We start from the raw sequence: 104,601 nt of genomic DNA on the forward strand, positions 1-104,601 counted from the left end.
ATCATCCAAATGCACTCTAGCAAACTTCAGACGGGCCTGGACATGTACTGGCTTAAGCAGGGGGACACGTCTGGCACTGCAGGATTTGAGTCCCTGGCGGCGTAGTGTGTTACTGATGGTAGGCTTTGTTACTTTGGTCCCAGCTCTCTGCAGGTCATTCACTAGGCCCCCGTGTGGTTCTGGGATTTTTGCTCACCGTTCTTGTGATCATTTTGACCCAACGGGGTGAGATCTTGCGTGGAGCCCCAGATCGAGGGAGATTATCAGTGGTCTTGTATGTCTTCCATTTCCTAATAATTGCTCCCACAGTTGATTTCTTCAAACCAAGCTGCTTACCTATTGCAGATTCAGTCTTCCCAGCCTGGTGCAGGTCTACAATTTTGTTTCTGGTGTCCTTTGACAGCTCTTTGGTCTTGGCCATAGTGGAGTTTGGAGTGTGACTGTTTGAGGTTGTGGACAGGTGTCTTTTATACTGATAACAAGTTCAAACAGGTGCCATTAATACAGGTAACGAGTGGAGGACAGAGGAGCCTCTTAAAGAAGAAGTTACAGGTCTGTGAGAGCCAGAAATCTTGCTTGTTTGTAGGTGACCAAATACTTATTTTCCACCATAATTTGCAAATAAATTCATTAAAAATCCTACAATGTGATTTTCTGGAAAAATAATTCTCAATTTGTCTGTCATAGTTGACGTGTACCTATGATGAAAATTACAGGCCTCTCTCATCTTTTTAAGTAGGAGAACTTGCACAATTGGTGGCTGACTAAATGCTTTTTCCCCACTGTACAATTTCCGTTTTTTATTTTGTACAAATGTGCAAAAATGTCTAAATCAGTTTTTGTTTTGTCATTATTGCGTATTGTGTGTAGGTTGATGAGGGGGAAAAAACTATTTAATCAATTTTAGAATAAGGCTGTAACGTAACAAAATGTGAAAAGACTCAAGGGGTCTGAATACTTTCCGAATGCACTGTACATGAGGACAAATACTGGAAATCGCCTGATGTAATTTCCTTCAGTGTATAGAGTCCCAAGCCATACGTTTATGAGAAGTATGTGTACAAATGTAGATGGAAATCCTTTCAAAGTGTTCGACTAAATTCTAGCGCCAAGTAAGTTATGTTTAACAAAACATAGCACCATTTTTTGACCTGTTGTTTTTAGTGTCCATGTTTGTTGCGCCTCAAATGGCATCCTATTCCTTATACCAGGGCTGCCCAACCCTGTTCCTGGAGAGCTACCCTCCTGTAGGTTTTCATTCCAACCCTGTTCCTGGAGAGCTACCCTCCTGTAGGTTTTCACTCCAACCCTGTTCCTGGAGAGCTACCCTCCTGTAGGTTTTCACTCCAACCCTGTTCCTGGAGAGCTACCCACCTGTAGGTTTTCACTCCAACCCTGTTCCTGGAGAGCTGCCCTCCTGTAGGTTTTCACTCCAACCCCAGTTGTAACTAACCTGATTCATCTTATCAACCTGCTAATTATTAGAATCAGGTATGCTAGATTAGGTTTGGTGCAAAAACCTACAGGACAGTAGCTCTCCAGGAACAGTGTTGAGCAGTCCTCCTGCCTTATACCTACACTATATAGGGAAAAGTTTGCCATTTGGGATACACACTTTGTAACTAAGTACAGAAAGTGGCACACCGAGTGCAGTTTCATAAGTTTACTCCCTAGGCAGAAAGCTTATAGCCTGGGGGCCAGTCTGCTTATCTACTCCTGCAAACTCCTTATAGAACTGTCATGCCAAACATGACTTGAAAATGACAGCAATGGAGTTGGCAAAAGCACAAACAGTTCTGGGACCAGGCTAGAAAGCTTAGCCTGTCATACTATTAACTGAAACATTAACTTGAGGAAGGGTTATGGTTCATGCATAGTATAGTGTCGCTTCTGATGATTGATCATGGATTAGAAAGTCAAGATCTTGCTAGATGGAAGTGGGACTTTTAATTTACAATATGAAGTTCTTATGTATGACAATCGTTGAAACGGAGTCTACACAGAGTGTACAAAATATTCCTAATATTGAGCTGCTGCTGCTGCACCCCCCCAGAACAGCCTAAATTCGCCCGGGCATGGACTCTACAAGGTGTCGAAAGCGTTCCACACGGATGCTGGCCCATGTTGACTCCAATGCTTCCCACAGTTGTGTCAAGTTGGCTGGATGTCCTTTGGGTGGTGGACCATTCTTGATACACGCAGGAAACTGTTGAGTGTGAAAAACCCAGCAGCAGTGCAGTTCTTGACACAAACCAGTGCGCCTGGCACCTACTACATTACACCGTTCATAGTCATTTAAATATTCTGTCTTTGCCTTCACCCTCTGAATGGCACACACACACACAATCCATGTCTCAATTGTCTCACGGCTTAAAAATCCTTCTTTAACCGGTCTCCTTCCGTTCATCTGCACTGATTGAAGTGGATTTAACAAGTGACATCAATAAGGGATCATAGCTTTTACCTGGTCAGTCTGTGTCATGGAAAGAGCAGGTGTTCCTAATGTTTTGTACACTCAGTGTATGAATACTTTATTAGTTGTCTTAGCTGGCTCCTGTACATTATGATGTGTGTTAGGCCTGTGTATGCTGTATGAAATATCATAGATTATCACTGTACAATCAGTCAGTCTAGCAATCCTTGGCACACTGTGTAAAGTCTCATACAATCCCTATGTATGCTCTATGAAGTCTCATAGATGATCACTGTGCACAATGAAGTCTTCTACGGTCCCTGTGTATGCTTTATAAAGTCTCATAGGTGTCAGCTCTATGTGAGGTCTTCTAGTAGGACTTCAGTGTAAAATACACTACTTAGCTAAATGAAGCTTCATAGCTGTGTTCTATACTCTATGGCGGCGCCTAGCCGATTTCTGTGTATTTGAGTCATATCAGTATTATAAAGGTTACTTTAGGTGACATAACACTGTCTTAAGACTGACATAACATACATCATTAAGAGATATAACAGACAGATGTCATTAGGAGTAATAACATCTATGAATATGATAATCTCTTAAAGGGAGTTGTATGTACAATGAATGAAGTCTCGTAGCTGTGCTCAGTTCTATGTACATGCATATGTTAGGCCAGTGAATACTATATATGAGCACTCATAAGAGTATATATTGTATGAGTAATATTGGCTAGGTTGAGGTCTGAATATGCAGTTATAAACTGTGTTAAAATAAACTTGCTGCATTCTCTCAGATTTGTGTTCTATAATATGAACAAAATGTTTGTTGTCAGATTGGTAAATGAATCTGAATTGAGTTTGACACATTGTCACTCTATATAGGGGTATAATAAATGTATGTTTACACATCTCCATGAATTCTGGGTTTTAAAAAAACATTCCCATTGGAGAGAATATTCAGTTGTATTGATAGCCGAAGAGCGGCTGACTTCATCCCAAATGGCACCCTATTCCCTATATAGTGCACTACATTTGACCAGAGCCTCTATTTGCCCTGGTCAAAAGTAGTGCACTAAATAGGGAATAGATCATACACACAGCCTGGATGCAGCAGGCTGTGTGTATGATCTGACTCATAACATATGAACAAAATGAGCAGCAGATCAACAGGAAGATACATCTGTTTGAATGAAAGCATTACTGATCTGTAGTGTTGTCCTTGTAATAGTCAGGCATTGATGACTAAGGAGTTTCATAATGGAAATAAAACGTACGAATAAGTGTCAAAACACACTCAGTCTTCACAAATGAAAACTTTTGCAAAAGTGACCTTTTTTAAAACAGTACACGCAACTATTTACTTTTATATTTGTTGTTTTGAAAGCACAGAGTTATGATTCAAAGTTTGACAATTGTCCTATTGTTACATTAAAATGCACTGCTTCTTTTGTGAATGAGGCATCTCTATGTGGAACCTGTGATGAAATTCTGTTCTCTTTTTTAGCCTATTTCTCTGTGATACACGGTTTAAGTTGTGTCCTAGGATATACACAGTGCTATGTACATAAATACCTGTTGCTGTAGAATACCTGGAACAAGCACACCTTTTTCTTTTTTTTCTTCACAAGCTGTATGTAGGTGAAAATGGATATTTTAGCAAATTTAAAATGTATAAAACGAAACAAGACGCTTTTAGAGGATTTTGAAATAAAATTGAAGTTTAAGTTCTAACCCCTCATGTGTTTATGAATGTTGATGAAAGTGTAACTTAGTGATACGGAAAAGGCTATATGGACACTCTTGACCTACAATCAGATACTTAATTTCAGAATTGGTTAACATTAGGTTAAGGTTAGAGTTAAGGTAAGGGTCAGCTTTAGATTTTGGTTAGTCGTTTTACAGGTCAGCAGTTTCCTTATAGCCTCTCCCTAGTGATACATGTTTAAAAAAAACGTAAACATGTCGTCCAACGAATGATGCAGCACCGCCCTTGGGCCAAATGAGATGCGTGTGACTAACACGTTTCTGTTAATTACTATAGTTCCCGTGTTGGGGCAATCAGTGTAATGTTGTAAACGCCGGGTCTCTATGGCAAGACGAATAATTCACCCAAGTTTCGTCAAAATCGGCCCAGTGCCGTCTGAGATACCGCGTGACTAACGTACAAACGAACGTACGAAAACAGATCCACAGTCCCCTCCCCGATTTAATTGTGGAGGACAACAAGAGATGGCTAACAAGCAACCTTTGTCAAATTTTCAAGGAAGAGAGGATGCCTTTCCTAAGGTGTTGGTTCATTCAGGGCCTCAATTGCAATGGCTTGACAAGGACGCCCCCTACTGGCTAACACATATAATGACATGAAGCATGGGCAAAAGATTATGGGCATCATGCAGACTACAGGGTTGAAATTGGAGAAACTGTCACATTGAAAAAGATTCAATGACAAAACACCTTTAGAAAATACAAATAAATGTTTTATGCCAAGTAACTTTGCTTACAATAAAGTGTAAAACGTCCCATAATATGTGTGTTATGTTCCAGGCCATGCACAATGCTACAATGGCATACTATTCATTGACATCAGAATATAATACTGGTTTAGTAGTGTGTTTCACAAACATACACATATATATATACACATATATATACACATATATATACACACACACATATATATATATATATACACACACATATATACACACACATTTATATATATATATATACATATATATATATACATATACATATATATACATATATATATACATACATACACAGTGGGGAGAACAAGTATTTGATACACTGCCGATTTTGCAGGTTTTCCTACTTACAAAGCATGTAGAGGTCTGTAATTTTTATCATACGTACACTTCAACTGTGAGAGACGGAATCTAAAACAAAAATCTAGAAAATCACATTATATGATTTTTAAGTAATTCATTTGCATTTTATTGCATGACATAAGTATTTGATACATCAGAAAAGCAGAACTTAATATTTGGTACAGAAACCTTTGTTTGCAATTACAGAGATCATACGTTTCCTGTAGGTCTTGACCAGGTTTGCACACACTGTAGCAGGGATTTTGGCCCACTCCTCCATACAGACCTTCTCCAGATCCTTCAGGTTTCGGGGCTGTCGCTGGACAATACGGACTTTCAGCTCCCTCCAAAGATTTTCTATTGGGTTCAGGTCTGGAGACTGGCTAGGCTACTCCAGGACCTTGAGATGCTTCTTACGGAGCCACACCTTAGTTGCCCTGGCTGTGTGTTTCGGGTCGTTGTCATGCTGGAAGACCCAGCCACGACCCATCTTCAATGCTCTTACTGAGGGAAGGAGGTTGTTGGCCAAGTTCTCGCGATACATGGCCCCATCCATCCTCCCCTCAATACGGTGCAGTCGTCCTGTCCCCTTTGCAGAAAAGCATCCCCAAAGAATGATGTTTCCACCTCCATGCTTCACGGTTGGGATGGTGTTCTTGGGGTTGTACTCATCCTTCTTCTTCCTCCAAACACGGCGAGTGGAGTTTAGACCAAAAAGCTCTATTTTTGTCTCATCAGACCACATGACCTTCTCCCATTCCTCCTCTGGATCATCCAGATGGTCATTGGCAAACTTCAGACGGGCCTGGACATGCGCTGGCTTGAGCAGGGGGGACCTTGCGTGCGCTGCAGGATTTTAATCCATGACAGCGTAGTGTGTTACTAATGGTTTTCTTTGAGACTGTGGTCCCAGCTCTCTTCAGGTCATTGACCAGGTCCTGCCGTGTAGTTCTGGGCTGATCCCTCACCTTCCTCATGATCATTGATGCCCCACGAGGTGAGATCTTGCATGGAGCCCCAGACCGAGGGTGATTGACCGTAATCTTGAACTTCTTCCATTTTCTAATAATTGCGCCAACAGTTGTTGCCTTCTCACCAAGCTGCTTGCCTATTGTCCTGTAGCCCATCCCAGCCTTGTGCAGGTCTACAATTGTATCCCTGATGTCCTTACACAGCTCTCTGGTCTTGGCCATTGTGGAGAGGTTGGAGTCTGTTTGATTGAGTGTGTGGACAGGTGTCTTTTATACAGGTAACGAGTTCAAACAGGTGCAGTTAATACAGGTAATGAGTGGAGAACAGGAGGGCTTCTTAAAGAAAAACTAACAGGTCTGTGAGAGCCGGAATTCTTACTAGTTGGTAGGTGATCAAATACTTATGTAATGTAATAAAATGCAAATTAATTACTTAAAAATCATACAATGTGATTTTCTGGATTTTTGTTTTAGATTCCGTCTCTCACAGTTGAAGTGTACCTATGATAAAAATTACAGACCTCTACATGCTTTGTAAGTAGGAAAACCTGCAAAATCGGCAGTGTATCAAATACTTGTTCTCCCCACTGTGTGTGATATATATATATATATATGTATATACACACACACACACACACACACACATATATATATATACACACACATATATATATATATATATACACACACACACACACATATACATATATAAATATATATATATAATACACACACAGTGGGGAAAAATAAGTATTTAGTCAGCCACCAATTGTGCAAGTTCTCCCACTTAAAAAGATGAGGCCTGTAATTTTCATCATAGGTACACGTCAACTATGACAGACAAATTGAGGAAAAAAAATCCAGAAAATCACATTGTAGGATTTTTAATGAATTTATTTGCAAATTATGGTGGAAAATAAGTATTTGGTCACCTACAAACAAGCAAGATTTATGGCTCTCACAGACCTGTAACTTCTTCTTTAAGAGGCTCCTCTGTCCTCCACTCATTACCTGTATTAATGGCACCTGTTTGAACTTGTTATCAGTATAAAAGACACCTGTCCACAACCTCAAACAGTCACACTCCAAACTCCACTATGGCCAAGACCAAAGAGATGTCAAAGGACACCAGAAACAAAATTGTAGACCTGCACCAGGCTGGGAAGACTGAATCTGCAATAGGTAAGCAGCTTGGTTTGAAGAAATCAACGGTGGGAGCAATTATTAGGAAATGGAAGACATACAAGACCACTGATAATCTCCCTCGATCTGGGGCTCCACGCAAGATCTCACCCCGTGGGGTCAAAATGATCACAAGAACGGTGAGCAAAAATCCCAGAACCACACGGGGGGACCTAGTGAATGACCTGCAGAGAGCTGGGACCAAAGTAACAAAGCCTACCATCAGTAACACACTACTCCGCCAGGGACTCAAATCCTGCATTGCCAGACGTGTCCCCCTGCTTAAGCCAGTACATGTCCAGGCCCGTCTGAAGTTTGCTAGAGTGCATTTGGATGATCCAGAAGAGGATTGGGAGAATGTCATATGGTCAGATGAAACCAAAATAGAACTTTTTGGTAAAAACTCAACTCGTCGTGTTTGGAGGACAAAGAATGCTGAGTTGCATCCAAAGAACACTATACCTACTGTGAAGCATGGGGGTGGAAACATCATGCTTTGGGGCTGTTTTTCTGCAAAGGGACCAGGATGACTGATCCGTGTAAAGGAAAGAATGAATGGGGCCATGTATCGTGAGATTTTGAGTGAAAACCTCCTTCCATCAGCAAGGGCATTGAAGATGAAACGTGGCTGGGTCTTTCAGCATGACAATGATCCCAAACACACCGCCCGGGCAACGAAGGAGTGGCTTTGTAAGAAGCATTTCAAGGTCCTGGAGGGGCCTAGCTAGTCTCCCGATCTCAACCCCATAGAAAATCTTTGGAGGGAGTTGAAAGTCCGTGTTGCCCAGCGACAGCCCCAAAACATCACTGCTCTAGAGGAGATCTGCATGGAGGAATGGGCCAAAATACCAGCAACAGTGTGTGAAAACCTTGTGAAGACTTACAGAAAACGTTTGACCTGTGTCATTGCCAACAAAGGGTATATAACAAAGTATTGAGAAACTTTTGTTATTGACCAAATACTTATTTTCCACCATAATTTGCAAATAAATTCCTAAAAAATCCTACAATGTGATTTTCTGGATTTATTTTTCTAATTTTGTCTGTCATAGTTGGCGTGTACCTATGATGAAAATTACAGGCCTCTCTCATCTTTTTAAGTGGGAGAACTTGCACAATTGGTGGCTGACTAAATACTTTTTTCCCCCACTGTATGTATGTATGTATGTATGTATATATATATATATATATATATATATATATATATATATATATACACACACACACATTATATATACATACACATATACACACACATATATACACACACACGTGTATGTGGACACACCTTCAAATTAGTGGATTCTGATATTTCACCCACACCCGCTGCTGACAGGTGTATAAAAATCGAGCACACAGCCATGTAAACATTTGCAGTAGAATGGCCTAACTGAAGAGCTCAGTGACTTTCAACGTGGCACCGTCATAGGATGCCACCTTTCCAACAAGTCAGTTCGCCCTGCTAGAGCTGCCCCGGTCAACTGTAAGTGCTGTTATTGTGAAGTGGAAACGTCTAGGAGCAACAATGGCTCAGCCGGGAAGTGGTAGGCCACGCAAGCTCACAGAATTGGACCGACAAGTGCTGAAGCACGTAGCGCATAAAAAAATCACTACTGAGTTCCAAATTGCCTCTGGAAGCAACGGGAGCTTCATGAAATGGGTTTCCATGGCAGAACAGCAGCACACAAGCCTAAGATCACCATGCGCAATGCCAAGTGGCAGCTGGAGTGGTGTAAAGCTTGCCATCATTGGACTCTGGAGCAGTGGAAATGCGTTTTATGGAGTGATGAATCACACTTCACCATCTGGCAGTCTGACGGACTAATCTGGGTTTGGCGGATACCAGGAGAACGCTACCTGCCCGAATGCATAGTGCCAACTGTAAAGTTTGGTGGAGGAGGAATAATGGTCTAGGGCTGTTTTTTATGGTTCGGACTACGCCCCTTAGTTCCAGTGAAGGGAAATCTGGATGCTACAGCATACAATGACATTCTAGACGATTCTGTGTTTCCAACTTTGTGGCAACAGTTTGGGGCCTTTCCTGTTGCAGCAAGAAAATGCCCCGGTGCAGAAATGGTTTGTCGAGATCGGTGTGGAAGAACTTGACTGGCCTGCACAGAGCTCTGACCTCAACCCCATCGAACAACTTTGGGATGAATTGGAACACCGACTGCGAGCCAGGCATAATCGCCCAACATCAGTGCCCGACCTCACTAATGCTCGTGACTGAATGGAAGCAAGTCCCCGCAGCAATGTTCCAACATCTAGTGGAAAGCCTTCCCAGGAGGCTGTTACAGCAGCAAAGGGGGGACCAACTCCATATTAATGCCCATGATTTTGGAATGAGATGTTTGACGAGCAGGTGTCCACATACTTTTGGTCATGTAGTGTATATTCAAGCCATGGAATAGTTAAGAGTGGAAAAGGCTATAGGGACACTCCTGACATACAAACCAATATTTAATTTCAGAATTGGTTAAAATTAGGTTAGGGTAAGGGTTAGGGTCCGTTTTGTCCGGTCAGGAGTGTCCTATTAGCCTCTCAGAGTGGAGCTGCCGTTTTTCTTCTTAGTCCCATTATTCCTTCCTACATTTGTACAGTAAGCTCATCTAAAAGTTTTCATATAAAAAAAGTACAAATAAACATGTTACCAAAAGGCTAATATAAAAACAGCCATAGTACAACAAACAAACAAACATGATGTATTTGAAACTCACTAACAATGGAAGTCAATGGGGTTGTTTCTTCATGGGGCGTGGCTGTGCGGAGTTTGGCATGTAGGAGATGTAGGGTTGCAGAATTCCGGTAACTTTCCCAGGTTTTCCAGAAATCCTGCTTGGAGGATTACAGATTTCCTGGTTATTCCCTTACGATTCCAATAATCTTTCAACCGGGATTTCTGGAAAACCGCAGCATTTAAGGAAAATTACAGAAATTGTGAAAACTTAGTAGATGACAGCTTCAGAGAACTACAGGGAGTTTATGAGGTCTGTCTCCTCAATTGGCCGTCTGTCAGTAACACTGGAGAGACATTTAGCAGACGCTCTTATCCAGAGCCACTTACAGGGTTAAGTGCCTTGCTCAAGAGGTACAGCGACAGAGTCGGCTCTGGGATTCACCTAGTCGGCTCGGGGATTCGAACCAGTGACCTTTCGGTTACAGGCCCAATGCTCTAACCGCTAGGCTACCTGCCGCCCCGACTCCCCTGTAGTAGGACTGGTGTTGGCTTGGCACATCCAGTCTCACCCCCCCCACCACCTACCCACCTCACCTCACCTCACCTCACCTCATCCAAGCTCCCCGACTCAGGCCACCGATGGGGGGCATGCCAGGGGGCATTGGAGGGGGTACCTGGCTCTGTCCTCCAGGGGGTGGGGGATAGCTGCTAGGAGGGATGGCCATCCCAGGCGGGTAGTCCCCATGTCCCGGGGGCATACGTGGAGGGGGTGGGTAGCTGTGGTTGTACCCCGGCGGGGGGTAGGCGGGCGAGGGTGGAGGGAGGTTGGGTGGAGGGTAGGACGTGGAGGGTGGAGGACCAGGCGGTGGGGCGTTAGGGGGGTAGACGTGGCTGCGGTAGGCCAGGGGAGGGCCATACGATGAGGGGATGGTGCTGTAGGATGGCCCTTCTGTCTTCATCATAGACTGGAGGCTCTGGAAGCCCTCTCCTGACATGTAGGAGCTGGAGGTTGGGATGCCCATGATGTAGCTGGATGGGGGTGGTGGAGCAGGGCGGTGGGGCAGCGGGGGAGGCTGGTGGAGGGAGGCTGAGTGGGGGGGGGGTGGAGGTCCTTTAGGGGGCTCCGTTGGGCCTCCTGCCCCAGTTGGGTCACTCTCTCCTGGGAGAGGGATGGAAGGGTGGGAGGCTGGAGGCTTGTGGTCTGCAGGGAAAAGAGAATTAGAGAACCCTTTGAGAAAGACTTGTGTTAAACAACAACAACCGAATCAAACCACTTCACACCATGTTCTTACTTCAACACGTGTGTACTTACACAGACACATGCACTGAGTCACACACACACCCCTTCCTAGAAGGGTCATGAAAACAGAGCTGTCTAGCGAACGGTGCTGTTTCTAAGCAGAGTAGTTTAACAGCTGTAAGGCAGTTATCAGATTAGGCAGAGCGGTTAGGCAGGTCAGACAGTAGGGTATCAGGCAGGTCAGACAGTAGGGTATCAGACAGGTCAGACAGTAGGGTATCAGGCAGGTCAGACAGTAGAGGGTATCAGACAGAGAATCAGACAGGTCAGACAGTAGAGAGTATCAGGCAGGTCAGACAGTAGAGAGTATCAGGCAGGTCAGACAGTAGAGTATCAGACAGTAGAGTATCAGGCAGGTCAGACAGTAGAGAGTATCAGGCAGGTCAGACAGTAGAGTATCAGACAGTAGAGTATCAGGCAGGTCAGACAGTAGAGTATCAGACACATCAGACAGTAGAGTATCAGGTAGGTCAGACAGTAGAGTAGTAGCACTACAGTGTTCTGGATCCTGTCCACCATGGGGTTATGATGCAAGAAGATCCCCTCAGCCCATAAACGCACATACGTCATGCCTCTCTCTAACGACTGTGGTGTGTGTGCGATGATTAATATCCATCTATAAGCACATGCCAATCTACAGGCTTGTAATAACCAGCCAAGAGAGCTGTGTGTGTTGTGTGGTGTGGCGTGAGTGCGGCCTAGCGGTTAATGGCTTTATGCCAGTAACCGAAAGGTTGCTGGTTCAAATCCCAGAGCCGACTAGGTGAAAGATCTGTTGGTGTCCTTGAGCAAGGCACTTAACCCTAATTGCTCTTGTAAGTCGCTCTGGATAAGAGTGTCTGCTATCCCCTGCCTATCTAAAAGCTTGTGATTTGAACCAGCAGGCTACAGAGAACCCCCTACACTAAGTCTGATATCTAATCTAATAAGTGCTCGTCATATTTCTGCATGGTCTGACCTGGGGGTCTAAGCCTGGCCGCCTGGACACCTTTCCCTCTCAGCCAATCAGAGGACACCTCTCGTTCTCTCAGCCAGTCAGAGGAGTCGTCAGAGGAGACCAGTTAATACCAGCAGCTAAACACTTCTTCCTCCCCAGCTCAGCTAGCTCCTCCAGGGCCCGAGGGGACCAGGGGCTTCTCAGGGTATGTCCTAAATGACATCCTATTCCCTAAATAGTGCACCATAAAAGGTAATAGGGTGCAATTTGGGACACATCCCAAGGGCTTCCCAGGGGCTTCTCAACCACTTAGCAGGAATGCCATGTGTCAATAATCTATTCAGCAATATGAGACATTACAGTAGGGAGTGGAGTGATAGATGTATGGAGCATTAACACCAGTTCAATGTTTATACTGCACAAGTAATCATTTCCCTAAGGGAAGAGCAGAAGATAAAACAATAAGGCTAATGAACAGGGGTCTTTATAAAACTTCACGACAAGATAGTATGTATTTCCTTGAGATTTATTTTATATTTTGATCTATGGTTGATGTTATATTCCCTCTGGAAACCAACAGGTGTGTACCAGTTGTTGCACTGGTGTTAAGGCTTAGTGAGTCTGGTGGTCATCTGAGTGGACCAGGGTAGGGGGCTCACCCGAGGGGGGTTGTGCTGTGGGTAGAGGGGGCATCGGAGGCTCCAGCCTGGGGATCTTAGGACCCACTGGCTCTGGGAGTGGTGGGGGGAAGAGAGAGAGAACTAACATACCTACTGTTATGAATCCTTTTCAAAAGAATATTGGCAGCCATACGTGTGAATGGAATCATCTACTGTCTGAGCCAGAGAAAAGGTTAATGTGCTCACCAGGTGCCTTGCTTTCTTCTTTAGGAGACAATACCTAAACAACAACAAGGGAAATGGGTGTCAAAAACAATTCAATTGAGTTAATCTGATCATAAAAAGAGCATGATGCCTGCCCGCACAATAACCTTTTAACTCAAGTGTCAAACTCACGTGGACTCGTTTGAGCTGACGAGGAGGGCTGGTCTGGGGAGAGACCTTCTTGCTGAGTGGTGGCAGGACGGGGGGGTTGGGGAGGGGGAGCTGGGTGAGGGTCTGCAGCTGCTGGGGGGTGGGGACGGGGGTAGGGGGGGTCTTCTCGCTGGAGGTCTGGGGCATCTGCTGCTTGCCCTGGGAGTACAGGTCTAGGATCTGGTGGCATATGTCTATCGAGCAGAGGAGGAGGTCATTAATGAGGAGTGCATTTCAGAATTATGGATCTAAATGACGGTAATCCATCAGTAATGATACTAACATGGTTGTAAACAAACAGTCCACAAATTAAAAGAGGGGTGAAAGCCTCGCAAGCCACCCTGATCTCGCAAACTGTGCAGCGAGATCAGGATGAAAGAGGCTTTCAATTATACACTGCTCAAAAAAATAAAGGGAACACTAAAATAACACATCCTAGATCGGAATGAATGAAATAATCTTATTAAATACTTTTTTCTTTACATAGTTGAATGTGCTGACAACAAAATCACACAAAAATTATCAATGGAAATCAAATTTATCAACCCATGGAGGTCTGGATTTGGAGTCACCCTCAAAATTAAAGTGGAAAACCACAATACAGGCTGATCCAACTTTGATGTAATGTCCTTAAAACAAGTTTAAAAAAGGCTCAGTAGTGTGTGTGGCCTCCACGTGCCTGTATGACCTCCCTACAACGCCTGGGCATGCTCCTGATAAGGTGGCGGATGGTCTCCTGAGGGATCTCCTCCCAGACCTGGACTAAAGTATCCGCCAACTCCTGGACAGTCTGTGGTGCAACGTGGCGTTGGTGGATGGTGCGAGACATGATGTCCCAGATGTGCTCAATTGGATTCAGGTCTGGGGAATGGGCGGGCCAGTCCACAGCATCAATGCCTTCCTCTTGCAGGAACTGCTGACACACTCCAGCCACATGAGGTCTAGCATTGTCTTGCATTAGGAGGAACCCAGGGCCAACCGCACCAGCATATGGTCTCACAAGGGGTCTAATGGCAGTCAGGCTACCTCTGGCGAGCACATGGAGGCCTGTGCGGCCCCCCAAAGAAATGCCACCCCACACCATGACTGACCCACCGCCAAACCGGTCATGCTGGAGGATGTTGCAGGCAGCAGAACGTTCTCCACGGCGTCTCCAGACTCTGTCACGTGCTCAGTGTGAACCTGCTTTCATCTGTGAAGAGCACAGGGCGCCAGTGGCGAATTTGCCAATCTTGGTGTTCTCTGGCAAATGCCAAACGTCCTGCACGGTGTTGGGCTGTAAGCACAACCCCCACCTGTGGACGTCGGGCCCTCATACCACCCTCATGGAGTCTGTTTCTGACCACTTGAGCAGACACATGCACATTTGTGGCCTGCTGGAGGTCATTTTGCAGGGCTCTGGCAGTGCTCCTCCTGCTCCTCCTTGCACAAAGGCGGAGGTAGCAGTCCTGCTGCTGGGTTGTTGCCCTCCTACGGCCTCCTCCACGTCTCCTGATGTACTGGCCTGTCTCCTGGTAGCGTCTCCATGCTCTGGACACTACGCTGACAGACACAGCAAACCTTCTTGCCACAGCTCGCATTGATGTGCCATCCTGGATGAGCTGCACTACCTGAGACACTTGTGTGGGTTGTAGACTCCGTCTCATGCTACCACTAGAGTGAAAGCACCGCCAGCATTCAAAAGTGACCAAAACATCAGCCAGGAAGCATAGGAACTGAGAAGTGGTCTGTGGTCACCACCTGCACAACCATTCCTTTATTGGGGGTGTCTTGCTAATTTCTATAATTTCCACCTGTTGTCTATTCCATTTGCACAACAGCATGTGAAATGTATTGTCAATCAGTGTTGCTTCCTAAGTGGACAGTTTGATTTCACAGAAGTGTGATTGACTTGGAGTTACAATGTGTTATTTAAGTGTTCCCTTTATGTTATATGCCTTTGTTTTTAACATTTAAAACATCCTACACAAATGACATAAACCCAGACAACTGTTTCATAGAGAAAGACCAGCCAGTCCCACCTTCCAGCAGCTCCACTGGGACATCCTGGACAAACTGCTCCCACCATCGCCGTGAAGACTGCTTCGACATCCACTCCTGGATGTCAAACTTACACAGCCGGCCGGCCAGGTACATGACTGCTACAGCTATGATCTCTGGCTCCCACTGCAGGGACAGCATGGTACACAGACTGAGGGGAGAGGAGAAAGAGTCCCTCAGTTACAGGGCACATATTCAGAAAGCATCTCAGAGTAGGCATGCTGTTCTATAATCAGTTTTGCCTATTAAATCATAATGATTAAGAAGGGGGACCTGATCCTAGATCAGCACTCCTACTCCGAGATGCTTTGTGGCTATCGGACCTGATTGCATTATCGTAGGCACATGGGTATCGATGTACTTTCATGCTTCTGCTAAGTTATGCATCCATGTGTAGTTAACTGCTCACCTGTCATTCACAAAGGTCCAGGCCATCTGAACTAGTTTCTGCACTTTGTTCTTATCACCTGAAACAGATCGGAAATACTTCAGATCTGTGAACAGAAAGAGGTGAATGAGTTTAGGGGTCGTTTTCATTCAGACATGGTCATAACAGACTAGATCAGATTGTTTTAGATAAACTGTAGTGCCTGATTCCCACTATAGGGCCAAGCTGTTACACCGTGCTGACTGGGTTATTATTTTCTCTTCACATTGTCCTTTTCCAGCACAGTTCCAGCAACTATTGTGAACAGCTCAGGGCTAATGTCAAATTCTGGTAACTTTACCAAAATTCCCAGATTTTCTAGAAATCCTGGTTGGAGGAGTCATGGATTTCCTCCTTATTTCCATCCAGGAATCTTCCAACCAGGATTTCTTGAAAACCTGACAATCTTAGGAAAGTTAGCATAATTTTGCAACCCTAATCAAGCATATGTAACAGTGTACCTTTGAGCTGCTTGGCGTAGCGAAGCAGGAACTGGTACGGGTGCTCCACCTGCAGGTCAAACTTAATGGTCTGCAGTAGGATCCGCTCCAACACCATCACCTCCTCCTGTAGAGGGACAGAGTCATGTAAAACATTGTGACCAGGAAGTATTTTGGATTCAGACTATGGGTTAAACTTTAAAACTAAATTGGGATCCTTAACGTTAAGAAAAATCCCTAACCGGAAAACTGTTTTTTAGTTTCCCCCCCACATAATTAAAACAACAAAACATTATTTTCCGTGTTATAGCCGATAGGCTATAAAGGGCCTGGGGAAGCCAAATAAAACAAGAGCGGAAGAGGCGAACTTCAGGCTACTTGGTGACTTTGCAAGGCAAGACATTGCGAGATGCAGATTACCAAAACATATGAACACGCTTTTGCCTCCCTCTCCTGTTCTGTCTTTGCTAATGATGCAAGTGTGTCTTCGGTCTGTTGCGTGTAGAATATCCTAGCCAAGTCATGGCACCGATGTTTTCGGGCCAGTCTTGCGAGCACGGGGTAGCCTACTCTTCATTTTTGCCTCATATGAAATTGCAGTAGGCTACCGGTAGCCTGTATCGATTACCCTTTTCTGACATAATGGAATGTGTCCCCTTGAAAGCGCCTCGGGCTACGGCATGTTTGTCTTTCTGTCTGTTACGTTAGGCTACACGAAACATTCTCTGGTGATATGAAAGGACATTTTACTTGTCTGTAAAGGAATGCAGTTTCTGCAGCGGGACTAAAATCCATCACTAGGCAACCAGAACTGTCAATCAAATTATCTCTAGCAGCTGCATGCAGCCTGCTTGCTGCGCGCAGACCCCTCTCCAAAATAAGTGCTTTAAAGTTTGTTAAATACCGTGACTTACCAAGACATTTAGTAGAAATAAAACACTTCTAGCTACCCTACCATCAAAAAACGGCATAAAAAACAACACAGCAGCACATCAATCAGCACTGTTTATTGTTGTCAGGGAAAAAATACAGAACATTTTACAACAGAGCAGAATTCTACTGTATGAAAAAGGTACAGACCTGATGTGGCACTTTTTTAAATTGTCTGAAAAGTTGTCAATTGTCGCTATCGACATGTTACTGTAGCTGCGTTCTGTGTCTGTTAAAGGCCGTGGTGGATATACCTTCATTGCCCGGCCCTAGTGGTCATGCATTGTAAATTGACGTGGAATTTAATGATTTTTTTTCTTTTCATTTTAACAGAAACCCGATAAAAAATGGCAGTTTAAACGTTAAGCAAAATTGTCAATTTGTCACATCCCTAATTCAAACCCTGTCCTTCCCAGGGATGGAAAGATTATGTACTATCTGGTCAGTGGTCACAACTTTATACTAGCACAGCGTTTCCCAAACTCGGTCCTGGGGCCCCCAAGGGGTGCACATTTTAGTTGTTGCCCTAGCACTACAGAGCGGATTAAACTAATCAAAGCTTGATGATGAGTTGGTTATTTGAATTAGCTGTGTAGTGCTAAGGAGAATTTAAAAAACATGCACCCCTTGGGGTCCCCAGGACAGAGTTTGGGAAACGCTGTACTAGCAACTTACATTGAACAGGTTTAATGCAATGGACACACCCATTTGATGGTCGAGGTACCCTCAATATCAAAGTACCAACTATTACTGAATATATAACATCTTGTAATCCAGACAATTGTCAAAGGGTAAATTAGTTTACACACTTGTGAGGCTCTCACCTTTGGGTCATCTCCAAACTGGGCGAACTGTATATCGTTCAGCAGGCTGCGAGCGGTCTTGATGATGTCTTTACATTTCTTGGGGGTCTCTTCCACTTTACCTGCCAGGAATAGACAGCAACCCCCAGTCACCTGTAGAGACATAGCTTTCGTTAGCTGGGTATACATAGAACCAAAGAGATATAACACAGCCACAAATGAAAATGGGGAACTCTATTCAACCTGTGACAACGATTTCCATTGTAAAGGGCTCATCGGAACCATCTTTAACATAGCCAAGTCTGGTCAAAAGCATGAGTTGTACACTGTGCATACTTACATATCTGGGGAACTGCTTGAAAGAGTGAAACATGTAGAAGCGATGGAAGTAGATGATCCCTGTAGCCAATGTGTCATAGTGTCTGATCACAGGGTTAAGGAACTGAAGTTACTGGAACAGTGATGTGGATAATGAAATACTATTGATAAACAAACAATACATTATTCTGAGAACCATGAAGCTGGACCAGTTTACTCTCCTGGCTGCCAACAACCAACAAAACGAGACACGTCCAGATCATGCACAGTTGCACAACAGTGTGTGTTTGCTGCTAAACAGTGAAGGAAAGATACAGTCCCAGGCGTGTGCCCACGTCGAAGATGAACCGAGCCCCCTCCCTCCGGTACCGGGCCTCGGTGGCCGGGTCGAGGCCCTCGGACTGGGAGGGGGTGTGAGCCAGGTCATTCTTGTCCCAGTACCAACATGGCTTGATGTGATCCAGACTTGCAGCTGGATTTCCAGGGATCGAATTATCCCTGTATTCTTTCATTAACTATCCTTAAAATGGTAGAAGCTTACTAGTTAGCTAGCTTGCCACTGCACTGTACCCGTTCGATGAAAGGGATTTAGCACAGCGATGCTATCTCTTTACCATGTGAATAACCTCTCTATAGCTACAGCTAACTGCAGAAATAGTAAAATGATTTAATCCATTCAATTAAAACAGCTACACTTGTATTGGAGTGTATGGTGACATCAAAATAGGAAACAATCTCTCACCACACAACAGTGGGCTGAGCACCTTGTTCTTTGAAAGAACGTCGATCGGTATCCTTCTCTACAAATCATGTCGCCTGAATCGTTCTTCTTCTGTTGAGTTTATATTGCGGTTGGAAACCAACTTTAAGGTGCATTACCGCCACCAACTGGACTGGAGTGTGGACCAGAGACAGGTAAAGTCTAACTCCTACCCAATATTCTCGTCTCCCTAAGAAGACGAAATACATAATTAAATACTACATCCCCTGAAGATTTTCCCAGCAGTCTACTTAATCTTGGTTCTTCAACTCCATTACTCCTTAAATCGAATAACTCACTCTCTCTCTCTCTCTCTCTCTCTCTCTCTCTCTCTCTCTCTCTCTCTCTCTCTCTCTCTCTCTCTCTCTCTCTCTCTCTCTCTCTCTCTCTCTCTCTCTCTCTCTCTCTCTCTCTCTCTCTCTCTCTCTCTCTCTCTCTCTCTCTCTCTGCCCCCACCTTTTCCTGGATTTCTACAGGTATCCCCTTTCCCACAACTCTTGCCATTTGTTTTTAACCATAGTTTTTATCAACCCCTTGGCTTCTGCTTTACTGATTGAAAATTCCATCTCAACATTAGGATGTTTGAGAGCCTGCTTGGCGTGAACATCCACCTCCTCATTCCCCTCTACTCCCACATGAGCTGGTACCTAGAGGAACATCACAAATACCCCCATCTGTCTCACCCTATACAAGCACAGCAAAACCTCATACAATACATCTTGTCTGCTCCAAGACACAAATTAATTTAAGCTCAACAGTGCTGCACAGGAGTCAGAGCAGATGACTACCCTGTCTGGCCTCACCTCTTCCACCCACTCTGCAGCCAAGAGTATGGGCAGCAACTCCATTGTGTCACTGCCACCTTAAACTCAGGAACACTAAAAGCTGCACCTGTCCTCCCTGTTTTAGGGTCCTTAGATCCATCTGTGAATATATTCAAGAAAGCATAGTACTGTGTTCTTAAATGTTCACTTACAACTGAATCTACTCTTTCCTCAACAGCTCTTACCCTCTCAAGCAACCCTAGATCTATCACTGGCTGAGGGCGCAACCAAGGTGGGATAGCCGGAAGAACCACAGAGGGGCTAAACTCCCTCATTGAGGGTGTAAGATTCTTTTTTACTTTCTTGAATACGTCAGCTCCAAAATGCAGGTGTTTCAGCCTAACACAGTGCTTTCTGTGTTGGTGGTGGGGCAGCCAGCGGAAAATATGAAGTGTAGGGGTTGGTAATGTTCTCTAGATGTACTGTGATTGGCTCAGTGTTCTGTCACTCATGGGGACACTACATCACAGCAAAAGTTACAGGGAGAGCTCAACAATTCAAGCCCCTTGGGTTCTGCCATATAGTTACATTAGAAGTGCCCATCCAAGAAGGTCATTGGCCACAGATAAAATGACGTCAAATCACATTATATCTACCGTAGCTTTGATTGGACATATCATGTCAACGTCATACTTTCAAAAACTTAACTAGCAAGCTAGCAGTCATCATCATGAATTAAGTCAACAATCTACTGGCAAATCCTTTTCAATCCTAAATTATGAAGATACATTATATATAAAATGTATCAGTGCTCATCAGCCATTGGACAAACATTACACAACAAGTTGGAAATCGCAAATTCAACAATTAGTGGTTTGGAAGGAATCAGTGGCTAACTGCAAGCATTGCAAAGCAATCACTAGCCTGCTATTCAGTGGAGTGGGTGTGTGGTCCAAGTCTGGGTTTAAGGGTCTCTTTTCCAAGCTTAAAAGGATAAACATTCAACATTGGCCATGCTGTCAATCCAGCATGACTTCTGCTGCGTTCAAAATAACTGGAAACTCGGAACTGGGAAATCTCAGACTTCAGTGAGTTCAAGACAACTGGGAACTCGGGACAAAACTAGCTCTGACTGGGAAATACAATTTGAACGGTCATCCAACTTGGAATTCCAAGTCGGGAACTCGGGCCTCTTTCTAGAGCTCCGACCTGAAGATCACTGACGTCGTGATACGACCTTGTTTTTTTCTGAGTTCCATGTTGTCTTGAAAGCACCATAAATCCAGAGAATGGCAAACTTTGATGACAAAGTTTGATGACAAATACTTATTTCCCACCATAATTTGCAAATAAATTCATTAAAAATCCTACAATGTGATTTTCTGGATTTCTTTTTCTCATTTTGTCTGTCATAGTTGACGTGTACCTATGATGAAAATTACAGGCCTCTCTCATCTTTTTAAGTGGGAGAACTTGCACAATTGGTGGCTGACTAAATACTTTTCCCCCCCACTGTATCCTCTTTATTTATCCTATGGTTCTGACTTGGTATACAGGGAGAATATTGTAAGAACGGCCCATGTTCTGAATTCTGTCGCTGTACATTTCAAAAGTGCTGAACAAATAGTTATATTGACTATGTCCATCCTAGCTCGCTCATTAATGTCTTAGCGAAATTACAGGATTGCCTCTTATCCGCTCGTCATCCCCTTAAGCCATAGTTTGTACATCTCAATTGTCAGTAGAAACCACATTTGTTTAAGCAAGTCAGCCATATCAGCTATGTTTTTTGAAAAGGCAGTAAATGAGGCTGAATGAACTGTTTTACTGCCAGACAAGGCTCAGCTTATAGTCAGGTGTAGCAGTGGTAATGTGTTGGGACTGCTGTTGGGACTCTGCTGTTGGGACAGCTTTATGTAGGCCCTAACAGTTTGTGGGCACCGTTTGTCACCGTTATAGTACAATTAATGTATTGTTAAGAGTTGTGTTGTGTAGTGGCTTTGCTGGCATGCATCTACATATTTTGGGTGGAGTTTGCCCCACCAACATTTACATGCTAAAAAGGCCATCAACTCTAGTCTCTTACATGGGTTGTAAAAGTTCACAATGACCATATTCCCCCCTCCCAACCACACCTCTACATACTCCTGTTCAACTCATGATCCCACATGCCTATATGGGATCCTGCACTTTATAAAAAGGTAGCACACCCTTCCCTCCCCCTGCCACCATATCTCTATGGACTGCAACATAACCTTGTAATACAAAATCTAGAGTAGGTTTAAGCCAAGTCTCCTGGAGACATATCACATCAGGTTTGGCTGGTAACTCCTCAATAAACTTTTTAAAGTATTGCCCATTAGCCATCAAACATCTGTCATTCCATTGGAGGATTAACACAACTATGAAAATTAACCAATACATGATTCCAGGCTGGACTGATTCTCAATCTTTTTGAGGTCATCCTGTACATTTTCCCATGTCAGTCCTGTGATCTCAAGATACTTTACTGCCTGCTCCACTATGATCTGTATCTTCTTAGTCTTAGATTGTAATGTTTCTGTGCAATTGTTTGCTACGGTCACAAATGTAACAACCTTCCTCATGTCTACTAACAGTCTTGTGTTCTCCCCCATTCTGCTCCCTACATCACGCCCAACCTGCATCTCAATCTGCCATGGAATACCTGCTCTTCTAAATGCCCCGCTTGTTTCTGCGTGAACTACTGTACTACTACTGCTTCTGCTTACCAGATGTTACGCTCACTCCTCCTGCTGCACTTCCATCTGTCTTTTCATCATGGCACAACCCCCAGTTACAGCTCTTTAACTGGACCCCATCTCCACATTCTCCATATGCATGTTCTCCCCCACACATCTCACATCTCCATTTGCCTTTACACAACGCTGCCACATACCCTTTGACAGATAATACAACGCAACGGTTTCAGAACATAAACTTGCACATAGTAACTCATATGCCAAATCCTATTTTTTTTCTGTCAGTGCTACAAAACTTTGAGGAAATTGTACCGACAGATTTTTTTTGGGATTGGGCATATGAAGGCTATCCACCTTCTTCCCATCTCGTGTCATCTGGTGATGTAGAGGTTATCCCAGGCCCTGTAGCCCCCAGTATCACTCCTACTCCCCAGGCGTTATCATTTGTTGACTTCTGTAACTGTAAAAGCCTTGGTTTCTTGCACGTTAACATCAGAAGCCTTGAATTATTCACTGCGTTAGCACACTCCGTCAACCCTGATGTTCTAGCAGTGTCTGAATCATGGCTTAGGAAGGCCACCAAAAATTCTGAAATTTCCATCCCCAACTACAACATTTTTCGTCTCGATAGAACTGCCAAAGAGGGTGGGGTTGCAATCTACTGTAGAGATAGCCTGCAGAGCTCTATCATACTATCCAGGTCTGTGCCCAAACAGTTTGAGCTTCTACTTCTAAAAATCCACCTTTCCAGAAATAAGTCTCTCACTGTTGCCGCTTGCTACAGACCCCCCTTAGCCCCGAGCTGTGCCCTGGACACCATATGTGAACTGATTGCCCCCCATCTATCCTCAGAGTTCGTACTGCTTGGTGACCTAAACTGGGATATGCTTAACACCCCGGCCAACCTACAATCTAAACTAGATGCCCTCAATCTCACACAAATTATCAAAGAACCTACCAGGTACAACCCTAAATCTGTAAACATGGGCACCCTCATAGATATCATCCTGACAAATGTACCCTCTAAATACACCTCGGCTGTCTTCAACCAGGATCTCAGCGATCACTGCCTTATTGCCTGTGTCCGTAATGGGTCCGCGGTCAAACAACCACCTTGACCTCATTCCATCAGTAGAGGATGCCTGGTTGTTCTTTAAAAGTGCTTTCCTCTCAATCTTAAATAAGCATGCCCCATTCAAAAAATGCAGAACTAAGAACAGATATAGTCCCTGGTTCTCCTCAGACTTGACTGCCCTTGACCAGCACAAAAACATCCTGTGGCGTACTGCTTTAGCATCGAACAGCCCCCGCGATATGCAACTTTTCAGGGAAGTCAGGAACCAATATACACAATCAGTTAGGAAAGCAAAGGCTAGCTTTTTCAAACAGAAATGTGCATCCTGTAGCACTAACTCCAAAAAGTTTTGGGACACTGTAAAGTCCATGGAGAATAAGAGCACCTCCTCCCAACTGCCCACTGCACTGAGGCTAGGAAACACTGTCACCACCGATAAATCTACAATCATCGAGAATTTCAACAAGCATTTTGCTACGGCTGGCCATGCTTTCCACCTGGCTACCACTACCCCGGCCACCAGCTCTGCACCCTCCGCTGCAACTTGCCCATGCCCCCCCCCCGCTTCTCCTTCACACAAATTCAGACAGCTGATGTTCTGAAAGAGCTGAAAAATCTGGCCCCCTACAAATCAGCTGGGTTAGACAATCTGGACCCTTTCTTTCTAAAATTACCCGCCGAAATTGTCGCAACCCCTATTACTAGCCTGTTCAACCTCTCTTTCGTAACGTCTGAGATCCCCAGAGATTGGAAAGCTGCCACGGTCATCCCCCTCTTCAAAGGGGGTGACACTCTAGATCCAAACTGTTACAGACCTATATCCATCCTGCTCTGCCTTTCAAAAGTATTTGAAAGCCAAGTTAACAAACAGATCACCGACCATTTCGAATCCCACCATAACTTCTCCGCTATGCAATCTGGTTTCCGAGCTGGTCATGGGTGCACATCAGCCACGCTCAAGGTCCTAAACGATATTATAACCGCGATCGATAAAAGACAGTACTGCGCAGCCGTCTTCATCGACCTGGCCAAGGCTTTCGACTCTGTCAATCACTGCATTCTTATTGGCAGACTAGCCTTGGTTTCTCAAATGACTGCCTCGCCTGGTTCACCAACTACTTCTCAGATAGAGTTCAATGTGTCAAATCGGAGGGCCTGTTGTCTGGACCTCTGGCAGTCTCTATGGTGGTGCCACAGGGTTCAATTCTCGGGCTGACTCTATTCTTTGTGTATATAAATGATGTCGCTCTTGCTGCTGGTGACTCTCGGATCCACCTCTATGCGGACGACACCATTTTGTATACATCTGGCCCTTCATTGGACACTGTGTTAACAAACCTCCAAACGAGCTTCAACGCCATACAACACTCCTTCCGTAGCCTCCAACTGCTCTTAAACACCAGTAAAACTAAATGCATGCTCTTCAACCGAACGCTGCTTGCACCCGCCCACCCGACTAGAATCACTACTCTCGGCGGGTCTGACCTAGAGTATGTGGACAACTACAAATACCTAGGTGTCTGGTTAGACTGTAAACTCTCCTTCCAGACTCACATTAAGCATCTCCAATCAAAAGTTAGATCTAGAATCTGCTTCCTATTTCGCAACAAAGCCTACTTCACTCATGCTGCCAAACATGCCCTCGTAAAACGGACTATCCTACCGATCCTTGACTTCGGCGATGTCATTTACAAAATAGCCTCCAACACTCCACTCAGCAAATTGGATGTAGTCTATCACAGTGCCATCCGTTTTGTCACCAAAGCCCCATATACTACCCACCATTGTGACCTGTACGCTCTTGTTGGCTGGCCCTCACTACATATTCGTCGCCAAACCCACTGGCTCCAGGTCATCTATAAATCACTGCTAGGCAAATCCCCGTCTTATCTTACCTCACTGGTCACCATAGCAACACCCACCCGTAGTCTGCGCTCCAGCAGGTATATCTCACTGGTCATCCCCAAAGCCAACACCTCCTTTGGCCGCCATTCCTTCCAGTTCTCTGCTGCCAATGACTGGAATGAACTGCTAAAATCTCTGAAGCTGGAGACTCTTATCTCCCTCACTAACTTTAAGCATCAGTTGTCAGAGCAGCTTACCGATCACGGCACCTGTACACAGCCATTCTGAAATTAGCCCACCCAACTACCTCATCCCCATATTGTTATTTATTTTGCTAATTTGCACCCCAGTATCTCTATTTGCACATCATCTTTTGCACATCTATCATTCCAGTGTTAATACGAAATTGTAACTATTTTGCACTATGGCCTATTTATTGCCTTACCTCCATAACTTACTACATTCGCACACACTGTATATATATTTTCTGTAGTATTTTTGACTTTATGTTTTGTTTACCCCATATGTAACTCTGTGTTGTTGTTTTTATCGCACTGCTTTGCTTTATCTTGGCCAGGTCGCAGTTGTAAATGAGAACTTGTTCTCAACTGGCTTACCTGGTTAAATAAAGGTGAAATAAAAAATAAATAAAAAATCTGGAGGCGCTTTGCCTCAATAAGAGATCCTCCCTTCAAGTGGTGTTTTATTTCTTTCATCTTAACAATTTCTGGAAATCCCATAATAACTCCCTCTAGTCAACGCGATCGGACTCACAGCGGTGACTCCACCCTCGTCCTTCAATTTCACCAACACCTTGAACTCCATTTCTCTCAGTACAACACTGCGAACCGAACCTTCCTCATCACTAACGTACTCTCCTCCGACAAGACCTGCAAAGGCTCCCTTTTCTTCTTCTTCTTAACCTTTACTTCCACTACTCTCCCTCCAACCTTTTCCCTCCATCCCGTCCCCCTCAACTCCTACCCACTACCTGTACATCCATTTCTACTCCAGTCACAGCCCAATGTTGCTCAACCACCTACACCGGATTTTCACGCTCTCCAAACCGCATTGTGAGAATTTTCAACCGACCCGCCTGAATCGTAACCATTTATGGTACTTTTAAACCCCCTGAAGTAAACTTCCAATCACAAACCACGAAGGGATGGGTTTTGTGTTTATGTTCCGACGCCAAACTGCCATTCGCGAAATCTGATCATTTGAACCAATCCGTAGTTTGCATTTTCGAAGCCAGATTAATTTTTAACCAATAGGCATACAAATGAAGACGCGCACACTTTCCAACAACCAATACAAATTAAGAAAGATAACATTGTTTATGTGGGTGTAGAACGTTTGTGCTCCAATCAAATCGTTAGAAAAATATGTTACATTCATGGCTCGCCCAAATCAACATCAAGGTTAGGTTTTGCTCCCCTACCTTGTGCAAGAGGCTTGAATTACAGTTTGACAGGAGAGGAAGTAGCTACTGTACTCAATTACAAGGTAACTTCGTTGAGTAAAACAAGTTATTAGTAATTATGTGCATGCAATTACTGTTTGATATTACTAGTCATTCTGCTTGCCATTTAGCTTTACCTGTCATTCCTGCATTGCGGCGCGAACGTCGCTTTCATATTTGCGAGCCAAGCTAGCTGGTTAGCTAGCTAGCAAGTGTGTGTTATAATTTTGCCTTTCAACAAGATTCATGTTGCTGGTTGTTTCCCTTTTCAAAGTTAACCATCTATATACTAACAAGTGAGAGACCTTAACGTACTAGTTTGATAATCACATTCTACGATATGTTTTTTGGACAAGGGAAATGAATGGGCTCGTCTGCTACAGGACGCTGCAACCACGACTGTTAGCTTAGCCAGTTTGATGGCGTGATTCAGTTGGCTTGCTAGATCACTTGACAAACCTAGCTTAAAAGCTAGCTAGCTAGTTCAGTTGGACTGGGAAGCTATTTTAAAGTAATCTATTGCCAGTGAGTGTCAACCGCTTTCTAGCTGTCCTGCTAGCTAGCTAGTACAGTGAAATTGATTAGCTAGTTTTAAGCAACAAGCTTCCTTAAGGGAAGTCAGGATGAATTAAGCCCTTTTTATAATGTTCAACAATACTTCTATAGCAATATAACAAATCTTAACTTGAGGGGGGGAGGGGATATTTCCAACCTGCTGGATTGGTGGACAGCTTGTCTAAACATCAGACTGTTACCATGGCTCTCCCTCTGAAAGAAGTTGAATACAGTGATATTTAAACCAGTGGAGGCTCCTCAGAGGAGTAAGGGGAGGACCATCCTACTCAGTGAATTTCATAACAATAAAAATATTGAAACATCCTTTTTAAATACAACTGTACTCAATATATTCACGTCACCAAATAACTGATTAAAACACGGTTTTGCAATGAGGAGGACAGCTATTTTCTGTCCTCCTCTGGGTACATTGACTTTAATACAAAACCTAGGAGGCTCATGACTCTCACTCCCTTCCATAGACTTACACAGTAATTATGACGTCCTCCAACCTATCAGAGCTCTTGCAGCATAAACTGACATGTTGTCCATCCAATTAAAGGATCAGATAATTAATCTAGTACTGAAAGCATAAGCTACAGCTAGCTAGCAGTACAGTGCAGTGCATAACATGTGGTGTATAGTTGACTCAAAGAGAGAAAGACAATAGTTGAACAGTTTTGAACAAATTAATTTATTCAGATTAAGTTGAAGCAGTAGAAAGAGAGAGTGCTATATATATATTTTTCACTTACTTAGCTAGCTAATGCAGCTAGCAAATTTAGCCTACTTAAACACCTGGCACAACAGAGAGTAATTATATTTATGTTAGCTAGCTGGATAAGGCTAATCAACACTGGAACTCTTCCAAGTCAAGATAAGCTTTTGGTTTTATTAATTTATTGCCACCCGGGCCCGCTGGCGTTACTGCTAGCTGTACACTGTACTGTGTGATTGTAGCGGGTTTACTAACACGTTAGTTATAGTAGCTATGTTGACTATGACGTTAGCTAATATGGTGACAACGATGTAGGATGTGTGTAGCGGTTATGGTATGAAGGTTTGGCTTGGAACGTTTTTTTCGCCTGGTCACAGACAGCTGTTGTGTTGTGCACTGAAGTCCACAACCGAACGGAAAAGGTGAAAGGAGGATAGCTCATAGATGTGAGAAGGAATTATACAACGAGCAAAGTGAGAATGCTGTTTGTATGTGACTGCTATGAAAGTGAATGTGTGTGCAGGGGATCAGGGGTGTATTCATTCCACCGACTCTGTTGAAAAACATCTTAAACAGAACAAAATTGGGATAAACCTATCTGAATTTGTCCAATAGAAACTCTCTTTGCAACTGTTTTGGACTAATGATTACACCATAGATCAGCTAGATGTAGGCAAGAGTGTGCAAGGCAGTATTGAATGTGTCACTGCTTGTCACCTTGATTACTCCAATTTCTCTCTTGACCTGTGCACATACGTTATAAACTTTAATTCTTAGGTTGTAGCAACCTCACAGTGCATCCGGAAAGTATTCAGACCCCTTCCCTTTTTCCACATTTACGCCTTGTTCTAAAATTGATTAATAAAAAAAAATCCTCATCAATCTACACATAATACCCCATAATGACAAAGTAAAAAAACAGGTTTTTTGAAATTGTTGCAAATTAAAAACAGATATCTTATTTACATAAGTATTCAGACCCTTTGCACTCGAAATTGAGCTCAGGGGCATCCTGTTTCCATTGATCATCCTTGAAATGTTTCTACAACTTGATTGGAGTCCACCTGTGGTAAATGCAATTGATTGGACATGATTTGGAAAGGCTTACACCTGTCTATATAAGGTTATCATGTTCAAATCAATTTGAGATACATTTGGACGTGATGTAGTCCCCTGTAGCTCAGTTGGTAGAGCCAGGGTTGTGGGTTCGTTTCCCACAGGGGGCCAGTATGAAAATGTATGCACTCACTAACTGTAAGTCGCTCTGGATAAGAGTGTCTGCTAAATTACTAAAATGTAAAATGTAATGTAAATAAGGTCCCACAGTTGACAGTGCATGTCAGAGCAAAAACCAGGCAATGAGGTCGAAGGAATTGTCCATAGAGCTCCGAGACAGGATTGTGTCGAGGCACAGATCTGGGGAAGGGTGCACAAAAAATGTCTGCAGCATTGACGGTCCCCAAGAACACAGTGGCCTCCAGCATTCTTAAATGGAAGAAGTTTGGCCGCCTGGCTTGGTCAGGGAGGTAACCAAGAACCCGATGGCCACTCTGACAGAGCTCCAGAGTTCCTCTGTGGAGATGGGAGAACCTTCCAGAAGGACAATCATCTCTGCAGCACTCCACCAATTAGGCATTTGTGGTAGAGTGGCCAGACAGAAGCCACTCCTCAGTAAAAGGCACATGACAGCCCGCTTGGAGTTTGCCAAAAGACACATAAAGGACTCTCAGACCATGAGAAACAAGATTCTCTTGTCTGATGAAACCAAGATTAAACTCTTTAGCCTGAATGCCAAGCGTCACGTCTGGAGGAAACCTGGCACCATCCCTATGGTGAAGCATGGTGGTGGCAGCATAATGCTGTGGGGATGTTTTTTAGCGGCAGGGACTGGGAGACTAGTCAGGATCGAGGGAAAGATAGCAAAGTACAGAGAGATACTTGATGAAAACCTGCTCCAGAGCGCTCAGGACCTCAGACTGGGGCAAAGGTTCACCTTCCAACAGGACAATGACCCTAAGCACACAGCCAAGACAACGCAGGAGTGGCTTTGGGACAAGTCCCTGAATGTCCTTGAGTGGCCCAGCCAGAGCCCGGACTTGAACCCGATCTAACATCTCTGGAGAGACATGAAAATAGCTGTGCAGAGGCACTCCCCATCCAACCTGACAGAGCTTGAGAGGATCTGCAGGGAAGAATGTGAGAAACTCCCCAAATACAGGTGTGCCAAGCTTGTAGCGTAATACCCAAGAAGACTTGATGCTGTAATCGCTGCCAAAGGTGTTTCAACAAAGTACTGAGGAAATGGTCTGAATACTTATGTAAATTTCATATTTCAGTTTTTTTATTTTATAAATTTGCTAAAAACAAATAAATATGGTTTTTTTCTTTTTCATTATGGGGTATTGTGTGTAGATCGAGGAAACAAAAACGATTTAATCAATTTTAGAATAAGGCTGTAACGTAATAAAATGTGGAAAAAGTCAAGGGGTCTGAATACTTTCCGAAGGCACTATAGGTAAATTAGAGTATCATGTAGTAGCCTAAACCTACCGATGTTACATTGAGCTGGGTGAATGGAATATGAATGACAGTCATCCAATATGCTGTAATAGAAATAAGGCCATGCTCATAAAAATAAAATAAAAATGTCCTCCCTACTCTTAAAGAGCACCGACTGCCACTGATTTAAACATACTTTACCGGTTGTACGGGCTGTTGGTCCTTTTGGCGGTAAGAAGTGGAGATAGGGTAACCACAGGAAAGTGTTGTTTACCAGACTTTTTGGGAGCCGGTAGGTTCTGTAGCTTGTATTTTCCATCTCCTACGCATTTCACTTGATGCACAGTATGTAAACAATAGCCCAATGTAACCGAACATTGTCGACCAAAGCGCATTCCCTTGCAATCAGCTGGAGGTGCTTGTGAAATTTGCCAGCTGATTGCGTGGGACCACGTTTGGTCTGAGCTTCGGTTAAACTCGGACATTGTTGACATATTGTGCAAGTGGCGTGCGAATTGCGTCAGCATTGAAAATACAGACCAACGTACTGAAAGTCGGGTTAATAACACTGGATATTTTGTCTCAGATTACCTCCAACATAACGACAAAATCAGCGGACAACCGGTAAAGTACGTTCAAATTAAGTTTATTCAGCAGTCCGACTGTTCACAAAAAGTGAGCCAACGTGTTAGAAACGAGAGAGGAGTCTTCTACTCGGATTCATAGATGCTAGTGGACAGCTAATGTTAGTAGCTATCTTCAGTAATGCCAGCGTGTGTGACATGGAGGAATATAATTCTACCACTCCCATCGAGCTATATCTTGTTGTTATCTCCAATTTGTTTGTTTACTCTAGATGGTTCTGTAAAGTGACAGTTCAAGTTGGTTAGTCATCTTCAGACCTCAAAAGTGGTCTATTGTGGAGCGATCAGTCCACCTCCCATGTACAGTGTCTTCAGAAAGTATTCACACCCCTTGACCTTTTCCACATTTTGTTGTGTTACAGCCTTAATTTAAATTGATTAAATTGAGATTGTGTGTCACAATTGTGTACACACAATACCCCATCATGTGGAATTATGTTCTTAGAACATTTTACACATTTAAAACCTGAAATGTCTTGAGTCAATAAGTCAACCCCTTTGTTATGGCAAGCCTAAAGTTCAGGAGTAAAAATGTGCTTAACAAGTCACATAAGTTGCATGAACTCACTCTGTGTGCAATAATAGTGTTTAACATGATTTTTGAATGAATACCTCATCTCTGTACCCCACACATCTTTGTACCCCTACAATTATCTGTAATGTCCCTCAGTCGAGCAGTGAATTTCAAACACAGATTCAACCACAAAGACCAGGGAGGTTTTCCAATGCCTCGCAAAGAAGGGTACCTATTGGTAGATGGGTAAAAAATAAATAAAAATGCAGACATTGAATATCCCTTTGAGCATGGTGAAGTTATTAATTACACTTTGGATGGTGTGTCAATAAACCCAGTCACTGCAAAGATACAGGGGTCCTTCCTAACTCAGTTGCCAGAGAGGAAGGAAACCGCTCAGAGATTTCACCATATGGCCAATGGTGACTTTAAAACAGTTTGAGTTTAATGGCTGTGATAGGAGAAAAGTGAGGATGGATCAACAACATTGTAATTACGCCACAGTACGAACCTAAATTACAGAGTGAGAAGGAGGCCCTGTACAGAATAAAAATAGTACAAAACATGGATCCTGTTTGCAATAAGGCACTAAAGTAAAACTGCAAAAAATGTGGCAAAGAAATGAAGTTTGTCCTGAATACAAAGCATTGTGTTTGGGGCAAATCCAACACAACACATCACTTAGTACCACTCTTCATATTTTCAAGCATGGTAATGGCTGCATCATGTTATGGGTATGCTTGTTTTTTTTTTGGATAAAAATAAACGCAATAGAGCTAATCACAGGCAAAATCCTAGAGGAGAACCTGGTTCAGTCTGCTTTCTAACAGACACGGAGACAAATTCACTTTTCAGCAGGACAATAGTTGCTTACCAAGACGACATTAAATGTTCCTGAGTGGCCTAGTTAGTTTTGACTTAAGTCGGCTTGGAAATCTATGGCATGACTTGAAACATGGCTGTCTAGCAATGATCAACAACCAACCTGACAGAACTTGAAGAATTTTTAAAAGAATGTGTTGTGCAAATATTGTACAAACCAGTTGTGCAAAGCTCTGAAACTTACCCAGAAAGACTGCAATCACTGCCAAAAGTGATTCTGACATGTATTTACTCAGGTAGTTGAATACTTATCAAGATATCATAGTTTTTTTGTTATATATATATATTTTTTACAAATGTTAGAATTTTTCTTCCGCTTTGACATTTGACAGTATTTTGTGTAGATCGTTGACATAAAATGTCAAATCCATTTTAATCCCACTTTGTAACACAACAAAATGTGAAAAAAGTCAAGGGGTGTGAGTACTTTCTGAAGGCATTGTATGTTGGTTGTGTAGATCCAGCTAGATGGTCTGACAACATCCAATAAATGTTGATTTTAGAGTGAACTATCACCCCTCCATTTTGTGATGCACAGTAGGGTAGTTTAGGGTTTGGAACTTTGATTCACTGATGCCTCATTTGGTCTGGTTGGTCCTAATGGATGCATACTTGATTGCGTTGGTGGAGGATTCTTGGCAGCCTTTCAAACAGTGTCAAGGGCCAGAGCTAGTGAACAATAACATGGCATGCTAGTGGCCAAAACCACTGAATGCGGGTCAAAGCCTTTGTCCATTTGAGTGGAAGAAGAGGGTTGGAGTTTAGCCTACACACTGTTTGACTGGGATCTGAACTTGACATTTAGGCTGTCCCAAATCCCAGACCAACAAAGTGATGTTTCATATCACCCAAGTGATTCCTTTCTACAACACCTTTATATATGTTTGTTGGTCAGTCCCTGAATGCTGTTGAATTATTAAATGCCTCCCATTCTCTGTTGTCACCCCCCCAGCCACTGTTGTCAGTCAGCCTGACTGACTGAGGCAGGATGTCACACCACAGATCTACCAAAGTGATTCCTGTAAGACATTACCTTTGCATTTGATTTGATTTATCATCTTAGTGTATGTCACTACTACATACATGTTGTTAAAAGGATTAGAAGCCTCCCACTCCTTATGCTCACTCCTCCAGCCACTGTTGTCAGCCTATAGCCTGAATGTTAAGAACAGGAAGACAGCAAAACGGCAGGCTGTCACACGGTGCTGTCACACAGCTGTCCTCCTTGGCCCTGCACCTAGCTCTTGGATAGGCCATAGAGTCCATCTCAAATGGCAGCCTATTCCCTATATAGTGCACTACTTTTGACCAAGGCCCATAGGACCATTTGGAATACAGCCATAAAGTGATAGTCAGCACTCAACTCTACTGTTTAAAGGTCTCAACATACAAGCAGCTGTCCCACTGTGTCTTATTTATCCTCCGTCCCCAATGTTAGCTGAAATAAGCCTCAATTGTGTGGCAGCATCAACTGTATTTCAACTGGCACATGTATAAAGTGGTGCTGCTGTGTCTGTGAAAGGCAGGCACACTCGGTGCCCATTTATTTCCCTTCAGACCGGATGTGTTGTTGGAAAGTGAAGTTTCTTACTGCCAAAAATTACTTTGAACTCTTGTGATGGTGGTTGAGTCTCGGATTTCTTTGGCTTTTGCGAGGAGCTGCAAGAAGAGTAGTTGACAAAGTGAGAGAGTGAGGGGGAGGGGAGGGGGGTCAGAGGAGGCTGGTGGGAGGCGCTATAGGAAGACAGGCTCATTGTAATTGCTGGAATGGATTAAATGGAATGGAGTCAAACATGTGGTTTCCATATGTTGATGTTGGATACAGTTCCATTAATTACATTCCAGTCTTTACAATGAGCCTGTCCTCCTATAGTTCCTCCCACCAGCCTCCTCTGAGGGGGATAGGGTATAAAAGGTGTCAGAGAAAGGGTAGAGAGGGAGAAAGTTGGGGTGAGTGAGTAGAGAAGGCTGGACGAGAGAGGGTGAGTAGAGAGACGGAGAGGGAGCGAGGCAGCTGCAGAGGGGAATGATGAATAAACATGACTCCTAAAATGACTGGTGCAAATGGTCTAAGATCAACATATGTAATGCTAACACTACTACCGTGGCTATTTAAAGCCATCATTATACCAATGTGAAGGACATAGCAGCCTAACACTGTAAAAAAATAAATATATATACACATTTTGATGTTTCATTTTACAACCGATTTAAATGTCATTCACCTGAGGGCAGTTCCATGGTAACGGAATTACGCTGTGACTCAGATTTTTCACTTTAAAATGTATGCCAAACAAAAAACATTTTGATTTCAGTTTAACAAACCATACAACTCTATGCACAATGACTACTTCTAACAATTTGCTAATTTTACGAAAACACATTTACAGGAAGAACTTTTCAGATACAAAGTTATTTTATTTACTGTGTAAATTGTTTGAAGTAGTCATTTGTGCATAGAGTTGTATGGTTTGTTAAACTTTGAAATCAATGTTTTTTGTTTGGCATACATTTTAAAGTGAAAAATTGGTGTCTAAGCGTAATTCCGTAACCTGGGATTGCCCCTGATTGTTTCTTGCTGGAGGTAATATCTGCATCTCAAATGGCACTCTATTTCATTATAGTGCTGTGGTCAAAAGTAGTGCAATGTTGATGTAATGAGAACTTTTACTGTTACAGCCGGGCTCTACGTGACATTTTATTCAAGGAGCACGTGCTCCTAAGTAAAAAAAAATGACCGCGCACACAATGAAATTTAGGAGCATAATGAACATTTTTAGAGGTATTAAAACGGCAATCCACAGTTGAAACAATAACGAGGCAACCTCCCTGCCACTGTTTCGGTAAAAGGTTGAGAGATGGGGCTGGAGAAATGTAACCACACTCAAATTGCCGCAGAGACAAGATGTTGCTGTTTTAACGCTAATTTCCTGCTATTCTACAAATTTTGCCACGGGGTGGAGAGAACATTTTAGTTTCAAAGCTAATTTCCTGCAATTCTACACATTTTGCCATGCTTATGCAGTGTTTTTATGCTATATGAGTGACTCAAACATTATAACTAAATCAATGGGGGCCCCATGCTATGACATTTTGGGAATTTTAGATTCTCCATGACTGTCTAGTTTTTATTGAGATTATTGTTAGTTCTCAAAGATCGTATAATTTTTTTTATATTGCTCCGTTATCTATATACTTTATATCTGATTGTAGTCGTTTAAGTTTACACTGAAAAAAATGAATGTATTATATATATATTTTTAATTGCAGTGGCAGGCACGATTTACTGCTAAATGCATTAAAGGGAAACACTGAATGGGTTTATATAATTGATTTATAAGTCCAAAAATTGATGTAGTAACTGCATATTGGCCCTTTAATGATAAGAATTCACAGCAATTACAAAATACAGGGTTTAGGAGCACCATAATAGTTTTTTGTAAGATTGAGATATATATAGCTTAAATTGGGCCTATATGGCAGTGTTTACACAGGCAGCCCTATTCTGATCGTTTTTTTTCTCCTCACTAATTGGTCTTTTGACCAATCAGACCAGCTCTGAAAAAGATCTGATGTGAAAAGATCTGATGTGATTGGTAAAAAGACCAATTAGTAGAAAAAATATCAAAATTGTCTGCCTATGTAAAAGCAGCCTAGCTACTTTTGAAGCTCTACCTTTTCCTTTCTATGCCACCACATGTTTGCATACAGCCTCAGTAGTATTATAATAATCCTTACTCTCACATTTGTAATTACAGGTAGCACAGCAACATTTGTAGGCCCATATGCCCCCAAAATGGTAGCACTGTAGAGCCCTGTACATTGTCAGTTTACTAGAGTAGACCTATCATATTTGCTCAACTTGTCTCAATTGTTGGTTCAACTACAAATTATTATTTGGGCATCTTAACTAAAAAAATCTGTGCAACTGGTTACACGCAATTAAACAGTGCTTTTAACATACAATGTTTTCAACGTACAGTTGAAGTCGGAAGTTTACATACACCTTAGCCAAATACATTTAAACTCAGTTTTTCACAATTCCTGACATTTAATCCTAGTAAAAATTCCCTCTTTTAGGTCAGTTAGGATCACCACTTTATTTTAAGAATGTGAAATGTCAGACTAATAGTAGAGAGTGATTTATTTCAGCTTTTATTTATTTCATCACATTCCCAGTGGGTCAGAAATTTACATACACTTTTTTTTTTGGTCATTTAGCAGACGCTCTTATCCAGAGCGACTTACAGGAGCAATTAGTGTTAAGTGCCTTGCTCAAGGGCACATCGACAGATTTTTTTCACCTAGTCGGCTCGGGGATTAGAACCAGCGACCTTTCGGTTACTGGCACAACGCTCTTAACCACTAAGCTACCTGCCGCCACACTCAATTAGTATTTGGTAGCATTGCCTTTAAATTGTTTAACTTTGGTCAAACATTTCGGGTAGTCTTCCACAAGCTTCCCACAATAAGTTGGGGGAATTTTGGCCCATTACTTCTCACAGAGCTGGTGTAACTGAGTCCGGTTTGTAGGCCTGTTTGCTCGCACACACTTTTTCAGTTCTGCCCACAAATGTTCTATAGGATTGAGGTCAGGGCTTGTGATGGCCACTCCAATACCTTGACTTTGTTGTCCTTAAGCCATTTTGCCACAACTTTGGAAGTATGCTTGGGGTCATTGTCCATTTGGAAGACCCTTTTGCGACCAAGCTTTAACTTCCTGACGGATGTCTTGAGATGTTGCTTCAATATATCCACATACTTTTTTATTTTGTGAAGTGCACCAGTCCCTCCTGCAGCAAAGCATCCCCACAGCATGATGCTGCCACCCCAGTGCTTCACGGTTGGGATGGTGTTCTTCGGCTTGCAAGCGCACCCCCTGTTTCATCCAAACATAACAATGGTCATTATGGGCAAACAGTTATATTTTTATTTCATCAGACCAGAGGACATTTCTCCAAAAAGTACGATCTTTGTCCCCATGTGCAATTGCAAACCATAGTCTGGCTTTTCTATGGTGGTTTTGGAGCAGTGGCTTCTTCCTTGCTGAGCGGCCTTTCAGGTTATGTCGATATAGGACTCGTTTTACTGTGGATATAGATACTTTTGCACCTGTTTCCTCCAGCATCTTCACAAGGTCCTTTGCTGTTGTTCTGGGATTGATTTGCACTTTTCGCACCAAAGTACGTTCATCTCTAGGAGACAGAACGCTTCTCCTTCCTGAGCAGTATGACGGCTGCGTGGTGCCATGGTGTTTATACTTGCGTACTATTGTTTGTACAGATGAATGTGGTACCTTCAGGCGTTTGGAAATTGCTCCCAAGGATGAACCAGACTTGTGGAGGTCTACAATAATTTTTTGGAGGTCTTGGCTGAGTTTCTTTTGATTTTCCCATGATGTCAAGCAAAGAGGCACTGAGTTTGAAGGTAGGCCTTGAAATACATCCACAGGTACACTTCCAATTGACTCAAATTATGTCAATTAGCCTATCAGAAGCTTCTAAAGCCATGACATAATTTTCTGGAATTTTCCAAGCTGTTTAAAGGCACCGTCAACTTAGTGTATGTAAACTTCTGACCACTGGAATTGTGATACAGTGAATTATAAGTGAAATAATCTCTGTAAAAAATCTTTGGAAAAATTACTTGTGTCATACACAAAGTAGATGTCCAAACCGACTTGCCAAAACTATAGTTTGTTAACAAGAAATTTGTGGAGTGGTTGAAAAACGAGTTTTAATGACTCTAACCTAAGTGTATGTAAACTTCCGACTTCAACTGTACATATTTGACACACATGACTACATTGTGCATGTTCATTTATACAGTCATTATTATTCAACCTGTCCTCACCTGGGATTTGAACTCACAACCTCTTGGTTCATGGCGTTCCGATCTTCCTGCTACGCCACCATGTCTGTGTCATTATCAGTTAATCTGACTATTCATTTGATTTACTTATTTAAGCAATTTGAGGTTTTTCTGTATAGTTGTCTACTGTTGGTGGAGCATATTACTCTGTTTTAATGTTACTCCTTAATCACTTTTATAAATAAAATAGTTTTTCTTGAGTGTACTTTTAACAGAGCTGAGATTGACTTTGAAGTGCAAACTGTAGCAATACATTTGAAATTAGTCATTGACACAGACATGGTGTTATCGCAGAAAGATTGGAATGCTGCGAACTAATAGGTTGTGAGTTCAAATTCCAGGTGAGGACATGTTTTAATATTAATTACTGCATAAATGAACATGCACAATGTAATCTTGTATGTCAACGTGTGTCAAATATGTAAGTTGAAAACGTTGTATGTTAAAAGGTGTGTGTGTGTGTGTGTGTTGTGATGTAACTAGTTCCACCGCATTTAATTTTTGTAGGTAATTAAAATATTAATTTGTAATTGAATGAACATATGAAACAATTTAAGCAAACACATCATTTTAAGTGACTGAATTTTTGCCTACATTTTCCTATGTTGGAGCTAAGTTTGGGACAACTACATTTTACATTTACATTTGAGTCATTTAGCAGACGCTCTTATCCAGAGCGACTTACAGTTAGTGAGTGCATACATTTTTCATACTGGCCCCCTGTGGGAATCGAACCCACAACCCTGGCGTTGCAAGCGCCATCCTCTACCAACTGAGCTACACGGGAGGCCTACAAATGTTAAATTCAAGTAACACTTTGACCGAAAAGTTGAGTATTAAAAAAGAAAGGCAGTGGAACCAGTTACTTAATTCAATTTAGTTGAAACAACTAGATATTTTTTATGGTGTTGGTTAGGCCTCTAGAATGTAGATTCCCCATACAACAGGTGGGGACGGTATTGCATAACCTTAGCCTACTCCACACTTGCATAAGGACATCAGCCAAGAGCTGGTGGTACACAATTTTAGCACAATGCCCTTATCATCAGCATATGAAAAATTTTTAATCAGAATGACACAGAAGAATAGTATGATTATTCATTAAGTTTTCTCAGGAAAGGCTTGTTGACCTGCAGAAAGACAAACATTGGGCATACCAGACACTAGGCTAATATCATAGTAGTCTGTTATGATGATGTAATGTCCTCTCAGTTGAAGTATTAAAGCACAGTTCAAATCAAATTTTATTTGCCACATGCGCCGAATACACCAGGTGTAGACATTACATTGAAATGCTTACTTGCAAGCCCTTAACCAACAATGCAGTTTAAGAAAAAATAAAAAGAGCAAATAATTAAAGAGCAGCAGTATAATAAAATAACAGTAGCGAGGCTATATACAGGGGGTCCAGGTACAGAGTCAATGTGCGGGGGCACCGGTTAGTCGAGGTAATATGTACAGTGAGGGAAAAAAGTATTTGATCCCCTGCTGATTTTGTACGTTTGCCCACTGACAAAGACATGATCAGTCTATAATTTTAATGGTAGGTTTATTTGAACAGTGAGAGACGGAACAACAACAAAAATATCCAGAAAAACGCATATCAAAAATGTTATAAATTGATTTGCATTTTAATGAGGGAAATAAGTATTTGACCCCTCTGCAAAACATGACTTAGTACTTGGTGGCAAAACCCTTGTTGGCAATCACAGAGGTCAGACGTTTCTTGTAGTTGGCCACCAGGTTTACACACATCTCAGGAGGGATTTTGTTCCACTCCTCTTTGCAGATCTTCTCCAAGTCATTAAGGTTTCGAGGCTGACGTTTGGCAACTCGAACCTTCAGCTCCCTCCACAAATGTTCTATGGGATTAAGGTCTGGAGACTGGCTAGGCCACTCCAGGACCTTAATGTGTTTCTTCTTGAGCCACTCCTTGCCTTGGCCGTGTGTTTTGGGTCATTGTCATGCTAGAATACCCATCCACGACCCATTTTCAATGCCCTGGCTGAGGGAAGGAGGTTCTCACCCAAGATTTGACGGTACATGGCCCCGTCCATCGTCCATTTGATGCGGTGAAGTTGTCCTGTCCCCTTAGCAGAAAAACACCCCCAAAGCATAATGTTTCCACCTCCATGTTTGACGGTGGGGATGGTGTTCTTGGGGTCATAGGCAGCATTCCTCCTCCTCCAAACACGGCGAGTTGAGTTGATGCCAAAGAGCTCCATTTTGTTCTCATCTGACCACAACACTTTCACCCAGTTCTCCTCTGAATCATTCAGATGTTCATTGGCAAACTTCAGTATATGTGCTTTCTTGAGCAGGGGGACCTTGCGGGCTCTGCAGGATTTCAGTCCTTCACGGTGTAGTGTGTTACCAATTGTTTTCTTGGTGACTATGGTCCCAGCTGCCTTGAGATCATTGACAAGATCCTCCTGTGTAGTTCTGGGCTGATTCCTCACCGTTCTCATGATCATTGCAACTCCACGAGGTGAGATCTTGCATGGAGCCCCAGGCCGAGGGAGATTGACAGTTATTTTGTGTTTCTTCCATTTGCGAATAATCGCACCAACTGTTGTCATCTTCTCACCAAGCTGCTTGGCGACGGTCTTGTAGCCCATTCCGGCCTTGTGTAGGTCTACAATCTTGTCCCTGACATCCTTGTAGAGCTCTTTGGTCTTGGCCATGGTGGAGAGTTTGGAATCTGATTGATTGATTGCTTCTGTGGACAGGGGTCTTTTATACAGGTAACAAACTGAGATTAGGAGCACTCCCTTTAAGAGTGTGCTCCTAATCTCAGCTCGTTACCTGTATAAAAGACACCTGGGAGACAGAAATCTTTCTGATTGAGAGGGGGGTCAAATACTTATTTCCCTCATTAAAATGCAAATCAATTTATAACATTTTTGACATGCGTTTTTCTGGATTTTGTTGTTGTTATTCTGTCTCTCACTGTTCAAATAAACCTACCATTAAAATGATAGACTGATCATGTCTTTGTCAGTGGGCAAACGTACAAAATCAGCAGGGGATCAAATACTTTTTTCCCTCACTGTACATGTGGGTAGATTTAAAGTGACTATGCAAATAGTTAAACGTTTTCTCTTGAGAAATCTAGTGTGTGTGATTTCTATAGGTGGACATGTTCTTCCCCTTAACTACGAAGAGTAGAGGGAGGAAATGTGGGATTGATATTGAGCCAATATGAACAAAAATATCCTCTTGTTTTACATGCCCAGCCAAACACTATGCCTTGAAGCTTCAACATTTAAAGGGATACTTCGGGATTTTGGCAATGAGGATAACATTTTTATGTCTCTGTTTCCAGTATGAAGGAAGTTAGAGGTAGTTTTGTGAGCCAATGCTAACTAGCATTAGCACAATGACTGGAAGTCTATGGGCATGTACTAGCAAGTTTCTGAGTTTCGATTCTGCAGTCTCTTGTGCACTCTAGTGGCCATTTAGATGTCGATGCAACTTTTGTTTGCGCTCACGAGGGCTCGGAATGGAACATTTAGCCTATTTTGTTCCCTGGGTCATATTAATTAGTACACACTGTAGCAAAACGTTCTGCAATGCAAAAAGAGCATTTCTTTATTGGACAAGTTCATGTAGTCTGTCCCTCACTGTTTCAGTTCTTTTTTCTTCTGTTTGGTGGCCAGTCAATATGACCTGGACTAACAAATCTGTGATGTGTGATTTTGTAATGTTGCTTCTCTCCATGTCTCTCTCAAGAATCCACTTTAGATGAGTGTATGACTTAGTGCCGTCTGTCTGTCTCTCCTCCCCAGCCCCTGCTCTGTCCAGCTGACTTAGTGCTGTCTGTCTCTCCTCCCCAGCCCCTGCTCTGTCCAGCTGACTTAGTGCTGTCTGTCTCTCCTCCCAGCCCCTGCTCTGTCCAGCTGACTTAGTGCTGTCTGTCTCTCCTCCCCAGCCCCTGCTCTGTCCAGCTGACTTAGTGCTGTCTGTCTCTCCTCCCCAGCCCCTGCTCTGTCCAGCTGACTTAGTGCTGTCTGTCTCTCCTCCCCAGCCGCTGCTCTGTCCAGCTGACTTAGTGCTGTCTGTCTCTCCTCCCAGCCCCTGCTCTGTCCAGCTGACTTAGTGCTGTCTGTCTCTCCTCCCCAGCCCCTGCTCTGACCAGCTGACTTAGTGCTGTCTGTCTCTCCTCCCCAGCCCCTGCCCTGCTCTGACCAGCTGACTTAGTGCTGTCTGTCTCTCCTCCCCAGCCCCTGCTCTGTCCAGCTGACTTAGTGCTGTCTGTCTCTCCTCCCCAGCCCCTGCTCTGTCCAGCTGACTTAGTGCTGTCTGTCTCTCCTCCCCAGCCCCTGCTCTGACCAGCTGACTTAGTGCTGTCTGTCTCTCCTCCCCAGCCCCTGCTCTGTCCAGCTGACTTAGTGCTGTCTGTCTCTCCTCCCAGCCCCTGCTCTGTCCAGCTGACTTAGTGCTGTCTGTCTCTCCTCCCCAGCCCCTGCTCTGACCAGCTGACTTAGTGCTGTCTGTCTCTCCTCCCCAGCCCCTGCTCTGTCCAGCTGACTTAGTGCTGTCTGTCTCTCCTCCCAGCCCCTGCTCTGTCCAGCTGACTTAGTGCTGTCTGTCTCTCCTCCCAGCCCCTGCTCTGTCCAGCTGACTTAGTGCTATCTGTCTCTCCTCCCCAGCCCCTGCTCTGTCCAGCTGACTTAGTGCTGTCTGTCTCTCCTCCCAAGCCCCTGCCCTGCTCTGACCAGCTGCACCATGGGAAAGAAGAGTCGAGTGAAGACTCAGAAGTCGGGGACAGGCGCCACGGCCGTGGTCTCCCCCAAAGAGATGATGAACCTAATCTCAGACCTCCTACAGAGTATGTACCAAGGCAGAGTCCCAAATGGCAACCCATTTCCGCTATATATTGTACTACTTTTGACCAGGGCCCATAAGACTAAAAAGCATGTTCCATGGAGAGTTCTTAGGCTTGATCTGTGTCTGGGAAACGGGCTTTATGTGATTCTTGTAGCTATGTAACTTATCGTGTGATATGTATGTCTGTCCCATTAGAATGCAGCAGTGCTGCGCCTTCTCCAGGGAAAGAGTGGGAGGAGTATGTCCAGATACGAGGACTGGTGGAGAAGATCAGGAAGAAACAGAAAGGTAGGCTGGATCACACACGCGCACATAAACCCTAACCCTAACCCCTAAGCCTAAAATAGCCTTTTCTTATAAGTGAGGACTGGCTAAATGTCCTCACTTCTCTGAATTTTAGTTGGTTTACTATACTTGTGAGGACTTCTGTTACTCACAAGCAATGTTCCCTCTAAGTTTCGCGCTGGTGCGCACCTCCCCCAGGACTGCAGCGCAGAAGAAATATCAGCCCGCACAGAGAAGCACGAGATTGAACTTCATTCAACTTTCTAGAGTTTTCCCCTTAGTTAACACATCAACGTTTCCCTTTACTGTGGGAATTGTGATCGAATCAACGCAATATTAGCTACTTTCAATACAACATACCGAAACAAAACGAACTATGCAAGATATTTTGTTGTAGGCAGAATGCATTGGAGTAGGATTCTATTGCATTAACATGCATGACTCAGGCCCTTAGTCTACACAGACCGGTGCGCCGTAACCAATCAGCGCTGCAGTAAGCCTATATGCAAATCGACCATTGCCATATATGGATCTATGCCATTCCCTTTGAACTGGACTGTGTTTACAGAATGAGAGTCGACACGCTTGTTTTAAGATGAAAGCCAGAGCTGCATGTAGCCACGTGGGCACATTTGTTCATATCCTAGTTAGTGAGTTATTAGCCCAGTTATAGATCATATGTAGTCAGCAATGGGGGAGTGACTGCTTCCTGCAAGAGCACAAAACCTGTGCATTTCTAGCCATCTTTGAAAAGCGAGTCAGGTAAAGAGCTTTTTTTTGTCTAGAAGGGGCAGTGTTGTATTTTGAGACAGGCTTGAATTAGCTAAGTAGCCAATAGGCAGAGGGTAGTATAATTTGTCTGATTCTCTGTAATAATGGTATGGGAATAATGATGCATTTTATTTTGTAAAGTGGTTTCTTGCATCAAACAACACAACAACATTTTCAGTCACCTTGTCTGAAGGACAAGTGGATGAACAGGTTAATGTCAATCCCTGCATGTTTTTTCCAAAAGTCTCATGGAATGTAGGCCTACGTTGAACACCACACATTGGCTGCTACTGTAGGCTGAATGATAGAACAACTATTTCCAATGTAGGCTGAATGATAGAACATTTTCCCCATTGTTTTTGATGGTAGGCCACTCTGGTAGGCCTACATTATGATCAAATAGCCACAGTAGCCTACTTGACCACTGTTAAAACTGTAACTTAAAGCGGGTACAGCCTCAGTGTTCACAGTAAACGCGCACCGGAAGTTGCACAAAATGTTCACCACATTCAAGTTTGCCCTCAGCAGACCTGATATTTGCTCTGTGCCGAAAATGTTTTGAGGGAACATTGCTCACAAGTATAGTAAAATGTGTACACACACAGACAGAGAGACACACACAGCTTGATTTGAGCCATGGCCTATATAGTTTACAGTGCATTCGGAAAGTATTCAGACCCCTTGACTTTTTCCAAATGTTGTTACCTTACAGCCTTATTCTAAAACTGATTGAAATAGTTTTTCCCCCCTCATCAATCTATACACAATACCCCATAATGACAGAGAAAAAACAGTTTTTTAGAAAGTTTTGTATATAACAAAACCCCGGAAATATCACATTTACATAAGTATTCAGACCCTTTACTCAGTACTTTGTTGAAGCACCTTTGGCAGCGATTACAACCTCGAGTCTTGGGTATGATGCTACAAGCTTGGCACACCTGTATTTGGGGAGTTTCTCCCATTCTTCTCTGCAGATTCTCTCAAGCTCTGTCAGGTTGGTTGGGGAGCGTCGCTGCACAACTATTTTCAGGTCTCTCCAGAGATGTTAGATTGGGTTCAAGTCCGGGCTCTGGCTGGGCCACTCAAGGACATTCAGACACTTGTCCCGAAGGCACTCCTGCATTGTCTTGGCTGTGTGCTTAGGGTTGTTGTGCTGTTAGAAGGTGAACCTTCACTCCAGTCTGAGTTCCTGAGCGCTCTGGAGCAGGTTTTCATCAAGGATCTCTCTGTACTTTGATCTGTTCATCTTACCTTCGACCCTGACTAGTCTCCCAGTCCCTGCCGCTGAAAAACATCCCCACAGCATGATGCTGCCACCACCATGCTTCACCGTAGGGATGGTGCCAGGTTTCCTCCAGACGTGATGCTTGGCATTCAGGCCAAAGAGTTTAATCTTGGTTTCATCAGACCAGAGAATCTTGTTTCTCATTGTCTGAGAGGCCTTTAGGTGCCATTTGGTAAATTCCAAGCGGGCTGTCATGTGCCTTTTACTGAGGAGTGGCTTCCGTTTGGCCACTCTACCGTAAAGGCCTGATTGGTGGAGTGCTGCAGAGATGGTTGTCTTTCTGGAAGGTTCTCCCATCTCCACAGAGGAACTCTGGAGCTCTGTCAGAGTGACCATCGGGTTCTTGGTCACCTCCCTGAGCAAGGCCCTTCTCCCACGATTGCTCAGTTTGGCCGGGCGGCCAGCTCTAGGAAGGGTCTTGGTGGTTCCAAACTTCTTCCATTTTAAGAATGTTGGAGGCCACTGTGTTCTTGGGGACCTTCAATGCTGCAGACATTTTTTGGTGTCCTTCCCCAGATCTGTTCCTCGACAAAATTTGTCTTGGAGCTCTACGGACAATTCCTTTGACCTCATGGCTTGGTTTTTGCTCTGACATGCACTGTCAACTGTGGGACCTTATTTTACATTTTAGTCATTTCGCAGACGTTCTTATCCAGAGCGACTTACAGTTTTTTAGTGAGTGCATACATTTTTCATACTTATATAGACAGGTGTGTGTGCCTTTCCAAATCATGTCCAATCAATTGAATTTCACACCGGTGGACTCAATCAAGTTGTAGAAACATCTCGAGGATGATCAATGGAAACAGGATGCACCTGAGCTCAATTTAAAGTCTCATAGCAAAGGGTCTGAATACTTATTTAAATACTGTATTTCAGTTTTTTATTTTTAATAAATGTGCCAAAAAATCTAAACCAGTTTTTTTTAAATACATTTTAGAATAAGGCGGTAATGTAACAAAATTTGGAAAAGTCAAGGGGTCTGAATACTTTCCGAATGCACTGTAAATATAAATAGTTTAATCATAAGTGTGTGTGTGTCTCCGTCTCTCTCTCTCTCAGGTATCTCCGTGATATTTGAGGGCAGCAGAGAGGAGTTCTTCCCAGAGCTGATGGCATGGGCTCAGGAGAGTGGAGCATCCTGCGAGGGGTTTGAGATCGCGGACTTCGCTGGCGAGGGCTTCGGCCTCAGGGCCACCAAGGACATCAAGGTGGGTCCATACAACTGGACGGACTCTGTGTTTATGGCAATAGTTGTCAGGGTGAAACGTAACCTGGATCGTATTCATTAAAGGGAAATTTGACCCTGGCTGGGCCACTGGCATATAGTCATTACTATATTAACAACATTACGTTTTTGTCATAAACATCAGAATTATCCACAACAGCGCATTTTCATTTCACTGGTAGAATCAGGAAGTTTAGACTTTCTGTGTATTCGTCTGCTCATAGTAAACCCTGGGGTGAAATTCCCCTTTTAATGCACACTGTAGCGAAACGTTTTAGCAAACTGAAACGAGAGTTTCTCATTGGACAAGTTCAGGTAGTGCCTCCCTGTTTCGATTCGTTTTCTTCCCTATGGTGTCTAGTAAGTATGACACTGATTCCACTGTGGATAGAAGGAAATGACAGTTCCAGTTGGTCGTCTTCTTATTATTGACATTCTAAAATGGCTGCCATTTAGAGCTGATCGAGCAAGCAGAGCTGTTCTAACAAAGCCCAGGCACTCTCTCTCTCTCTGTGACTTGGTGGGAGTTTAATCAATGACATAACACTCTTGGAAGGGTTTAATAGCATAATAAACGGTTACATTCAATTAAGGCTGAGGTAGACTAAAATCACGGTGCCAAACTTTTCTTCCATATGATGTCGGTGTCCATTGTGACGTAACATTTGTGTCCTCAGGCAGAGGAGCTGTTTCTGTGGATCCCCAGGACGATGCTGATGACTGTGGAATCAGCCAAGAACTCTGTCCTGGGTAAGTGGCAACGTTAGGCCAATATACTGTGATGCCATCCTACCCTTCATTGACTGCAAGTCTTTGACCTCGGACATTTGAACCCCCTTGCTATGTCCTCCCCTAGGCCCCCTGCACATAAACACACACACACACACACGAACAAACACACACTCTATTCTGTATGTAACCGTCCCTCTCCCCCCCAGGTCCCCTGTACAGCCAGGACCGTATTCTCCAGGCCATGGGTAACGTCACCCTGGCCCTCCACCTGCTGTGTGAGCGGGCTGACCCCTCCTCCCCCTGGCTGCCCTACATCAAGACCCTCCCCGGGGACTACGACACCCCCCTATACTACGAGGAGGAAGAGGTACGCTACCTGCTGTCCACTCAGGCCATCCAGGATGTCCTCAGCCAATACAAGAACACTGCACGGCAGTACGCATACTTCTACAAGGTCATCCAGGTGAGTGGCAGACATGTACTCACTCATTCACTCACACACACACACAGGATTGCTGAAGAAACAATCATGTTCTAACTGTCTCTGCTATTCACTACTTCTACAAGGTCATACAGGTGAGTGGGAGTGCTCTGTCCCTGCAAAGTAATTTGGGATTTTATAGTTATAGTTGCGTTTCATTGCACCTACAACCAAAGATTAATTGAACAGATTGCAAAACCTTTTGAGCAGGAAGGATGCAATGCTGTCTGTCTGCACAAGTTTTGCACAATATGAGGTGCTGCTGACTTTGCAAAAATACAGAAACGTCTGTCTGTCACGTGTATGTGAAACAGACAATCCTCTGTATGTGTTTTCCATGGATAGACAGGATTATACAGTTGAAGTCGGAAGTTTACATACACTTAGGTTGGAGTCATTAAAACTAGTTTTTCAACCACTCCACAAATTTCTTGTTAACAAACTATAGTTTTGGCAAGTCGGTTAGGACATCTACTTTGTGCATGACACAAGTAATTTTTCCAACTATTGTTTACAGACAGATTATTTCACTTATAATTCACTGTATCACAATTCCAGTGTGTCAGAAGTTAACATACACTAAGTTGACTGTGCCTTTTAAACAGCTTGGAAAATTCCAGAAAATGTAATGGCTTTAGAAGCTTCTGATAGACTAATTGACATCATTTGAGTCAATTGGAGGTGTACCTGTGGATGTATTGCAAGTGCGAAAAGTTGGTGCGAAAAGTGCAAATCAATCCCAGAACAACAGCAAAGGACCTTGTGAAGATGCTGGATGAAACAGGTACAAAAGTATCTATATCCACAGTAAAACGAGTCCTATATCGACATAACCTGAAAGGCCGCTCAGCAAGGAAGAAGCCACTGCTCCAAAACCGCCATAAAAAAGCCAGACTACGGTTTGCAACAATCGTACTTTTTGGAGAAATGTCCTCTGGTCTGATGAAACAAAAATATAACTGTTTGGCCATAATGACCATCATTATGTTTGGAGGAAAAAGGGGGTAGCTTGCAAGCCGACGAACACCATCCCAACCGTGAAGCACGGGGGTGGCAGCATCATGCTGTTGGGGAGCTTTGCTGCAGGAGGGACTGGTGCACTTCACAAAATAGATGGCATCATGAGGAAGGAAAATTATGTGGATATGTTGAAGCAACATCTCAACACATCAGTCAGGAAGTTAAAGCTTGGTCGCAAATGGGTCTTCCAAATGGACAATGACCCCAAGCATACTTCCAAAGTTGTGGCAAAATGGCTTAAGGACAACAAAGTCAAGGTATTGGAGTGGCCATCACAAAGCCCTGACCTCAATCCTATAGAAAATTTGTGGGCAGAACTGAAAAAGCGTGTGCGAGCAAGGAGGCCTACAAACCTGACTCGGTTACACCAGCTCTGTCAGGAGGAATGGGCCAAAATTCACCCAACTTATTGTGGAAGGCTACCTGAAACGTTTGACCCAAGTTAAACAATTTAAAGGCAATGCTACCAAATACTAATTGAGTGCATGTAAACTTCTGACACACTGGGAATGTGATGAAATAAATAAAAGTTGAAATAAATAATTCTCTCTACTATTATTCTGACATTTCACATTCTTAAAATAAAGTGGTGATCCTAACTGACCTAAAACAGGGAATTTTTACTAGGATTAAATGTCAGGAATTTTGAAAAACTGAGTTTAAATGTATTTGGCTAAGGTGTATGTAAACTTCCGACTTCAACTGTAGGTGTGTTTTCCATGGGCAGACTGAGGAGTAGAGGTGATTTTATTATTTATTCAAATTCTCAGATTCTTTCTGTGATATGTTTTTGTGCCAGACTGTATTCATTGTCCCCCACGATGTAACTGGGGAGGGGACTGTGGATCTGTCTCCGTCCGTTCGTTCATATGTTAGTCACACAAGATATCTCAGACAGCACTGGCCCGATTTTGACGAAACTTGGGTGAATGATGCGTCTTGCCATAGAGATCCGGCATTTACAAAATTACACTGATTGGCCCAATTCAGAGCCCAATTCAGAGCCCAGTTCTTAGGGACAGTATGGTCAAACCCTCAGTTCTAAAGCCTGGTATGGTAAGTTGATTTATCTCCTAAAGAAAGAGTTGTAGCTCCAGCTGTATAACGTTCACCTTGTAGCCAGGTACAGAGTCAATCTCTGGGCCGGGTTCATTTGGCTCGTGTTAAGTCAGTTAGGAAGGACTCTCTCTCTCTGTCTCTCTGTTCTCTCTGTCCTTTTCTCTCTTTCTTCTCTCTGTCTTTCTCTGTCCCTTCTTTCTCGTCCTTCCATCTCTCCGTCTCTGCCCGTCCACCTGTCTGTCAGTGCGTGGCGTGTTTTCCGAAGCGTGCTTAGCGAGAGAGATCAGGTTTTAAGAGGTTTCCAGCTGTAGGGAGATTGGGAGAGCAGCTGCAGAATGGCCTCTTGCACCCAATTTCAGAGGGCCTGATAAGTTGCCAGTGGCATAGAAAGTGGCAGGGAACCTGTCCTTAAATACCACAATAACCAACAGGGGGAGCTTTTCACCTCTTACAGTCTGATGAACCAGTGGGATTCAAACTTTCAGCGGGGACCTAATTTTTTTCTGCCAGAATTTCTGGGGATCCCATTTTTTTTTCTCACAAGATTTCTCGCGACCCAACCCCAAATCTAATGACACAATCTTAAAATCGGTAAATATAGATTTTTACAGCGACAAATAACCTTCAATTCATTACATTTTAATCTCTTATCAAAATGAAAAGAAACCAATAAATACATTTACTCAATTGTTTTTTTTCTTCAAATTATCTTTCTCAAAAAACGTTTGTATATTGTCCCATACAATAACATACAATAACCTGTACTCTTCATTTGTTGTTCCTAAAAAGATCATAAAAAATATATCTTTTTTGCCGACCCCACCGCTGTTCCCCTGCAACTTTGAATAGCACTGGTCTGAACTGAAGACCACTCCTGTGTGATCGGTGGATATGTCCTATATAGTGCACTACTATTCCCTATATACTGTAGTGCACTAATTGTCCATGGGGCTCTGGTCAAAATAAGTTACTAAATAGGAAATAGGGTGCCATTTGGGATACAGTGTTTGTAGATGTGTACTGTAACTTGTCATATTTACCACAATGCAACACATTGATATTTATTGACATTTCATCATTCACAAGGTTCCCAAGCAAAATATGACTCAAATCTCAATGTGAATAGGTACTGCGTAGGATTTCTAGATATAAAATTCACACTGTGCTTTTCTTAGGGGTTGATGCCAGTACATCTGCTCTCCATAGCTATTTAGTTTGAAAGGTCCAGTGTATCTGTAGGCAGCTGTACCTTCAGTGAGGAAGATGGAGAGACAATGTGATTACAGTTTATTATGAAATAGAAGAAACACAAGACAGAAATTGTGATGCAAATCTCTCTCTCCAGTATGCTAATTTGAAGTTATTAACTGACATGTTGAAATTCCTTTGATCAAAACCAATGAAGACTAGGGTTGTGTCCCAAATGGCACTCTATTCCCTATATAGTGCATTCGAACCATAGGGCTGTTGTCAAAAGTAGTGCACTATGTAGGGAGTAGGGTGCCATTTGGGTCGCAAGCTAGACCACTCTCTTTTAGGTTTTCTAGTCTCTTTGTTATCAAAGAAGGAGCAATACAAATCATCTGTTTCTCCAAATTATTTTCACATTCTTTAGTTGGGATGCTTTGTGTCTGTGACTCTGTCATCAAATAACTGTCCATTAGGGAAGAGAAAATAACATTTACTGTCAAGATAAGACATTAAATATGAAATATTCATGATGGCAATAGTTAATGTTTGTCATTGTCTCTTGGCTGATCTGGGCTGGTGTGTGTTGACATGTTTTTGATTAAATGTTAGTTAGTTCTCAGTTGAAGTTAGGTGGCTAATAAACTATATGGTTTATTAATAGTCCTCGCCAGTACCTATTCATCTGACCATATTTAAGGCATGTGTCATTTTAAACATATTTTCAATGTTCTTCACATACTCCACGAAAGTAAACGTGTCTGTAAGATATGCTTTTATTTTTGTCAGTGATCATAAACTTCACTTGCTAATTACTCATTAGTAATCAAATACAAACCTTGAATTAAGAACTTGAGTACTCAAGTACTTGCGCCCATCCCTACTATCTAGGTGAAGCATTTTAGTTGCTTTTGTCCCCTCAAGCTTTGCTTTTGTACAATTGACTGAATGAAGCAGAATAGTGAATCATAAAGTGGCTGCTACTTGACAGAAATGAGCTGTTTTGTGGCCTTGACAGACAGCAGGTGGCCTGTCTCTGAAAAGACAGTACCATCAATGCCCACTAGATGGTGGTAGTGGCTTATAGGTGATATGAAGGTAATACAGTTCTTAGGTGTTTGTTACCATGTAATAATACTGCTAACATTACATCATTATTAATACTTATATACTGGGTGGTTCGAGCCCTGAATGCTGATTGGCTGACAGGCGTGGTATATCATGGGTATGACAAAACACTTATTTTTACTGCTCTAATTACGTTGGTAACCAGTTTATAATAGCAATAAGGTACTCCACGATGCGTCGTGCATAAAAACAGCCCGTAGCCGTGGTATATTGGCCATATACCACACCCCCTCGTGCTTTATTGCTTAAAGACTAAATAAGCAACCATAAGGAAACAAAACAACTGAAAACAAACAAGACATTTTTAATAGGTGTAGTAATGGTATTAGAATAGAAGATGAGTGGTGGTTCCAGCAGCATCACTAATATTCCACTGTGTTCTAATGAAGATGTGTTGGAAGCCTCATGGCCGTGGTGTTCTAATGGTAACACTAGAAGGTGGAGATGACTCCTTCTCTCTTTAGAGGGCGTGATTGTGAAAGGTGTGTGTCCTGTCCATATTTCCCCTCTTCTTCACTACATCTCCCTTCACCCCATCCCCCTCTCCACGCTCCCTCTGTCATTCTTTTGTCATCTTCCCCTCACCTCTTCGCTCTTTCTCTCTCTCCTTTTGCTCTCCTCTACTTCTCCCCCCCCCACTCACTCATCCCTCCACTCTGTCCCTCTGTTCTAACCCCCCCTCCCTCACTCATCCCTCCACTCTGTCCCTCTGTTCTAACCCCCCCTTCCCTCACTCATCCCCCTCTCGTGTCCTCTGCTCAGGTTGGGGGCTGGTGTCAGTGTAATGACTACTGTCAATGTCAGCCACTCTCTCTCTCTCATCCATCCCTCTCTCTCTCTTTTCCAAGGCGGGTGGCTGCAGATGACCGGGCTGGGAAATTAGCTTGTCGCATTGGCTTTGAATTGAATTGACCTGATTGTACCTTCTGTACATGTTGAGTGGCTGGGAGACTGACAAAAACACGACCCTCTATGCTCTCCCTCACTCTCTCCCTCACTCTCCCTCGCTCTCCAGCCCCCCCACACACACACACACAGACACACACACACACACAGTCCTCTTGTGTTAAAATTGGGTAGTCAGTCAGTGAGTTTAGTGCGTGTCTCCCTCCTATAGATATTCACCCCCCCAGCAGGCCATCTGAAGCATAACCGAGTGAGTGCCTCTACCTTCCAGTGGGACTGTGTGAGTTTGTAATTGTCTGAGTTTGTGTGTGTGTGTGTATCCAGAGGCCGTATGTGTGGACCTCCATAAGGTGACCTCAGTATGCAGCGAGCGTATGCAAAGTAAAAGTAACCTTGGAGTGTGTGTGTTTGTGACGCGTGGTGTGATGAGAAAAAGTTTAGTGTCCCAGTGGTGTCGTTTTCCTTCCCTTTCCTCTGAGGAGCTCCAGGTATCTGTCCATCTGTCTAACCTTCCCTCGATCTCTGTCGAGCCAAATGAGGAAGACGGACCGCCCTAACATACTGTGTGTGGGATGCCTCTGTTTAGAATGCAACATGAAACGAAAAGGGTTTATTTACTTTAAAAAAAATTGATCCGAACCTCTCAGAAAGACGGATGTAAATACAGAGGTTGGAGCAGAGCGCAGCCAGAGGGCTTCTCTTCTTCCTCTCCTGCTCCTCCATGTCTCGTCCACAGCCAGGTAGCAGGCAGGGCCCAGCCCAGGATCAGGCCTGGCTGCTGGGCTCCACGTCGACACGACACCCCTCCCCGCTAGGATCCATCCGCTAGGCTAGACTCTTATCTTTTAATGGCTGTCAGAGCAGAGCAGGACGAGGCTCAACGCTGCTCCTCCATCCCACTACCACTACCACTTCTTCTCTGTCAAAACCAGGGGGAGGGAGGGAGGGAGGGAGGGAGGGAGGGAGGGAGGGAGGGAGGGAGGGAGGGAGGGAGGGAGGAGGCTGCAGGCTCTACCTGGAGTATTATTCCATCCCCAGTCTTCCATATTTGGGGACAACCTGTCTACCCTTCATCTGAGTGGACCTATGTCAAAGAGTTAAAGTAGTAACGTATTGAACTACATGCATTTGAGTAGGTTGTGTCAGGTGAAACGTGTGTGGGGGTTGAGGGGGGTAGGTTAGGGTTGGCCCTGTGAGCGTAATTCTCTTCACTTTACTGTAGGGATGAATCCGTGTCACTGCCGGACTGTCTCTATTACACACACACACACACCAGACCCACCGGTTCCACACACAGACCCACCGGTTCCACACACAGACCCACCGGTTCCACACACACAGACACACCGGTTCCACACACACAGACACACCGGTTCCACACACAGACACACCGGTTCCACACACACAGACACACCGGTTCCACACACACAGACACACCGGTTCCACACACACAGACACACCGGTTCCACACACACAGACACACCGGTTCCACACACACAGACACACCGGTTCCACACACACAGACACACCGGTTCCACACACACAGACACACACCGGTTCCACACACACAGACACACACCGGTTCCACACACACAGACACACACCGGTTCCACACACACAGACACACACCGGTTCCACACACAGACACACACCGGTTCCACACACAGACACACACCGGTTCCACACACAGACACACACCGGTTCCACACACAGACACACACCGGTTCCACACACAGACACACACCGGTTCACACACACACACACACACACACACCGGTTCCACACACACACACACACACACACCGGTTCCACACACACACACACACACACACACACCGGTTCCACACACACACACACCGGTTCCACACACACACACACACCGGTTCCACACACACACACACACACACCGGTTCCACACACACACACACACCGGTTCCACACACACACACACACGGTTCCACACACACACACACCGGTTCCACACACACACACACACACCGGTTCCACACACACAGACACACCGGTTCCACACACACACAGACACACCGGTTCCACACACACACAGACACACCGGTTCCACACACACACAGACACACCGGTTCCACACACACACAGACACACCGGTTCCACACACACACAGACACACCGGTTCCACACACACACAGACACACCGGTTCCACACACACACACCGGTTCCACACACAGACACACCGGTTCCACACACAGACACACCGGTTCCACACACACACACACACACACTGGTTCCACACACACATCGCTGCCACACCAGCCATCCACCCAGGGGGAGAAATACACTACCAGTCAAAAGTTTGGACACCTACTCATTCAAGGGTTTTTCTTTCTTTTTACAATTTTTTACAAAAACAATAGTAAACAAAAAAGTGTTAAACTAATCGAACAAAGTATATTTTATATTTGAGAATCTTCAAATAGCCACCATTTGCCTTGATGACAGCTTTGCACACTCTTCCAGCTTCACCTGGAATGCTTTTCCAACAGTCTTGAAGGAGTTCCCACATATGCTGAGCACTTGTTGACTGCTTTTCCTTCACTCTGCCGTCCGACTCATCCCAAACCATCTCAATTGGGTTGAGGTCGGGGGATTGTGGGGGCCAGGTCATCTGATGCATCACTCTCCTTCTTGGTCAAATAGCCCTTACACAGCCTGGAGGTGTGTTGGGTCATTGTCCTGTTGAAAAACAAATGATAGTCCCACTAAGCCCAAACCAGATGGGATGGCGTATCGCTGTAGACTGTCGTAGTAGCCATGCTGGTTAAGTGTGCCTTGAATTCTAAATAAATCACAGACAGTGTCACCAGCTAAGCACCCCCACACCATAACACCACCTCCTCCATGCTTTACGGTGAGAAATACACATGCGGAGATCATCCGTTCACCCACACCGCGTCTCACAAAGACACGGCGGTTGGAACCAAAAATCTCAAATTTGGACTCCAGATCAAAGGACAAATTTCCACCGGTCTAATGTCCATTGCTCGTCTTTCTTGGCCCAAGCAGGTCTCCTCTTCTTATTGGTGTCCTTTAGTAGTGGTTTCTTTGCAGCAATTCGTCCATGAAGGCCTGATTCACACAGTCTCCTCTGAACAGTTGATGTTGAGATGTGTCTGTGACTTGAGCTCTGTGAAGCATTTATTTGTGCTGCAATTTCTGAGGCTGGTAACTCTAATGAACTTATCCTCTACAGCAGAGGTAACTCTGGGTCTTCCATTCCTGTCGCGATCTTCATGAGAGCCAGTTTCATCATAGCAGTTGATGGTTTTTGCGACTGCACTTGAAGAAACTTTCAAAGTTCTTGAAATGTTCCGTATTGACTGACCTTCATGTCTTAAAGTAATGATGGACTGTCATTTCTCTTTGCTTATTTGAGCTGTTCTTGCCATAATATGGACTTGGTATTTTACCAAATAGTGCTATCTTCTGTATACCCCCTACATTTACATTTACATTTTCGTCATTTAACAGTCGCTCTTATCCAGAGCGACTTACAAATTGGTGCATTCACCTTATGATAGCCAGTGGGACAACCACTTTACAATATATATATATATTTATTTTCTTTGGGGTGGGGTAAGGGGGGGTAGAAAGATTGCTTTATCCTATCCCAGGTATTACTTAAAGAGGTGGGGTTTCAAGTGTCTCCGGAAGGTGGTGAGTGACTCCGCTTTCCTGGCGTCGTAAGGGAGCTTGTTCCACCATTGGGGTGCCAGAGCAGCGAACAGTTTTGACTGGGCTGAGCGGGAACTGTGCTTCCGCAGAGGTAGGGGGGCCAGCAGGCCAGAGGTGGATGAACGCAATGCCCTCGTTTGGGTGTAGGGACTGATCAAAGCCTGAAGGTACAGAGGTGCCGTTCCCCTCACGGCTCCGTAGGCAAGCACCATGGTATTGTAGCAGATGCGAGCTTCAACTGGAAGCCAGTGGAGTGTGCGGAGGAGCAGGGTGACGTGAGAGAACTTGGGAAGGTTGAACACCAGACGGGCTGCGGCGTTCTGGATGAGTTGTAGGGGTTTAATGGCACAGGCAGGGAGCCCAGCCAACAGCGAGTTGCAGTAATCCAGACGGAAGATGACAAGTGCCTGGATTAGGACCTGTGCCGCTTCCTGTGTAAGGCAGGGTCGTACTCTGCGAATGTTGTAGAGCATGAACCTACAGGATCGGGTCACCGCCTTGATGTTAGCGGAGAACGACAGGGTGTTGTCCAGGGTCACGCCAAGGCTCTTTGCACTCTGGGAGGAGGACACAACAGAGTTGTCAACCGTGATGGCGAGATCATGGAATGGGCAGTCCTTCCCTGGGAGGAAGAGCAGCTCCGTCTTGCCGAGGTTCAGCTTGAGGTGGTGATCCGTCATCCACACTGATGTCTGCCAGACATGCAGAGATGTGATTCGCCACCTGGTTATCAGAAGGGGGAAAGGAGAAGATTAATTGTGTGTCGTCTGCGTAGCAATGATAGGAGAGGCCATGTGAGGATATGACAGAGCCAAGTGACTTGGTGTATAGCGAGAATAGGAGAGGGCCTAGAACTGAGCCCTGGGGGACACCAGTGGTGAGAGCACGTGGTGCGGAGACAGATTCTCACCACGCCACCTGGTAGGAGCGACCTGTCAGGTAGGACGCAATCCAAGAGTGAGCCGCGCAGGAGTTTCCCAACTCGGAGAGGGTGGAGAGGAGGATCTGATGGTTCACAGTATCAAAGGCAGCAGATAGGTCTAGAAGGACGAGAGCAGAGGAGAGAGAGTTAGCTTTAGCAGTGCGGAGAGCCTCCGTGACACAGAGAAGAGCAGTCTCAGTTGAATGACCAGTCTTGAAACCTGACTGGTTTGGATCAAGAAGGTCATTCTGAGAGAGATAGCAAGAGAGTTGGCTAAAGACGGCACGCTCAAGAGTTTTGGAGAGAAAAGAAAGAAGGGATACTGGTCTGTAGTTGTTGACATCGGAGGGATCGAGTGTAAGTTTTTTGAGAAGGGGTGCAACTCTCTCGCTCTCTTGAAGACGGAAGGGACATAGCCAGAGGTCAAGGATGAGTTGATGAGCGAGGTGAGGTAAGGGAGAAGGTCTCCGGAAATGGTCTGGAGAAGAGAGGGGGGGATAGGGTCAAGCGGGCAGGTTGTTGGGCGGCCGGCCGTCACAAGTCGCAAGATTTCATCTGGAGAAAGAAGTCAAAGCATAGGGTAGGGCAGTGTGAGCAGGACCAGCGGTGTCATTTGACTTAACAAACGAGGATCGGATGTCGTCAACCTTCTTTTCAAAATGGTTGACGAAGTCATCCACAGAGAGGGTGGAGGGGAGGGGGGGGGGCAAAGAGCTTCCTAGGGTTAGAGGCAGATGCTTGGAATTTAGAGTGGTAGAAAGTGGCTTTAGCAGCAGAAACAGAGGAAGAAGATGTAGAGAGGAGGGAGTGAAAAGATGCCAGGTCCGCAGGGAGTCTAGTTTTCCTCCATTTCCGCTCGGCTGCCCGGAGCCCTGTTCTGTGAGCTCGCAATGAGTCGTCAAGCCACGGAGCAGGAGGGGAGGACCGAGCCGGCCGGGAGGATAGGGGACATAGAGAGTCAAAGGATGCAGAAAGGGAGGAGAGGAGGGTTGAGGAGGCAGAATCAGGAGATTGGAGGGAGAAGGATTGAGCAGAGGGAAGAGATGATAGGATGGAAGAGGAGAGAGTAGCGGGAGAGAGAGAGCGAAGATTGTGACGGCGCATTACCATCTGAGTAGGGGCAGAGTGAGTAGTGTTGGAGGAGAGCGAGAGAGAAAAGGATACAAAGTAGTGGTCGGAGACTTGGAGGGGAGTTGCAGTGAGATTAGTAGAAGAACTGTATCTAGTAAAGATGAGGTCAAGCGTATTGTCTGCCTTGTGAGTAGGGGGGGACGGTGAGAGGGTGAGGTCAAAAGAGAAGAGGAGTGGAAAGAAGGAGGCAGAGAGAAATGAGTCAAAGGTAGACGTAGGGAGGTTAAAGTCACCCAGAACTGTGAGGGGTGAGCCATCCTCAGGAAAGGAACTTATCAAGGTGTCAAGCTCATTGATGAACTCTCCAAGGGAACCTGGAGGGCGATAAATGATAAGGATGTTAAGCTTGAATGGGCTAGTGACTGTGACAGCATGGAATTCAAATGAGGAGATAGACAGATGGGTCAGGGGAGAAAGAGAGAATGTCGACTTGGGAGAGATGAGGATTCCTGTGCCACCACCCCGCTGACCAGATGCTCTCGGGGTATGGTCAGACGAGGAGAGAGCAGTAGGAGTAGCAGTGTTTTCTGTGGTAATCCATGTTTCCGTCAGCGCCAAGAAGTCGAGGGACTGGAGGGTAGCATAGGCTGAGATGAACTCTGCCTTGTTGGCTGCAGAACGGCAGTTCCAGAGGCTGCCGGAGACCTGGAACTCCACGTGGGTCATGTGGGCAGGGACCACCAGGTTAGAGTGGCAGCAGCCACGCGGTGTGAGGCGTTTGTATAGCCTGTGCGGAGAGGAGAGAACAGGGATAGACAGACACATAGTTGACAGGCTACAGAAAATGGCTACAATAATGCAAAGGAGATTGGAATGAAATGAACTAAACATCTGGGAAAGCAAGAGAGCGGGGCCTCCCTCACTTACGTTTCACTGAAACACTCAAATATAACCCTTGTCACAACACAACTGATTTGCTCAAATGCATTAAGAAGGAAAGAAATTCCACAAATTAACTTTTAACAATTGAAATGCATGCCTGCCTCATGAAGCTGGTTGAGAGTATGCAAAATCTGTCATCAAGGCTAAGGGTGGCTATTTGAAGAATCTCAAATAATATATATATTTTGATTTGTTTAACACTTTTTTTGGTTACTACATGATTCCATATGTGTTATTTCATAGTTTTGATGTCTTCACTTTTATTCTACAATGTAGAAAATAGTAAAAATAAAGAAAAACCCTGGAATAAGTAGGTGTGTCCAAACTTTTGACTGGTGCTGTATGTGACCACTCGCTTTTACTCTTACCTCCACAGCCCTTGCCAGATACGTCTCTGTGTGCTACTTTAAAGAGACAAATGCGTAAAGAACATTATCAGACAGACACATTAAGGACCAACCAGACACAGACACCATGAGGTGGTTATGTGTGTGTAAGAAAGAGAGGCTACATGTCTTACTATGGGTTCCTTCCTACTGAACTGGAGTCTATTTTAGCTGCAGCTCACTTTGCATGTTGGGGAGAAGAGAAAGGGCTTCAGGAAGCACAGTTGTTAGACCCTGGTGCTCTGCTCTCTCTTCTCTCTCTCTCCATCTCTACTTATCCACCTTTTCTCTTCCCTCTTTCCCCCCTCATCTCCCCCCACTTCTATCTCTTTCTAGCTGTGTATTGTACTAGTCCTCCCCCTCTCCCTCCACCTCTACCTCCTGCTAGGTTGTAAATGAGCCCTTGGAGGCGTCCAGTGTGTGGCTTAGATTTCTGTGGCACTGGTGGCGATCTGTCACCCAAATTGATGAAGCAGATTTATGACGGCTGCTGGGCACAACACATTAAGTTGACAGTGATGTATGGGGGGCTAACGCCACCCTGATCCTAGCCTCGCACCACAGACGCTAATGCACACAGACGCTAATGCACACAATTGCTAACGCACACAAATGCACACAGACGCTAATGCACACAAATGCTAACGCACACAAATGCTAGCGCACACAAACGCTAACACACACAAACACTAACGAACACACACCACTAGCACACATATGGTAACATACACCAGTAGCACACACTGGTTTTAGGATGTGTTAGGCAGCAGCATGATGACATTTCATACACTGTTTGGGGTTTTTATCTTTCCCTCTCCCTCCTCACTCACTCCATTTCTCTCCATCTTTTCTACTTTCTCTCTCCATCTATCCCTTTCTTTCACTCCATCTCCTTCTTTCTCTTTTTCTCTCTTCTTCACCTTCAATCTCCAGGCTCATCCGACCACCAGTAAACTGCCCTTGAAGGACGCCTTTACGTTCGACGACTACAGGTTGGTGTGTGTGTGTGTGTGTGTGTGTGTGACGTGCGTGTGTAAGACAGTCAGAGAATGTAGAACAACTGGCAGCATCCGGGATGGCCTGTTGTTTTTCATTGTTCTGTCATTAGAGACAAATCATCATTGGGAGAATAATTTTATATTCACTCCTTTTATCTTCCCATTGTGTTGGATGTGATGCAAGCCTCCACTTCCGCCAGGCAATGCGTTGTGGGAATGAAGGGTCCGGGACAGCGTGCGTTGTCTTGTACCCGCGGTGCTGAGGCCTTCTGGAGGAACCTCCTTTAGCAGTTAGCCCAGTTTAAAATGTTTAGAATTCTCAGAAGACGACTTGACATCATTATAACAAGATCACAGATGTATATTTATTTGATGCCCTTGTCTTGAATTACTTAATAAAGATTATTAAGATCCTCCAGTGTTAACAATCACCTGCCTGTAACTAAAGGCTAGACTTTATCCACAACAGTGTTGTCTAGAACAGGCTTGTTCTCTATAACCTATTAGTTTTCTATACATCAACTATTACTAAAGCAAAGGTTATGATTGGGACTGGTAGTCATCATCGGTTGGCTTCAGAACAGGCGACCACACATTTCCTCAAGTTGCTACAGTCACTAGCTAGGTTTCCATCCAATTTGTGACAGATTTTCATGCAAATATTCTCAAATCTGCATGAAAACAATATGCACATTTTCCCACCAGAGATGTGTTTCCATCAAACTTACTTTTTGAGGATAAAAGGCTGTGCGTGATGACACAGTGCAGATAAAAATTACTTTTGCCGTTAAATTCCTATGTACCGAATAGAAAAATACAAGTTAAATGGGTTTCTATCGCATTCTACTGATGGTTCTGTCACAAAAACATTTGCGTTATTTACATTTTACATTTGAGTCATTTAGCAGACGCTGTTATCCAGAGCGACTTACAGTTAGTGAGTGCATACATAAAGAAATTATACTGCTCCCCCGTGGGAATCGAACCCACAACCCTGGCATTGCAAGCGCCATGCTCTACCAACTGAGCTACACGGGATGTTATATAGCACTCTGGTCTTCAAACATGTGCTCTAGCCAACAGCCTTTAGATACAGTGTGGGTAGGCTACCTACATGATGAGATTATTATGGGTAAGAGTGATATTATTTGTATTTGTCAAACGGCAGCCAAGCATCGATAATCATGTAACCAGAATAAGACCTTCAATATTTATTGGAAAGGAGCATCAAGCTCATCACCTTGTACATTCACCACTCTGTGAAGTTCCTCATAATTTACAGTATTTAATCTGTAACCTAATAAAGGGCATGCTTTCCGGAGTCGTGGTGGGAGGACCACACAACATATCATCGTGTGACTCCAACTTTACTTTGATATGATAGTTATTATATTACCGCCATTTCTCGCATTATTGATTTTACCGACACAAAAGATCCCACCATGTCGAACGAACAAATTGTCTGTCGGCATTTATCAAATTGTGACCGGCGTTTCATGTTTTCATCAGCCCGGTCGTGATTTTTTTCATGCGTCAGGTAATTCATCCGCATGAAATGTTTTGATGGAAACGCGGTTAGTAACAAGGTTTGCTATCTGATGTGGGTGAAGCCACTTGTCTTGGGGACCAGTAGTATTTCCCCAAAACATGAGGCTATAACTGGGGTCCTCAGTTTTCCCTGCTCAGGTCACGTGGTCTGGAAAAACACACGGCCCTTGTTATCATTGGCTAGTCCATGAAAAGTGAATCTTGTTGCTGATTGATGATTGGTTTACCGTGACCTTTGATCCCTATAGATGGGCGGTTTCCTCAGTGATGACCCGTCAGAACCAAATCCCTACGGAAGACGGTAGCCGTGTCACCCTCGCCCTCATCCCTCTCTGGGACATGTGTAACCATACCAACGGCCTGGTGAGTACTACAAACACGCTACTACATGCTTATTACATCACTATTACATGTCTAAAACATGCCTTTGCATGGCTAAAACATGCCTATTGCATGGCTAAAACATGGCTGAAGCATGCCTATTGCATGACTGAAGCATGCCTATAACACTACTGCACACTACCACCCTCATCCCACTATTTGAGAGGTTTTAAATTATTCTGAAAAAAATTATGTTAGGAATCTTCCAATCACAGTTTTTTCTTTAAAACAATCAACCCACACATGGTCAAGAACTCCGCTGTAGAGAATGCTAGATTTGAGAGAAACCACACAGTCTGTGTTTTCCTCAGTTGATTACGCTTATCTCATGGGCAAATGTTATTTATTTGAATAATTTTTATTTGATTGTGTTTAGTGACTGATTTGTAACAGAGCATTAATATCCCCTCCTTTAGTATGCATGTTAACTGCATTTACTCTCCCCTTTTTTGTTGTTGTTGTAAAGACCTGATACGTAGCTGAAACAAGTCATTTAAAGACTAAAATGTCTTCCTGTGTACTCCCTTGGTGTTAGTTTAATAAAAATGGGTTACAACTTCCTCCGACATATTTCCACATTTTATTGCTCTTCTTTAGCTCCAGTTCCTTCAGTATGTTTTTATTCTCACTGGTGATGATTGTATGGGTTCATTCAATGTCCTTCATTTCTGCCCATTTGTGTAAAGCTCTCACTAACTCAGAATCTGGGAATTATATGGATTGATACGGTCCTTGATTATATATGCGAAACTAATACATTCATGTTTTGAAATACATTTGCTTTCTGATTTTGTTCGTTAGTCTCTTGAGATTGTTAGTAAAGGAATGTATGACGGATATACAGCTCTTTAATACTAGGAGAGAAAATGATTGTACATTGTTAAATGAGCTGGTCATGTATATAAAATAAATGTGCTGCAAATTGTATGGTCAGTCAGTCAGTGAAGAAGCTCTGATAATTCACCGCAGCTCTGAAATATAACAACTCTATTTATTTTACTGTAAAGTGTGATGCGATTTTTTAAAAACAAGTTTGATTAGTGACAGTTGGAAAAGCTCATTGAGTTGAATCAAGGACTGGTTCAAATCAATCAGTGAATGGATGAATTACAGTTTGCCTGTTGTGTGTTGTTCAGATCACCACTGGTTACAACCTGGAGGATGACAGGTGTGAGTGTGTGGCTCTGCAGGACTACAAAGAGAATGAACAGGTGAGTCGGGTCAGGGCAGCATGGAACTACTGCACCTTGTACTTTTAGCTACTATACAAATAATTGTCCAGGGGGTGTACATGTCAATTAAAAGGCAATTTGTTCTAAATCAAGTGTCAACTCCCTCCATCTAGGTTACTTTTAACAACAGCCACAACAACAGTTCCCTAAATGGATGTTGCATGTATCATTTTTTGTTTGTTTTCTATGTATTATTTTTAGTTCATCACACAGTTCAGAGTTCAACTGTATTCTGCCATATGAATGAATTAAATGAACTTGAGCTTGATAGGCTGCTGTACAAATTTAAACACACTTCTGAAAGCTGTCTGTAAAGCCGTACTCTGTAATTGATTGAGTCTCGGGCCTGAGTATCACTAGCGGTGTTGTAGGGGTGCCGTCATGCTCACTTCTAACTGAGAGGCCTTGACAGACTGGTTGACTGGTGTTGATGTTATGTCGGGGAGAGGGAGAGGGAGAGGGCCATGCCAGAGCTGGGTGCCAGTCAGCTGGACCAAGCCAGGCTTAACTGTCCAACCCTCTGCTCTAAAGCAGCGTCTTATAGTTTCACTCCCTCCCTCCCTGTCACTCACTGTCCAACCCTCTGCTCTAAAGCAGTGTCTTATAGTTTCAGTCCCTCCCTCCCTGTCACTCACTGTCCAACCCTCTGGTCTAAAGCAGTGTCTTATAGTTTCACTCCCTCCCTCCCTGTCACTCACTGTCCAACCCTCTGCTCTAAAGCAGCGTCTTATAGTTTCACTCCCTCCCTCCCTGTCACTCACTGTCCAACCCTCTGCTCTAAAGCAGCGTCTTATAGTTTCACTCCCTCCCTCCCTGTCACTCACTGTCCAACCCTCTGCTCTAAAGCAGTGTCTTATAGTTTCAGTCCCTCCCTCCCTGTCACTCACTGTCCAACCCTCTGCTCTAAAGCAGCGTCTTATAGTTTCACTCCCTCCCTCCCTGTCACTCACTGTCCAACCCTCTGCTCTAAAGCAGTGTCTTATAGTTTCAGTCCCTCCCTCCCTGTCACTCACTGTCCAACCCTCTGCTCTAAAGCAGCGTCTTATAGTTTCACTCCCTCCCTCCCTGTCACTCACTGTCCAACCCTCTGCTCTAAAGCAGTGTCTTATAGTTTCAGTCCCTCCCTCCCTGTCACTCACTGTCCAACCCTCTGGTCTAAAGCAGCGTCTTATAGTTTCACTCCCTCCCTCCCTGTCACTCACTGTCCAACCCTCTGGTCTAAAGCAGTGTCTTATAGTTTCACTCCCTCCCTCACTGTCACTCACTCACTGGCTGGAGGGAGTTTCATAGGATTGGTGTAAGCATTGACTGGAGGGAGTTTCATAGGATTGTTGTAAGCATTGGCTGGAGGGAGTTTCATAGGATTGGTGTAAGCATTGGCTGGAGGGAGTTTCATAGGATTGGTGTAAGCATTGGCTGGAGGGAGTTTCATAGGATTGGTGTAAGCATTGGCTGGAGGGAGTTTCATAGGATTGGTGTAAGCATTGGCTGGAGGGAGTTTCATAGGATTGGTGTAAGCATTGGCTGGAGGGAGTTTCATAGGATTGGTGTAAGCATTGGCTGGAGGGAGTTTCCACAGTTGTTAAATCCATGCTTTGGGAGAAGGCTGGAGAATCGGGACGCAACCAACCTCTATTGCTCCCTCTCCTTCCTCCCCCTCCCCTCTCTGCTCCCCCTCCCTACAGTATGGAAGTCCACCTCTTTCTGTTCAGAATGGGAATTATTTGATAAGATTCAGAGAGACAGTGAGGGGTGTGGGAGGGGTGGTGATGGGGAGTGGAGCGCTTGATCCCATGATTCCTCTGGCAGATATCACCATCCGGCAAAAGTGCACTGAGCTCTCAGAGGATGTGTCCCAAATAGCACCCTATTCCGTATATAGTACACTACAGGCCTATGGGCCCTGGTCAAAAGTAGTGCACTACATAGGGAAAAGGCATTTGGGATGCAGACTCGGCCTGAGCTCACAGAGACACAAACCACTAAGCTACATTTATCTACTAAGCTTTATCACGCCGCCCCCTATCTATCCCCTGCTCCTACCTCACTCTCCTTCTTTCTCTCTCACACTTGTTCCGTTCTGCTATCTGTAAATGTGGATGTAATATGGTGGAGCCATACGTGTGGGGATTCTCTGTGCTCCTGTGAAGCTTCCACTAGATCAGACATGATATCATGTTTATGAGGGAAAATGGTATATCGGGAATAGGGGGTGGAATGTTCACCACATTGCTTACATCCAAATGATCCAACCGTTACCGATCTGCAGGAACCTTTTAGCGGTTGAGTTGGAATCAGACGATAAAGGGGAAGTTCAGCTAACTTTAGCAACCATCTAGTAAAGTACTGAAGTTTTTTGTGTCTGTTTAAAGAAAACCAAACCGTGCATTACAGTTACTCCTGGCCCATATTATTTTTTCAGTGTGAGGAACCATCTAAGATTTAAGTTTTAAAATACTGAACTACCCCTTTAATGTTGAGTGGCTGTTCTTCTCTCTTGTCTGTCCTCAGATCTACATCTTCTACGGGACGCGATCCAACGCTGAGTTTGTGATCCACAACGGCTTCTTCTTCCAGGAGAATGCCCATGACAGAGTCAAGATCAAACTGGGTGTGTCCAAGAGTGAACGTCTGTACGCCATGAAGGCAGAGGTGCTGGCCCGCGCTGGCATCCCCTCGTAAGTACAGAGATGCACACATACACACAGGAATCCCCTCATAAGTAGGGAGGGAGGGACAGTGGTAGGGAGGGAAACTGGAAGGGAGAGAGAAGAGGGGTAGAGTGAGAGAAAGAAATATATGGTATCTCTCAATTATGGCAGAGACTGAGGTAATTTCAGGAAGGCAATATTTTCCTGCATTTCAGTGAATTGATCAATGTGACAATTGTCAGGACATGGCTGATATTATTACACTGCAAACACATTACTGAGGCCCGCTCTAGTCTGGCAGCAATACTATTCAATTACCCCTCTTTGCCCAGCACTAGTGAATCCAGGAGAGGAGAGTTTACTCTTAAAACAAAGGCTACACTGGGAGACTAAGGCTATGTCTCAAACGACACCCTATTCCTTTATAGTGCACTACATTTGACCAGAGCCCCATGTGGCTCACAACTCCTTTCATCCGTCTTCCCTTCATATATTGTATTTTTATTTAACCTTTTATTTAAGCAGGGAGTCATGCTGAGACCACCTGCATGAACACACCAATAAACAACAATTACATTATACATATCTATAGTATATACACATCAATTATACAATACATGAAACGCACACACAAAACACAAAAAGCAAAACACAATCATATGAAACAAACACATTCTTCAGTTAAAAGGCCCTCTAACATCTGCCTGAATTGGGCTAGAGGTACCAACTCTTAAGGACTTTTGGAGATCATTCCACATGAGAGGTGCAAACAAATGAAAAGCATATTTACCTAACTGGGTGGAGATTTAAGGGATCTCCAGAGTTAGCCATCCCTGAGTCCGGGTCTGGTTATACGTCTGAAGGTTAGTAATGAGGTTAGGTATGGCGGAAGTTTATGCAAGAGGGCTTTCTAGACAAAAAGAGCATAATGCATTGATCTATGAGACTTCAAAGAGGGCCAGCCTACTTTCTGATACAAAATGCAATGATGTCTAATGAAACAATCGCCCGTAATAAAGCGCAATGCACTATGATGCATTTCGTCCAATGGCTTCAATACAGTGGCAGCTGCATTCATATAGACGATATCGCCATAGTCAATAACCAGCATGAATGTTGACCAAATTATTAGTTTTCTGCTATTTAACAAAAAACAGGACCTGTTCCTATAGAAGAAGCCTATTTTAATTCTTAATTTCTTAACTCCTCAACATGCTTTTTAAAAGATAGCTTTTTGTCAATTCCGATGCCCAGATATTTATAAGCGGGTACACGATCAATGAGGGCACCATCCAAAGTACGTATGCATAAATCAGACACATTTTACGTGATTTGGAAAATAACATATACTTGGTTTTACCTGCATTAAGTACCAATTTCAGTTCAACAAAGGCTTTCTGCAGGGCAATACAGGCAGATTGAAGCTCTGACAGAGCCTAGTCAGTTGTAGTCAGCAATAGCATACACCACAGTGTTTTTTTATATAGATAAATCAATATTAATGTAAATAGTGAAAAGAACCGGACCATTCGGTGTATAGGCGACAGAAAGACAGCCGTTGCCTCTGTGTGCCTTTTTAAACACCATATATCACTATCTCAGTTTAACAGAGCCCCAAACAGCTACAACACAACAGGCAATGGCATACACCACAATGTCATCAGGATACAGGTGGAAGTTTATTATTATTTACAGATAAACCAATATTGTTCATGTAAATAGTGAAAAGAACCGGACCAAGAATTGATCCCAGATAGACATCGTGTGCTATTGCCTCTGTGCCTTTGAACACCATATATCACTATGTACAGTGAGGGAAAAAAGTATTTGATCCCCTGCTGATTTTTGTACGTTTGCCCACTGACAAAGAAATGATCAGTCTATAATTTTAATGGTAGGTTTATTTGAACAGTGAGAGACAGAATAACAACAAAAAAATCCAGAAAAACGCATGTCAAAAATGTTATAAATTGATTTTGCATTTTAATGAGGGAAATAAGTATTTGACCCCCTCTCAATCAGAATGATTTCTGGCTCCCAGGTGTCTTTTATACAGGTAACGAGCTGAGATTAGGAGCACACTCTTAAAGGGAGTGCTCCTAATCTCAGCTTGCTACCTGTATAAAAGACACCTGTCCACAGAAGCAATCAATCAATCAGATTCCAAACTCTCCACCATGGCCAAGACCAAAGAGCTCTCCAAGGATGTCAGGGACAAGATTGTAGACCTACAAAAGGCTGGAATGGGCTACAAGACCATCGCCAAGCAGCTTGGTGAGAAGGTGACAACAGTTGGTGCAATTATTCGTAAATGGAAGAAACACAAAATAACTGTCAATCTCCCTCGGCCTGGGGCTCCATGCAAGATCTCACCTCGTTGAGTTGCAATGATCATGAGAACGGTGAGGAATCAGCCCAGAACTACACGGGAGGATCTTGTCAATGATCTCAAGGCAGCTGGGACCATAGTCACCAAGAAAACAATTGGTAACACACTACGCCGTGAATGACTGAAATCCTGCAGCGCGCGCAAGGTCCCCCTGCTCAAGAAAGCACATATACAGGCCCGTCTGAAGTTTGCCAATGAACATCTGAATGATTCAGAGGAGAACTGGGTGAAAATGTTGTGGTCAGATGAGACCAAAATGGAGCTCTTTGGCATCAACTCAACTTGCTGTGTTTGGAGGAGGAGGAATTCTACCTATGACCCCAAGAACACCATCCCCACCGTCAAACATGGAGGTGGAAACATTATGCTTTGGGGGTGTTTTTCTGCTAAGGGGACAGGACAACTTCATCGCATCAAAGGGACGATGGACGGGGCCATGTACCATCAAATCTTGGGTGAGAACCTCCTTCCCTCAGCCAGGGCATTGAAAATGGATTGTGGATGGGTATTCCAGCATGACAATGACCCAAAACACACGGTCAAGGCAACAAAGGAGTGGCTCAAGAAGAAGCACATTAAGGTCCTAGCCAGTCTCCAGACCTTAATCCCATAGAAAATCTGTGGAGGGAGCTGAAGGTTGGAGTTGCCCAACGTCAGGCTCGAAACCTTAATGACTTGGAGAAGATCTGCAAAGAGGAGTGGGACAAAATCCCTCCTGAGATGTGTGCAAACCTGGTGGCCAACAACAAGAAACGTTTGGCCTCTGTGATTGCCATCAAGGGTTTTGCCACCAAGTACTAAGTCATGTTTTGCAGAGGGGTCAAATACTTATTTCCCTTATTAAAATGCAAATCAATTTATAACATTTTTGACATGCGTTTTTTTTCAGGATTTTTTTGTTGTTATTCTGTCTCTCACTGTTCAAATAAACCTACCATTAAAATTATAGACTGATTATATCTTTGTCAGTGGGCAAACGTACAAAATCAGCAGGGGATCAAATACTTTTTTCCCTCACTGTATCTGTCAGTTTAACAACAGAGCCCCAAACAGCAACAACAAAACAGGCTATCTTTAATCTAATTTCCACTGTGAGATCCAGAATGCCCCATCAATAGGAGATTTAAAAAGCTCTTAAAATGAAAGAGAGGGAGGGCTGCATAATATTAGGGTAATGATAAAATGATTAAGCTTCCTATTGATGAAAATGTCAGGGCGGGGGATAGAAAGCATCCCTCATGCTATAGAGACCTATTCTGAGACAATTATGCAATGTTTATCCTGGATAGATTTCAAATGACCAAAGCCCCCCAAAATTCTGCTTTGCTGGAACAAAAGCCAGCGCCCACACCAGCCCACCAGCCTGGCCACCCCTGGTGTAGTGGTCTCTCTGTCTCTTGCCCATTCGCTCTCTCTCTTGCTTGTAATTGATTGAGTGTATATTAAAAATGCATCAGGGGGATCATGGTTCGGCCTCCACTCAGCTTGTATCAGTCAGCTGATGCTAAACGTGAGTGGGCCTGGGTTAACTGTGGGCCACTGGCCACCATTAACACATACTGTACCTGCCAAGCCACTGATCAGGGTTTTAAGATGGTTCACGTCATACAGGGATTCATTGTGGAAGGTTTTTTCTTCTTCTTTGGAGTGAGGCGTACGGGGAGGGTTGGGGCTACAAGGTCCTGTGGGTTCTACTGGTCTAGGTTTAACTAAGAGGTCATACAGTAAAAAATCCCTGTCTTAGGTCAGTTAGGATCACCGCTTTATTTTAAGTATGTGAAATGACAGAATAATAGTAGAGAGAATGATTTATTTCAGCTTTTATTTCTTTGGTCACATTCCCAGTGGGTCAGAAGTTTACATACACTCAATTAGTATTTGGTAGCATTGCCTTTGAATTGTTTGTCTTGGGTCAAATGTTTCGGGTAGCCTTCCACAAGCTTCCCACAATAAGTTGGGTGAATTTTGGCCCAGTCCTCCTGACAGAGCTGGTGTAACTGAGTCAGGTTTGTAGGCCTCCTTGCTCGCACACTCTTTTTCAGTTCTGCCCACAAATGTTCTATAGGATTGAGGTCAGGGCTTATTGATGGCCACTCCAATACCTTGACTTTGTTGTCCTTAAGCCATTTTGCCACAACTTTTGGAAGTATGCTTGGGGTCATTGTCCATTTGGAATACCCATTTGCAACCAAGATTTAACTTCCTGACTGATGTCTTGATGTTGCTTCAATATATCCACATAACTTTCCTTCCTCATGATGCCATCTGTTTTGTGAGGTGCACTAGTCCCTCCTGCAGCAAAGCACCCCCACAGCATGATGCTGCCACCCCCGTGCTTCACGGTTGGGATGGTGCTCTTCGGCTTGCAAGCTCTCCCACTTTTTCCTCCAAACATAACTATGGTCATTATGGCCAAACAGTTCTATGTTTGTTTCATCAGACCAGAGGACATTTCTCTAAAAAGTATGATCTTTGTCCCCATGTGCAGTTGCAAACCGTAGTCTGGCGTTTTTATGGCGGTTTTGGAGCAGTGGCTTCTTCCTTGCTGAGCGGCTTTTCAGGTTATGTCGATATAGGACTCGTTTTACTGTGGATACAGATACTTTTGTACCTGTTTCCTCCAGCATCTTCACAAGGTCCTTTGTTGTTGTTCTGGGATTGATTTGCACTTTTCGCACCAAAGTACGTTCATCTCTAGGAGACAGAACGCGTCTCCTTCCTGAGCGGTATGATGGCTGCGTGGTCCCATGGTGTTTATACTTGCGTACTATTGTTTGTACAGATGAAGGTGGTACCTTCAGGCGTTTGGAAATTGCTCCCAAGTATGAACCAGACTTGTGGATGTCTACATTTTCTTTTCTGAGGTCTTGGCTGATTTCTTTTCATTTTCCCATGATGTCAATTAAAGAGGCACTGAGTTTGAAGGTAGGCCTTGAAATACATCCACAGGTACACCTCCAATTGACTCAAATTATGTCAATTAGCCTATCAGAGGCTTCTAAAGCCATGACATAATTTTCTGGACTTTTCCAAGCTGTTTAAAGGCACAGTCAACTTAGTGTATGTAAACTTCTGACCCACTGGAATTGTGATACAGTGAATTATAAGTGAAATAATCTGTCTGTAAACAATTGTTGGAAAAATTACTTGTGTCATGCACAAAGTAGATGTCCTAACCGACTTGCCAAAACTACAGTTTGTTAACAAGACATTTGTGGAGTGGTTGAAAAACAAGTTTTAATGACTCCAACGTAAGTGTATGTAAACTTCCGACTTCAACTGTATGTGTGCGTGCAAAGGGTCATGTGAATTGGAGAAGTTGTTGTGCCTGTACTATGAGGTTTCTTTTTCACTCTTTCTCTTGCCCTCTCTTCTCCCCCCCACCCCCAGGTCCAGTATCTTTGCCCTGCATTGCAGCGATCCTCCAATCTCTGCCCAGCTACTGGCCTTCCTCAGAGTCTTCTGTATGACTGAGGGTAAGACACACACTCGCTCGCACACGTAAATTCTGGCATCGGGAACTTCCCCATGGATCCCCACACGGTCACACACACTAAGGCAGGACACCAGATCTGACTGAGGAGTTGGGAGTTATCCAGATGGTCTGAAATATCCACCTATTGAAACACGCTAGTGACTGGTGTCATAAATCACACTGTGCCAGGCTAAAGCCAGGCCAGCGTCCTCCGACTAGAAGCTAGGCAAACCAGGATTCAAATACAGTTTGAAATCATTTCAAATACTTTACTTGATCGGCTAACTTGTTTAATGGGAAAAGTGCAACCCCGCCCTCCTGGCACTCCAGGCAGGCTAAAGCAAACTGAGTATTTTAAAGATTTCAAATAGTATTTGAACCCAGGTCTGGCTAGCATCCTACAGCTAGTTTAAGCTTACTAAATGCTCTACGCAGACGCAATATTCGAAATGTTGCAATGTCGTTTTACATCACAAAAGGCTCCATTCGGCATACCTTTTTACCACCTGAAAATTTAGACAAGATTCCGCATGTTTTCTTGATCTGATCTACAGTGAGGGGGAAAAAGTATTTGATCCCCTGCTGATTTTGTACGTTTGCCCACTGACAAAGAAATGATCAGTCTATAATTTTAATGGTAGGTTTATTTGAACAGTGAGAGACAGAATAACAATAAAAAAATCCAGAAAAACGCATGTCAAAAATGTTATAAATTGATTTGCATTTTAATGAGGGAAATAAGTATTTGACCCCCTCTCAATCAGAATAATTTCTGGCTCCCAGGTGTCTTTTATACAGGTAACAAACTGAGATTAGGAGCACACTCTTAAAGGGAGTGCTCCTAATCTCAGCTTGTTACCTGTATAAAAGACACCTGTCCACAGAAGCAATCAATCAATCAGATTCCAAACTCTCCACCATGGCCAAGACCAAAGAGCTCTCTAAGGATGTCAGGGACAAGATTGTAGACCTACACAAGGCTGGAATGGGCTACAAGACCATCGCCAAGCAGCTTGGTGAGAAGGTGACAACAGTTGGTGCGATTATTCGCAAATGGAAGAAACACAAAAGAACTGTCAATCTCCCTCGGCCTGGGGCTCCATGCAAGATCTCACCTCGTGGAGTTGCAAATGATCATGAGAACGGTGAGGAATCAGCCCAGAACTACACGGGAGGATCTTGTCAATGATCTCAAGGCAGCTGGGACCATAGTCACCAAGAAAACAATTGGTAACACACTACGCCGTGAAGGACTGAAATCCTGCAGCGCGCGCAAGGTCCCCCTGCTCAAGAAAGCACATATACATGCCGTCTGAAGTTTGCCAATGAACATCTGAATGATTCAGAGGAGAGCTGGGTGAAAGTGTTGTGGTCAGATGAGACCAAAATGGAGCTCTTAGGCAGAGTTGAGTTGATGCCAATGACCCCAAGAACACCATCCCCACTGTCAAATATGGAGGTGGAAACATTATGCTTTGGGGTTGTTTTTCTGCTAAGGGGACAGGACAACTTCACCGCATCAAAGGGACGATGGACAGGGCCATGTACCGTCAAATCTTGGGTGAGAACCTCCTTCCCTCAGCCAGGGCATTGAAAATGGGTCGTGGATGAGTATTCCAGCATGACAATGACCCAAAACACACGGCCAAGGCAACAAAGGAGTGGCTCAAGAAGAAGCACATTAAGGTCCTGGAGTGGCCTAGCCAGTCTCCAGACCTTAATCCCATAGAAAATCTGTGGAGGGAGCTGAAGGTTCGAGTTGCCAAACGTCAGCCTCAAAACCTTAATGACTTGGAGAAGATCTGCAAAGAGGAGTGGGACAAAATCCCTCCTGAGATGTGTGCAAACCTGGTGGCCAACTACAAGAAACGTCTGACCTCTGTGATTGCCAACAAGGGTTTTGCCACCAAGTACTAAGTCATATTTTGCAGAGGGGTCAAATACTTATTTCCCTCATTAAAATGCAAATCAATTTATAACATTTTTGACATGTGTTTTTCTGGATTATTTTGTTGTTATTCTGTCTCTCACTGTTCAAATAAACCTACCATTAAAATTATAGACTGATCATTTCTTTGTCAGTGGGCAAACGTACAAAATCAGCAGGGGATCAAATACTTTTTTCCCTCACTGTATAGGCTATTCATCAAAGTAGCTTATTTTGCATTGATAACCAAATATAATCTCAGCGACTGTTCAAACAATAAACCGAACAACAAAATCCACCCAAAAAGGTATTTTGTTTAGAAGTAATAACTAGTGATTACAAGCTATTGTGAAATGCTTGAGCCTGCTGTTGCCAACTAGCTAGCCATGTGCTGTTTTTCTCCATGACCAAAAGATTATGAAGTTCTATTTTTAGCAGATATGGGAATGAATACACACGCAACATATCAAACAGGGATAATGGTTTAGGTTACACCGGCAAGTATAAGAATATTTGACAGGGCATATTTTTTTTTATTATACAGTGCCTTCAGAAAGTATTCACACCCCTTGACTTTTTCCACATTTTGTTGTGTTACAAAGTGGGATTAAAGTGGATTTTAGGGCTGACCCCATTTTGTCGACTGGTCGATTGTTTGGTCGATAGGTTGTTGGTCGACCGAGATTTCTTTAGTTGAGCAGTAGCAAAAAATATCATGGTGTACAAGACACCTGTGTGATTCGCGCCTGTCTGAATGGACTGATCCATTGTGGAGGCCGTGGGGATGGCACAGTCCATCACTCCAAGACGTGCTACTGAAATTCTATATGGTTATATTAAATAAGAACAATAGTGCAACACTAATAAAAATAATATTATTTTATAACAAATGCACTTCTCCCTCGTTGGATAGCGGTCGCTGTCCACAGTTCTGAAACACATCAGTGCGCTGTTGAATTGGTGCCTTTTCCTAGACCATGTTGCTATGTGCATAATAGCAAAGTTAACCAGCATATTGGTGTTGAGAACAATGTGGCGGAGGCAGCAGCAGAATGAGGAGATGAGAAAACAGCCCTTGCCTTATTGTCTAAGAAAAGTGAGGAGAGCAGAAACCCCAACTTAATTAGGTCTATAATCAATAGCCTAACTGTTCAATGTGCCTGGCTTTATAAATAATCAATATATCTACAGAAATAAGACAGATCCTGCTTCTGTTGCCTGTTTGAGTATTTGTTTAAAAACATACTGATTCCCGTGAGCACCAAGCCTCACGCAACAATATGTGATGTAAACAATTTCACAGATTCGGCTGTTTTTAATCTTTGCTTTGCTGTAATAAAGGCTTTACACTTTTTTTTCTCTCGTTAGAACAGCCTCTCTGGTATTATTTATAATTGATTTAGTGTTTACACTGTTCCAATTGAATAATTAGCTTAAACAATAAATAAACCATTCTATTTGGGAAATCGCATTCACTAATTAATACGACTGTTTTTAGTCTTTTCTGTAATAAAGGCTTGACAAAAATGATACAACAGACTCTCTGGTATGCTTATACTTTATTTAGTGTTATTAACAATGTTCCAAACGGTCAGAGAAATTATATTTTAATCTAGACAGCACCTGTTTGGCACACAATACACATAATACAACTAGTCACGTTTATGCCACACATCTGACTTTCCCTTTAGCTCCTGAGCAACCAGTAAACATTCCCCCGTTTTTTGAGTTTATTTGTCATGTCCTCTGCATCCATTTGCTGTCACGTGTTACAGTGTTGAGTTTGCTACAACCAATTTATTGATGTGATTATGATGCTATAGGTCAAGCCCTATTGTGCCCTATTCGGACGGAATAAGATTTACTGGGGGAGGTTGGGTAATGTAAATATGTGCACGATCACAAAACGCCACATTTGTAATTTTAGTTCTGTCCGAATCTGCCATGGCAGTAATTTTTACATGGCAGGTGAGTAACAGTTCCAGCCAGAATAACCTACTGTTTTTGGGCTAACTCCAAGTTCCCTGGGTTTTGAGAGAAATGTCTGAGTTTGACAGGTGTTGCTCATGTTGCGCACGAAAACAATAACTGATTCGATAAATTGAACTAAGTGCTGCGCATAAGCTATATATGAATGGCCTACATGTAGCCTATCAACTTTCACAGTGAATGCTTTTGTTTGTTTTGTGCGTATGAATTGAATATTGCTAAATGCATCAGTAAAAAATATTGAGTCTATTTAATGCAACCCTTGCTGTTAATAGATCACAAAGCAGCATACAACTGACCTAAATGTTTGGAAATGGTAAATTAACTTTCTCATCCATAGCCTTAAAATGCATCTCAAGTGCAATTGCACTGTTTAGCTCACATCTGAAGGCTGGGGGGCATTTAGGACATACTGCAGATTGCTATAATATCCTAATGATCATGATCACTCTTCCTCAATTCAAATATTATGGGAAGATGGTTTGGTGTGGTTTAGAAACGTGGGAACCAAGCTCGAGTTCAGTCTGGCCCTATCACCTGGACATGTTGAAATACTGCATCTTCACGCTTAGAATAAAAACCTCCAGGCTTCCGTCATAACTGGCAATTTATTGGAAAGAAATTAAGAATTACAGTTTGGAAAAAACCAATCCCGTCCGAATCGTCCTCTGGAATAACAGATATTCTGGAGTAATAATTACATAACCAACGTTCTCTAGTAATACTAGGCCCGTGTGAATAGGTTTTTGGTCACGTGCATGCGATGCATACAGTTGTAGTCAGAAGTTTACATACACCTTAGCCAAATACATTTAAACTCAGTTTTTCCACAATTCCTGACATTTAATCCTAGTAAAGATTCCCTGTTTTAGGTCATTTCGGCCTCCACTCAGCTTGTATCAGTCAGCTGATGCTAAACGTGAGTGGGCCTGGGTTAACTGTGGGCCACTGGCCACCATTAACACATACTGTACCTGCCAAGCCACTGATCAGGGTTTTAAGATGGTTCACGTCATACAGGGATTCATTGTGGAAGGTTTTTTCTTCTTCTTCGGAGTGAGGCGTACGGGGAGGGTTGGGGCTACAAGGTCCTGTGGGTTCTACTGGTCTAGGTTTAACTAAGAGGTCATACAGTAAAAATTCCCTGTCTTAGGTCAGTTAGGATCACCATTTTATTTTAAGTATGTGAAATGTCAGAATAATAGTAGAGAGAATTATTTCTTTCAGCTTTTATTTCTTTCATCACATTCCCAGTGGGTCAGAAGTTTACATACACTCAATTAGTATTTGGTAGCATTGCCTTTGAATTGTTTGTCTTGGGTCAAATGTTTCGGGTAGCCTTCCACAAGCTTCCCACAATAAGTTGGGTGAATTTTGGCCCATTCCTCCTGACAGAGCTTGTGTAACTGAGTCAGGTTTGTAGGGCTCCTTGCTTGCACATGCTTTTTCAGTTCTGCCCACAAATGTTTGATAGGATTGAGGTCAGGGCTTTGTGATGGCCACTCCAATACCTTGACTTTGTTGTCCTTAAGCCATTTTGCCACAACTTTGGAAGTATGCTTGGGGTCATTGTCTATTTGGAAGACCCATTTGCGACCAAGCTTTAACTTCCTGACTGATATCTTGAGATGTTGCTTCAATATATCCACATACTTTTCCTTTCTCATGATGCCATCTATTCTGTGAAGTGCACCAGTCCCTCCTGCAGCAAAGCACCCCCACAGCATGATGCTGCCACCCCCGTGCTTCACGGTTGGGATGGTGTTCGTCGGCTTGCAAGCTACCCCCTTTTTCCTCCAAACATAATGATGGTCATTATGGCCAAACAATTATATTTTTGTTTCATCAGACCAGAGGACATTTCTCCAAAAAGTACGATATTTGTCCCCATGTGCAGTTGCAAACCGTAGTCTGGCTTTTTTATGTCGGTTTTGGAGCAGTGGCTTCTTCCTTGCTGAGCGGCCTTTTAAGTTATGTCGATATAGGACTCGTTTTACTGTGGATATAGATACTTTTTTACCTGTTTCATCCAGCATCTTCACAAGGTCCTTTGCTGTTGTTGTGGGATTGATTTGCACTTTTCGCACCAAAGTACGTTAATCTCTAGGAGACAGAACGCGTCTCCTTCCTGAGCGGTATGACGGCTGCGTGGTCCCATGGTGTTTATACTTGCGTACTATTGTTTGTACAGATGAACGTGGTACCTTCAGGCGTTTGGAAATTGCTCCCAAGGATGAACCAGACTTGTGGAGGTCTACAATTCTTTTTCTGAGGTCTTGGCTGATTTTCTTTTGATTTTCCCATGATGTCAAGCAAAGAGGCGCTGAGTTTGAAGGTAGGCCTTGAAAATCATCCACAGGTACACCTCCAATTGACTCAAATGATGTCAATTAACCTATCAGACGCTTCTAAAGCCATGACATCATTTTCTGGACTTTTCCAAGCTGTTTAAAGGCACAGTCAACTTAGTGTATGTAAACTTCTGACCCACTGGAATTGTGATACAGTGAATTATAAGTGAAATAATCTGTCCTAACCGACTTGCCAAAACTATAGTTTGTTAACAAGAAATGTGTGGAGTGGTTGAAAAACGAGTTTTAATGACTCCAACCTTAGTGTATGTAAACTTCCGACTTCGACTGTACATGTGTCACGTAAAGAGAGCAAGGGTTGAGGGAATAGGGAATGTTTTTCCTAAACAAATGAGGGATTTCGGTAACAGAACCTTTCAGTCAGAAATGGCTGTAATTATGTTGCAGCTTCAGCAACACGGACAGCTTGATAAACACTTTGATGTTCTGTGGTGGTCGCTGCAGCAGGGAGGAGAGAGAGACAACGGGTGCTAGTCACAGTCACTCGCTGTCTTTTCTTTTTAACAGCGCAGCAAGTCTGAGCCCGGCACAATCAAATCAATTGCTGGTCGGACTCCCTCTAGTTATTTGTGTGTCTTAATTATTTAATCAAACAGTGTGCTTAAAGCATCAGACAATCTCAGTGAATATAGTTGATTTGATTGAAACACATAGGATGTGTCAATATATGGAAAAATACACGTTTAAAAATGTTGACCAATCGATTGGACGAAAGAACAGATGACTCTTGGTCGACCAAGATTTTTTTTTTGTCAGGGATAGCCCTAATGGATGTCTGTTTTTTTTTTTGTCAACGATCTACACAAAATACTCTGTCAGAGGAAGAAAAATTCTAACATTTTATAAAACATTTATGAAAAATACAACACTATCTTGATTAGATAAGCATTCAATCCCCTGAGTCAATACAAGTTAAAATCACCTTTTGGCAGTGATTACAGAGTCTTTCTGGGTAAGTCTCTAAGAGCTTTTGCAGACCTGGATTGTACAATATTTTCACATTATTTTTTTTTTTATTCTTCAAGCTCTGTCAAGTTGGTTGTTAATCATTGCTAGACAGCCATTTTCAAGTCTTGCAATATAATTTTCATTTATTTTATATTTACCCATCTACTAATAGGTGCCCTTCTTTGCGAGGCATTGGAAAACCTCCCTGGTCTTTGTGGTTGAATCTGTTTTTGAAATTCACTGCTCGACTGAGGGACCTTACAGATAATTGTATGTGTGGGATACAGAGATGAGGTAGTCATAACAAAAATAATGTTAAACACAATAAGTCCATGCAACTTATTATGTGACTTGTTAAGCACATTTTTACTCCTGAACTTATTTAGGCTTGCCATAACAAAGGGGTTGAATATTTATTGACTTAGACATTTCAGCTTTTCATTTGGATTTATTTGAGAAGCAAAAAATTAAAATATAATTCCACTTTGACATTATGGGGTAAAATCTCAATTGAATCAAAATTCAGGTGGCAAACACAACAAAATGTGGAAAAAATCGAGGGGTGTGAATACTTTCTGAAGGCACTGTAAATCTGATTATTTCACATGAAGATGTGGGAAGCTAAAAAGTCTAGCTAGCTTGCTACGTTTTTAGCCAGGCTAAAGCCAGCTAGCCAGGCTGCCAGCTAGGTGGCACTACTAGCAAGGGAAGGCAACTCTTCCTTGCTTTCACAAAATGAAAAGACAAAAATAAAAAAACTTTGCTATCGCCCCCTTATGAATAGGAGTGGGATCGTTGTGAGGATAAAAGGTGTCCGCTACTACAAAAATCCCACTCCACCCACGTGCATGCACGCACTTAGATCAACGGAGTGGGGCTTGTAGTAACCTTTAGAGTATAGCTTTTTTACAGGTGTAGCGTGTGTGTGTGTAGTGTGTGTATGTAGTGTGTGTGTGTGTGTGTGTGTAGCATGATGTGTGTGTTTAGTAGCGTGTTTGTGTAGCCTTTGAACACATTAGGCACTCATCCTCCCCTCCTTTCATGTCCCTTCCTCCAGCGTAATCAACCCTTAGATAATAGCTCAGATCAAAAGAAAGATCTGGAAGAGAGCAGTTAGCTACCAGTTAACCTGTAGAATAACAGCCCTTTAACTTAATCTAAGTCTGGTGACATTAATTAAAAAGAACATCAAACTAAATAGACATCTTTAAAAATATGTGTACCTGTATAGCTGTAAAGATTTGGCCCTCTGATGAATAGACCTGAATTCTGTACTTGTGTTTTCCCTCTGTAATCATATTGGTCCTGACATTCTGGTTCAATGCCTTTTAACCGTTTCTCTCCACAGAGGAGCTGAAGGACTACTTGGTAGGAGAACATGCCATCAATAAGATTTTCACCCTGGGTAACACTGAGTTCCCTGTGAGCTGGGACAATGAGATCAAACTGTGGACTTTCCTGGAGACCAGGGCTGCCCTGCTTCTCCAGACCTACAAGACCAGCTCCCAGGTCAGAGAAGATTTCACCCACCTCACTGTTGTTTTGGGTCAGTGTGTCAACTCTGTATCAGTGTTGTATAAAGTAATCTTTAGAAGATTTCAACAGGACCCATTCTCAACCAGATAAGTTAACAAATTCTTCCTCTGACTTCTGTATGTTATCCCGTTCTCTCTCTGCTTCCCCCCGCTCTCTCTCCCTTATGCCTCTCTCTCTCTCTCTCTCTCTCTCTCTCTCTCTCTCTCTCTCTCTCTCTCTCTCTCTCTCTCTGTGCGTCTGCTCCTTCACTTTCTGTCTGTCTGCTCTACCTCACTCCCTTCCTCTCTGCCCAATGTCTCCCCCACCTCCCTCCGTCCTCCAGGATGACCAGTGTGCGTTGGAGAAGCCCGACCTCTCCTTCCACTCCCGCGTGGCCATCCAGCTGCGCCTGGCCGAGAAGCAGATCCTGGAGAGGGTGGTGGCCAGTGGCAAGGCCAGGCGCCTGCACTTCCAGCAGCAGCAGGAGGAAGGCGCTCCGCTACCCCGCTATGAGGAGAGCGACATCTCCCTTCTGGAGAACGCCGACACCAAGCTGCCCCTCATTCTGAGGAAACTACAGGAGGAGGACGAGGAGGGAGATGACCAGGCAGCGGTGGAGCAGGTGTTAGCCCAGGTACAGCAGCTGGGACAGGGGGACGCAGCCAGGGAACAAGCCCCCCTCATAGTCAATGGGGATGGTGGGAAGGTGGTGGTCAACGGGAATGGTACGGACGCTAGCCCAGTCCTGGAGGTTGGTGTGGATGCTAGCCTGATTCAAGAGGCTAGCAAAGAAGTTATCTCAACCTCCTTGGACTCAGGCCAAAGTGCTAGCCCTGCCCAGGAGGAGGATGGTATGGATGCTAACGCCTCCACGCCAGATGCTGCTGTCCAAGCTAACACCCAGGAACAGGAAGGCCAAACAGAGAACTGAGGAGACAAGGCTACTGCTTCTCTCTTACAGGAAGTGGACGTGGACCTGAGTGCAGAACGAACTGGAGACGAGCCCAAGTGAACAGTGAATAGGTGAAATCATCATCTAGCTAGGCCTTATTGCAGCAGTCAGCCAGCCAGCCACGGCAGCCCTTTGCTATTTATTTATTTTTGTCTCTCTTAAGTGACTCACAGAAATAAAGAAGGAGCTAAGAATAAAATAATATAAAAACTAAACAGAATTAGAATTTTAAAAAATTGCAAAACTTTTCACTGTCTGTTGGTTGGTTTGTCCCTCCTTCCATGGCTGTTAGTTTTACCTCCCTACTGCTGCAGACTGCAGACTGCCAGTCAATGTCACTCCCCTCTGCCTTCTATCTGAGCAGTAAAAGTTTGTAATTTTTATGAAATACTTTTTTTTCTTTAACAGTGCTTCACTGGTTTACATTGAGTTTATTGACATACGAGCTGTGAGAGAATGGTAGTTAGTAACAGCAGCAGCACTGGTTTCAGTTCCGCTACTGTAGGATGGACAGAAAGAAAGAACAGAGATTGAATTTAGTTTAATGTTATCTCCAGCAAACCAAAATCTAATCCGAACACTTTTACCCTAATACTGTTGTTTTTGTCTATATACGCCTGCTATAATTTCACTCGACAATCTTTTTCTGTGGCGTATTCGGCTCTTTGTTGCTCATTGTTTGAGACCATCACTGCCTCTCTCTTTCTCGCGCTGCACTTCCTGGTTTCACTCAATAGCATTTCAAATACAACTGAAGGAAACTTTTGACACAAAATGGCGGATATGTCCTATGCTCTTGTTCTGGGAACAATCAGTATTTTAATTTCTCTACTCTGAGTATAATGTACCATTAGAAATGTGATGGAAAATGTATGGGTAATATGTGCGTTTATTGAGCAAAATTAGATGACTAAAAGCAGGTGATTTGGGTCGTTTTTGAAAACTTTAAATAATTACTAAGTTTAAAATGTTAAACATTATTATGAATGTACCTCAGCTCTCCAAGTTGCAGTTGAATCACCCGAGGACGAGTTGCTGTTGTGATGAAGAATATGACTAATGCTAGTCTATATTATGAACAAGCCATAACAGTCAGAATGGAGACTAATTCAAACCTCTTCATCAGCAAGACATGACAAGAGACGTCATGTGATCTCCTAGACGTGTTTCACACAAAGGACTTCAACTAATTTCTGTTAGATTATTGTTTTGTTGTTGGACAGCCTTAAAGTGTTGTTTTCCTTTTCTGTTACTCCTCCTTCCTCCACCCCAGGAACAAGACAAACAGGACATTGGTAATGTGGTCTCTCTTCCAGTCGCTAAATTCTCAACATATGTTTTTATTTGTCTTTAGGATGTCTGCTCTGTATTTCAAAGCCTACGTTGGTTTTATATTAACACTGAATGGCAGTGAAACATGATGAGGATGTGTTGCTTGCTCTCTCTATTAGATACTGAAGTAAGCTCTTAAATAACCCTTAGCTCCAGCACAGTAGCTGTTATTATTATCATGTGATCTGTTATCTATTATCGTGTCTGGACAGCCGAGGGAGGGAGCTAATTCAGAATATTGGTGTCTGCGTTCTCCCCCTATGAATAAGCCATGTGATGGATGGTGGATATGAGGGGCCATTTTAAGAAACCATGTACCACCACACTTAGTTAGCCTTACTCCAAAGTTTTAGCTAGCGCTGCTTATTATAATTTGTCTATCTATACGTTGATGCTGTTACCAACCTCCAAAATGAAAGAGTTGATCTGAGTCTATTCTACTGTATAATATAACTAGAAGGGGTTTGTTTTGTAACTTTTAATTTGTTGAAGTATCACCATGTTGTTTTCTGCTGTATTTTGCTTTGTCACTGCATCATGGACTGGTTTGTTTCTGTATTTTGATTCATTCATCATTTGTAACATTCTCTACCGGTCTGTACCTGCTGCTTTTCTAAAGACTTTGTTTCTAGTTACTGTACAGTTACTGAGAATCTACCTACTGCTTTAACCAATCACACTCTCCAAGCAATTCACAGCACCTTGGTATATCCAGTGCTGTCCTTGTCAAACTCCATCGCTGTCCTTGTCAAACCAATGAGTGACAAGGAGTTGGCATGGTGGCACAAACAGACTGGCACTCAGGCTACCTTGTAGCCTGGTCCCACATCTGTACTATACGCGCATCCTCTGACATTGATAGTTGGTGGTAACAATGGACTTTAGTGTCCTCATTACTGTTTGATTAATATTGTAACTACAGTGTATGAACTGTTCAAATGATTCATTGTTAATGTACGTACAGCAGTATCCCCAACCCTGCCCCAGTATCTGTGTGTTAGAGATGTCGACGATGAGTATGACGTGCCTCTTCTCTAACACCCAGGAAGTTCCAATTCAAACTCCCATTAGGCAGTTCTCCATTTACTCCAGTTACGACCGGTATGTACTTCCAAAAAAGGTCTAAATAAAAATTTACAAGCAACTGAAAAAATGCCTCATCGGCGCCTCCAATATATTGAGCTGTTGTAGACTCTTAACCTGTGCGTGGCAGTAATGAGTGATTGGAGGTGCCACATTTCTTTATTTAGACCTTTTTTGGAAGTATATACCGGCCGTAACGGGAGTAAGTGATGATGATTGCTCAGCGAAACTCCATATTTGGTGAGTAACAAACATATTTTGAACGTAAATCTTGCAGAGCTGTCTAATGGGAGTTTGAATCGGAGGTCCCTGGGTGTTAGAGAGGAGACATCTCTAACGCACAGATACTGGGGCACCCCAACCCTCGGAAGCAAAGGCTTCTCACATTCTGTCAACAACACCAGATTTGCGCGAGACTACCCTAACCCTTACCCTAAATACAGTGTAAGTACAGTAAAAAATGGAGTAAGTACAATAGTTGTTACACTGTACTGCAGCACATCCAGATATGCAGTAGTTTTGGGCTTGTTTCTCTGCCTGTGTGAGAGAGACCGGAGGTTGTGATGTAAACTAACTATGGAGGACAGAATACAGTCATGAAACTGTCCACATGGAAACAGATTAAAGGTGTAGTTTCTCACCACCTGATTGTGTACTGCCTTGTTATTTCTCTTTCTTTTGACAAGTCTTTCAGCCCATCCTCTCCTCCAGAGACACAAGGTCACCATCCCTTCTGCTCTCTCTCTCTCTCTCTCTCTCTCTCTCTCTCTCTCTCTCTCTCTCTCTCTCTCTCTCTCTCTCTCGCTCTCGCTCTCGCTCTCGCTCTCGCTCTCGCTCTCGCTCTCTCGCTCTCTCGCTCTCTCGCTCTCTCGCTCTTTCTCTGTCTCGCTTTCTCTCGCTCTCTCGCTTTCTTTTTCTCTCTCTCCCTCTCTTCTCCTTTGTTAGGGGAAAAAGTTTTATTTAATGTATTTTCCCTTTCTCTGGCCCTATTACAAATGTATAAAAGAAACATTATCTTGAATCATTTAATTCGGGGCAATTAAATTTTGAAATTCACCATTCATAATGCATTGGAGCTCCAAGATAAAACCCCTTTAATCCTTGAATATATTATTATAATGGCCGTGGGGGTGGGCAGTGGAGAGAGCGGGAGTCCTATACATGTCCAGTATTGTTAGTGCTCTCTGTGTCAGTAGCTTACTGCAGGGGGGGGAGGGATGTGTGGGAGAGCGTGTGAGGGACAGGAGAAGAGCAGGCCTGGGACCAGTGACTCCAAAGTAATCCTTTGCCATAAATTATAAACTCCCCTACCTATTAATATACAATTGCAGCCGCCACAGCCCAACCCAACGCTAGGGCCCATTGTCATGCAAGTGTTTATTTACCAATAGCATCCAATCCCCATCCCGTCTCCTGGTTGAGGAGGGGGTGGAGAAGGAGGAGGGATAGGTTTTGGAGTGGTGGTAGAGAGGAGGGTGAGATTAGTTATTTTTGGGAATAAGGGGACAGTAGGAGAGAGGGAGGTTTTGGAAGGGTGGTACAGAGGAGGAGGAGGTTAGGAGGTCATATGAGAGTTGTGTTTGGGGATAATGGGGACTGGGAGAGAGGGAATGGGGTCATGTGGAGGATAGGTCAACAGTGTATTTTAGGAGAAAGTTAGCTGGGGTTGAAACATGCTAAGTGTTCTAAATACAACATGGCTGGTGTACAGTACAGTGCTGTGTGGTGCAGTCACATGTTTTGCCTGTGTTAACACGAATCTGGGTTATCACAGGGACAGTGGAACACCTCCAGGATCATGATCAGCTGTTGGTGGGCTGTTATTCCATCAGTTCTTCAGAGCACAGTGTGACACACTCACTCACCCATGCACAAACGCATGCATTTATACAGACACTCAGGCATGCATGTATACACACACACACACACTCTCACACTGGAGCCATTGCTTGTATGTATGGTATCGCGCGCGCACACACAGACATTTGACACCACCGTAGGAAGTTCACTGTTTGCACTCGGCTGTGAGTCTGTTGCAACCACATGGATAAGAGATGATTGGACTGTATAGTGCTAAAAACATCAACAGCTGCTCACTGCTCAGCCCATTACGCTTCTATATCCAACTACAGTACTGTGTGTCTGTTCACGCATGCAGGTAAAGTTTGGCTAGAGGTTAGGCTGTTATTGTCTCGAACAGACACACTATCTTTACAGTGTGGGATTGCGCTCTGTGAGAGTACAATATAATGCTACCGTCTTCTTGTGGTTGGGCCTCCCCTAACCCATCCTAACCTCGGTGGATACACTAAGCCCACATGAGGGTTTGTGAAGACGACAGCAGCATGTCTTGGGGGTTAACGTTCATGTTTATGACACAAGCCACAGTTAGAGAGTCTGGGTTCTCTGATAGCCTCTGTCCGTTGTGCTTCTGTCAGTCTCCATAGATAGCCCATCTGTTTGTCCATTGGTCTGCTCTTTCTCTGTCTGTCTGTTTGAAGTGGTTTGCAGAACAAGAAGAGCTGAACAACTTTGCGTCAGTGAAAGCAGCATTGCGGCATCTGTCCGTGTGACCTGAGTCTGTCTGATACTCACACTGTTGTAGTCAGCCTTACTATATTTCAAGACACCACACCCTGTTTTGCACCGGTAAAGCATCTGAAAAGTACAGTTTGTGTATATTGTAGCGATCCTTGCTATATTACAATTCCCACCAAGTGGGTTAACCGTATTGGTGTGATGCGTAGGGTGGTTGCCTTTTGAGCCAGCGACCCGGGTTTGCTTCCCCGCCCCGCCATTTGCTACTATATATATATATAAACTCAGCAAAAAAAGAAACTTCCCTTTTTCAGGACCCTTTCTTTCAAAGATAATTCGTTAAAATTTCAAATAACTACACAGATCTTCATTGTAAAGGGTTTAAACACTGTTTCCCATGTTTGTTCAATGAACCATAAACAATTAATGAACATGCACCTGTGGAACAGTCGTTAAGACACTAACAGTTTACAGACGGTAGGCAATTAAGGTCACAGTTATGAAAACTTAGGACACTAAAGAGGCCTTTCTACTGACTCTGAAAATGAATGTGCCTTAGGCATGCTGCAAGGAGGCATGAGGACTGCAGATGTGGCCAGGGCAATAAATGGCAATGTCCGTACTGTGCGACGCCTAAGACAGTGCTACAGGGAGACAGTATGGACAGCTGATCGTCCTCGCAGTGGCAGACCACGTGTAACAACATCTGCACAGGATCGGTATATCCGAACATCACACCTGCGGGACAGGTACAGGATGGCAACAACAACTGCCCGAGTTACACCAGGAACGCACAATCCCTCCATCAGTGCTGACTGTCCGCAATAGGCTGAGAGAGGCTGGACTGAGGGCTTGTAGGCCTGTTGTAAGGCAGGTCCTCACCAGACATCACCGGCAACAACGTCGCCTATGGGCACAAACCCACCGTCGCTGGACCAGACAGGACTGGCAAAAAGTGCTCTTCACTGATGAGTCGCGGCTTTGTCTCACCAGGGGTGATGGTCGGATTCACGTTTATCGTCGAAGGAATGAGCGTTACACCGAGGCCTGTACTCTGGAGCGGGAATCGATTTGGAGGTGGAGGATCCGTCATGGTCTGGGGCGGTGTGTCACAGCATCATCGGACGCTTTGCGTTACAGGGAAGACATCCTCCTCCCTCATGTGGTACCCTTCCTGCAGGCTCATCCTGACATGACCCTCCAGCATGACAATGCCACCAGCCATACTGCTCGTTTTGTGCGTGATTTCCTGCAAGACATTAATGTCAGTGTTCTGCCATGGCCAGCGAAGAGCCCGGATCTCAATCCCATTAAGCACGTCTGGGACCTGTTGGATGGGAGGGTGAGGGCTAGGGCCATTCCCCCCAGAAATGTCTGGGAACTTGCAGGTGCCTTGGTGGAAGAGTGGGGTAACATCTCACAGCAAGAACTGGCAAATCTGGTGCAGTCCATGAGGAGGAGATGCACTGCAGTACTTAATGCAGCTGGTGGCGACACCAGATACTGACTGTTACTTTTGATTTTGACCCCCCCTTTGTTCAGGGACACATTCAATTTATGTTAGTCACATGTCTGTGAAACTTGTTCAGTTTATGTCTCAGTTGTTGAATCTTGTTATGTTCATACAAATATTTACACATGTTAAGTTTGCTGAAAATAAACGCAGTTGACAGTGAAAGGATGTTTCTGAGTGTACAAAACATTAGGAACAGCTTCCTAATATTGCCTTGTACCCCCTTTTGCCCTCAGAACAGCCTCAATTAGTCGGGGAATGGACTCTACAAGATGTTAAATGCGTTCCACAGGGATGCTGGCCCATGTTGACTCCAATGCTTCCCACAGTTGTGTCAAGTTGGCTGGATGTCCTTTAGGTGGTGGACCATTCTTGATACACACGGGAAACTGTTGAGTGTGAAAAACGCAGCAGCGTTGCAGTTCTTCACTCATTCAAACCGGTGTGCCTGGCACCTACTACCATACCCCTTCAAAGGCACTTAAATATTTTGTTTTGCCCATTCACCCTCTGAATGGCACACATATACAATCCATGCCTCAATTGTCTCAAGGCTTAAAAATCCTTCTTTAACTTAATCCTTCTCCTCCCCTTCATCTACACTGATTGAAGTTGATTTAACAGGTGACATCAATAAGGGATCATAGCTTTCACCTGGTCAGTCAGTCATGGAAAGAGCAGGTGTTCCTAATGTTTTGTACACTCTGGGTATATATGTATACACACACATACTGTATGTATGTGTATATATATATATATATATATATATATATATATATACACTGCTCAAAAAAATTAAGGGAACACTAAAAGAACACATCCTAGATCTGAATGAATGAAATAATCTTATTAAATACTTTTTTCTTTACATAGTTGAATGTGCTGACAACAAAATCACACAAAAATTATCAATGGAAATCAAATGTATCAACCCATGGAGGTCTGGATTTGGAGTCACCCTCAAAATTAAAGTGGAAAACCACACTACAGGCTGATCCAACTTTGATGTAATGTCCGTAAAACAAGTCAACATGAGGCTCAGTAGTGTGTGTGGCCTCCACGTGCCTGTATGACCTCCCTACAACACCTGGGCATGCTCCTGATGAGGTGGCGGATGGTCTCCTGAGGGATCTCCTCCCAGACCTGGACTAAAGCATCTGCCAACTCCTGGACAGTCTGTGTGCAACGTGGCGTTGGTGGATGGAGCGAGACATGATTACCCAGATGTGCTCAATTGGAACGGGAACGGGCGGGCCAGTCCATAGCATCAATGCCTTCCTCTTGCAGGAACTGCTGACACACTCCAGCCACATGAGGTCTTGCATTAGGAGGAACCCAGGGCCAACCGCACCAGCATATGGTCTCACAAGGGGTCTGAGGATCTCATCTCGGTACCTAATGGCAGTCAGGCTACCTCTGGCGAGCACATGGAGGGCTGTGCGGCCCCCCAAAGAAATGCCACCCCACACCATGACTGACCCACCGCCAAACCGGTCATGCTGGAGGGTGTTGCAGGCAGCAGAACGTTCTCCACGGCATCTCCAGACTCTGTCACGTTGTCACGTGCTCAGTGTGAACCTGCTTTCATCTGTGAAGAGCACAGGGCGCCAGTGGCGAATTTGCCAATCTTGGTGTTCTCTGGCAAATGCCAAACGTCCTGCACGGTGTTGGGCTGTAAGCACAACCCCCACCTGTGGACGTCGGGCCCTCATACCACCCTCATGGAGTCTGTTTCTGACCGTTTGAGCAGACACATGCATATTTGTGGCCTGCTGGAGGTCATTTTGCAGGGCTCTGGCAGTGCTCCTCCTGCTCCTCCTTGCACAAAGGCGGAGGTAGCGGTCCTGCTGCTGGGTTGTTGCCCTCCTACGGCCTCCTCCACGTCTCCTGATGTACTGGCCTGTCTCCTGGTAGCGCCTCCATGCTCTGGACACTACGCTGACAGACACAGCAAACCTTCTTGCCACAGCTCGCATTGATGTGCCATCCTGGATGAGCTGCACTACCTGAGCCACTTGTGTGGGTTGTAGACTCCGTCTCATGCTACCACTAGAGTGAAAGCACCGCCAGCATTCAAAAGTGACCAAAACATCAGCCAGGAAGCATAGGAACTGAGAAGTGGTCTGTGGTCACCACCTGCAGAACCACTCCTTTATTGGGGGTGTCTTGCTAATTGCCTATAATTTCCACCTGTTGTCTATTCCATTTGCACAACAGCATGTGAAATGTATTGTCAATCAGTGTTGCTTCCTAAGTGGCCAGTTTGATTTCACAGAAGTGTGATTGACTTGGAGTTACATTGTGTTGTTTAAGTGTTCCCTTTATTTTTTTGAGCAGTGTATATACAGTGGGGAGAACAAGTATTTGATACACTGCCGATTTTGCAGGTTTTCCTACTTACAAAGCATGTAGAGGTCTGTAATTTTTGTCATAGGTACACTTCAACTGTGAGAGACGGAATCTAAAACAAAAATCCAGAAAATCACATTGTATGATTTTTAAGTAATTCATTTGCATTTTATTGCATGACATAAGTATTTGATACATCAGAAAAGCAGAACTTAATATTTGGTACAGAAACCTTTGTTTGGAATTACAGAGATCATACATTTCCTGTAGGTCTTGACCAGGTTTGCACACACTGCAGCAGGGATTTTGGCCCACTCCTCCATACAGACCTTCTCCAGATCCTTCAGGTTTCGGGGCTGTCGCTGGGCAATACGGACTTTCAGCTCCCTCCAAAGATTTTCTATTGGGTTCAGGTCTGGAGACTGGCTAGGCCACTCCAGGACCTTGAGATGCTTCTTACGGAGCCACTCCTTAGTTTCCCTGGCTGTGTGTTTCGGGTCGTTGTCATGCTGGAAGACCCAGCCACGACCCATCTTCAATGCTCTTACTGAGGGAAGGAGGTTGTTGGCCAAGATCTCGCAATACATGGCCCCATCCATCCTCCCCTCAATACGGTGCAGTCGTCCTGTCCCCTTTGCAGAAAAGTATCCCCAAAGAATGATGTTTCCACCTCCATGCTTCACGGTTGGGATGGTGTTCTTGGGGTTGTACTCATCCTTCTTTTTCCTCCAAACACGGCGAGTGGAGTTTAGACCAAAAAGCTCTATTTTTGTCTCATCAGACCACATGACCTTCTCCCATTCCTCCTCTGGATCATCCAGATGGTCATTGGCAAACTTCAGACGGGCCTGGACATGCGCTGGCTTGAGCAGGGGGACCTTGCGTGCGCTGCAGGATTTTAATCCATGACGGCGTAGTGTGTTACTAATGGTTTTCTTTGAGACTGTGGTCCCAGCTCTCTTCAGGTCATTGACCAGGTCCTGCCGTGTAGTTCTGGGCTGATCCATCACCTTCCTCATGATCATTGATGCCCCACGAGGTGAGTTCTTGCATGGAGCCCCAGACCGAGGGTGATTGACCGTCATCTTGAACTTCTTCCATTTTCTAATAATTGTGCCAACAGTTGTTGCCTTCTCACCAAGCTGCTTGCCTATTGTCCTGTAGCCCATCCCAGCCTTGTGCAGGTCTACAATTTTATCCCTGATGTCCTTACACAGCTCTCTGGTCTTGGCCATTGTGGAGAGGTTGGAGTCTGTTTGATTGAGTGTGTGGACAGGTGTCTTTTATACAGGTAACGAGTTCAAACAGGTGCAGTTAATACAGGTAATGAGTGGAGAACAGGAGGGCTTCTTAAAGAAAAACTAACAGGTCTGTGAGAGCCGGAATTCTTACTGGTTGGTAGGTGATCAAATACTTATGTCATGCAATAAAATGCAAATTAATTACTTAAAAATCATACAATGTGTTTTTCTGGATTTTTGTTTTAGATTCCATCTCTCACAGTTGAAGTGTACCTATGATAAAAATTACAGACCTCTACATGCTTTTTAAGTAGGAAAACCTGCAAATTCGGCAGTGTATCAAATACTTGTTCTCCCCACTGTATATATACAGTGGGGGAAAAAAGTATTTAGTCAGCCACCAATTGTGCAAGTTCTCCCACTTAAAAAGAGGAGAGAGGCCTGTAATTTTCATCATAGGTACATGTCAACTATGACAGACAAAATGAGATCCAGAAATCCAGAAAATCACATTGTAGGATTTTTAACGAATTTATTTGCAAATTATGGTGGAAAATAAGTATTTGGTCAATAACAAAAGTTTCTCAATACTTTGTTATATACCCTTTGTTGGCAATGACACAGGTCAAACGTTTTCTGTAAGTCTTCACAAGGTTTTCACACACTGTTGCTGGTATTTTGGCCCATTCCTCCATGCAGATCTCCTCTAGAGCAGTGATGTTTTGGGGCTGTCGCTGGGCAACACGGACTTTCAACTCCCTCCAAAGATTTTCTATGGGGTTGAGATCTGGAGACTGGCTAGGCCACTCCAGGACCTTGAAATGCTTCTTACGAAGCCACTCCTTCGTTGCCCGGGCGGTGTGTTTGGGATCATTGTCATGCTGAAAGACCCAGCCACGTTTCATCTTCAATGCCCTTGCTGATGGAAGGAGGTTTTCACTCAAAATCTCACGATACATGGCCCCATTCATTCTTTCCTTTACACGGATCAGTCGTCCTGGTCCCTTTGCAGAAAAACAGCCCCAAAGCATGATGTTTCCACCCCCATGCTTCACAGTAGGTATGGTGTTCTTTGGATGCAACTCAGCGTTCTTTGTCCTCCAAACACGACGAGTTGAGTTTTTACCAAAAAAGTTCTATTTTGGTTTCATCTGACCATATGACATTCTCCTAATCCTCTTCTGGATCATCCAAATGCACTCTAGCAAACTTCAGACGGGCCTGGACATGTACTGGCTTAAGCAGGGGGACACGTCTGGCACTGCAGGATTTGAGTCCCTGGCGGCGTAGTGTGTTACTGATGGTAGGCTTTGTTACTTTGGTCCCAGCTCTCTGCAGGTCATTCACTAGGTCCCCCCATGTGGTTCTGGGATTTTTGCTCACCGTTCTTGTGATCATTTTGACCCCACGGGGTGAAATCTTGCGTGGAGCCCCAGATCGAGGGAGATTATCAGTGGTCTTGTATGTCTTCCATTTCCTAATAATTGCTCCCACAGTTGATTTCTTCAAACCAAGCTGCTTACCTATTGCAGATTCAGTCTTCCCAGCCTGGTGCAGGTCTACAATTTTGTTTCTGGTGTCCTTTGACACTCTTTGGTCTTGGCCATAGTGGAGTTTGGAGTGTGACTGTTTGAGGTTGTGGACAGGTGTCTTTTATACTGATAACAAGTTCAAACAGGTGCCATTAATACAGGTAACGAGTGGAGGACAGAGGAGCCTCTTAAAGAAGAAGTTACAGGTCTGTGAGAGCCAGAAATCTTGCTTGTTTGTAGGTGACCAAATACTTATTTTCCACCATAATTCCAAATAAATTCATTAAAAATCCTACAATGTGATTTTCATGATTTTTTTTTCTCAATTTGTCTGTCATAGTTGACGTGTACCTATGATGCAAATTACAGGCCTCTCTCATCTTTTTAAATGGGAGAACTTGCACAATTGGTGGCTGACTAAATACTTTTTTCCCCCACTGTATAATATATGTATGTGTGTGTCTGTTTGAGGTGGGCCTTCACTAGAGTTTGGTTCTATCCCCTGTCTCTCTTCCCTCCCTCACCTCCCCTCACCCCATCCCAAACTCATCTTCACCCCTCCGCCCCTCTCTCCTGCCTGTCCCGTAGCCTGCCTGAGCCTGAAGGCAGCATCAGAGCTCATAATGGAAGTGTCCATGTATTATTAAAGAGGAGGGGTTGGAGGGGCTCTGGCTTAGCGTGACCGGCCCGGTTCGGATCTCCATGCGCCTGCCTCATGAAAGTGACATGTGGAGAAAGTGATTGACAAGCAAAGGATTTGGCGGTGAAAAAGGTGTGAATAGTGCGCGGGATAGAGAGAGCGGAGTGCCTGAAATGTAAGAAGAGAGCGAGAGCGAGAGAACGAAGAGAGGAGAGTGTATGGGTGTGTTTTTGCTCTCTATCTCTCTCTCTGTTTCTCGCTCTCTCTCCTCAGGGTTGTTAAGCACCTTGTGTGTGTGGGGCTTTTTAAGATTTAAATAGGTAAAATGATACATCAAAAGCAGGATTCATCTCAGCTACGTTCTGTATATGAGCACGGTAAAAGAGGCAATACTGAAAGGGAGAGGAGGAGGGGAGGAGGGGGCAGCTTGGGAATGAATTGAGCAAGAGGGAGGAAGTGATATCAATATAAACTGCATTCTATATTTTGATTTAATTATTTACTCTCTTGACTTGTACCTCCTTCTGTCAACCAAGGTTATTATAGTTTTGTGTTTTTTATTTTCATTTGAAATTCAGTTTAGTTTCAGTTAGTGTTCAGACCTGATATACTAGTTTTTATTTAAACATTTTTATTTCGTTTTTATATTATTAAGTTTCAGTTTTAGGGAGAAATTATCTAGCTATAAGCCATTTGTGTTGTATTGTTTTTGTGGTTTTTGGGATGTCACTTCTTGCCACTAAGGGGCAGTAATGCATAGGGTGATGGGTCAGGTTTAAATTATAAAGTAAATCTCAATATGACTTGGATTTAAAAGGATTATCGCCAAGACTGGTGCAAGAAAATATGGTAGACCAATCACACATGGACCAATCACACCGCCACCGTGGTAAAGACGGTGCAACAGCTGAATACATTTGGCATTGACCCTTAGATCCTCAATAAGTTCTACAGCTGCACCATCAAGAGCATCTTGACCGGCTGCATCACTGCCTGGTATGGCAACTGCCTGGTATCGCTGGGGGCGAGCTCCCTGCCATCCAGGACATCTACACCAGTCTGTGTTTGAGGAAGTCCCAGAAGATCATCAAGGACTCCAGTCACCCGAGCCATGGACTCTTCACTCTGTTACCGTCTGGCAAGAGGTATCGGTGCGTTGGGTCTCGAACCAACAGGCTACGAGACAGCTTCTACCACCAGGCCATAACTTCTGAACAGTTTACCCTAACTGTCTCCCTGCACAGACCTGCATCTTAGTGACTATTTGCACCTTAGTGACTATCTGTATCTTAGTGACTATTTGCACCTTTGTGACTATATTCATCTTATATAGTATACTGTTTATTCAACTGCGCAACCAAGACATACTACCCACTTTATATTTGTGAATAGTCTTACTTATAGCACATTATGCGAACCACCGCACTTAACCACGGCAAGGTGACTGTGAATATGGTAGAGTACAAACAGTCCAGTTATGCCTTCCGTAAGGCAATCAAACAAGCAAAAGGTCAGTACAGAGACACAGTGGTGTCACAATTAAATGGCTCAGACACGAGACGCATGTCGCAGGGACTCCAGACAATCACGGATTATAAAGGGAAAACCAGCCACGTCGCAGACATTGACATCATGCTCCCGGACAAGATAAACACCTTCTTCGCCAGCTTCGAGGGAAACACAGTGCTGCCATCGCGGGCCACCACTGCTCCCTTGGACTGTGAGCTGTCATTTTTCGTGACCGACTTGAATAAGATAAGACATTTAAGCGTGTTAACCCTCGCAAGTCTGCCGGCCCAGATGGCACCCCTAGCCGCATCCTCAGAGCATGCGCAGACCAGCTGGCTGGAGTGTTTACAGACATATTCAATCTCTTCCTATCCCAGTCTGTTGTCCCCACTTGCTTCAAGATGTCCACCATTGTTCCTGTACCCAAGAAAACGGAATTAAATTACTATCGCCCCGTAGAACTCACTTTTGTCATCATGAAGTGCTTTGAGAGGCTAGTTAAGGATCATATCACCTCCACCTTACCCGACACCCTAGACCCACTGCAATTAGAATGCCGCCCCAATAGATCCACGGATGACGCAATCGCGATCGCACTGCACACTGCCCTATCCCATCTGGACAAGAGGAATACCTATGTAAGAATGCTGTTCATTGACCACAGTTCAGCCTTCAACACCATAGAACCCTCCAAGCTCATGGGTCTCATGGTTCTCATGGGTCTGTGCAACTGGGTCCTGGACTTCCTGACGGGCTGCCCCTAGGTGGTGAAGGTAGGCAACAAAACCTCCACTACTCTGATCCTCAACACTGGGGCCCCACAAGGGTGCGTGCTCAGCCCCCTCCTGTACTCCCTGTTCACCCATGACTGTGTGGCCACGCACGTCTCCAACTCAATCATCAAGTTCGCAGATGACACAACAGTGGTAGGCCCGATTAACAACAACGACAGCCTACAGGGAGGAGGTGAGGGCCCTAGCGGAGTGGTGCCAGGAAAATGACCTCTCCTTCAACCTCAACAAAACAAAGGACCTGATCGTGGACTTCAGGAGACAGCAGAGAGAGCATGCCCCCTTCCACATCGACAGGCCACAATGGAGAAGGTGAAAAGCTTCAAGTTCCTCTGTGTACACATTATTGACTATCTGGATTGGTCCAACCACACAGACAGTGTGGTGAAGAAGGCGCAACAGAGCCTCTTCAACTTCAGGAGGCTGAAGAAATTTGTCTTGGCCCCCAAGACCCTCACAAACTTTTACAGATCCACCATTGAGAGTATCCTGTCGGGCTGTATCACCGCCTGGTACGGCAACTGCACCATCCGCAACCGTAGGGCTCTCCAGAGGCTGGTGAGGTCTGCCCAACGCGTTACCGGGGGCACACTGCCTACCCTCCAGGACATCTACAGCACCCGGTGTCACAGGAAGGCCAAGATCATCAAGGACAGCCATGGCCTGTTCACTCAGCTACCATCCAGAAGGCGAGGTCAGTACAGGTGCATCAAAGCTGGGAATGAGAGACTGAAAAACAGCTTCTATCTCAAGGCCATCAGACTGTTAAATAGTCACCACTAGCCGGCCCCCGCCCAGTACCCTGCCCTGAACTTCACTGTCACTAGCCGGCTACCACTCGGTTACTCAACTCATATACTATAACTTCTTGATGATCTAAGGGTCAATACTATTCTTCAGATACACTACATATTCTATCCATATACTGTCCATATTGTCTATACATCCCACCACATATACAGTGCCTTCGGAAAGTATTCAGACCCCTTGACTTTTTCCACATTTTGTTACGTTACAGCATTATTCTAAAATTGATTAAATTGTTTTTTTTCGTCATCAATCTACACACAATATCCCATAATGACAAAGCAAAAACTGTGATTTTTTTTATTTATATATATTAAAGATAAAAGATAAAAAACGGAAATATCACATTTACATAAGTATTCAGACCCTTTACTCAGTACTTTGTTGAAGCACCTTTGGCAGCGATTACAGCATAGAGTCTTGGGTATGACGCTACAAGCTTGGCACACCTGTATTTGAGGAGTTTCTCCCATTCTTCTCTGCAGATCCTCTCAAGCTCTGTCAGGTTGGATGGGGAGCGTTGCTGCACAGCTATTTTCAGGTCTATCCAGAGATGTTCGATCGGGTTCAAGTCCAGTCTCTGGCTGGGCCACTCAAGGACATTCAGAGACCCGAAGCAACTCCTGCGTTGTCTTGGCTGTGTGCTTAGGGTTGTTGTCCTGTTGGAAGGTGAACCTTCACCCAAGTCTGAGGTCCTGAGCGCTCTGGAGCAGGTTTTCATCAAGGATCTCTCTGTACTTTGCTCCGTTCATCTTTGCCTCAATCCTGACTAGTTTCCCAGTCCCTGCCGCTGAAAAACATCCCCACAGCATGGGGGACGAAATTGCTCGTCCTAATATTTCTATATTTCTTAATTCCATTATATTACTTTTTGTGTGTATTGTTAGATATTACTGCACTGTTGGAGCTAGGAACGCAAGCATTTCGCTACACCCACAATAACATCTGCTAAATATGTGTATGTGACCAATAAAATGATTTGATTTAATTATCTATACTGTATATCCTATTGTTTATTATCTATCCTGTATATCTTATTTTACTTATTATTTTTTATTTGACTTTTTTATTGTTGATATTGATTATTAGGAAACTCTCTCGTCCGACCGCTGGTGGCTTAGGGTTTGCTGACGCGATTGTTCATGCTCCGCGTTCGCCCTTTGGCTAGGCTAGCTACATAGCAGATTTCTTCCCTGTTAGCAAGTGATAGTGATGGACAAGCTAGGCCTATTTGAAACTTCACCTGGCAGCATTTACCCGCCAGATTCAGAAACTTGAAAACCCCATTAGATGAAAATAAATAAATAAAATGAAAACGGCCAAAAGTTAAGGGGGAAAAAACTGAACAATTTATGATGGATTTTATTTTAGTTTGTTTTGCAGTCAAATATAATAGTTTCAGTATAGTTTCAGCTTTTCAAACTGGTTTATTAATTTTATTTCAGTTCATGAAATTGTTTTTTCATGATTCGTTTCAGTTTTCGTTTAGTATAATAACTTGGTGTAAACAAAATATAACTTTGCATGGTTGAACTGCACTGTATGCCCTTCTGTTACATGGACACAGAGGAGCAAACACACATGCAAAGCAACCCTCTGCTCCCTCCCTGATGTTCTAAATGGCCACCCTCCCAAGTTGCAGGAGTTCAAGCTGATTTGGTATTACTCCACAGCAAGTAACATTTAATTTTTAATCCTATTCAAGCCAACTGGAAACAATATTTTGCACTGCATGTATAATGGATGCTTTGTATTTGCTAATGCAGTGGGCATGTTTAGAGCAGCAACAGCAGGGGGAGAGGAGGAGAGAGGAGGAGAGGAGGAGAGAGGAGGAGAGGAGGAGAGAGGAGGAGAGGAGGAGAGAGGAGGAGAGCCAGAGTGATGCATGGAGGACCCTGTGGACACGGATCTGTGTCTGGTTGCCCAGTCACACAGAGAGAGGTAAGGGAGAGGAGGAAGAGAGAGGGGAGACTGGGGGAGTGGGGGGAGACTTGGGGAGGGGGGAAGAGGCGCGAGATGGGAGAGCTGGAGAGAATAAAATGGAAGAGTGGATGGAGGATTGGAGGGAGACTGAGAGATAAGGTATAGAGGGAGAAAGAGGGAAGACTGAGACTGGGAAAGATATGGAGACAGGGAGAGAGGGAGGGAGGGAGAGATGGAGGGCTAGAGAAAATGGGTCTGTGCAGCCCAGCTGAACGCAGATGCAAATGGCATGCTGATAATCCAGAGTGTGTGACGCCTCTCCCCCTGCCGTCATCTGTCTGTACACCCCCCCCCCCACACCCACCCCCACCCCCTCCCTGACACTGAGACACACTCACAGGAGGAAGAGAGGACTGTAGGTGAGGGGATGGAGGGCAGAGGGAGGGGGGCCAACAAAACCATCTCAACCCCATCTTAACCAGGAAAGGTGGACTGACGATAACAGAGAAAATGCCTTTTTCCTCCCAAGATTCCTCCTCTTCTCATCTCTCCTCCATTATCGGGTAGGGCCGTGCCCCAGAAACACAGGATGGAGAGAAAGAAAGAAAGGGAGAGCATGCAGGAGGAGAGAGTGACCGTGTCGTGGCACGGCTGTCCCTACAGAGTTGTTCATTCTGGGGGCCTTCTGCCTGTCCTCACCTTCTTGAGAGAGAATGAGAGCTGGGGAAAGACAAAGAGGAAAGGAGAAAGATGGAATGAGAGGGATGGAGAGAGAGAAGAGGGGAACATCATTCTCTATTCTCCCAGGTCAGAGAGGGAACAATTAAGCGTGTAGGGCACAGGGAGTGCGGTTGGAGGAGCGGGAGTGGGGGGAGCGCACGGCGAGCCGGCCGACAGCTGATGAATGGCCGGGCAGGCTGCAAGTGACAATATGCAGACAAGCGAGATCATTTGCAAATGGATGCAAGGAGAGAGAGGGGGATGGAGAGAGAGAGAGGGAAAGTCAGGAGCAAGAGAGGGGGAGGAGAAGAGGGGGGAATTGGTTAAACCTTTCCAGGCCCTTCCATCCTTCCTTCCAAGGACAAAGGAGAGGCCTTTTCTCGTTTGGGCAAAGTCCGTCCTCCGCCCTCTCTCCTCCATGACCTGGAAACCGCTAAGTGGTTGAGTGGTCGAGGAGATGTCAATTTGTTAGTAGGCTAACAGAAGAGTGTCCTCCCCTCCTCGATAGACACCTTTCATTGAGGATAGTCGTGTTTATCCTATCTGAGTCCTTCACGGAAAAGTTTTGAAATCTGCCACACCCCTTTGAATCAGCTCTTGGAGGAGAAAAGCATGCACACATTTAAAAACAACATGCTACTTGTCGTTTTATCTAACAAATCTCTTGCACAACATATTAATTTGCACTCTGCATAGTGCTGCATGCAGATCTAGATACAATACTGTAGACTAGCTTCTGTTCTTTGGATCAGGCCTTTGCAGATGTTTCTAGTTTAGTAGTCTGCAAACCTAGAGAACAACCAGAAGAAAAGGCTGTCTTGTTGAATTTTTCACTCTGAAATGGGGCCACTACATCCGCTGTTGGTGGACAGTACATTTCTCTATTCTATTTAGGGTTGCAAAATTACGGTCACTTTCCTAAAATCCCCCGGTTTTCCAGGTTTTCCGGATTTCCTGCCTATTCCCTCTTGATTCCGGGAACCCTCCAACCAGGATTTCTGGTAAACCTGGGAATTTGAGGGAAGTTAGTTATTTTGCAACCCTAATTCTATTGTATTCTATCCCAACTCCTGTATCCATATACAGAGTGTGCTGAGTGGAAGTGCTGATGGTGGAATAGAATAGAAGGGATGATCAGTATCAAATCAAGGTCCATTAGTCTAATAGTGATGGAGTGAGTAGGGGCCATTATCCAGTCCAATCTAACATTAATCATGCTTTCTCATAATGCTACAGCTATGCTACGTTACACTCTCATCCAACAGCATCTATATTTAACACCCACCAGACACACTCTACTACTCAATACATCACCCAGTGGCAGGCTCACTGTGTGTGTGTGTATGTGTGTGTGTGTGTGTGTGTGTGTGTGTAGAGACGTGGGAGTGACAGTGTGTGTCTGTGAAGTAGAATCCAGTGCACAGCCATGGAGAGAAGACAAGGAAGGAGATCACTGAGAGAAATGACTGTGGGAACTACTATCACTGAGTGAGTGTCATGGTAAGATCATTAGTTAATTAGCCCATCTAATGCCACCTCTATCAGTCCAGTTGGGTTAATGTTTTCATAGTGAGCACTGTCCTCCTCTCCCTCTCTGTTCTCTCTCGCTCTCTCTCTGTTCTCTCTCTCTCTTTCTCTTGCTCTCTGTTCTTTCTCGCTCTCTGTTCTCTCTCTCTGTTTCTCTCTCTGTCACTCTCTCTCTCTGTTCTCTGTTCTCTGTTCTCTCTCTCTCTCTCTCTCTCTCTCTCTCTCTCTCTCTCTCTCTCTCTCTCTCTCTATGTTCTCTCTCTCTATGTTCTCTCTCTATCTCTCTCTCTCTCTCTCTCTCTCTCTCTCTCTCTCTCTCTCTCTCTCTCTCTCTCAATTCAATTTCAATTTCAATTTAAGGGTTTTATTGGCATTGGAAACATATGTTAACATTGCCAAAGCAAGTGAAGTAGATAGTAAACAAAAGTGAAATAAACAATAAATATTAACAGTAAACATTACACTCAGAAGTTCCAAAAGAATAAAGACATTTCAAATGTCATATTATGTCTATATATATATATCTCGCAGTTCTCTATCTCTCTCTGTTCTCTCTGTTCTCTCTGTTCTCTCTGTTCTCTCTGTTCTCTCTGTTCTCTCTGTTCTCTCTCTCTCTCTCTCTCTCTCTCTCTCTCTCTCTCTCTCTCTCTCTCTCTCTCTCTCTCCCTGTGTGGTTACTGGTACCTGTAAACAACAAAGTACTCCTCCTCACACTATGACCTCAGAGTTTACAGTGTGTTTGACATCCTTGCATCACCTCTCTGACCCCCTCCCTCACCCATCTCTCCTTGTCCCCTCTGTACCCCTCACCCCTCTTCATCCCCCTTCTTCTCCCTCCCTCCCTCCCTCCCTCCCTCCCTCCCTCCTCCTCTCCAGGTCTTAATTGACCCTGTGGTGTAAAATGAGGTGTGTGTGGATGGCTGCAGTGCTCCACTTAGGCACCTGACATGTAGATCAATCACTGTGTTGATCCTAATACCCTTAACAAGGTGTGTCTGCACTGAAAGGACATATGTGTCTGCCCTTACCACCGCCACCGCACCGCCCCTGTCACACACGTACGCATATATACGCACACACGCACACACACATGCAGACATACACACACACACACACACACACGCACATATGCCAGCCAGGTCGCTCAAGATCCACTGTGAAATTTGACGTCTGTCCAGGTAAGTAGGATGTTGGGAGATTACTTAAAAACTGCCCACTAGGGGCAACTGTGTGCGCTATTACCATCAGATAAGCTTGGGTTGTGCTAAGGCGTTGAGGATGGGTGTAAGCCTCGAGTTACGGCTCAGAGGGTCGCGTGTTTAATCCCTTTTGCTTTTTATTATTAATTGATTTGATCCCAAACCTTAACTCTTAACTTAACCATTCGGAATGAATGCCTAAACTTTTCCTTCGAAATGTGACTTTTATGGACAAATGCTGGATTCTGCTGTGAGAGCTTGTTAGGCATGCACGCATGCTCAGATACGCAGGCACACGCACACATATGAACACACACACACACTCAGGGTGTCCTTGCTTTGCATGTGACTGCGGTGGTTGGTGGTGGCCCGTGACTGTCTGTTTGATTGATCTAGTGAGCTGGTGTTGTGATGGTGGATCTTACCACATACAGGGCTAGCCATGAGGAGCGCTCCTCTATGTGAGATATGGTGAGTCTGTTTGTGTCTGTGGTCAGATGGACCTCTACGATGGTATCTGGTTCTATGATTGGCAGAGATTGTCACCTGAGTACAGTACTGTTTAAGCAAAAACATGGTTTTTAATGTATATCCTCCATATTACATAACATCTACATATCCCTACTGTCGGCCAATGGAAACTGCCACTAAGATGAAACAAACCCGCCATAAAAGCCCCAATCTAATTAGAAAGAGACAAACTAATATGACATTTCATTTTGATAAATCATTCCTGCTTCTGAAGTCCCTGGCGGCCTCCCCTGAAGCCGGTCAAACTTCTAATGCTCTTAAAATGCTCCATCTTTTATTGATGCCATTTTATATTTCATGGACTTTGTTGCTTCAAGATCCCCTGGAAATATTTAATTGTATCTGATGCAGGCTTGCTGTATTATAATTTTTCTGTGTGTCTGTGTGTCAGTCTGTGTGTCTGTCTGTATGTCTGTGTCTGTGCATGCGCGC

General features: G+C 44.0%; 2 protein-coding genes across 4 annotated transcripts; one reads left to right on the plus strand and one right to left on the minus strand.

Moving 5' to 3' along the window:
- Positions 1–10,677: 10,677 nt before the first annotated feature.
- LOC121544684 (cyclin-K-like) lies at positions 10,678–19,123 on the minus strand. Of its 2 annotated transcripts, XM_041854746.2 has the most exons (10): positions 18,618–19,123; positions 18,325–18,406; positions 18,006–18,137; positions 16,273–16,378; positions 15,794–15,878; positions 15,366–15,535; positions 13,327–13,538; positions 13,177–13,210; positions 12,970–13,041; positions 10,678–11,274 (listed from the first exon to the last, which is right to left on the minus strand). In XM_041854746.2, the coding sequence occupies exons 1-10, from the start codon at positions 18,812–18,814 to the stop codon at positions 10,679–10,681; spliced, it is 1,686 nt and encodes a 561-aa protein (XP_041710680.2). In that variant the 5' UTR covers positions 18,815–19,123; the 3' UTR covers position 10,678. The 2 variants fall into 2 exon arrangements, with proteins under 2 accessions (XP_041710680.2, XP_045064934.1); XM_045208999.1 differs by lacking the exon at positions 12,970–13,041.
- A 7,749-nt stretch (positions 19,124–26,872) lies between these two features.
- On the plus strand, positions 26,873–85,997 carry LOC121544683 (actin-histidine N-methyltransferase). Of its 2 annotated transcripts, none has more exons than XM_041854745.2 (13): positions 26,873–26,972; positions 43,264–43,442; positions 43,637–43,729; positions 46,848–46,996; positions 47,691–47,763; positions 47,952–48,208; positions 61,491–61,549; positions 63,352–63,466; positions 64,621–64,695; positions 67,228–67,394; positions 73,147–73,232; positions 81,816–81,976; positions 82,326–85,997. In XM_041854745.2, exons 2-13 carry the CDS (start codon positions 43,340–43,342, stop codon positions 82,911–82,913), a joined length of 1,926 nt encoding a protein of 641 aa, XP_041710679.1. In that variant the 5' UTR covers positions 26,873–26,972; positions 43,264–43,339; the 3' UTR covers positions 82,914–85,997. The 2 variants fall into 2 exon arrangements, with proteins under 2 accessions (XP_041710679.1, XP_041710678.1); XM_041854744.2 differs by having other exon boundaries at positions 43,312–43,442.
- The last annotated feature ends 18,604 nt before the right edge of the window (positions 85,998–104,601 follow it).

The sequence above is a fragment of the Coregonus clupeaformis genome, chromosome 29 (assembly GCF_020615455.1).
Source record: "Coregonus clupeaformis isolate EN_2021a chromosome 29, ASM2061545v1, whole genome shotgun sequence".
Taxonomy (NCBI): domain Eukaryota; kingdom Metazoa; phylum Chordata; class Actinopteri; order Salmoniformes; family Salmonidae; genus Coregonus; species Coregonus clupeaformis.

Bases quoted from the DNA above. Each gene is read 5' to 3' on its own strand.
- LOC121544684 (XM_041854746.2), bottom strand. From the start codon at position 18,814: ATGAAAGAATACAGGGATAATTCGATCCCTGGAAATCCAGCTGCAAGT. The intron at 18,407-18,617 runs GTATCTTTCCTT...CCCTGTGATCAG, and splicing joins GTGGGCACACGCCTGGGACT to ACACTATGACACATTGGCTA. The intron at 13,042-13,176 runs GTGAGCACATTA...CACCACTCCCAG, and splicing joins AGAAGAAAGCAAGGCACCTG to AGCCAGTGGGTCCTAAGATC.
- LOC121544683 (XM_041854745.2), top strand. From the start codon at position 43,340: ATGGGAAAGAAGAGTCGAGTGAAGACTCAGAAGTCGGGGACAGGCGCC. The intron at 47,764-47,951 runs GTAAGTGGCAAC...TCTCCCCCCCAG, and splicing joins AGCCAAGAACTCTGTCCTGG to GTCCCCTGTACAGCCAGGAC. The intron at 48,209-61,490 runs GTGAGTGGCAGA...TTCAATCTCCAG, and splicing joins ACTTCTACAAGGTCATCCAG to GCTCATCCGACCACCAGTAA.